General features: G+C 38.5%; 5 protein-coding genes across 16 annotated transcripts; 4 read left to right on the forward strand and 1 right to left on the reverse strand.

Moving 5' to 3' along the window:
- Positions 1–936: 936 nt before the first annotated feature.
- On the reverse strand, positions 937–7144 carry LOC108432697 (transmembrane protein 80). Its single transcript, XM_017706720.2, has 6 exons — positions 7101–7144; positions 6565–6581; positions 6118–6211; positions 5926–6018; positions 5613–5814; positions 937–2601 (listed from the first exon to the last, which is right to left on the reverse strand). Exons 1-6 carry the CDS (start codon positions 7117–7119, stop codon positions 2589–2591), a joined length of 438 nt encoding a protein of 145 aa, XP_017562209.1. The 5' UTR covers positions 7120–7144; the 3' UTR covers positions 937–2588.
- A 3064-nt stretch (positions 7145–10208) lies between these two features.
- Positions 10209–43425, forward strand: myrf (myelin regulatory factor). Of its 6 annotated transcripts, none has more exons than XM_017706721.2 (27): positions 10209–10888; positions 25081–25171; positions 25549–25842; positions 27539–27600; positions 28616–28838; positions 28957–29057; positions 29156–29270; positions 29801–29996; positions 30158–30234; positions 30860–30970; positions 32566–32665; positions 33275–33475; positions 33591–33699; positions 34889–34998; positions 35290–35450; positions 35963–36035; positions 36984–37066; positions 37178–37246; positions 38342–38425; positions 38925–39001; positions 39525–39638; positions 40036–40266; positions 41209–41302; positions 41470–41532; positions 41608–41713; positions 41800–41874; positions 41960–43425. In XM_017706721.2, the coding sequence occupies exons 1-27, from the start codon at positions 10843–10845 to the stop codon at positions 42047–42049; spliced, it is 3156 nt and encodes a 1051-aa protein (XP_017562210.1). In that variant the 5' UTR covers positions 10209–10842; the 3' UTR covers positions 42050–43425. The 6 variants fall into 6 exon arrangements, with proteins under 6 accessions (XP_017562210.1, XP_017562212.1, XP_037398739.1 ...); XM_017706723.2 differs by lacking the exon at positions 10209–10888 and adding an exon at positions 11459–11501; XM_037542840.1 differs by lacking the exon at positions 10209–10888 and adding an exon at positions 11676–11819.
- Positions 43426–49405: 5980 nt separating this feature from the next.
- On the forward strand, positions 49406–65961 carry LOC108432646 (von Willebrand factor A domain-containing protein 5A-like). 2 transcript variants are annotated; one of them, XM_017706632.2, is made up of 16 exons: positions 49406–49505; positions 49647–49699; positions 52176–52378; positions 52616–52838; positions 53593–53759; positions 53994–54108; positions 54633–54799; positions 54894–54982; positions 55096–55240; positions 57705–57784; positions 58737–58851; positions 60271–60429; positions 61108–61214; positions 61628–61845; positions 61934–61981; positions 65805–65961. In XM_017706632.2, the coding sequence occupies exons 2-16, from the start codon at positions 49660–49662 to the stop codon at positions 65882–65884; spliced, it is 1956 nt and encodes a 651-aa protein (XP_017562121.2). In that variant the 5' UTR covers positions 49406–49505; positions 49647–49659; the 3' UTR covers positions 65885–65961. The 2 variants fall into 2 exon arrangements, with proteins under 2 accessions (XP_017562121.2, XP_037398295.1); XM_037542398.1 differs by having other exon boundaries at positions 49468–49561.
- A 3692-nt stretch (positions 65962–69653) lies between these two features.
- On the forward strand, positions 69654–73927 carry LOC119264247 (von Willebrand factor A domain-containing protein 5A-like). The gene is made up of 5 exons (XM_037542399.1): positions 69654–70296; positions 71373–71408; positions 71605–71723; positions 73256–73379; positions 73608–73927. The coding sequence occupies exons 1-5, from the start codon at positions 70293–70295 to the stop codon at positions 73685–73687; spliced, it is 363 nt and encodes a 120-aa protein (XP_037398296.1). The 5' UTR covers positions 69654–70292; the 3' UTR covers positions 73688–73927.
- A 2526-nt stretch (positions 73928–76453) lies between these two features.
- Positions 76454–99244, forward strand: LOC108432647 (von Willebrand factor A domain-containing protein 5A-like). 6 transcript variants are annotated; one of them, XM_037542758.1, is made up of 25 exons: positions 76454–76956; positions 77164–77246; positions 79012–79214; positions 80343–80565; positions 81183–81349; positions 81792–81906; positions 82339–82514; positions 85763–85851; positions 86065–86209; positions 87083–87162; positions 88092–88206; positions 88780–88938; positions 89152–89258; positions 90157–90374; positions 90750–90806; positions 92072–92113; positions 93646–93672; positions 93769–93792; positions 94013–94045; positions 95309–95338; positions 95566–95589; positions 96286–96315; positions 97349–97503; positions 98608–98731; positions 98836–99244. In XM_037542758.1, exons 2-25 carry the CDS (start codon positions 77207–77209, stop codon positions 98913–98915), a joined length of 2463 nt encoding a protein of 820 aa, XP_037398655.1. In that variant the 5' UTR covers positions 76454–76956; positions 77164–77206; the 3' UTR covers positions 98916–99244. The 6 variants fall into 6 exon arrangements, with proteins under 6 accessions (XP_037398655.1, XP_037398656.1, XP_037398657.1 ...); XM_037542759.1 differs by having other exon boundaries at positions 76455–76956; positions 94013–94039; XM_037542760.1 differs by lacking the exon at positions 94013–94045 and having other exon boundaries at positions 76455–76956.
- The last annotated feature ends 1690 nt before the right edge of the window (positions 99245–100934 follow it).

Genomic DNA, 100934 nt, shown 5'->3' on the forward strand with positions numbered 1-100934 from the left:
CTGACCGCACATACGGTTTTCATACAGCATGTGTTCAACCACGATTTTTCCCCACAGAAAGTGAACGACATAATGTGGAGACAATTCAATGTATACACACAGATATGAACAACTACCTGAGATACCATAACAGCACCTCAGCAAGTACCTGGGACAACATAGCCACAGCCTAGCTGAGCCCTAGCAACCACCTGGGATTTTATAGCAATGGCTTTGTCAAGCCAACTTTTTTCTCCACAAACTTTTCCCTTCTGGTTGCTATTCAATTCAAGACAGGTCGCTGTCTTCTCTGGAAGATACTGTTATCAATTCACTAGTCAATTCACCTCAACCAGGCCTGGTATTAAACCCCATTCTGCTGCATGAAGGGCAGCATGGTTTGATCAATCACTGTGAACTAAATGACCTGTATTTATTCACTTCATTTGAAGCAGTTTAGGTTTCTGTGATGTTTATAGTTGCCTAGGCCCAGTAGTTTTGTGCAAGGACATGCTATACAATCCTTTTTTTCTATGTAATTTTGTCTGTATTTTTCTGTGTAACGCAATCTGTATAGCATACACTGAATTCTGTAGAATCAAGACATTTTAACACATAAAACATTAAAAACTGAAGTAATTATTGACCTCAGAATTGCATCAGAAATACCTAAAACCATTTTGACTCAGAACATTACTGTGAATTTCTCTCAAAGTTGTAGAGAAGATACAAAGTGGAACATAAAAAAGGCAAATAATAATTTTTTCAAAAATTCAATTTTTATTTATACATAATTATATCTATACTCTCCCTGGCCATGGGAGGGCAGCTTCAAAGAGGAGAGTCAAAAAGGAGTAGCAAGGTGGAAGGTCACCCTGGACTGCACCAAAGCTGCTAAGGATGACAGCAGAGCAAAAACATCTGAGCCTCAGCCTCTTACTTCATAATATGAATAAATACCACAAAATTGTATTTTATTTTCTTTGATTCATCTTAAAATATACATGTTTACATTTTAGAATCAATACAGTACCTCAACAGACACACCAATGCTCCAGTGTTCTCACAGTCTGGCTCATCACACACACACACACACACACACACACACACACACACACACACACACACACACACAAACAGAAAGTTCTCTGACAATTTACTAATGAAACTGGAGATATTTATGCTTTAATGCTTCAGCAGATCATTAACTTCACCAGCCATGAATAAGAGATCTTTTTAGAGATCATTCTTTCTCACTGTTTACTGTAGGTCTGAAGTATACTTGAGGTAAGTGGTTAGGTTTGTTTTTCAAATATATACAGTAACCCAAAATCACTTCAGTACTCTTTCTACTAAATTGGGTATACAAACAAAGCATGTATGTTTTGAAATAAAAAGAAATATGTTGTGTGTTATCTAGTAATTCTGTAATGTACATTATTGACTGAGTGATCTGCAGTCATTTCTGGAAATTGCTAAAAAGTGAACAAAATATATGTGGACAGCTGTCAATATACTTTGGGGGGCCAAAGTCCCAAGTATAGCCAATGTGTGGTTAAAACTGCTTTCTCTTTAGTGTGTAAAGCTTTGATTTACAAAGCTTATATTTGTAAGTATGTCATTAGAAATATTTAAAATTATTAGACTATAACATTTTATAGTACTATAGTACTGTACTACTGCAGCACTGAACAGGAGCAGAATGATTTGCATGAGGGTTTGTTTCTATTGCCTTTAAAAGACGTTAGTGTAGTCATAACCCTGAACATCACTTGGTGCAAATTCTCTTATTACCCGACCTGATTAATGTGATACACACAGCAGGAAGGCCGTAGCAGACAGATCCTCAGTGCACACACTTTATTCACAGAAACACACACCCTCTACTGGTGAGCCGCAGAAAAAATAAACCAACCATTAATGAACTTTAGTCTTAGATAAACAATGTAACTAAGTCTGTATTACATATGTAACTACACTGTATATATGTGTGTGTGTGTGTGTGTGTGTGTGTGTGTGTGTGTGTGTGTGTGTGTGTGTGTGTGTGTGTAGATTCTTCAAAGGGACAAAGCTGGAAGTGAATTTAAAAAGTTGAACAAAAACCTAAAAGGTGAACTGTTATGACACATTTTCAATATGTTTAAAAAAACAAGTTTGTTTTCTGTGGAGGATGTGTGTTTATTCACCTTAATAAAAAAAAAAAAACACGCAATTTGACTTAATTTTTTTAAACATTTGTAAATTGTAAAAAAAAAAAAACATCAGAGTTCTGAGAAAAACATTTAGAGCCACTGAAAATCATCTTTACTGTTCTATCTTTTGTTTCCAAACTGCTTTTCCCAAGTCCTATCATGTCTTGCCACATTTGTAAAAATACTACACACAAAAAAAAAGTGGGCTTTTCCAGCCCACTACAGCAACTACAGCTAACTACACTGATTACAAAAAATTGTTTATTGCATAGCAATTGATCAATTCAGACCACTCCATCTTGCTTCACACTGATGCTGGTTGGTCAGCCACAGGATGTGCAGAGGAGCAGTCATACATTATGGAATCGGTAGTCCATAAGTTACAGGAAGTGTAGACAAGGGTATAAAGCCAGTGTCTCATGAATAAGCACTGAAAGACACAAGGAAGAACACAAAGTTAACAAACGTAATACATTCACTATCTGTGTCAAACATCTTGATGTGTCTGTTGTCAAAAACCATGTAAAAATAGGAATGCTGACCTAGAATCACTATGACCATCTTAAATACAAAGAAATGTGATTAGAGTAATCTAACTTAAGATTGCTATATTAATACTAGCCCTAAATTTCAAATAAAATTGAGTCATTTCTCAGTACCCGTAGAACTGTTTCTCTTGAAATGTTTGAAATCAAGATAAAATTTTATCCAAATTTCTTTTTGTGTTTTTGATAAAATAATTTCATCCTACAACATCATGTAAAAGCCAGATCAGTCTTCTCTTCTCTGTACACAGTTCAATGTTTTCCTTTCTATAACACACCTGTTTAAGGCAAGGAAAAGCTTCATATGTAGCCGACTGTTTGACTTTTAAGTCTTACAGCGAACTCTACTTCATGTACTTTAACCAGTTTTTGTTCAAAGAGAGGTTAACAAGGCCACCATAACCCACACACAAACAATAAGGTGTAAAAATATGCTCTAAACATCTCCCACATAAATCTACTTCGCTGCTGAGCATCTCAGATAACACTGACTGGTAGAACTGCAAATACTGACTTTGGCAGCTTAGACCGCCTGGCATCTTCATTTAAATGCACATTAATATTTAAGCATCAACAGCTCTTACAGCTCTTTAGACTTGAGTGTCCTAAAGAGTCCTTAGATGAGATAAGGGCAACACTGATGATTGATGAAATGTACTGAAACTTGGTAATATTACCATACACAGAGATGGCTACATATAGTCGTTCTCTTGATTTGTTTGGCTGGGAACGGAAACACTGCCAAACTGGCACAAATGATATAGCAGTTGCAGAAGCTAGCCAAGATGGTAAGTATACGGTCAGTTTAACATCAGGCAAAATACAAGCTACAGGTTAGGGCCCTGTAACACTCATATGTGGTACTTCATAAGTGAATTTGGATCACAATTACATCATTTATGGTGATAATTCTTTAGACAATAAACATTCATTCAATTTTTTATTATCATACAGTCTTAGTATTGCATTCACTCTCTTAAATATATGTATTTAAAGTTCACACTATGAGCCCCCTACTGTTTAAAACTCTTTAAAAGCAACCTCTTCAGCTCTGAATTTCTGACTTTTTCTAAAAAGAATCTGCACATGTTTATACTATCACCTATTCATATTATTAATCCATCTGTTTTTCTGAGACCAAATTACCATTTCTTTATTTTAAGCCTTATAAACACAAAATAAAAAGGTTGTTGCGGGGACGTTTCTTTATTTTAAGCCTTATAAACACAAAATAAAAAGGTTATTGCGGGGACGTTTCTTTATTTTAGGCCTTATAAACACAAAATAAAAGGTTGTTGCTCTAACAGAGTCTGGCTACTGGGAGCGGGTTCTATGCCATCATGCCCTACACAAAAGCATCTTTAATGAGTCTAGAGACAAAGCAGTAACCACACCAAAACCGTACTCCCACATAAGGCTGCAGATAAAGTGACAAGAGCAGTGAATGAAAGGCATATTAATAATTCAAACCCAAAGACTGATGCACAGAAAATTAGCTGATTTCATTCATGCTCAAAAACAAAGGGATGAAAAGAACGGCTGGCGAAAAGAGAGACAATCTGGGAAAGGGAAATCAAGTTATCATCAATGTGATACTTATATCTGACCTTTTAATGTTCGTCATATGAAAGCTGAGTGCACTGAGTAAGAATCATTAAAACATGTAAAACATGTGCTGCTTTACTCAGGTTGCAGTACACAGAGTATATTAATACAGTAGGTGTAGATCAATGGTTCCCATTTACATTTACAGCATTTGGCAGATGTTCTTATCCAGAGCGACTTACAGTTTGATCATTTTACACAGGTAGGTGAAGGTGGTGTTAGGAGTCTTGCCCAAGGACTCTTATTGGTTTAGTGTAGGGTGCTTACCCAGGTGGGGATTGAACCCCAGTCTACAGTGTAGAAGGCAGAGGCGTTACCCACTACACTAACTAACCAGCCTTTTTAACAATGCAGAATAAACCACATGGATCAGTGAGGGAGGGAGTTTAGGCCACAAATCACTGCTTGAGAATTATGTGTTACGACAAATGGTGAAGTACTCTATGAGCTTCTCCCCAGGATTTGGAGTTGGGGCATTAGTATCTCTATTAGCAGTATTTTATGTAGTTGTCATCATGTTTTTGTATGATTTTTTGTTTATCTCATCTTCCATTCTTACCATTGATTAGGTTTTTTTTTTTGTCCCTGTACTAAACAGCTCATGGTGCACTGCCCAAAGGTTGGTAACCTCTGGTCTAGATGATTAATAGTGACTCTGAAACTGTTTAATCTACTGTAATAATACACAGTTAATCTGAGACAAACCGTGTCTCCATATAATCTCTTTACTGTTTGAAGCCTCGTTAAACATAAATTGGGTTTCACAGTGAGGTCTGGAGTCAGTAGCACTTTTACTGTGAGGAGGAGTTTCACATGGAGCAAAAATGCAGACACTTTTGCAGATTCCATGGAAGTATCTGCCCATTCAAAACAGCTGCTTGGTTCTAAATGCTTAGTGAAAAGGAAGGCCAGCTATGGCTTCTGTAAAGTTGAGATGTTTGTTTAGATGTTATAGAGCTGTTAAAATGAATTTATAATGTACCTCCATTGTCCTTTTTTTCAGCAATTCAGCATTTTTAATTTTTATATTTGCATATTTGAGAGGTGAATTCTTCTTCAAAAATTCTTCTTGCTGGCCGCCCCCCATTTCCCTAATTTAAATACATTTTAAATCTATATTATTAATGGTCTCTTTATCATTCAAAATAGAGAATCCTACTGAAAGGCAATGGGCTTAGGTGTATGAATATCTCAACTTGTGCAGACCACACAAAACTCTTACCATGTTGCATGTAAAACATCAATCCCATAATTTCCAATTTCTCCCAACTTTCAATCCTAGAATTCTGACCTGGTGAAGCGAGCGAGGGCTCCAAAACCAACAACTCCAGTGAGACCATAGAGACAGAGCAGGATGCTGTTAACGATGACGTCAGCTCTCAGCACATATGACTGCCACACCAGGAAATAAACTGCAAACAGCAGTGTGGTTCCTGTGATGATGAGGTTGGCACCTACATATTTCTCACTCTCCTGCAGGTTACCTCTCACTCCTACCACAGGCAGAGATACACAATATACCCAAGATATAGAAGATGCACTACATACATGGACAAATCAACATATATTTTTCAGGTTAGGCAGCTCCAATGGCCTTAACTTACCCAAGTAGACTCTGATGATATCCAGGGCAGCCATAAGCAGGAGCAAACACACATCCAGAGCCAAATCACTATCAGGGTAACTCAGCACCTGGCCTGCAACACACAACACACAGTACCCATGGATTCTCATGCAGCTGAAATGAATGATGTGTCACAGAAATTACTTCATTACATATTCAGTAAAGTACTCACTTTTGTAGATGATCAGGCAGAGGCTGGCGAGGAAGTAGAACAAACTATAGAATGCAGAGAGGCAGAGAAGGATTTGGAGGAGCACAGAGGACAGCTCCAGCAGCAAGTTAAGGTAAAGCATTTAATTCCATTTTTAATACAGTATTATTAACATACTAGCAAATTAGTTTTTTGTTGTAAACACACACACACACACACACACACAGACTTAATTCAGTTTGTCTGCAAAAATACCCCATGTTTATATACTTGTCCCACTGCCCTCATTACCCCAAGAAGAAGGTCGGAACTTGAGCCTACTGACATAAAGCACAGCCTAATTCACTGCATGTCTTTATCCCAAACATTAATATTGCATAAGCTATGGTAATAGCTCCTACGTCATGGGTACAGCCTTGCTCACACAATGCTAGAGCATTTGAATAGCATACATTAGAAGAAGGATACAACGCTGGCATTTCTGCCTGAAGAAAAGTCAAAGGAAGGCAGAGAGATTACGCATCACTTTTATATTTCATTATAACATTATATTACATTCTTACCCTTACATACACTTAACGCTAGCTAGGTTACTTAACGCTAACCTAGTTAACTACATTCAGGTTACAAGTTTATGTTTCAAGGAGCCCTTTCTCTGGAAAACAAGCTAGTTAGTTATACCAAGGAAGGAATATACCTCGCTGTTTTTTACTTGTTTTTTCATTAACAGAAGGAAGTTAACTAGAGCTAACTGAACAACCGACGAGTCGGTAGCTGAATTAAAACCCAGGTCTAAGCAAGTATAACGTAACCTAGCTAACCTAGATAACTAAGTTACTCCAGCCTGTTCACTAGACGATGAGAGGCACTTACTAACTAGTTCCCGCTATGGCTCCAAACAGAAACCTGGTGTTAACGTTTAGATAAAGCAAATATACATTTTTCTCTCAGTGTCTCTCTAAAGGGCGCGTTATAACCGTCTCTATGACAACGGCGAGGCTTACCCGCTCTCCCTATCGCCATGTTGGTTCTGCGGTCCTTCTGTTTCAGAGCGTTATTTTAATCTGTGTAACAGTCTTTACCGCCACCTAGTGAGCAGGAGTGAGAGAACAGCGCGAGTTCGTTCAGGCTTTGACTGAAGTAGAAAATGATCTCTAATTAATAATATAATATGTAAAAAAAAAATGAAAATGAAATGATATTATAATATTCATCATTTTCGATTAAAACTATAAAAAAATAAGACAAAACTCTCTCTCTCTCTCTCTCTCTCTCTCTCTCTCTCTCACAGTCTCGCATACACTTTTAAAGGGCTCATTTCCTACATTACACTTGCATTTTATTTTTCCCCGGGGTCCACTTATTTGTGCAGTGTTATGCACCACAAAACTGCCTTCGTTCATTTATACGTGTCCGTTTTCAACCTCACTTTATCCTTCAGATTTAAAGGTACAGTGTGTAAGATTTAGTGGCACATAGCGGTGATTACACCCCCCTTTCCGAGCTCTGTTCTCATTGGCTCTCCTGTAATATGCCTCATTCAAAAAATATTCTAGGTGTCCCATTTCAGCATGAAGGGATGGGGCTGAACTGCTGTAAGATGAAGCGGTGGATGTATGTAAAAATATTGGTTTTTGTGACTTCACAGTGTATTCAAAGCAGGCTGCTTTGCAGCTTAGTTTCTATAAATGGACCAGATGAACTATATAGGGAATGGTACATATTGAAGCTTTGACAATGTTTACATATGACATTAAACTGTATATGAAAAAAAAAACATTTTGGTGATATGGGCCCTTTAATTTGTTGGAATGCAGGGTGAGATAAATGTGTCAGAATGCTGTGAGGAAGCACACCTGTTTTGTAAGACAGAGAGAGAGGGAGAGAGAGAGAGAGAGAGAGAGGAATTTCTGAAGTGGAGCCCCCAGCCCCTCTCTGTCTGCCTCTCGCATCAGGGAGACACATGCTCATTGTCAACAACAAACTCAGGCTGTCCAATATTTGTATGGGTCAGTGTGCATGATGAGAGCAATGCACAGAATGAAGTATTTGTAAGCTAATGCATCCTTTTAAAACATCCTTTTACCAATCATATGTGTTTCATTTAAATGTTTTGTTGGGTTCTATAGTTTATTAGGCTCTTTTCTCTTCACTGGAGGGACAAACTTTTTGTCTTTGTGTGCATTTGTTTATTTGAACGCATAATGTTGGTGCTGGGAGACATGAAATAGGTGGGCAGATACTATCAAGATAATATCATTGGATGAGAAGGGTACGGTTAAGATAACTTTGGCAGGCCAAATCAAGCAATCCTACAGACACACTTGAGGCACCCCTGCTCGTAACTATTTAAAGTGCTGGCTTACTTCTGCAAACGACAGTTGCATGTCACTGTAGCATTGACTAAAGCTCTAAACCTGCATCATAATTCTATACTGTAGTAGTAGAGCTTTCCGCTGAGGAATATTTGGTTTCAGTTTTTTCCTATGAAGACAAACTTTTAAAATACTCCCACACACACACACTCACATAGAAAACATGCAGTTTTATTGTGAAGACCTAACAGTACAGGGTCACTCCAACAGTAGGCCTATAGTATCACATGTGCACAGACGTACATACATTGGATATACACACAGAGAGATGAAGTGCATTAACATGGCCAGATGTTTCATTGTCCACCAAGGCCTCTATTCCTTTTTTTCTTGCCTGCGTCCTTCCAAACAATCTACACTGTGTCAAGGAAAGAACAGGCGCGTTGTTCAGGTCAAACAGAGGAGAGGGAGAGAGAGAGAAAGAGGGAGAGATAGATAGATAGAGAGAGAGAGAGAGAGAGAGAGAGAGAGGGAGATGCTCCAGCTGTGAGGATAAAGACAACAAAACAGCATCTCATAAGTGGGGGGGGGTGGCACACAGCACTATTGTGTGTAAAGAGGTCGCAGATAAAGAGAGAAGAAACAGATCATTCAGCTCATACAGTATTCACTGCAGGCATTTTACACCTCATCCATTCACAATCCTTCACCAAACTCCGTCACTCTCACAGTCAACAGGCACGCCAAAACACAACACCTACAGAAACCACTGCAGCGTTTAGCTCAAATGTCTCATATGGGGTCACATATCCCCCCACAGTGAAAAAACCTCACCACCAAAAAGTGGTGCTAGAATGATCCAAAAGCGTCAGTAGATTGATCGTGAATCAATACGTCACATCAACACAGTTCTTTCAGTTTTCAGTGTACTTCTTTAGGCCAGAGAGAAGCTGATGTAACACATTTTAATCACACACTACTGTCTGACACATACAAATTATGTCAATTTAAAGCACTATTTTATTTTAGCGTATTGTTGGTTTATCTGTAGTGTGTTTCGTGATGCCAAAAACTGTGAAAGCATGCCATGTTAGCACTGGTGCTAAAACATGGACTGAATATTAAGTGTAAACCTGTTGATGATTTATAAACTCTGCCTTGTAATGATCCTCAACACTTCACTGAAATATTGATCTTATACACTTCTCAAAGTGATAAAAATAAATCAGATTTGATGTTGGGGTGGGCAACATGGCACTGTTTTGTTATTATTGTGTTATTATATCTGTTTAGCCTAGTTTTTAAAATGTTGGTTATGCTTTATGTCACAGTATCTTGGCCGTACTTTAAAAATGACTTAAAATCTTGACAATAGTAAAAAAAAACGTTTACTAACTACATGTTTCAGTACAAAGTGAGCATAATAATAATTATTATAATTATTATACTTTTTTTATTGGTGTTGTATTTTTTTTGGCACAACAGGTTCTATTTTTCTGCTTCAACTCATTAAATCTATCGTGTAAAAAGTATTTTTGCCATATCGCCCCTATTTCAGCGTCCACAGGGACAGTAATCTGTCTTCACCGCTGTGATTTTGTCTCAGTAAATCCGGAGTAAATCTGCTCTCTCGGTTTAGGTGAGTTAGCTTAGCTCTCACACTGCCTCACTCGGAATGTGTGCGTCCGTCTCGCGCGCTCACGTTTATTTATTTATTTGTTGATTTATTTATTTTTAAGATGCTCTTTTTATATAAGGGTGTATTACTCTTTGGCTTTTTAGTGTAAGCCCAAACAGAAATGTTTGTTCGCAGTTTCATGTTGAGGTGCAGTGACAGCGTTAGTGAGTTTTCTGTGAGTCTCTCGCGCATCTCCTCTCCTCTCCTCTCTTTTCCTCTCCTCTCTTCAGCTCAGCGCTCTCACACTGAGGGAGGGAGCTGTAGGTAACGAAGCCTCTGCTCACAGGTTTTCCTTAAAGCGCGGAACACTGTCCCTGGAGCAGTTCTGGGACCGAATAAACCCGCTGTCCAGTCCGTGTTCCTGAACACTTTTAAACCCTCAGCCTGCTGGATCAGCCGGAACCTGCTGACACCTGACGGCGCGAGGCTGAAGCTAACCTATTGATTTTAACACCACCGCAGACACGTGGACTAGTTCAGACTGGAATAAACACGTTTTTATGTGATATGTAAGTGAATGAAGTGGTGTGGGGGGCTCTTGGTGAGTAGTTCAGTGCTCTGTGCTGGTCTGGAGTCTGGGAGGGGGCGGTGGTGGTGCTGGTTGTGAGGGCTGTGAGTCCCAGAGGAGCGGGCTGGCCGACAGAGGAGTTTAACACGGCGCGCTGGATGAAGGTTTGAGAGGCTGTCGACCCCCCGCCACTTCCACCGGCCGGAGGGAACCGTACATGGAGTTTTTAACCTGGACCCGCTAGGATGGACGTGGTCGATGAAACGGAAGCCTTACAGAGATTTTTTGAAGGTAAGTGTGTTGATTAACTTGCAGCACCTTGAATTCGCGAGACCGCGTCTAAAGGCGCAGTGTTCAACAAGGAAAACGGCTCGGTTGATCTGCACTGCACCTGATTCTGGCTACCTAGTAAAGAAACAGGGATATAAAAGGAAAAAGAAAGTAAAAACAGACGCGACTGATACTTTAAGGTTCGTTTGGACGCTTTTACATTCTCGTTGCTCTCATTTTCTGGTTGATTTCCCTGAATCTGTATCCTGTGGGTTACAGAAGAGTTTAGCACCTAATCTGAAACGTGAGTCAGAGATTTGACTGGTAAAGGCCTTAAATCCTGTTCATCACGCCTCTTGTTTCTGTGCTCGTGTTAAACCTTCAGCTCTCACAGCGGTGAGACTTTCCATCAGGGCCCTTGACTTTCAGCCTGCACTGCTATAAAAGTGATGGATGGGGGTTTTGCTGGTAGGGGGGTGTTGTAGGGTGGGGGTTATTGTAGGGTAGCTGGTGTTGGATGTGCTGTGGGGGATTTGGGGGGCCCCCGAGTCTGGACAGAGACACAAATGACCAGTGGTGATGCATCCCAGGGAAAGGTTAAGGTGAATGTGTTCCTGGAAGAAAAAGGCTAAAGGTAAAAGGTTAGTGCAGAGATGGGTAGCAGAAATGGAGAGATGTTGGAGGAGAGGGGCAGAACAAAGGGAGGGGAGGGGGGGGGGGCGATGGTTATGCTATAGAAATGCACACTCCAAAAAAGAGCAGATAAATGGTGTGTTTGTTTGTCTGAGGCCACAGGCAAAATGAGAGCGAGATGATTTGCTTCTACTGTTTTAAAGTAATACAGAAAATCTGACAAAAATGGACAAAGATATTTAAAAACACACTAAAGTTATGGAGGACATTCAAAACACTTCTTTCTTTCATGCTTGTAACTTCTACGGTCACTTGCCATGTGAGTATACATCTACATGCCGTTGTCTACATGCTGTTGTTTAATTCCAAGCTATTTTGGAGCCTTACTGTTGGTTCATTCAACCTGAAAATTTTATGCACAGTAAAGGACACCTGCTGTGCTCAAATGATGTATAAAAATAATAATAGGAAAAACATGGAAGTACATGCTTTGGGGGGTTTTCCTTTTCTTGGACAGCAATGAAATGTTCATTACTATAATCAACTGTGTAAAGATGACAATGCTGTGAATAAGGCATCCAAGATGCATTACTCTTTCCAGTTACATCTCTCTTACTCCTGCAGCTTGTTTCTTTTCAACCTCTTCATTTTCTTTGCCTGAGGGGCTGTAAATGCAGACCACCCCAATGTTTTAACTTTAACTTTATTGCAACACACGTATCACATCTTCCTTTGGACAAAGAGCATAACGCATGATAACAGGCTTTTGGGTGGATTTAGAGGCATTCCCAGTGATAATGAGTCATACTCAGAGTACAGGTGTGATGGACTGTTTATTAGATGGTGATCCGCTGTAAACATTGTTGACCAGCTCTGGAGTTCATGGTTGTCAAGTGCTGCTCTTGACTTTAACAGGAATTTCATGTGTTTACATTCCTCCATGGGGAGTGAGAGAGATGCTCAGGCTCTAAACTTCACTGCAGGCTCTCAGCATGGCAGGCGTTGGGCATGTGCACAGCTTAATAGTGAGTTGTGTTTGTTTTCAGATTTACCGTAAAACCTGTTCAGTTACGAATGGTTAATCTTTACTTATGCCTTGGTCTAGACAAACAAAAGCATCTTCCACATTTTGTCAGCATTTGTCCATCCTTTGATTTGTCATGGCTGTGCAATGATCTGCACATGCTTCACTTTTAGATTGTGCTTTTTTTTGAGGTGATGCTAGTGGCTCTGATGTTTTGCTCTAGTGTGAGGAAAATCAAAGCTGTAGTGTGCTGTAGGTCTAAACATGTATGTTTTACACGCCTGTAGAGCAGGTGCTTTTCATAACAGGATATTAGTTGATATTCAGGCACAGTTGAACTGATAATTGTAAAGCCCCTTTTTCCTTATTCATGCATATGTGTGTGTGTATGTGTGTCTTTGGGAGAGTGGGCTAGTGTTATTGGAAAGAACTCAGGACAACCATTGTGGTGTTCTGGCAGACAAAGGACAAAAGAAGGGGTGAAAAGCTGTTTGTTGATAAAACTGATGTGACCCCCCCAAGCTGAAAGAGTCTCGATCTCATTTCACTCAGTGTGAGTGACCAAGTTATTGCTCTTTTGTTAATTACTCCTGCACAGATACATTTAAAGCAATCTGATGACCAAATGTCATCCAGATAATTGCATTGAAAAAGGTTATTGATTATAAGATAAGAAAAGAAAAAAAAATATTTTTTTTTTCTTAAAAGCTGTTCAGATAACCTAGTTTTTATGTTGGTGCTTGGCACTGAGATTTAATATTAACAACTTTTGGTATATTCTAGTATGAAAGACCACAACCTTTAGTGGGGCTGAGGTTTAATTCCATGCTCTGGCAAGAACACCATACTGTACCAATAAGAGTCCTTGGACAAGACCCCTAATGCTACACTGGCCTGCCTTTGTAACATGATTAAACTTTAAGTTGCTCTAGATAAGAGTGCCAAGTGCCAGAAAATGTAAATATGGTTGTTTTACAGTCCATCCTAAATTTGCCCTTAAGCAAAATATTTTTCATATTTTTTACATCAGCACCAACCTACCCAAGCTGCTAATAATAATAGTGCTGATTAATGTGTATTTTTCCAGTTAAAAACATAAATCGAGAAAAGTAACAACTTCTGCCTTGACTGTAGTATGTGGACCTGTGTGGAGCTTGACTGAACAAAACTCTCTAGAAACTCAAATTAATAACAGCCTAAAACTGAAAATGTATGTGCAAATCTTTTCAAAATTTTATTATGATTTAATGAGTTAGATAGCCGTTGCATAGTCAGGCACTTTTTTATGTCATTGCTCATATTTGTGTTCAGGTGCCACAATCCGTTTTACTATATACCTCACATAACAGTTCTGTATTCAGTTTGAGGTGGGGTAATTTCAATGTGTCTTCATCTAAAAGGCTTCAGAACCAGACATGTTTGATTTGCACGATCATTTAACAAATGATTTTTCAATGAAACATTTGTACAAATAAATATCATTCTTACATAACTGATAATTAGGTTCTCAGTTCCCCCTGATGAACAAACAGCGCAGATAAGCAGTGTGTGTCTGTGTTAGAGCTAGGATGGATGGATTGAGTGGTAGGAATAGTCAGTTGTGAGCTCAGTAGGTGAAAGGGTTTTTTAATACACTTTATTCACAGTAGCAGCCACCTGTTTGATCAAGAGGAGCTTGTTGTTATTCCAACCATACACTAATATATATTGGACTCAAAATAGTATTCTTTGAGGTGGGGCTAAACAATTTGGGAAAGATATCTTTCTTTATATTGCAGCTTGTATTTATAAATTAATGTCTAGGCCTGTGCTTTTGGCTGTGAAGACCATCATATCCTCTTTTTCCAGCTAGAAGCATGAACATTAAGCATACTGTGCCAGGCTGCCAAACTGTTAGTTTTGGCATTTTGATGATAATGTAGACTGTAATAAATTTTTCAGCTCCTGTGATTTGATTGCACTATTCCAAATGGCGCTTTCAAGATATAAAAACAAAAATCTTTCAGCCAAACTTTTAAGGCCAACATACAAGAGATGGACAATATTTACTACACAGTATGCGACCCAGACATACACTAAAAAAATGAAGTTAAACAAGAAAAATACAACAAAACAGCAATATAATGCAATAAAATATGCAGAACAAAATTACATGAAACAGAAAATGTATAAGAATCTAATGTGTGTTGTATGCACACGTGACAAAAATATAAACAGTGTATATACAGTATGATGTGACCACTCTGAAAAAAGTAATATGTTGAATTTGCTTGATGTGTACATTGTTGGGTAATTTACCACAGCTAGACCCTTCGATGTGATTTCCACATGAATAAAATGTACTACATCAGAAGAATTTTGTATTTCAGTTTACTTATGTTTGTCAGTAATTGTGTTGGTTTAGAGGGAAGAGGGGGCACAAACTAATGTGAGCTAAAATGGAAGATGGATTTTTTCTATGTAGTTAAACAAGTAGACTGTGCTTTTTGCCTTGTTCTCCTAAAGTCATAGCGACCTCATCTGCGAATTTTGACAGTAATTGAATGGACAGGTCTCAAGATTCATGCTGACTGTGTTTATACCATAAAAGTAACTTTTTTATCATGTATTTTTTGATTACTGAGTTGTGTATACAAGACACAGAATCTGTATACATGTGAACTGCATCACTGTTTTTTCAATGTAGCCACATAACGGCAAATAATAAGAGAATGTATAGCGTGAAAGCCAAAATACTAACAGTATTTCAGTGCCCCAGTGGTACTTTCTCATTCACCTACATTTGAACCAACCACGTTTCGTCCTACATCTTTGACGAATGCACGTTGCATAGGATATATGATGTATTCATTTCTTGGAAAAGAGTGGCTTTATGAGGCTTATTCAGTTATGTATACTCTCACCCTAATGGACTGGACCATTCCTAGCATACCTCAGTGACCTCTGAGAAACAGAACGAGGTGAGAGTAATGCTTTTCTCTCCATTCACTTCGTCCTTCCCTTGTTCAGACACCATTAGAGTGACAGTGTGCAGACAATGTGAGGGAGATGGATAACAGACTTATACGTACACACAAAACCATGCAGTTCCACACATGACTAGACACACACATATATGCTTGCACTATACTATTGGGGTGGAATAGCACTACAGAGCAGTTAAGACATTCATGTAAAATACACAGCATTATTGACACATTAAGTTAGAAGAGCACTCACACCAACACACAAACACCTTATAATACATACTATCTGAAAACACATGCAGAGGCAAACACACAGCAGGGAGTATCAAATGATAGCAGAACAGATCAGTCAATAGTGCAGTGTGGGAGTCAATGTTTTGGATGGGGGCCCATCTGTGTGCTTTATATCACTGTTTAACTTTAGTCTGGAGAGACTCACCTTGTCAACACTCTGCCTGGAGCCCAATGCGACTGTTTGTCCTTCAAGTTTTTTCGGACTTCGTTTCAATGCACTCTGGAGTAATGATCTTGCAAAGGGCAGGGCCAGATTTAAGGTTGGGCAGTCGTTTGCCTGGGCATTCTTCAACTATGTTTCTGACAAAATATGATTTCGCCAATGTAATGTAATAATTAGCCAAGGTTTCAAGAACAAACAGATTCTCCATCATGCCTGTTTAATATCGCATTGAGCCAAATGAAACTGGATTTCCAAACTGGGTTTCCAGAAAGCATCTTTGTACAAAGACGATTCTTAAATGGTAGAGTGAACATCACATTAAGCAATCACTACCAGTCAAGATGATCTCAACACTAATATGCTTTTGGGAAACCCAGCCCCAGTTAGTTACCAGCTGTGAGTCCTTTATAGTCCACTCTGTGTATGAAGTTTAACAGTTAAACTTTGCTTTACTGTGGGCCAAGAATCTGTCCTGTATTTCACACAGGGGTTCACCCTGTGCCAATCAGTCACTGAGTGTTGTTGGAGTGTTGGAAGTACAGGTGGTTCCTAAGGTTTGAGAGTGGGGTGGAACGGTTTGGATGTGGCCTGCTCTCTCACTCCTGTAACGCCATATTGCAGCCACTGGAATGCATTGTTTTTGACCAACCAGGCATATAATTCTCAAGGAGCATTTCTCATTACAAAACAGCACCAACTGCACGTATCAGTTGGTTGTCACGTTTTCACATTTTAATGCATTTTTCCCCAAGCGCATTTATGTACATCTGTAATATCATTTAAATCGGATTAATTAAAAATCAGATTACTACCACATTCTTCCTTAAAACACATTTTGTACGGAAAGTCAGACAAGAATATAAATTTAGACAAACTGCAGAATTATCATCATAAACAACATCATCATGATTTTTATTTCGTTACATATTCTCTGATGCTATGATTTCCATAAAATTACCAACTTTGCTAACTTCTAATATTACTTTCTCTGTGTTTGATAAGTTGGAAACCGTAGTTTTGCCAAACTGTTGCATTGGCACCCTTCTTCTGGACAAGCTCATTAAGTTAATCAGAGAGAGTAGATCTCATCAATCTGAGTTTATTGTTTCATTTTCATTGTTTCATTTGTGTGTTTCATCCTTTTTCAAAGTATGTACATGTGTAGTTCATTAGTGGGTGATGTTTTGTTTGTACAGCCTACACCCATAGAAAGTGCTTACTTCAAGGGTTTTTTTGCTCAAATTATCCTTCAAGTGCTTAAATGGCTCTTTGTAGGTTTAATTGATTCTTCTCCATGATTGAGTACCTGTTATATGTTGTTCTCATCACTAAGAAATGGTTCTGTATAGCAACTAAAGAGGGTTCCAGTAATATACACACACACACATTTTCCAAGCTGCTTCTCCCTCAGGGGGGTGCTGGAACCTATCCAAGTGGTCATTGGGCGGAAGGCAGGATACACCCTGGACAGGTCGCCAGTCCATCGCAGGGCAGACAGACAGACACACATACACACACACACCTAGGGGCAATGTAGCATGTCCAATCGGCCTGACTGCATGTCTTTGGACTGTGGGAGGAAACCGGAGAACCTGGAGGAAACCCATGCAGACACGGGTAGAACATGTAAACTCCGCACAGAGAGAACCCCGGTCTCCCGGCCCTGGAATCAAACCCAGGCCCCCCTTGCTGTGAGGCGACAGTGTTACCTGCCGCCCGGGTTCCAGTAATATTACAAGTCAAATAAAACTTTTTGGGACTATGTAAAATCCTTGTTGCTCAGAGGGCATTCTTTTCTAGTATGCATGTTTCTTAACTAACTATACACTGTTAGAAATAAACGTACCATGCATGTACCTGGAGGCTAGACGGGGTGTGTGGAATCAATACAACTTAGAAAATATAATTTCAGTGGATTCTGGTACAGTTATGTTCCCTGACTTCAGGTACTGAGATGGACCCTTGAGGGTACCACCACAGTGACAAGAGGGGTACTGCCCCAGTGACAGTGTCGTACCTTTTTTTCTGAGAGTGTAGATTAGAATCACTGTACAAGGCGAATCATTGAATAAATGATGAAAGACAGTGAAAGAATGTTAAAGGTCACCAGTGTGAAGTGGCAGGAGTCAGTGTCGTGTGTGGATGCCTGCCATAAATACTAGTGTGTGCTGTGACTGGCCATATTTAAAATGGCTGGGCTGGGTGGCTGTTAGTTGATGATGTGTCAATGGGGCTGCCGCCCTGCTACTCCAGGTCTGAATATTTGGGTCATTCTTTACATTCTTCACAAGTTCTTTTATTCTTTCTCTCCTTTGTGTGTTCTTTTTTTCTCCTTGTCTCTCCATCTGTCCAATCAGTTGGTGTTCATTTCTCCTTAAACTTTAACCTCTCTCTCTCTCTTTCTCTCTCTCTCTCTCTCGTGGAGTGTAGGTAAGCTGCTCAGGTCAGACGGTACACTCAGTGCTGGTGGGCGACAAGAGCTGTGTGTGGTGGCCTGGTACAGCCCTGTCTCATGACTAAGGCCTAATCCCCCCATTACAACACACACACACACACACCCAAGGGATTGTAACCCCAAATCCTAACACTGTGGTGTGATGCAGAAAGCAGTTTGAGTTTTTGATGGGAAAGATGTGACGGATGAGTGTGTGTGTGTGTGTGTGTGTCACGTTTCAGCTCATCTTCAGTTGTAGGTGTGTTGACTGAAATCAGCTCACCATGCTGTGGCTACGCGCAGGTATCCATCATTTTCTGTGCCTCCTTCACCCTGTCCTTCACAGTCCCTCTTTCTGTGATTCTTTTTATTTACATTTTTAAAAAGCCTTTTAAGTATTTGCATATGTGCAGTTGTTCTGTTGTTGTTTACGTGTGTTTGTATTTGTGAGAGAGAAGCTGTTGTGCTTTGGATTAGACTTATGAACACATATGAATGTACTTGCATACTTTAAATTCTCAGTGCTAGTTTATTTGTTGAAATGTGCTTTTGAGGTCGAAAGCAAGAACAGACTGTGATGTTGTTTGACTGTTAGAATTTTCGGGTTGATGGTTCACATTTTTCCTCTATCCCTATGTGTTGTGAGTTGGGTTGGAGCAAAAATGTGGACCATCTGGGGGACGGTTTGAGAACCACTGCTATGGACTGATCAGTAGCCTGCAGTTTCTGTTTGAAGTCAACAAGTTTGTGTCTGATCCTACACTGATTCTTCCTAATGTGCTGTGCTGAGAAGTGTTGTGATCTCTGTATGTGCCACAGGACATTACAGTTATGAAGGACATTAGGTCAGAGTTTTCAGGGCAGCTTTAATAATTAAGGTTTTAAAACAGAAGTTTGATGTTCTTACTATTAAAGAAGCAACTCTTTAAAAACTGTTCAATTCTTCTCTGTGTCAGATCTTCAGGCATATTATTATGTATTAGTCTATGTTTGTGAGCGCATATATGCCTCTCTGTCCAAGAAAAAAAATGCATGCTGGGAAATGTTAAGTGTTTAATGTTTGATAATGATATGGACTTTGCTCAATCAGTCAGTGTTCTGGTGTGAATTAGAGATTAATGATTAACACCCTCACATTCACACACGCACACACGCACACACACACACACACACACACACACACACACACACACACACACACACACACACACACACACACACACACATTTAATCACAGAACTCTCAAAAACAGAAAAGAATAGAGATTTATGGAAGAAGGAGAGGAGGAGTATGAATGTGTGCAGGAAGTAAAGCAGCAAGGAAGAGAAGAAGATATGCAAAGATAGAATGGAAAGAATATATGCCTTTGTATGTTGCTGACAAAGACTAATGAGGTCTATGGGGATAATCACACTTCTTTCACTGTCTCTGGCACATAAACTCTGAGGAAGCACAATGCACTTGACCTATAATAGACAGTTTAGCACTGAATGTAGTAGCAACATAGGAAATTTACCACATCTGGATGAGCTTAAGTTAACATATTTGCCCACTATAGCTTTCAAATAGGGCAACTTATTTGGTCGGGTTGGAAATATGTTGATACATTATCATGTTTCCCTGATCAATTGCATCATAACATACTTTTTTTAGTGCATGATGGGTGACATCAGTATTTAAACAGCATGTAGCGTACACCAATTACAGAGAGGCTATAAACAACAATAACTGGTATAATAACTGCATAAGCTGCAAAGCAACAAGTAGTTGATTAAATGCTTTTATTTTATCGATAACTTAGTTTTATCCTCTTGATCTTCTTTAGTGATTTAGGGGGTGTTGGTCAAGCAAAAATGCAATATCTCAGTACATAAAGACATTTTCATGGTACATAATATGTGTTAAGATATGTTTTCTATAGATTGGAACAGGCAGAATGCACCAGACATTTAAACAATAAATGTTGTTTAAACAACATTTAAATAATACTATAATGTTTGGGTACAATCATTTATATACAGTACTGTGCCAAATCTAGTAAAACTGAACTGATTGTGCTCTCTTTTAATGAAATATGTATTTAGTTTATTAACTATTGACAATATCTGCCATATGCTCAGGAAAGCATATAGTGACAAAATTTAACATAATGCTTCCAAATATTTTTTTAATTGCCCACCAATACTGCTGTTTTTTATAGGCATTGTCTGTTCCAACTTGTTCTCAAACCTCAGAACTGAACTTTGTGATACATACTGTGACAAAAATGTCAAGATGTTATATTTTTGCCATAGCACCCACCCTTACTTAGTGTTTGGACGATATAAAGGCTGTTCATTAATGATTTTTTAAATGAGCTATGATTAATGGGAGTTTTTTCCATTTCTCTCTCATACACACACACACACACACACACACACAAACACACCAGCTCTGTTTCTGTTTATCTTGCGTTGTTATCCACCAGACAACTCCAGCATTGAGGTGCTGTCCTGATCCCCCCCCCACCCCCAATCGACCCCTCCAACAGAGAAAAGAGCAGTGTGTGTGTGAATGTGCTGCATGAGGCCTGCGTTGACAATCAAGTCTCTGTCTGGTCAACACCACAGCTGGATACGGCCCCCTTCAGCCAAATGCAGGCTCACTAACTCAAACACTAATTAAACAGCTGATTTAGACACCAGACCTGTACATGCTTAGTCTTAAGTGCAGAGATTACCTGAGCCAAGTTGTGTCTGGATACTTGATCGGATTTTATCAAATGTACATCATAAAAGTAAAAAGTAATTTACTTGAATGTCTTGCACTCCTTTGTTTCAGCTAGAGATATCGTAAGTAGTAATAAAACCCAGTGTGTTAAAATGAATGTACACCATCGTTAGCTTGGTACTAGCAATAGATAATATTAGCTTCTAGCATGTAAATTAGCATCAAAGTAGCTGTAATCAACCAATAGATACTTATAAAGCAAAAAAATCTACATTACACAATACCATGTTGTGTGACTGACATGTATTAGAATTATATAGAAAGTTATTAAATATTAAATAATTTTAAATATTAAAAGTTGGCCTGGGAGCAGCTCAAGGTCCAACGGAATTAGCTGGAGGCATTTGTGGGAGACAGAGTTATCTGAGATTCTCCTCTCACTCAAGTGCTACGTTGACCCTAGCTGGAATAAGCGATTTAAGATGTTGATGATGAATTAAAATATATATTGCGATGAGCTACTGAAAGCCATAAATAGATCTCATATATTGTTTTCTTAGCTATAGGAGCTGACTCTATCCTAACTACATTTCAATCCTGTATTACATACCATCATGTTATTAATGTTATCAATGGAACAGTCTCTGACTGATATGTTGCTTCATAGCCATAGCCTAGATACATGAGATACTCCAGTCCTTGCAGGCCATAGCTCTGCAGATTCAGTGATCTGAGTCTTTATACATATTTCACCAGCTAATGAGCAAGAGCATTGTAAAATTCAATTCAGGGGTTTAGATGGGAAATTTCTGCAGATCTGTGTTTTAGAAGGAATTTGACATGCCTGGAATAGTGTTAATAAACTACATTGCTTCATGGTAGAATTGTTTATATACCATATAACATATATACCCTTGCTAAGAAAGTTAGCTACCATAGGATAGCTATTACTTAACTGTAATTTATTTCTGTATTTTGTCTTTGGGATTTTTCCACATTATCATGCTATTTTCATGTTTTATGCCCCTTTGCTTCCTGTTCTCCTCATGGCCTAATCACTTTTCATTCTTTTTCTTCATTCTAGAACATCTCTTTCACCTCACTCTCCTCCTTGGACTGCCCCACCACCAACACCACTACCACCCCCCCCCACCAACTCTCTCTCAACCGTTATCAGTGCTGGCAGTACAGATTTACTGGTTCGGATGGGTGGGGTGAACATCTGGGTCTTATTAAAGAGTAGTCATCCCTCTGCTGCCCTCTGTGCCTCTTGGCATAAACTTAGTGCTGTGTTTTCCTGCAAGTGTGTTCTCTACCGTTGTGCTCATCACTGATTTCTGTGTGGGAACTCGTAGAGTTAAGACTTTTCTGTTATGATGACGAAGTTGTGACTTCATGGCAGCCTGTTTTGATTCATATTGTGAGGTTTTATTTGTTTTTCCGAGAAAGTTTGAGAAGTAATGGCGATATTTACAACATAGATTTAGAATGAAGTAACAGTGGTTTCTCTAGAAAAGCGACACATATTTTATATTATTGTATAATTCAGTTGTATACATCGTTTGAACCTGAAAACTGAAAAAAGACTTCTGATATGCTGATGTTGGGAAAGAAAATGCAGGTTTGGGACTTGACCCAGGCCAGACTTACTGAGAGATTATGAAGCTTTATTTAAGAATGAGGATGAGAGGGTGAGGGAACAATCACAGGGCAGAGAAAGAGAGAGAAAAGCACATGGAAAGAGGTTTTTCCCAACACTAACACTGGAATTCTTTGCATACTCCACTGGGTAGCAGCTTAATCTATCAAAGAAGAGAGCACTGGGTTTTAGGGGATGCCTGCCCAACTACTCCACCTCCCCCGAATCCTCTGACCTTCTGATTACCTCCTCCCTTCCTCCATCACTTCACTACTATGCTTACCCTCTCTACCTAGTTCTTGCCTTGTATTTCTGTTCTTGGCTTACTTAGCTTACTTTATTCACCAAAATTTAATGTAAATATGCATTAGTGAGGTGGATAGGGAATGTTTGCTGTTTATTTGCTTTGTGTAGGTGATTGATTTATGCACTGCTGTCATAGTGTATGGTGAAATTGTGTGATTATAGAAAATGGTCATGTGTTAAGGATTTGGGGAGATTTGGTATAAAGGAGGTCGGGGGGAGTAGAGAGCAGCAGACCCAGCAGTAGACACAGCAGATGATGATGTTGGCAATTAACAAGTTGATGGTATGATAATGATTAAACAGATCATAGTGAGATAGAAATACACTGAATGAAATTAAGGTTTAAACCTGGAGAGGCCTAACTATGACTAATCTGTTAACTGAAATACCACTCCCCCTTTCTCAAACTGACATCACTATTTACTCATATCCTACACACATGAATCAGCCTTCTTTGAAAAAAACAGCCACCTCTGAAAGAAGTAGCGTTACTGAGTCAGAAGGGAAAAACACGGTGTACATGCACTGCTACGAGTCACCCGTAAAACCTGGAATAATAATTTAAATTTAAGAGGTGTCTGGTCGGATTACACTGGGTTTTTCAGTTATACATCTTCGTGGTAATGTCATACACACAGTCTTCACAAGTTCGCCTCAAATGCAAAATCAGCTTTATACTGAAGATACAATGACTGTAGTTGATTCACTTACATCCACTTACATGTTCTTAATTAAGTTTTGACTGAGTTCTCTTTGATTACTGTGTTAACATGTTCACAATCATGCACAGCACATGCTCAAAAGGATTTAAGTCATAAAGCTGATTTAGGAAGTTTAAAACTTCAATTCCACTGAATTTCTGATTCATTATTGATTATCTGGATCTCTTGGAGTATCGTCTTGCTGTTTTATGAATTTCTCTGAGTTTGGAGGTATGTTTTGGACATTAGAAGACATGTTACATGCTTCTGTACATACAATTCATTTTGCTGTTACCATCATCAGTACAGCCCAGTGAGTAGGGGTCTAATAATACTTTCTGCCCAAGTCCATATGTTTCATGATACTGGGTTCACTATTCAATGTTCTCACAATATGTTGAACAAAAGTTGAATGAAAGACCATGATGACTGTGACCAAGTTTTTGCTTCACATTCTACTAATGAGAGTAGAGCCGGGAAGCAGAGGAATGTGGCATGATATGAACATGCTAAAGTGAGCTGTTTGATAGGTGCTGCTTGTTTGAGAACTTTGGTGTCCAAATAAGACCATTGCATTTAATGGCATAGTTATTAGAATGCCTTTTCTCCATGTTGCACTGTCACATTTCTGTGTTGCAATTTCGTGATGTCACAGTACATTTTACACCCCTATCAGTGAGTCAACTCCAGAGGCAGACATACTGCCTCATTAAGATAATTTACAGTCCCTCTAATGTTTTTATACCCATTTCCCTTCTCTAATACCTTGAAAAAAGTGTATTTTCACATCCTCTGTCAATAAAATGTTGTTCCAGAACCTTTCTGGCTCATCTATGCATAATGTGTGCCCTGACATTGTTTGTAATTGAATTATGAAGTTATGAATAATACAGGCCTAACAGTAAATAATAATAATAATAAAAATGATTTCCGACAGTTAATTATCACTTAATCCAGGCAAGTCATTTATACCATCTGGTTCAAAGTCTAACTAATTTTTATGAATAATTAGCAATAAAAGTTCTAAGACAGTATGGTGAAGAGTTCTTAGTGGATTTGTTTGTTTTGTCCAGTCGCTCTGCAGTGGTAGTAACTGGCATCCACCATGTTATCTCCAAAATCTCACTTTTCAGCACATTTCATCCTCTAGCCATCTTGTTTTCAACAGAATTTAGACAGAAATAACCTGTTTAATAAGATTATATGTACCAGGAAGAGCTTGTTAAATTGAAGCCAATAAGAATCTTGATTATTATAAGTGACACCACTTATAGAAACTTGTGTAACTCAATGAAAGATATTTACTTTGCTCCCTCCTCTTCTCTCCTTGTCTTTCTTCTCCAGGTCATGATATTAACAGCTCTTTGGAGGCAGCAAACATTGACACCAGTATCCTGGAGGAGTACATCAGCAAAGAGGACGACAGCACAGATATGTGAGAGACTTGAGCTCCAGCAACATTTTCAGCCTTGTATTGTAAATATGTTTCAAGTCAACAGGTGTTCTGTGCTTTTCTTAGTCAGATAATTAAATGCCTGTGATAATTGACCATACAGTACAGATGCTACACACAGAGATTAGGCAAAAAATGCTGGAATGTTCTTTGACAGGAACCATGACAGATTAATCCAGCTCTGCTGTATAAACACACATAACATTAGATGCCGGTGTGATCTAATGTCTGGGTATATGTTCGTTCCTCTGTTAGCACTTTGTGTATTTACTTTGACACCACGTCATGCTGTATGTTTTGGCAGTTGGTTTGTTTGTGTAATGATTATGTAGGCATTTATAAAATTGTTTCTCCTGCAGCTGTTTTTCAGAGGTCCACAGCAACCCAGGGCCCAACTACTCCTCCCCCCAGGCCGGAGCATCCTCATCTGGGGGGGTAGTGTGTGGTGTAAGCCCCCCCATTGCCCAGCGCCAAAGCACAGCCCAGGCTCTGCCCCCACCTTGCCAGAACCCCTATCCCCCTCCACCCCCACTTGGACTCCTCAGACACAACCACCCCTGCCTGGGGCAACAGCAGAGCCAGTCGCATCAGCACCACCAGCAGGTCCCACAGCAACACATCAAACCAGAACACTGCGTTCATTACGCACCCGGGTAAGAGAAATAGAGAAAGAAAAAGAGCAGGGGAGGAGATTAGACAGCAAAAGTGTGGGATTTGAACAAATGTTGATAAGGAGAAGTAGGACTCAAAGTCAGATAAGCAAAAGAAAGGACAGAGAGACTGAGAAATTTAAGGCTTTGAGGTTAGAATTATTTCCAACTTATGATTACACAATAATGACCAAAAATAGATTTTAATACACTGAATTTAGATTGAACCCCTTGAAGTCAAAAACTCTGTGTATGGTTATACTTTAGCTCCTCACTCTCATAGCTACATACCATAAAATATACAGTACTACACAAAAGTCATTGCCCATTGTTCATTTATTTCCAGTCAAGATGGCCATTAAGTATAAACTATTCACTTTTCAGAAGATATTTCTGAGAGGATTGAATATACCATAATCCATGTGCATAAGGAAGGGTAAAGTCAAAGGAAAATAAGTAATGAAAAAAACGTTTCCAAAACTGAAGGACAGAAGGACAGACAGTTGAGCTGATAGGACTTGCTGTTAAGTGATACTTTTTTAATCCCACAACCAGGGAAATTCCACTTCCGCAATTAACCCATCCATGAAGTGAAACACCACATACACACTAGTGAATACACACACTAGGGGCCAGTGAGCACACTTGCCCAGAGCAGTGGGCAGCCCTATCCACGGCACCTGGGGAGCAATTGGGGGTTAGGTGTCTTGCTCAAGGGTTCTTGAGTTGGGGGTAATCATTTCATGGGTCATCATGTGGGCCCCCTCCTCTTTGGTGTTTCACTGATAGGCCAACTCCAGAGAGCTCAGCAGTATGACCTGGTGTACCAGAGCACCTCCTTCTTCTCTTACACCTCTTGCTGCTTGATGATCACCTTTCTATGAGTTGATTTCATTTTCCACTCAAATCGTATCTGAAAATAATCCACAGCTCAGTGCTATGAGCCTAAAAGGATGTGTAGCTGCCAAGAAGCCATTATGGAGAAAAGGAAACAGACAGAAAAAGAATAAAAGTTGCTGGTTTTCTCTTATTTTATTTACTGAAACTGAAAAATAAATAGATTGTACTTACTGTCTATTTTGACTGAAAATGAATTAAGTGTGGAGTGCTTTCTGACTTTTGTACAATACTGTGATGTGTAGTATATGATTGCTGTTGGGGCAAAACCTTGTATCTATTCATATTTTGAAATAATTTAACATTGCTAGCAGCCCTTACCATTGTGCCAGAATTTTTATAGATGTTGTTGAATTAATAGTAGTAAGTTTGCCTCCTACATTGCATAAGGAAGTAGGTCTGTGGTATTTTGTTTGTTGTGGCCACACCTCCTAGTTCTACTGGCCATGCCTCCATGAAATGGCCCAACCCAGTTTTCAAAATGACCTGAACTAAACTTCAACAAATACAGCTCAGACAAATCTTTGTCAGGGAGCGGAGGGAGTGAGCCATGAGCAATCAGTGGAGAATAAGACAAATGGATATGTACTGATAACCTCTTATGAATTATGGCTTAAAAGATAGAGTGTGCTTTTTCAATCATTAATTGGATTTTTATCATGGAAAAAATGGGAACAGCAGGTATGATTGTACAGAGAGATCCATAATTAGATTTCCATATTATTACTCTGCAAAATGTACATGATGGTTGGATTCCCCTGAAATGACTAATACTGTATACCTGACAACTTTTTATTTACAGAACATTACCTGAGTCTCCACCAGACTCTAGCTCAGAGCCCTACTCTCCCCAGCAAGTGAATGGTAAGTTCCAAAGAAATGCAAAGATTTTACACAGAGTATTACCTCATAGGGAGTCCAATAGTATTATACTGTGTGCATGCTTATGGCTGTGATAATAACACTGAGAAAAAGAAAGAAGACAGATATAAGGCAGTTGACTGAATAAGCCAGAAATGTGCACTGATTACAACAACATAACAGATTTTCATCTTTCCGTGTAATATACATGTCTGTAGAGGAAGAGAGAGATTGAAAAAAGAACATGAGCGTGGGAGAGAGAGGTGTATGCTCATTAAGTGGCAGATAGGTCATTGACACTGATAACTTAAACATACAGGTAATTTGATGGAGAAATAGCAGGACTGAGATACAGATTGGGAATATGAAAATATGTAAGTAGAGCAGTCTGGAAAAGGCAAGTGATGGAAAAATCAGCAGAAGGAAGTAGTGCCAGAAAGTGGCAGATGGAAAGGTAGGTGGAACTTAAACAAGCAAAAACAGAAATAGTCTAAAACAGAGCTCAGTTCTAAAACACAGAGATGGGAAATAGCTGTGCATTTCCAGTTTTAAATAAACTAAATAGGTACAGATAACATGAAAACAGACAAGCCAGGAATATTTGGTGTATATTTAGTGACTTTTTGGACCATTTCCATAAAATATTAAAAGGGATTTGTTTGTTGTATAATTCAGTTGTGTAATATAACTGTTATATCCCACTAAGTCAAACACAGTTGTGCTGCTCCCTGCACACCTGTGTTGGTCTTTCCCATCAAGGAGAAAGGTGTGGAATAGTCTAATCTGATTGGCAGAAATCCAGCTGTTTAATAATGGAACATAGCATAAGCCAAGCCTGGGGAAACTGGGGAAAGATTAATTGGTGTCTTAACTGTAAATACATCAGATTTGATATAAACTTGAAATTTGAATTTGGAAAATAAACCATATGTTGAGTTTACCAAGTATAATATATAAAGTATGTTCATATTTGATAATTGGTGTGTATATAGAGTGTATATCTCTGTTTCTATTTCAGACTCACACATGCTCAGGGCCATGACGCCTGAGAACATGTGCCATATGACCAGTCCACCACCACTGCCCCCTCATGGCCACTATCCCAGCATGCACCGGGACATGTACCTGAAACCAGAGCCCATGATTTCACAGTACCCAATTGGTCCAGCCAGCAGTGGAGGTGGAGACATACAACAGAGTCAGATGCTACATCAGCTATTACAACATCCACAAGGACAAGAGTAAGAGAGAAAGAAAGCGACAGAGAGAAAATGTGGAGTAATAGAGAAAAGAACGCATGGATTGATAATTATGAACAAATTGATTTTCTCCTTTATGTGTGCCTGCATATGTGTACAGTGGTATTCCTGTTCACCAAGCAAAGAAGAGGAAGCACTCAGATTCTCCTAACAGCACTCTCAATGCTCAGATACTCAGCGGCATCATTAAACAAGAACCAGGTACGCACATTAGTACACAAACTTGTACGAACAGGGTCTACAAAGTGATTCAAATTTCTACATTTCAAATTATTTTGTCATACATTTGTATTTTGCAGGTTTGATGCAGGATGCTGAAAACTCATACTTGGACCCAAACTATCAGTGCATAAAATGGCAGCCACACCAACAGAACAAATGGACTCCGCTATGTGACGCCAGTGGCAAAGAACTGTGGGTGATATCTCTGCCTTACAAAAATGTGAAATGCACTGTGACCTCGTACATGCTTTTAGAATTAGATATACTACTGCATGTTGAAATGGAGAGATAGGAAGAATACAGAAGAAAGTGCATATGTGCGTAATGGGTTTATATTAGATGGATGGATTTAATGGGGTGTAGGGAGGTATCAGGCAAAACCAAAGTGGGGAGAGAGAGGGAGAGAAAGAACGAGAGAGAGAAGAGAGGATGGAGAGGTCTGAGAATTCCAAAGAAGTGAGCTGTGCGTAGGAGTGAGAGTAAGACTAGTTTCGGCTAGAGAAAGGGGGGGGGGCGGGGGGTGAGAAAGAGATGAGGAGAAGAACATAAGGAGAAATTGATGGAGGGAGAACTTTAAGAGTTTGCATGTTTCACCATTCTATATATAAAACGAGTAAAATACATAATCTGTTAAAAGTGCTGCAAGAAGATATAAGGGTAAAAATTCTCTTTCTCTTTCTCTCCCCCTTTTTTTTTCTCTCTCTCTTTTTCACTCCCTTCAGCCCAATGCCTACGTACAGGGTAGATGCTGACAAGGGTTTTAATTTCTCTTTGGCTGATGATGCATTCGTGTGTCAGAAAAAGAACCACTTCCAGGTCACTGTATACATCGGCATGCTTGGGGATCCAAAATACGTTAAGACCAGTGAAGGACTACAACCAATAGAATGCTTTTACCTGAAACTCAATGGAGTCAAGGTGAGGAATAAAGGAGAGTTACTGTAAAAGGCCTATAAGTGAATTTAAATCTGGTCAAGTACATTGATTTATGTGTCAAATGTGTTACTGTAATATCTGTTTTTACAAAATTCTGCTCCATTGTGAAAATAATATGCTCATTAAATGTTCTGACTGCACAGTTGGAAGCAATGAACCAGACCATTAATGTGGAGCAGTCACAGTCTGACCGCAGCAAGAGACCGTTTAAACCTGTACTGTGAGTTTTCTATCACCCATTATCACTCATTTACTACAGTACAGCAGGACATTTACCAAATGTATACTAGTGTTAGACCCAGACATTTGGAAAAACCTAATTTTGTATTAAAGTTGTGATTTAATTCAATAATAACTAAAAGCTAGATACCAGAAGATATTTTAAGATCATGATTTTATTCAAATTTCTGAGTTTTGGGAACACCAGTTATTAAATGATAAATAATGTAATGTAATTATTTATTTTAGTAACTGCTTGATCTGACAGTTTTCTGATCTAAGATTTGATCACCGTTAAAATATGAGGCATTCAAAATGTTACATTTTAGAAATTTGTTTTTAATGTTATGCAGATTTCTTAGTCATTATGATAATCTATAGCTTTGTGCTCATTCTGAATACATTGAAAGTTTCATCAGATTTACAGATTCATACAAATTGTTTGAAATTTACTAGTACTAGTATCAGAATCATTGCCACCTGCAACAAAGTGGTTTTTTTTTTATTGAAAACATAGTGTACTTGAATATGTTTTATGAGTGCTTCCTTTAATGACACAAGAAAAATGTAGCCAAACTATGTTTACTGATTCTGTGGAATGATTTAATGGTTTGTGTTGGTTGTAGGGTGACTCTGCCTCCAGAACAGGTTACTAAGGTAACAGTGGGCCGACTCCACTTTAGTGAGACCACAGCCAATAATATGAGGAAGAAGGGCAAACCAAACCCTGACCAGAGGTAGGAAACACATACATAATTACAACCCCAATTCCAATGAAGTTGGGACAGGGGCAACAAAAGACTGGGAAAGTTGAGGAATGCTCAAAAAACACCTGTTTGGAACATTCCACAGGTAAGCAGGTTAATTGGAAACAGGTGATGTTATGATTGGGTATAAAGAGAGCATCCCTGAAAGGCTCAGTCGTTCACAAGCAAGGATGGGGCAAGGTTCACCACTTTGTGAACAACATTGTTGAGAAATGTTTCTCAACATGCAATTGCAAGGAATTTAGGGGTTTCATCATCTACAGTCCATAATATCATCAAAAGATTCAGAAAATCTGGAGAAATCTCTGCAAGTAAGCGGCAAGGCAGAAAATCAACACTGAATGCCTATGACCTTCGATCCCTGAGATGGCACTGCATTAAAAACCGACATCATTCTGTAATGGATATTACTACATGGGTCAGGAACACTTCAGAAAACCATTGTCAGTGAACACAGTTCGTCACTCCATCTACAAGTGCAAGTTAAAACTCTGCCATGAAAAGCGAAAGCCATATATCAGCAACATCCAGAAACGCCGCTGGCTTCTCTGGGCCCGAGCTCATCTGAGATGGACTGACGCGAAGTGGAAAAGTGTCCTGTGGTCTGACGAGTCCACATTTCAAATTGTTTTTGGAAATCATGGACGTCGTGTCCTCCAGGCCAAAGAAGAAAAGGACTGTCCGGATTGTTATCAGCGTAAAGTTCAAAAGCCAGCATCTTTGATGGTATGGGGGTGCGTTAGTGCCCATGGCATGGGTAACTTGCACATCTGTGAAGGCACCATTAATGCTGAAAGGTACATACAGGTTTTGGAGCAACATATGCTGCCGTCCAAGCAACGTCTTTTTCAGGGACGTCCTGCTTATTTCAGCAAGACAAAGCCAAGCCATATTCTGCATGTGTTACAACAGCGTGGCGTCGTAGTAAAAGAGTGCGGTACTAGACTGGCCTGCCTGCAGTCCAGACCTGTCTCCCATTGAAAATGTGTGGCACATTATGAAGCGCAAAATACAACAATGGAGACCCTGGACTGTTGAGCAACTGAAGTTGTACATCAAGCAAGAATGGGAAAGAATTCCACCTACAAAGCTTCAACAATTAGTGTCCTTAGTTCCCTAAACGCTTATTGAGTGTTATTAAAAGGAATTGTGATATAACACAGTGTTTTGGAACGTGTAGCAGGCATCAAATTCAAAATGAGTGAATATTTGCAAAAAGCAATAAAGTTTATCCATTTGAACATTAAATATCTTGTCTTTGTAGTGTATTCAATTGAATATAGGTTGAAAAGGATTTGCAAATCATTGTATTCTGTTTTTATTTATGTTTTACACAACATCCCAACTTCATTGGAATTGGGGTTGTACAAACACAAGTATATAGACATATAAGCTCACTGAAACTTGCAAACTTGCAGAAGTACAGCACTGTACTGTTTAGTTTACAGTTTTCCTGCTTCAGCAGGGCTATTCACATACAAATTTATCAAACTGTTAAGCTGAAAACTTTCACACAGAGAGCCAACTATGATGTATGATGTATGAGAAATTGTGTATGTGTGTAGGTACTTTATGCTGGTGGTGGCTCTCCAGGCTCAATCCCACAGTCAGAGTTATACGGTGGCGGCGCAGGTGTCTGAGAGGATCATCGTCAGGGTAACCGCTGTCAGTCTGGTCGTGCTCCAATCACTGCCTGTCTCTGTGTGTCTATGTGTCATTCTGTCTAAAGGAGGCATCCTCCTTTGACACTCTCATGTTTTCTTTTGTGTTGTTTCTCATGAACATTTTTAAGAACGTCTAAGAATGTTTTTAAGAACTTGATGAACTGCTTGTATATACATACTTTCCCAAACATTATGTTATGGATATGCTAATGTGTAGCTTAAGTTTAATATACACACTGTCTAAAAGTCATCAGCAGCCAGGGAAATGGTTTAGAAGCATTTGTCTCAGCAGTAAGTTTATTTTTGCCAGTATAAACACTATACAGTTATATGATTTGGGCAGCCCTAGTCAAATTAGTTTTTCAGTTTTGTTGAGATTTTAAATAAAAATGAGTAACATATAAGTGTTTACTGACCTGATAAACAGCTTTACAAATCATTTTCTCATGATCTTATGACTTTTGAACAGGACTATATATACATACTGTACTGTAATAATGCTGCTATAATATTTACTATTGACTTTTTGATAATAGTATCAAAGTATTTAGTTTATTATGCTCTCTCTCGTTTCTCTCTCTCCTTCTCTCTTTTTCTTCTCCTGTCCTAGGCATCTAACCCAGGTCAGTTTGAGAGTGATAGTGAGGTGTTGTGGCAGAGGGGTCAGCTTCCAGACTCGGTCTACCACCATGGCCGAGTTGGCATCAACACTGACCGACCTGATGAGGCACTGGTAGTCCACGGCAACCTCAAGGTCATGGGCTCTCTTGTACATCCCTCAGACATCCGCACCAAAGAGAATGTGAAGGAGGTGCGTGTGTATGTGTGCGTGTGATCTGTAAGGGATTGTTAACATTCTCTGACCTGACTGTAATTTATGCTATATAGTTTACTGTCACCAGATCATTCAAAATATCTCTCTGTAGGTGGACACCACAGATAACCTGAAGCGAATTTCTCAAATGCGATTGGTGCATTACCAGTACAAGCCTGAGTTTGCTGCTACTGTGGGCATTGATAACACCGCAGAGACCGGTAACCACATCAAAACTATATATAACTATATAACTACAACTATATATATATATATGTGTGTGTGTGTGTGTGTGTGTGTGTGTGTGTGTGTGTGTGTGTGTGTGTGTGTGTGTGTGTGTGTGTGTATTTGTATGTGTGTGTGAACATGAGTGTTCATGAGAGACAGCTCTTTTGTTTATACATTTTATTTAATTTGTCTGCTGTTTACTTTCGGAAACCTACTGCCATTGCATCTTAAATTCAGAGTCACAGCTGTGTGCTTCCAAAAAAGCTGTCCCCACAGATTTCACTGACTTTATGTTCCTCTTCAAAGAGACACTAACATTCACACAAGCAAGTATTCAAACTCACCTTAACTACCTTACAGGTCATTTTCTCATGTGCATCTGAAATGGCTAAAGGAGATATTTCTGAGGAGATGATATGAGATCATCAATTATGTCAGCATCAGTTTCCAAACAGTATTTAAATCTTTTGTCTTTTCATCTTTTTGTTGAGAGAAAATCAAGCTCCACTCTTGCTTAAGATCTAAAAAGATCCACAATATGAACTTGAAAGGACATGTAGTTGTCAAGAAGGCATTACTGAGAAAAGGAAATAGACAAAAAAAGAAGAAAATGTGCAAATCAAGCAAAGAAACTGCTGGTGTTCTCAAAAACGATGGACTGAATACCCCAGAGACCCCCAAAATCACTGAATGTGTTTGGGATTACTTGGATTCTGAGGAGCAGAAAATGCAATCGACTTCTAAGACTGAACTTAAAAGGAGGACAAATATCCCTGCAGATCTTTATAAAAACAAAAGTCTTTTGAAAAGAATAGAAGCTGTAATAAAGGCAAAGGGTGGAAACACTAAACTCTAAAAGCATGTATTTTTTGTTGAAGCTTCTGGGTAATGCTCTATTTTTTTCTTTCTACCTGACTCTGAGAAATAAATAACTTATACATAATGGCAAAAATGGCATAATGGTTTTGTATAAGTTATTCATTTTTTAGAGTCAGGACGAAACAACTATATAGTACAGTACAGAATGGCTGTTTTGACAGTAAATAATGAAATTTGGGGTGTTTTTTTTTTTTTTTGTTTTTGTTTTTTTTGCTTAGTACTGTGTGTGTAGCCTTTTGCACCACTGACACAGCTGCAGATTTGTACTCACCTTATGCGTGCATTTGTTTGTGTTTACATCAGGAGTGATAGCTCAAGAGGTTCAGAAGATTCTTCCAGAAGCTGTGAAGGAGGGGGGAGACGTAGTGTGTGCCAATGGAGAGACCATCCCTAATTTACTGGTAGTCAATAAGGTGTGCATATTGACTCCCATGCGCCCATGCAAATTTAGAAATGCTTTCATAATATGCTGTGTATAGAGTAGTGTGGGCTGCTTAATTGTCACACAGTGTAGAAATTGAACTTCAGCCCTTGGCGGATTCACAAACAATATCAAGACAGCATGTCATAAATATATAAAATATATTAAATTAGAACACTTGTATCACACAAGCAAACACCTAAAATGTATTTGATGTGCAGACATGACTTACGTTCACACAGTAATAAGAATGCATTCTTTTGTCTGTGGATGCATTTGTTAGGAGCGTATCTTTATGGAGAATGTGGGAGCCGTAAAAGAACTGTGCAAACTGACAGATAATCTGGAGACTCGTATCGATGAGCTTGAACGCTGGAGCCGCAAACTTGCTAAACTACGACGCCTTGACAGCATGAAAAGCACTGTCAGCGGGGGTACAGTCAGGTGTGTGAGTGCAAGCACTTATGCAGTCTTACCGAAGACCATTCAGACATTCACTTATCAGACCATTTATCACTTTTGGTTCGCAGCAAAACCAAAGAAAAAATTTGTATGTGATTCTTGATTCTTTGATTCTTTCTCACTTGATAACACATTAGTATTGTTCTATATAGGGGTAAACCATTTTATGTACTAAATAGCTGAAGAAAGCATGAATCAGTAAATTAATTCAGACACTTACCCATCATCTGTTTTAATCAATATTTGTCAGTTGCAAAAACAAATGTTAAGGGGGGGGGCGCAGTACAGAACTTGGCTAAGTTACATCAGTAAGTACAACAGCTACCATTCATTGTTTTTCTATGTGATAAGCAGCAAGTAGTAAACACCTTAGTGTTTTTTGTTGTAAACCTGGTTCCTGATTAACAGGCCTAATGTGGATGCCACTGCTGGTGTGTTTGTCTGGCATGAAAACAAGCATTGTAAACAGATATGTTGTTCTTTTGTCATTTCAGCCAGTCAGGAAGCCAGTTTAGCAGAACAGGTAGTGGTCCATTTAAGAAGATAACTGTCAAATCAGGAAGCAAGGTAGGCACCCTAATGTCTCTTTGTTGCAAAAGGTGACATTGTTTTGGTTACCCTGAGGGTTAAAATGCGTAATGCATGAGAAGGGATGAAATGTAGTGGAATGGGATGAATTAAAGCAAATATTATATTTCTAGAAGGAAATAGTGGATGTTCAAAGGTAGCAAATGTTGCTTTTGTCACAGCATTTTCACTGTCAGAGTAATTATTTTCCCATGGTTTGACAGTGTTGGGGTAGTTACTAAAATACAGCAATCCATTAAAAATTATTAATTACTTTTCTAGAAAAGTAATCCCAGTACTTATTACTTCTACATAACTCTCTACAAAACCCACACACATCTGTGTCAACTGCACAACCTAATTGTCCTTTCAGTAGTTGCAAAACACTGCAAAACATATTCAGTGTCTTAAGGTAAAAAAGTAAATACCCTGGTTGCCTTACAATTTTGAGTTTGTTGTACTTTGAATACTAAGTTAACAGAACAATAATCTGTGTTTTACATTCTGTTAAATTATTATTATTATTATTATTATTATTATTATTATTGGAATTTCAATGAACTTTTTAGGGCAAACCAGTTTTTTATGTATAAGATCTAAGCATTTTTACAGTACATCATTTAAAAGTTTTGTTCCTGCTTTTGATAAGACGCAGCCAATTATATAAACATCAGATTTTATTTGAAAACCTAGACCTACCATTAGAAATGGTCCAAGCTGCCTCAAAATAAAATCCTCATGAATGAAATGTTAAGCCTACACAGTAGTCTGGTCTGTGAGATTGGAGCTTATTCTTCTTTAGCACAGGGATCTTTCATCTTTAATTCCACTTTAAATAAACAAAGATGCTCAGAAATTGTCAAGCAGGCTGCAACTGCCAATGAATACAAGACATTTAATGAAATAGTTCAGGAGAGAGGTTGAAAGCTGTTTGGAATGTGTTTGCAGAGTGCCGTTCCAGAGCAGGGCTGCTTGAGCCACAAGTTCCTGCAGGGCACCATTCTAGCCCTGGTCATCATTATGGCCTTCAGGTGAGAGAAGAGAAACCACTCTGAGCTGGCAAATAATAATAATATGTTTAGCGTATTAAAAACGGAATGTCTTCTGTCCTAAGTGCTATTTCCTCTTTCTCTTTCCTTTAGTGTCATCTCAATGTCCATTCTCTATGTGCTAAACATGCATCAGCATGGAAACGTAGCTGAGGTTGATGGGTATGTATACATTAGAGCTCCAGTTTAATTCTCATGATGAAGACCATAAACCCAAATATGTGATCTTTGTATGGATTCCAGTGTTGATTTGTGGTGTTCAGTAGATTAAAAACAACTAAAGCAATACTCTGTTATCAGTTAAGTCCTTCTGGTACCCAGTAGGTTTTTCAGCATTTTGCCGGTGAACCACCAGAGTGCATTAGTTGCAGTTACAGAAAGTCCTAAAACATGTGTTAATGTAATGCAGTTTGTGTTATGCCTCATATATTTATCTAAGAATAGTACATAGCTGTGACAGATTGCTATGACTCTTATAATCAAATCTGCCTGTTTCAAACTGCATTTACATTACATAGAAAGAAAGCACTGTGGGCATGTCGCTAAAAAAAGGTTAGTTGCCCAATGGAAATAGTCTAACATCCTTTTTAATCTGATTGGCTGTTGGCTGGCTTCTCATTTGCACAAAGTTGAGAAAAGCTCAACCTTTTACCACTCTCTTCATGTGTTTCATGCCACCGCCACTCCCACAATCCTCCACACAGAAATGCCACTTGTGTCCGTATAAATGGCCTTACCACACTGTAATGTGAATGCAGCATAGAGAATTATATAATGCCTTTCAGTATATATAGATACAAGGCATTTAAACAGTTAATTAGGTTTTACATTAGATACGTAGCCTATACTCATACTGCTATGACTTACATTCGTGGTTTGTTTAACCACACTGTGTGTCACCATGGGAACCTCATGTGCAAAACATAACATTATAAGACTTGTTGACCTGAAGCATTAGTGAGTCAATATGCAAAAGAGCTTTAGTGAGGCACTAAATGACATCCACTCGATACTGATGATTACTGTTAAGAAATCCTTTTTTCGTTGTTATTTGTTTATCTGAGTCCTGTCCTTGAAGTTGGTCTTGATAGTGGTTTTGCTCTGAGACACACACACTCTTAATTTGCACATTCTTCTCAACATAACTTTTTTTAAGGAAAAGATGGGTTTTTTCCCTTCTAGTCTTGAGTGAATTGGTGTGTTCGTTTTTTGTTCTGTCTCGTTCTCTCAGTCTTCCTCTTTGTCTTTTATTTGTAGTTCTTTCTCCTCCTGTGTTCTCTACATCTCCTGGATGCCTTTCCTCACTGCCACTGTCACTTTCTGTCCATCCATGTGTTCATGGTATGCTCTGGGTTTTTTCCCACCTGTTTTTCTGTCTTCAGTCCTTTTTCCATTTTCTGTACAGTGGGTAAACTTGGGCTTATTTCTTTTAAAATATTTTTTAGAAATGCCACCACAGCAATGTAGGTTGATTAGTGACTGTGATATAGGCAAGGTTCAAAACTAAAGCAAGTATCTCTGAACAGTTCCAGTCATGTTCAAGTAGTTGTAATTAAGACTATTTAGGCTTCTTAATTTATTTTCGATTAGATAGTAAAATCCTCATATTCCACACATCATAAATATTTGGCTTGGTATAGCACAAACATATTCTCAGAAAAGTGTAATTTAGTGCACTTTCATAGCAGTGGCAGTGTTTGAGCAATCTGTGTAACAGTCCCATTTAAACGTCTGATCCAGGTCTCTCTCTCTCTCTCTCTCTCTCTCTCTCTCTCTCTCTCTCTCTCTCTCTCTGCCCCTGCAACCCCCCCCCCAACCCCCACCCACCCCCCTCCCCCAGGTCTCGCTCAGCACTGGGTTCCTCTCATAAGGCCGTTTATTCTTCTCCCAGATATCCTATGTCTACACTCTCTCCAGGTGCCAAAACATCAAATGAATACAACACATGCTAATATAATCACATGTGATTTCCCTTGTAATGCAAATACAGACAAGTGACAAATTAAGGTAAAAACCAATATAAAGTTTGTTAGTCTTAGTGTTTGGCTACCACAGACCATCAGTGCATCCACAGTGCAATGTTATATAGATTGTACATCTCTGGAATTGTACTGGAGGGATATCACCCTCATGTAGGATATCATACTCATGTTTTCTTCTTGCTATTTTGATCCAAAGTTGAGGTCAGCTTGTCCTGCACATTTATACATGCAACAGAATGTGTTAACTTAATTGCTTATATGCATCACTCTGAACACCTGACTGGAGGCATCAGCATTTATTATATTTCTCCACTCATTTATTCAATTTTTTTCCTTGAATTTGTCACCCATCTGTATGTCTGTTTGTAAAATAAAGTAACATTTTTAAGCCCTGAGTTTGTGAGCTAATGGAAAACAAAACATTTCTCAAACTCTCCAATTGTTTCTCATAAAAACAGACACCACCTCTCCAACTTTGCCTAATCATCCAGCTTGCTGCCCTCCAACAACTGCTACAACCAACCAGTCGGCTACTGTCAGCTTGTTGCCAAGCACAAACCAATCCACATCAGGTACTGTAAGCAAGTCATACTTTGTAAGTTAGTAAACAAAAGAAAGTCTGAATTCTGATTATCCATTTCAAATCCCACACTTTTTTCAGTGTGATTGAATGCGTGAATGAGAGTGCTTGATGTAGAGCCTACAGCTGAGCACTACTCTCAGTGGGAGTGTAGTGTTGTATTCAACATGTCTGTGGCTTGTGTTTGTTCTCCAGCTTATACTGGGCTGCTTGTGTAGTGAGGAAACACATTCATGTTTTCACCCCTCAGTCCTCTTTGATTACATAGTGCCTGTATAATTAGCTTTGACAGAAAAGGGCTTTTCTTAAAGTGTAGCAAATGTAATTGATCCTTAGAGTGGAAGATTATATACTCAGTTTTTCTCTGTTTCGTACTCTCTTTCCCTCAGAAAGTAGTCCTGCTCCCACCATCACTACTATAATCAAGAAGGCAAAGTCTCGGGTTCTGGATAAGGACAGCAGGAGCAGGAACAGGCTCAGTCACACATCTGCCCCTCTTTTCCTCAACAAGGTCAAGAAACCCCCTCAGCCCCCTGACATTGACACCGCAGGTGCCAGCAACCGCCTGCCTGGGGGTCAGCAACCTCTGCCTCGAAGGCAACGCAGCACAAACACAGAAGGTACACTCTTTGTTTTATGGTTAGCTATACACACACATGTTTATCGCTATTGTCAGAACAAAACCTCATATCTCTATTTTTGTAGTTTTTCAGTTTTTGACATAATTTGCCCTTTACATTGTGTGTAAATTTCATGACAGGAACAAAAGAAATGGCACAAAATGACTTGGAAAAATGTAAAATAGGATTTTTTCTTCTCCTGTAAGTTTATCATTTTGGACATAAGAGGTTTTGTTCCGACAGCTGCAATATGTACACATAAAGCCAACTGCAAATTAGAGCTTACAGTGGGCCCAAAATTTTGATCTAAACCTGAATACAGCCCTCTAATGTATAGACTTTCCTTATTGCACTGTTCTCATGCTTTTATAGTGCTGATATAGCAAAAGGTTAGCCTACACTTATTTAATCTTAAAATGCTACTTCTTTGAGCATACAACATAAAAAGTTGGCCAAAACATTTAAATGTGCTTTTGGCAGCACTAATCTGTACTTCCTTGAATGCTTTCGGTGTTTATTTCCTGCATGTACATTTTCTCATGAGAGTGAACCTTGTGAACCCCTCATGTGAGTTATACCAGCGTACCAGACCAATAAATATTTCAAGAAATTGAACACGAGGAGGAAGAATAAAGCAGGAGGAAATACAACGTAAAATCTCTTAAAAGAGGAAGGAGGGCCTTAAGAACCCAATCTTGACAACCCCCCCCCACACACACACCCCCACATCATCTAAGCCACTTACCCTTCTGGGTCGCGGTGCGGCAGGCACGATATGCCCTAGACAGGTCGCCAGTCCGTCGCAGGGCCAAGCCAGACCCATATTTGGAAAACAATGTCTGAACCCTGATATGTTGTTTCTGATGTTTAAACTGACAAAGGTGCCTTGTGTGAGGTTTCCCTCTAGTGTTTAAAGTGGTCTAAAGCTGTTTTCACATTCAGGTGGAAATTTCCAGCCATCTCTAAATGAACTTTACATTCTTGAGACTAATCAGGAATTGAAGACATTGAACTGTGCTTCATCAAACAGTTGCAGGTATGTGTGTCTCTCTGCAGAGAGACAGTCTACATCGGTTTTATCAGGCTTTTTCTCTGACACATACTGTGTATTTCTAAGTAACATTTCCAGTGTCTGTCTTGTGTCCCTGCTTACATTATTAAGAAAGCATTATTTGCAGTCTCTCTTCTTTTCTTTGTCCATAGCTACACAATATTTTTGCACAGAAGTGAAAATTCATCCATGTCCCACATCACTCTGTACATGAGGTAAGTGCACATACGAAGTGTGCAGTGTATTGCCTTCACTACGGCCATCTCTCTAGCAGTTTTCTGTTCCTTTAGGTCCTCTGAGGTCATGTGGGTGAGGCGGTGTAGAGTCACTAGGGGGCGTTCATGTGTAAACCACACAGAGACTGAATTCTCTGAGGAGAAGAGTGCCCTATCAAAGGTAGCACATTATCGATCTATATGGTAAGCATAGTAGCTGCAAGAGGATTTTCTCCTGTTAAAATGCTTTTATGCTGTTCTTTCCAGGGGACCACTCACATGTGGTCAGTTCCAGTGACATCATTCCAGGAAGTCACCTACCATTTCCGGGTGTCACTTTCTGTGAGTTAAAAAATAATCATTATTAACCTGACACTTTGTGCACTTCTATAAACCATTCAGCTTATGCATCTTTCCCCTTCCACAGGGTGAGGTGGGCTGCTCTAATGAACAGGAAAAGCAGGACAGCAGGCAGTTTTCTGATTACTTTTTCTTCGTTCAAAGCAGGTGTACTTAAGCCTAATTGCCTAAAACGCCAAATGAACACATTCTCATTCTCATACACACCCTTTGAACCTTTTTAATGTTCACCCCATTACAGCGTGCCTAAGGTCGTTTGCAATTTTGTCAGACTGAACTTTGTCAGAATGGTGAATAACCTTTATAGCTTACTGTCTTCATTGTGTGTGTTTGAGAGAGAAAATAGGAGCATGTGATCAGATTCTTAGTGTCTGAACAAACACAGCTTTTTACCTGTAGGAGGTATCAGACCCCATGAAAACATTGACTCACCCACCCAGTACTTCCAAACGCACATACAGTCTTTCCGTATTCTTTGTTTATCATCTGTTCTCTAAAGCCACCATAGGTACTTGTGTGTATGTATGTGTGTGTGTGTGTGTGTATTAGGCACTTAGGGAGTGCATTTGTCTGCTCACTCTGCCTTCCTTTGTGTGTATATTGCAAGTATCTACTGACTCTGCTTTTTCCTATTTACTGTAAATGAGCTACACTGACTGTGACTAGTGACACTACTACCTACACAGACCATCTGTAGGTTACCCATGATATGTAATACTTTAATGGAACAAGACAGTTTCACTGGATAAAATAAGTAAAAATTTGTAGAAATACAGTGCTGTGCAAAAGTCAGAGACCAGCCGTCATTTTCAGCATCAGGAGAGAAAACGAAAACATTTATCAGGAAATTGCACAGAAGCAATGTATTTAGTGCACCCACCCTTTACCTTTATTACAGATTATGGTTTTGTTTTTTTTCAGAAGACCTGCTTTGAATTTTTCAAATAAATCTGCAGGGATAGTTTTCCAAAACTCTGACATTCAGTCTTAAATGTTGATTGGTTGCATTTGCTCACTATCTATGCAAACCCAAACACATTCAGTGATGTTGAGGTCTGGACTCTGGGGTTGTTAGTCCATTGTTCTAAGAACACCAGCAGCTTCTCTATTTTATTTGCAACTGTTCTTTTTCATCTATTTCCTTTTCTCAGTTACAGTTTATTGACAGCTGCACATTCTTTCAGACTCATTGTGCTGAGTTGTTCTCACAGTGGAAGTCCCCATTGTGGGACTAATAAGGGTCACTTAATAAGGATGGATAAAAACACCTGTGGATTTTTTTAATGTGAGCTCCTGCTTTAATAACCTACAATTTGGCAGATAAAATTTGACACCTCTGGTTTATCTGATGGTGACAGTTTTTATGGTTTGCCAAGTCTAGGACAGTTATTAGGTTGCTTTGTCTATATACACTTACCAGCCACTTTATTAAGTACACCTGTTCAGTTGCTTGTTAACAGAAATAGCTAATCAGCCAATCACATGACCACAACTGAATGCATTTAGGCATGTAGAGGTGGTCAAGACAACTTGCTGAAGTGCAAACTGAGCATCAGAATGGGAAAGAAAGAATGGTTGTTGGTGCCAGATGGGCTGGTCTGAGTATTTCAGAAACTGCTGATCTACAGGGATTTTCACGCACAACCATCTCTAGGGTTTACAGAGAATGGTCAGAAAAAGAGAAAATATCCAGTGAGCGGCAGTTGTGTGGGCGAAAATGCCTTGTTGATGTGAAAGGTCAGAGGAGAATGGGCAGACTGGTTCGAGATGATAGAAAGGCAACAGTAACTCAAATAACCAACCAGAATCTCTGAGGAATTTTTCCAACACCTTGTTGAAAGTTTGATACAAAGAATTAAGGCAGTTCTAAAGGCAAAAGGGGGTCCAACCTTTTACAAGCAAGGTGTACCTAATAAAGTGGCCGGCGAGATTATTTTGTATATGTCTGTTCTATTGACTTCCTTTTCCTTATGGATTATCTTATATCTAATCTCCTCAGAAATGTCTCTTGAAAATAATAACTTGTGCTTAATAGTGATTTTGACTGGAAATTAAAGAAATGAAGGTGGTTTAAGATTTTTTTGCATAGTACTGTATTAAGTATGCAACCCAGAAGCAGAAGCGGCTTAGAAGATGTGTGTGTGTGCGTGTGTGTGTGTATGTGTGTGTGTGTGTGTGTGTGTGTGTGTATTAAGTATTGCATAAAAAATACAGTACAATGTTGAAGTGACATTTTAACAATGTTGCTATGGGGTCACTTCAACTGTTGTTTCAGAACACGATTTATCGCTTTCTTTTTAAATGGTTTTCTATGCCCAATAAGAGCACAAAGGACTGGGTGGAGTTTTTTTGTCTGTCTCTGATGTGCAGGGACACTGTCAGACTCACACATTTGGTAGTGAGGAGTCGTCTGCCCACTTATGCATTCAGTGTAAAGAAAACCTAATTGAACTTACAACTGGAAACAGTCATCTAATGACCTGAATTGCAATGTAAAGGAGACATTAAAAGCCTTTTGTGGTGTTTCTATTGTTATTAATATTATTAAGGTAGGTCTGAGCCACTGAAGCCATAGTATTATAGCATCTCAAAAAGACAACCACTGGACCTTAATGAAAAATCACTGGATTTAGGAAACTGGAACTCACTGCAGGAATACACTGGAAGAACTAGTAGTCACACTTAAAGTCTTACACTGACTGTCTCAGAAACACTGGATTATAATGCCATATTAAAAATGCTTTAATGACAATTATTTCTTTGTTTAAAGAAACATGTCACCTGTGCAACTATTGATCAGAATGGCATTTAATTGAAACTTCATGTCCTAACAGGTTATTTTTCTCCATCCAAATGTATATAGATTGTCTATTATATTTTTACAGGTTTATGAATTATGAATACCTACCATAATCACATCTTCCCTGTATTTCTTTTCTTCTTTTTTTACATATGGTTCATATTTTTCATGCTTCATTAGACCTGTGTTTTCCAGGGGAAAATCATTTATGTAGTACACATAGAAACGTTTCTGCAATGCAGCACAATTTTTATCTAGATCATAGTACTTTACTGTCAGGTTTGTATTCTTTTTACATGTATACTGTCCACATTAATGTAAAAATAACATGATTAATACAGGTTCAATATATGTATGCAATACTGAAAAGCAGTAAAATAAGCCATAAGAGACTATGGAAGGAGAAGCATGCAATAAGTTTGATGGTTATGTTTTTCTGATTTTATGTTTATTGAACGACCACAGTGAAATCAAACTATGAATCTGTGATGAGTTTAGGTTTAAATGTTCATCCATGTTCTGTACTAGACCAATAGATTGAAAATGTCTGAAATAAATCTTGCTCATTTTCAGCTGAACCAAGGAATAAAGAGAGAGTGTAAATGAAGTGGATGAAATGAAATGTGAGAGAAGTGGAGATTATTGTTGTTGTTTCGCCTGCTTTAAGTAGAAGCAGCCTACATTGTCCAGTGGCTCTTACTGGAAAATGCATTGGGCAGCTCCACACTATGCACTGTAAATAATATTATATTTCTAATGACTTGTATTCACTGAACTGCTTTTTAATGCTCTGGGAGGAATGCAGTGTGATTTTATTGTATAAGTTCTGTAGTAATCAATATTCATTACATCACTCACTCTTTCTTTTTATGCGTTACTCTTCATTAATAATAATCACACTGGATTTGTGTGTTTGTATAATGAACATAAACCTCATTTATGAAACCTTTTTTTCCTCTTTGTAATCTTTGGTATTTCATTATTCAGGTAATGAAAACAACAAACGAAGGAAATCAGTTTTCTATCTCCTTTTTCACTTTCATCATCTATGTAGCCCAACGCTGGTGTGCTCTTAAGTATGAAATAGCTTACTTGATCATTTCTTACTTGTATTCACACTGTCCTTTTGTTTTGTCTCCCTTTTCATGACCATTTTAATTATTTGTTGTCTTATCATTGAAGTATACTGATCCTATAATATGAATGCATGCAGATATGGTGATTAAATTAAATATTTCTGAAAGCTGAGACCCACATTTCGCTTGTGTGTTTGTGTGCATTGTTTCTAACAATGAAAACAGTCCATAAGGCCAAGTGTCATTAAGACCATAGTAATCCAATTAAACATCAAGCATATTTAGTAGAACCCATAATCTTAAATTCCCTTTTGTCACATGGCTGTCAGTTCATTTACCACCAGTAATCCATAGATCCTCCATGACTGGCTGAGAGTAGAGGAGCACTACTGTCCGCTCAGAGTCTGTACTCTCTATCCACAGTGTGCTTTTATCTGTCTATGGGAAGGTTCTTGAGTTTGGCCAAGACATAAAGAGTCCATATCATGACAAACTGAATTTTTTCACTTTTTTTTAAATAAAGGAGGTTGGTGCAGAGTGTAAACACTGATAAAGTTTCAAATTGTACCATTAACTCGCTAGTCTATGCATTCCATATATGGAAATGAAGCAGCAAATACAGACTGTTTTGAATTCTTCTTTTTTCAGCAGCTCCCCTTCTTTACACTGAAATTACAATGAGCATTTGAGCCTGGACTGCTTTCTGAATGAGGCGCAATCCAGGACAGTCAATCAGAACAGAGACCGTTTAACTATGTTTGTTTTAAAGCAACAGTAACAAATAGCAGCCCGTTGGGTTGTAAGATAAAATAATGTTGGAAAATGTTGGAAAAATCGATTAAGGTTATTTTTGGAACATTAACCCACACAAATGTCATAAGTGCATCTCAGGAAAAATACAAGAAATGTGTGCCCATTAAAGTCTGGAAAATACAAAAAAAATAGCATTTTCTGAGAAGGTGATGGCGTGGAGATGATTTGTGACTGAAATGGTCATATATCATCTCCACAAGCAGTGTTTCCATGCTGGAACGTTGTGTGTGCAGTGTCTTCTGTCATATTTTCTCCATATCTATGCTGATATTTCTGCACAGAATTGAACATTCATGCATGACTCACATCAGTCTGCATGTTAGGTGAGCACAGAGGTTTTTGTGTAGGTGTGTCGGTGTCACCAGAGGGCGCTCATGTCTAAACCACACGGTGACTGCGGCTCAGTCTCAAACAACAGCCAACACAGACATTTCATCTATGGCTTCTGTTCTCCAATAAAACTAATTTGTAAACCTGTGTTTAAAGCAAGTTTTTATTAAACTTACACTTGTAATGAAGTTGCAAATAAATCTTAAACTGAAACATTTAACTGAAAAAGTTATTTCCTAAAAAGTTACTACATAATGGAAACTGTCTGGCTTCAGTGTTTTGTTCTTATGATAATTTTAAGAGACAGTGACAGACTAAGGCCAGTTCCACAGTAAGGACGTCCACTTTTACTGGAGCAATATTTTACCTTGGGTATCTTTATTTTAACTCAAGTACATCCTGTGTACTTCGTCCACCACTGATTGACGCACAGGTTGAGAGGCAGTTTGTGGCCATGAAGGCAGTGACGTGGATCCACAACCAGAAAGGTAAACTCTCCATTCTCACCAGAAATCACTGATCAAAACCCAAAACAGTTACACTTTACACAAAATGTGTACAATGCTCTAAACTAAAATGTTTGTTGCATTAACAAAAACAATAAGTTCCATTATTAGGTCTCTTTTACTGCAGTGATGATGATGATGATTTGTGCGTGTGTGTGTGTGTGTGTGTGTGTGTGTGTGTGTGTGTGTGTGTGTGTGTGTGTGTGTGTGTGTGTGTGTGTTTCAGTGCTCAGTCTTTCTGAGAGTGTTTGTGTCGGTAATGACCCGCAGGACTGCCAGGTTAAAGAAGAGGATTTTGGGCTCTAAACTTCATCCGTTCTTTAGCTAGAGATTTTCTGCCCACTGCAAACAGCTTCAGATGGTCTTACAACCAGCACTTTATTTACTTAAAACACTATCACTTGTGTTGTTTGTCATTATATTGCCAAAAAAAAATCATTTGGTATAATATCAGCATTTTATTAAGTAATGATCCTACTCGAGAATGTTCCTAAACTCCAAGTTTTGTTATCGTTTTATATTTGTAGCAGGCTAGTTTGTCAAATAATAAATTAAACATTTAAGTTTACAACTAATAAACGTTAATGTTACTGTTCGAGCTACTTTTGTAAGCCATGTTCATAGAAAAAAACTGTATATTTTGCTTTCAAACAAAATAGTAAAATAAAAATAAAATAAATAATAATAGGCTATACACAGTCTAGCTAGTTGTTTAATTGTATAATATCTGATCATGATAAACACTCATCTATAGCTTTGTGCATGTACACACACACACACACACACACACACGCACACACATACATTTTCTAAGCCACTTATCCTACTGGGTCGTGGGGTGCAGGTGGAGCCTATCCCAATGATCATTGGGTGGAAGTCAGGAAACACCCTGGACAGGTCGCCAGTCCATCACAGGGCAGATGCCCAGAGAGACACATACATTCACCCAGACTTTCACACTTTAAATTTAGTTTAGCATGTCCAATCAGTCTGACTGCATGTCTTTGGACCAGAGCACTTATGCATGTAATAGAGTTAAATGTTATTTCACTAATCATACTCAGAAATACCATTGTAGCATGACAGTATAACAGCTGCCCAGTCACTAACTTTCAAACGTGTGTCCTCTGTGCTGATATACAGACGGGTAATTGGAGAAACATATTTTCAGAAAAATGAACTGAGAGATGTAAAACGCTTATTACTGTAATTACATCTCAGACAATGAGCTGCTAAGTCACTGTAAAGGGAACAATTTGACCTATCCTAATTTAAATTAGACACACAGCTTTAATTCCACTCCAGGGCCAGTCTGAGGAATCTGCACTGAGGCAGATTCCACCCGTACTGAAGTCAGAGCCATCACCTACGCTACACCGCAGACACATGAAGCTCGAGCTTAGAGCAGCTACCAAAAAAACTAAGAAAAGCTCAAAAACCAGTGGCTGCTTGGTGATGTTTGGTTTGTTTAGATGTACTGAAGCACACATTTCAACAACGAGGATCAGGAACTTGATCATTCTAGAACAACCCGATTGCTGTTCCAGCAAAAAGCATGAACATATGGAGAAAAACAATATGCAGTAAAGACTGAATGTAAATTAAAACAGCTGAGGATTTTGGACATTAGAGGAAAAGACGTAGTTTTTTTCCTCCCTACAGTGATCACTAAAACTGCACTGTATATAAAATGAAATGTCAATGCTTCTCTGTTTTGATAAAGATGTTGAATGTCTTGAACAGACATTTAAATAAAATATATGACAAAAGGCAAAAAACAATATTAACAGGTAAAAATGATAATTTAGTAAAATGCAGTTAAATCTTGGTACAATTTAATTTACTAAATCAATTCAACTCTGCATGTCAGCCTGAAACAATGGAAATTAGTATAGAGCTTAAGTCATGAACCGTGTATTAATTGGAGGGGGCGGGGTTTCGCAGCCCTACATGAATCTACTGTTACAGCCGGAGCTCATCTGAGTAAATGAGCTGCTGCCTCACTGCGCTGGGAGTGAGTAACGCTACGACGCTACGACGCTGAATTAGACTTAACACAGCTTTAATTTAGCTCCGCTGCAGCTAAAGGTAAATTCACTTTCACTTCACTTGTTCGGTTTTCGAGGTCACTGACTGACAGTAAGGTCTGGTTTTCTGTTCATAGTTCACTAAATAGTCTGACTCTCCTCTGAAAGCTAACTGTGCTCTAACCTGTGTTTGGTGTTGCAGGAAGCTGAAAAAGATGGCGAACTGCGGCTTAGTGTCCGTCACAAATGAACCAAGTAAGTTATGAACGAGGCTGGGAGGGTTACTTTAAAATGGGGTCCCTTACAAATGACTGATAACCTGTTAAAAATTTGTAATGGTAACCTGGTCCGAGGGATTACTGTATTAAAGCAACGTAATCGAATTACTTCCCATAACATAATTATGGAAATAATTAAACGAAGAAAAGACAAAAATCATTTCAACAAGACTTTTCCAAAAAGAATTTAGTCGAACACAAGCCAAGTATCGAACATGACACTGTACAAGAAGATAATAAAAAGTGGTCTCACAGAAGTGGTCACTGATCTCACATTTAGCAAAATGACCAAAGCTACGAGGAGCAATATATGTCGAAATATTTTGAACAGGTGACAGATTTGTAGTGTAAACCTGGTCGAGATTAGGCAAGTATACGCACAGTGAAAAGGGTGATCATTTCAGAAATCAAGGCAAGAAAAGAACTGAGTGATTTTAACAGGGAAATAAAAAATAGGGACTAAAAGCTTTGAGACTAAAACTCAGGGAAACGAGTAATCGCTGTATAGTGACCGAGTTCATTTAACATGCAAATGCAGTGTAGTTAAAACTGTACTGCTGTCCTGGGACTTTTCCTTACTGGCCTTAGTTGTTAGCATGTCAAAGTCAAAAGATCATTAAGGTATACATCTTACTTTGAGATCCCTCATTAACGATAATCAGAAATAGAGGTCATTTTAAAAAATAACTGGTCATCATGTGCGTTCTGTCTGCTAAAACGCTGTACTGGCTCTTACGGTTTCCTGTTGGTGGGTCATGCTCGGACTTTGATCATCATAAATGTAGATGCTCCCTAACATGTCAGCAGTTTGCAGAAATGACGTGCTACGAGTGTAAAAAGGCACTGTTATGAAAACTTAAGATCTAATAATCTAAACAGATTCATATTTAGATTAATATTTAGATTCTGGTAATATGGAGATCAGGGTAAATGATGAACAGCTCAGATATCTTCAGGGAAATGCTGCAGATTTCAGTTCTGCTAATAAAAATAAAATACTTGCAAAAATTCTGTAGGTTGGCTGAATAAAAGATTGGCAGCTTTTATTCCGCCCATAAATTAAAAAAAGTGTGTGTGTGTGTGGGGGGGGGGGGGGGGGTATTTAAAAAATCTCTCCTGGCAGCAGGACCTTTGCCCACCTCTTCTTCCCCAAATTAAAAACACTTCTACATAATTTGTGTGACACATCATTTAAATTTGATAAAAGCTGACAAGTTTATGCGCATGTTGTTTGAATCCTGCTGTTAGTCACTCTGTTTTTATAATGTATCTGTCACCTGATTAGTTTTTTTTGTTATAACCATAAAGCAATAAAGTTTTTGTGTGCTTATTACATAGTGCTGTTACCACCCAACCCTGATTACGAAACCTCTCATTTCTTTGGCTAAAAAGGCTTTTTAATTGAGGAAAAAAAACTTTTAGAAGTAATGAATTAGTTTTTTTACACAGCATCATTAAAATAGCTAAATTTATAATTCAGCATCACATTTAAAAGTCACCCTCATCAATCAGGAGTGTATTGTGGTGTGCGCCAAGGGCCCTGCACTGAATGGAAACTTAGGAGTTGTGGCCATGCAAAGTGGCTCTTGGAGAGTGCCACGCTCCCAGTTAAAAAGGATTGATGGTGTTGTTTTGTGGGATAGTTGTAGTTGTGTTTATTAAAGTAGTTGTGTCTGAGGAGGGCGATCTTTGTAGTATCTCTATGGAAAACATGATGAGTCCATATACTCTCTCCTGACACATGGATGACCCCAGATATTTCTTAGTTTATTAGTGTAAATTTAGGAAAGCTTCGATCACCATCACAGATATTGTCAGTAAAATTTGATTTGCAATTTCAATGCTTCTTTTGACCTTTTAACCCCATTTGTCAGTGTCCTGCTATACAGTTCACTAGAGCATTGTCTGTTTTAATCATTTTTAGGGAAAATATAAACCTCATTAACACCTCTCATAGCTAAACCAGCTCCAATCTTCAATGTTTCATCTTCATTGTCTTTATATTTAATTTATTGAAATAACCTCTTAGATCAGCATTAATTTAGTCTCTGTTCCTTTTCTTTTTTCTCCCGACTCATATTTTCAACATCTGTCCTGCTCTCCGCTGCTTGAGCTCACCATTTCATCAGCTTAAATTTGTCACACAAATCTCCGTGGCTGCACAGTGTAGGGACATAATGTACATGTCCCCTACATAAAATCAGGTTTTCAGAATGCTGTGTTAGCCAAAGATATTTCTACCTAGATGTGCTGCTTGTATGTTAATAAAAAAAAAGTCAAAGTAATTTCTCATCTTGCTGCAGTCCCCCTAGGTGACGACCCTAATGACAGTGACCGTTTTAAAGATTTTATTCTAGGTTGTAGGTGTAAGCACTGACACTTCTTCTGTTCAGTATTTTTTGTGGAATAACCAACCAGCTGACTAAGTCCCTCCTTTTTTGTTCCTTTTTCAGTTCCTCTGAAGAGCATAGAGGTAGATTTGCAGGTTAAAAGTCATGTAGCTACAGTGAGCTCCACTCTGCAGTATGTAAATGAAGAAGAGCGCCCCCTGGAGGCCCTGTTTGTCTTCCCCATGCCTGCAGAAGCTGCTCTCTGCCACTTCAGTGCCAAGATAGCAGACAAGGAGATAGTGGCGAAGGTGCAGGAGAAAGAGAAGGTGAGAAAGAGGAACAGAGTCACCAGATGAGCACCTTTTTAAGCCTTAAATCTAAGCATGTCTTCTGTTAGTGCTTTTCTTTACATTAATATGATTTACACCTTGTTTCACTTGTTGTTGAGTACTGAAAGATACTTGTAATGAATAGGAAATAAATTAATTTCTGCTAAGCTACTTCTCTGGAAAGGAAAATGAACCTGTAGAGCTCCAGATTGTATTATTTTGTCTGTACTTCAGGCGCGGGAGGAGTATGATGATGCGATTGCTTCAGGAGATCAGGCCTTTCTGCTGGAGGAAAGTGAAGAGAGTGCGGATGTGTTCAGGCTGAGTGTGGGGAGTCTGCCTCCTGGCCAGAGTGCTGCTGTCACCTTCGTGTACATCATTGAGCTCTCTGTGCAGGCTGACCATGCCCTGCGCTTCTGCCTGCCTGCAGTGCTGAACCCCCGTTACACACCACCAGGTGCCACACAACTGCTTCAGCTCACTGAAAGACACATCTTTCCATGATGAACCAAACACACCAACCTGAACAACATGACACCTGGCCTGTTACACATTACAGCCTTGGTCTGAAATTATCATCCAGACCTGAATATGGTTCAGCACCAAGTTTAGAATGTGAACATGACTGTATCGGCACAAAATAAAGCAGGGGAAAAACAGCCAAAGTCTGTTATCAGTGGGCAGGCTATAATAAACTTGCAACTAAATATGAACTTCACCCAAGCCTTTGACAAAAGTTGTCTGGGAAATGTTAGACTGATGCTGAGTCATCTTCTCACAGTGCAGGGATGGACAGAAACACCTGTGGATTTTTTTCAAGTTTCAAGCAAGAGTGGAGCTTGATTTTCTTTTATCCACTAAAGATGAAATCAGATAATGGTGACAGTTTTGGTGGTGTACCAGGTCTTGCATGGTTGTTGGGAGTCTTATTTCCTCGAAATCTTTTAATCATTTTTTGAATTTTTCTTAATTTATTTTCCTTTAAATTTCCTCTTCATAATGGGTCATTGTATGGGTAATCACAATATCAACTAAAAAATGAATAACGTACATAATGCAACATTTTGATTGGACATTAATAAATGAAAGACAGTATCTGACTTTTGCACATTGCTGTTTATAGTAATATACATCATGTCACATTGCACTAGATAACTCAGTATAAGGAACAAACATGTAAATAATCTCTGTTTCCTCTGTTTTTATCTCAGGTACAGGTGGTGGTATAGTGTCGGAGATAATATCATCACCAGCAGGTGTTCCCTACTCTCTCTCTCTCATTGCCCATGTGAGCTCTCCCAACCCAATCACTAAAGTAGAGTCCAGATGTCCTCTTGAGCCTCTGGTGTTCCTCAGTGCAGACCACATGAATGCAAAAGTATGAGTGTGTTTTAAAAGAAAGAATGTACATGAGCAGAGGAGAAGTAATAGATATCATACGTTTAAATGTATGATAAATGTTTATCTTCTCAGAACTAAAAAGGTGCAGATGTTTCAGATTGAAGTAGTCTTATTTATACAACTCTTTCTATGGCAAATATGAAATCCTTATGCTTGTGTATGTGTGTGTGTGTGTGTCTGTCTGTCTCTCTGTGTATGTGTGTGCATGTAGGTGAGTCTGTCTGCAGGTCATATGTTTGACAGAGATGTTGAGCTGTTCCTATATTATCAGAACGTGCACCAGCCCACTGCTATAGTGGAGGCAGGAGAGCCCACAGCACAGCCAGGTAAACACTAAACACAGAATTCCAGTTGATTTAAGTGAACAGCATGAGTATACTTCCCAGATGTTACACAACAAACCCCCCCCCCCCCCCCCCCCCCCCCCCCCCAAAAAAAAATTTACCTGTAAATGCGTAGATATGAAAGAATTATTTTGCGTCCTTTAATTTAATCATTTGTCAGAGCCACATTTAATGTGTAAATCGCAGATTGTTCCTGAGTGGGGTATAAATACTCAAACTGTACCCGATCTATTTTATATATCTGAAAGGGGCTGAACGTTTTGAACATTCTGTTGAGAACAGTAATCAGTTGTGCATTGATTATGATGTTGGATAGTGGCTCTTATTACTTGTTTGCAAATGAGTTATTGTAGTCTAAAAGTAAAGCAGCCTAGAAAAGTATTGTAGTCATGGCAACAGTTACTGTCATTTATTGGAGTTACTAAACACGTTTTCTTTCTGTTTTTTGCTTTTGTCTTTTTTTGCTTTCTTTCCACTGCACCTTCTCTTATTTCTCCTTCCTGTAGGAACTCTCATGGGAGACCCTGTGGTCATGCTAAATTTAGAGTTCACTGAAGCACTGATGTCATTTGCATTTTGCGGTGAGTTTGTGTTCGTAGTAGACAGATCTACTAGTATGAGCTGCGCGTTGCATGGAGAAAAAGATGCACAGAGACGCATTGACAGTGCCAGGGTAAGACTCAACACTAAACTGACTACATTTTTTAATGAGAATTAAAGTACATTTAGGTTGAACAACATTTATTAATAGTCTTTGATATTTTTAGGACACTCTGCTCCTACTGTTGAAGAGTCTCCCTCTGGGATGTTACTTCAATATCTATGGCTTTGGATCACACTATGAGCCCTACTTTCCGTGAGTGAATTTATATCATAGTCTAAGTTCATGAATGAGCCACTTTCAGACAGGAGGTGATTCAGGACTTGTTTAACATTCAGGACTTGTGTTTGTGTGTTTGCTGTCTTCAGGAAGAGTGTGGAATATACTCAGGAGACAGTGGACCAGGCTGTGAAGAGAGTAAAGAAGATGGAACCAGACATGGGTGGCACTGCGATTGTGCTGCCTCTGGCACACATCTATAGTCAGCAGTGCATCCCTAACCACCCCAGACAGGTAACATCATCTCACCTGACACTTTCCAGCTGTGTGCCATCATTTCAGTCCAGCTTACAGTCTTCATGAGGACACTTACCTGATCAGCAGACTTTTTATCTGTGCCACACAGATGTTGATAAGAGCTAATTATATATTTGTCACCAATGACAATTAACTGCACTTGGTTTTGGGTGTGTATTTCTGCTTGTGTTCCACCCAAAAATGATTGTTCACAGCTATTGCAAGGTCAGACATGCTTTGCAAAACATTAACAAAAAAGTTCCATTCAGCATAATAAGAAATTGAAGCTTGCAACTGAGTTTTTGTTGACATACCTACATTTAGAGTGTGTTCTGATTCATTCAATACAACACATACTGTATAAGAATAACATATCTAGCATACAACCCCTTATTTGACCTCAAAAATGAAAAGATAAGAGAACTATTTTTTTTTACCATTCAGAGCCTGGTTAAGATGAGCTAAATGGAACATTTTCATGTGGGGAAGGCTCTTGTTTAGGGCTGAACCACACTAATTGTTAGAGTTGTTGGTGGTGTTGCTCACCACTGTCACTGGCACCAAGTTGTTTAAAGTGCTGTGGAAATGCCACTGTCAATAAATTGTGATCTAACATGCCACAGACATTTTTGGAGCATTTAACTACAATTAAATAATATTAAAGTATGTAAATATGCCACCGATCAGGCATAACATTCTTTGTTTTTATGCTCATTGTCCATTTTATCAGCTCCACCTTCTATATAGGTGCATTTTGTAGTTCTACAATTACAGACTGTAGTCCATCTGTTTCTCTGCATACTTTGTTAGCCTCATTTACCCTGTTCTTCAGTGGTCAGGACCCCCATGAACCCTCATAGAGCAGGTCCTATTTGGGTGGTGGATCATTCTCAGCACTGTAGTAACACTGACGTGGTGGTATGTAAGTGTGTGTTGTGCTGGTATGAGTGGATCACTCTTACCTTGTCAGTTCACATTGTAGATGTAAAGTCAGAGACGACAGCTCATCTCTTGCTGTACAGTATGAGCTAGTCATTGTCTGGTCCTTCATTAGTGGTCACAGGATGCTGCCCACGGGACACTGAGGTGTTTAAAAATTCCAGCTGCCCTGCTGTGTCTGATCCATTCAGACCAGTACAACACACACTTAAATACCACCATCACATCAGTGTTACTGCAGTGCTGAGAATGATCCACCAGGCAAATAGGACCTGCCCTGTGAGGGTCCATGGGGGTCCTGAACACTGAAGAGCAGGGGGCTAACAAAGTATGCAGAGAAGCAGATGGACTACAATCTGTAACCGTAGAAATACACCTTTATAGTAAGTGGAGCTGATAAAATGGACAATGAGTGTAGAAAAAAGGATGTTATCATATTGTTATGCCTGATCAGTCTGTTTTGCTGAAATGTTTAAATTGGAGCAGTTTTATTTCAACAGTAGACAACACTTTGCACAAAATTATCTGGTTTGTATTTTGTTATTTTTGTTGATTTTTGTTAGGAAAAACCTGGAATGATTGACTTTGCCTTTAGTCAAAATGTTTGTTATATATCACATCTTTGGGTGTGTAAGTTTGATTGTTGGTTACACTTTTCTGTGATCTTCTTGTATATCTGCAGCTTTTCATTTTTATGTTTCTGTCTGGCACATCATGAAATGCAGTGTCTTGTTCACACTATCAGTTTGGCCTGTTTGGTGTGTCAGGTGGAGATTCACAAACATTCTGACAATCGTGCTTTGAAAGTAGCTAAAAAGTAGCCACTACTCTTTCTGGAAAAGTAGCAAAATTGTAGCTAGCTACAAATTTGGAGAAAGTAGCTACAAAGTAGCTAACTACTCATTTTTCAGTAGCTATCCCAACCCTGAGTACTACAACAGTAGTCATTAACATTTGTTCCTGTCTCCTAACTGTAATCTTGTGGCACTGCAAATGTCAGGCACAATTGACGTCAAGTCCCAGTCTGATATTACAATGCCAAAAATCCACAAAAAAAGATGCATCACCTTGAAGGAGAATAAGGAGACTGAGATACAGGAATAACAACCGTTCTAACATACAGGCTTTTGTACCTGCAGCTATTTGTACATCTTCTAATAATTAAGCAGGAGACACAAGCAGTAGACAGTATACACTCATGACCAGTCATGTGTAGCTGTCAGTGATTACATCATCGACCTTGTTACATAACTGCTAAGTAATTCTTGTGGCTTTATCAGGTTGGCTCAGTCTGTAATCACTGAATATTTACAGAGGTAAGCGAGGCTTAATAATCACACATCAAGGATGTAATGAGAAATAAGTGAAACAACTGCAATGTAAATAAATGAAAACAAGAAAAGTAAAATAAAACCCACTCTGTAAATACAGAGAGCCAGATATAAGAGAATATGTGGATGTCAGGATTGGCATTAATATGCATGCATTTTTTTGTCAGTGTAAGTTTCTTCTTTCTCTGCAGCTGTTCATATTTACTGATGGGGAGGTGAAGAACACCAGACAAGTTCTTTCTCTCGTGAGAGACAATGCTGATTTCCACAGGCATGTGTTGGTGCTACTCAAGACTAGATCATTTATTAAATATGTATGTTCACTGGATGCAAAATGTCTGCATTGAGCAATCGAAATGCTAAATGTTTAAAATATAACATATAGACATAATACATATAATAATACAGAATGCCAATTATACATCTATAAATCTACAGGTCTCTCCGATCATATGAGAATATGATGTGAATGTGTGTACTGTAAGACAGCTTACTCTAACTCAAACGAAAGAAAGGAATATGGGAGATGGGGATGCTGAAACAGGCTGTATCACCTCTAGATTACAGGGCTTCAACAGTTAATAATAGAAATAATAAAAAGTTTCTAATAAATTGAAGATAGTAAAAACCCATGCATGATTGTTTTAGAGTGAAGTTTGTATTTTTACAGTAATACATTTTCTTTACTGTGAGCCAAATCACTTTTTTCCACAACTGCTAGCCACTAAAAATAAAAACAGCAAAGAGGAAAAATGTGTGCAGAGTTATAGGCCAGTTCTGAGCCCCATGGCAGCCTTTTATCATTTTAAACAAACAATACAGGCAATATAAACAAAAAAGCCTCTGCAAGCTATACCCATAAACCAATCCTCTGTGTCCTGACATAGATATGTTTATGTGTGACTTTCCAAAGTATGAATCAGCTTGTAGAATGTGGCTGTTTAACTATTCAGTCAGCAGAACTCTCTTTAGAGGTATAAATATTTGATTACATTAGTAAATCCATCAGTACATGATCATTATTTCACTATTATTGAGTAAAGTAAACTATCTGGAGTGAGAATAGATGGTTATGTGATATGATCTAGGCTTATGTTTTTCCAGGCCATTCAAGTCATGTACTGTTTGGTCAAATTCTCTTTAGGGGTATAATATATGAAGGATTTAAGTGTTCATGTATATAATGCAGATATAGTGACTGATGTTGCTTTGTTTCACAACAGGTGCTTCACGTTTGGGATAGGTGAAGGTGCGAGCACCGCACTCATCAGAGGAATGGCTCAGGAGGGATGTGGTCACGCCCAGTTTATCACAGGCACTGAGCGCATGCAGCCAAAAGTAAAGCTGGGGGCAATATGGTCAAATTGTAAAAATGCTAATAGAAACCATAGGAATTTATACAATCTGGTAGCACCAAATAATTACAATTTTTTACCTTAATAACATCAACATTGGTCCTTAATGATTTGACCTGATTTAATTTACTTGCAGCAACATATATACAAATTAAATTGTTTATACTTAAGCCAGGATTGCACTAAACACTTTTATCCTGATATCCTGAGTCTGTGCTGGTTGGTGCTAGTCTGCAGATTTTGGGTCAGTCAGAGTTGACTGTTGGGACAATAATTCAAATAGTGTTTAAAAGGCACAAACTATTTTTTTTTTTTTGCCTCTTGATTGAATTTCAGACCAGTTGGAGTATATCAAACGCTAACTGTGAGTGTAATCTAGTAGTGCATACAGGTCAGCTACTCAATCTAAATAGATCTCCACAACAGTTATTGAAACCTGATAGCGCAGAAGAAGTAATTACTGTAAACAAATAAAGAAAATGCAGTGCTTTTAAAGAACTGACAATACACACATTGTGGAATTCCCCTTTTCCTTCACCAGCGCCTTAAGGGGAGCTTTTGTCTAGGAGCATTGGCTATGTCATAGACATTCTGCCATGTGTTATTTCATTTACTTTTGTCTTAAGTTTTGGGTCATACTAAATGGGAACCTGTAAGGTAGTAGGTGAAGAGGCTGGAGGCAAGTGCTAGTTTTTTATTGCTGTCAGATTTAACAGTGCAGAAACAAGCAGAGCAGATACACTCATTTAAAAGGTAAAATAAACAAAAGAATAAAGAAAACCAATTGATTGAAGCAAACTAAAACAAAAATTTTTAATGAGACAGCATACAAACTAGCAGTACAGAGCACATCGACACACAAAGGGTCACATAGCAAGATAAAGGGGCTAAGCAAACACAGAGGTAAAAACCAGTTGAGTGCGTGTACATCTAAAACTCAAACTGCCAAACTGATCAGTCATGTTGTTTATGTACTGTTTCAGTGCAAACTGTGTTTATCTGCTTCTCTAGTAACAGGAAGATGTTTGTGTTGGTAGAAATCCAAGTAGGGTTAGCAGTAATATATAAGCTGTGTAGAGTGTGATTCAAATAGCTTAGTGTCTTATCCCCAGTATTGCCAAACAAATCTGCAGGAAGCATTCAGATAGTGTAAGATACTCAGTTTTTCAATCTGTTAGGAATTTAAAAACTGTAGGCTTTAGTCATGGATGTCGCATAATAACTAGATTGGGATATTTTCCAGTTAAGTAGTCATTTCCATTATGTAGAGCATTTAATTATCAGAAAAAGATGTATGACCCTTTAAAGGTGTTATTCATGCTCTGTCCTGTCTGCTCCACACTGCATACTCATTAAACACCTTTTTTATTTAACACATTCTTGCCTTCTTTCTTCTTTCTAGGTAATGCAGTCCCTCCGCTATGCTCTGCAGCCAGCTGTGGTTGATATTAATGAAGAGTGGACGGTCCCAGTGGGCATGTCCACTACACGCCTGAGCCCACCTATTAACACAGTCTTCTCTGGTGAAAAGGCAGTGATTTACACTCAGTTGAAAGGAGAGGTGAGAGCTTTTATCAAACTGACATTTACTGAATTCAGTGTCTGACACATACATTCCACAGTTAATTCATTGATTTTTGGTTACTACTGTTTAAGACAAGTAGAGCAACTTGCTGGCTGGCAGCAGTCAGTGGCAGAATCTGTTTACTGGCACTAGACCTAGTTTTCAATTTAGTGAACACTGGTAATCCAGCTTGTGCTCCTATCAGCAAAACCGAAAGGTGTTAAAGTTTCTAACATCTCAGTATACAGTTTACAAAATATATCCCTTTCACCCATTAGGACACAGGATTGCAGGGATTACATAATAATTTAAGTAAGACATGAAAAATTATGGATTCTGTCACATTGAGGGATCTCTTGTACTATGTCAAATGGGTGCATCACTCCAAAATCAATAATATATATACACAAAAACTCATATCTCCAATATGAGAGCTGTAGAGGAGAAGGTGAAACATACTTTACGTTTAATGCAAGTCAATGGAACAAGACATTTTTTTGTTTTGTTGATTTCAGCCATTTCTTTTGATACATTCATCATGAAATTTACACATAAATTAAAGAGAAATAAACATTTTCAAATGGTCCAAAACTGACAGATGACAAAAATGGAGATATAAGGTTTTGTTATATGTGTATATGTTATTGCTTTATGCATTTCTTCCTCTACCTGTAGAGTCAGAGCTCAGACTCTGAGGGGACTGTAACAGTAAAGTACCGTCTAGCTGATCAAGAAGTCACCAACACACTCAGCTACTGCCTCAAGCCTGCTGAGAATACAGGGTAACATTCAGTTACATGTACAATCTGTAATCTCCACTGTTCTTGGTTCTCTCAGTAGAACAGCTTCATCTTCTTAAATTGGTTATTATGAAATTTTAATGCAGATGACTACAACATGCTATGCAGGTGGGCTTAGTCTAACTTTAGGATGAACTGTGCACAGGCAAGGAATTTTCATGAACACTGTCCATAAATATCAGCTGAATGTTCATTAGTTGTACTATTTCTGTTTCTTTTTTATAAGTTGTGAGAGTACCCACCCTTACTCAAGAAGACTACATTTGCTAACTAGATTTGATAACTTGATACTGATGGCTGTAACAAGAACTAATTTGTGTAGTTACATTAGGCAGGCCAGCTATGAACTCAGTTGGCTTCATCACCCTCACACAGCTTATACACTGTCTGTTCAGACTGTCCATCCACAGACTGGCTGCTCGCTCTTTGATCCGCTCTCTGGAACAGGATGAGCAGAATGAGGGAGCTGAGAAAGAGGCTTTAAAGGCCAGAGTGGTGGAGCTCAGTCTGCAGGCTGGTTTGAGCAGCTCACACACAGCCTTCATTGCCGTTTTTAAGGGCAGTGGAGAGGCTGTGAAAGGACCACTGCTAAGGAGGAGAGTGCCTACAGTAGGTTAGTTTTGCTTTATACTAAACTTCCTATTGTGGTATTGTCTTAGGCACAAAAACACCATGTCCTGTTTTTGTGTGCTTGTGTTCAGGGTTGATGCAAAAGAAGGCAATGTTATATTCTTTGGCTCGCCAAACTGGTAAGTTACTGAAAGTGGAATTTTCTTAATATGATTCAGTCCTAAGAAAAGTATGGATATCTCTTATTTGTTTTGTATTCAGATTTTGCATAACCATAGCAAAAGCAGTATCTAACTAATAATGTAGTAATGCGTGGTAGGTGGGGTAGCCTGTCCGTAACTGTGAAATAAGAAAGGATTGTGTACCTTTGGAGAAGCGCAACAGACACTGAATACACCAGCTTGATAACTCTGCCTTTAAAGTATTATGTTTCTTAAGCTTTGAATAAAACTTAGTTTGAAATAAACTTTTTTTAGCTCACAAGTTAATATATTGATTTATTTGCTCAAATTTGACCCTAAAAAGACATTTGCCTTTTAAAAATCAGTGCTTCTTGTTATGGCTATATAAGTGGAGAAATAAAGCTTCATTAGAATGTGTTTATTACTTTCAAAGATTCAATAACCTTTATTTTCATCATATGAATGCAGGTTTTTATTAACGGACCATGAAAGTCATTTCTACTGGGTGAACACAGTTTTATATTCAGATATCTAGTGAGAGCAGTAGTGAGTGTATATTTCAAAATATACAAATGATCAAATGAGCACATTTATCATATACACTATATGGCTGACCATCACACCAATACCATTCCATTCACTTTTTGTGATTTTTAACAGCCTCCACACTCCTGGGAAGGCTTTCTGTAAGAGTGTGTCAGTGGGAATTTGTGTCCAGTCAGTGGAGCTTTGTGAGGTCAGGCAATCACAATTGACCTTCCAATTAATCCCCAACTGTTCAGTGAGATTGTAGTCAGAGTCCTGTGCAGCCCTCTGCTGTTCCTCCACACCATCCACACTTTTCATACCTGATTTTTTTTACATATCTTGGCAATATATGTGGTTTCAACACTTGAACTTACTAATTAGGAGGTGGGGGTGGAGATGGCCAACCATTGAGGAAACCAGAGTATACAGAAAAGAGATTTAATTCAAGGACATCCACGTTCATACACAACAGTATACAATGGACACAAATAATTACAAAACACCAAGACAACAAACTAGGACGCTGAAGAACTGGACCAGCCTGGGGGGAGAGCACAGACGGCACCAAAGAGAAGAAAATAACAAAAGAACTACAATAGCTTGTATTTTCGTACCTTTTCTAACTAGCAAAATTAAAATAGCTAACTGCAACTCTAAGCTAAACTAGACCAAAAGTACAGGGGGTGATACCTGCCTCCAAACTAATGTGTCTAGACACTCAGACTACCTGCGTGTGGCAGTGTAAGTGTGCACATGTTCTAAACTGTTCTTCCTCCCAGCAGGAAACCAGCTCAAACACAGTGGGGAGAAAGGGGAGACAGTAACAACAACCGTTAACAATGACAACAGCAATACATATAACGATAACATATACATATAACAGCAAACTGGGACGCAAACGACTTCACACAACAGCGATATCTAATCGAGCAGCACAGCGTGAACACAATAACAAGCGAGATGTTCTTCACCTTCCCATCAGTAAATATAAAGGAAGGAAGAGAGCCACCCCTCTCTTGGTCTGGACGCGCCCTCTGATTGGCCAGTAAGTGACAAGCATTGTAGGATGATGAATGACACCCTGATCCATCTATAAGGTGAAAGATAGACCGACTGGTGCAGAAAAGAGGAGAGAAACGAGAGCTAACGAGGGAGCACGAAAGAGAGAGAGGGAGAGAGAAAGAAAAAACACACACAAGGCACTCACATGTAACACGCCCACCCTGAAGAGTGAACATGTAAAGCATGTTTGTGATAAGTAGTATTCTAAGAAATTTCAAAGCCACCAAAACATTATCAGCAAAAACAAAGCTATTATACGCGAGATAAAGATTAAGTGACCCTTATTAGTCCCACAACAGGGAAATTTTAACTCCGCATTTAACCCATCCGTGAAGTGAAACACCACATACACTCTAGTGAGCTTACACACACACTAGGGAGCAGTGAGCACACCTGCCCGGAGCGGTGGGCAGCCCAATCTGCAGGGCCTGGGGAGCAGTTGGGGGTTAGGTGTCTTGCTCAAGGACACCTCAGTCATGTGCTGTCGCCTCTGGGGATCAAACCGGCAACCTTCCGGTCACAAGGCTGGTTCCCTAACCTCCAGCCCATGACTACAACATTGTCTGATCCAGCATACAGACAAAAATTTCAATCGCATAAGAAAAGCTCGTCTCAGACTTCTGTTGAGTTTGCCAGAGAGACCCTACTGGATAAATGGTGCACTGCATGTAAAGTCTCTGACTTTGCTTCACTGCGTGAACAAATTTTGTTAGAAGAGTTCAAAAATTGTTTGCCTGAGCATGTAGTCATTTATCTTAATGAGCATAAGGTTTCATCTCTTTCTGAAGCAGCAGTTTTGGCTGATGAGTATATGCTAACGCATTTAGACAGCTAAGGTAGACTCGTGTTGCCTGAACGACGGCCTAAACCATCCCAGTCTGCACATTTTTCTGATGAGTGTTTCTACTGTCACAAGCATGGTCATTTCATTGCAGATTGTCCAGTTTTGAAACTTAAGCAGGAAAAGCAAAACACTGGTCCAAACAAGAGCGTTGCTTTGGTAGACAGGCATCTCTCAGTTAACCCTACAACAATGACAACAGCAATACATACAACCCAATTCCAATGAAGTTGGGACGTTGTGTAAAATATCTATCTAGATATCTAATTGAGCAGCACAGCATGAACACAACAACAAGCGAGCCGAAGGCTTCCATGCAAATGCCGCTGCGCAGCTTTTGAACACGAAGTCCCACTCCTCTCTTGGTCCAGACGTGCCCTCTGATTGGCCAGTAAGTGACGAGCATTGTAGGATGATGAATGACACCCTGATCCACCTATAAGGTGAAAGATAGACCGACTGGTGCAGAAAAGAGGAGAGAAGCGAGAGCTAACAAGGGAGCACGAAAGAGAGAGAGGGAGAGAGAGAAAAAAATGCAAAAGGCACACGTAACAGGTGTCCACATACTTCTGGTCATATAGTGTATCATATATACAGTCATATAACAGTATAAACTCCTCCACGACTGTAGCGCCTCTCTCGATCATATACACAATTTAAAAAGATGGTGCTTCAAAGGTTCTGTCTAGAGCCATGAACACTTAAAGTACCCTTTGCATCATTAAAGGGTCCTTTACATCATGAAAGCGTTCTTCAGACTGTTGGAGAATGTGCTGTAGATGGTTCTGTATAGATCACTTTTGGAAGGGGTTCTGTATAGCATCCAATAGGGTTCTTCTTTTGTTACGGTCTTAAGCTTGTTACAACAGACAAACACTTTTGAATGTTCTATAGAACCTTTTTCAAAAATCATCTGCAGCACATTCTCCACCAATCCGAAGAATGATGCAAAAACACTTTAATCATGAAAAGGGTTCTTTGAGTGTACATGGCGCTATAAAGAACCTTTTTCTTTACCAAAAAATCCTTTGGAGAACCATCTTTTTTGTATAGCTCTTTGATACAGTTAGAGTTAACAGTGTTGTTACAGTGAAGGCTGTTGAGGGTAATTGGAGCGTTCCGCCTTACCCTAAATTTTTAGTTTGCTACCTGTTGATTTATTTATAGGTCTTCTTTGAGCAATGTCCAGCATAGACAAATTACGGATATTGACAGTGTTTTGCCCAATTCTGACGGTTCATATACATATGTGTCATGCAGGCAGGTGGGGCAGCCAATGGCATGAGTAGTTGTACAAATATTCATACACGCATTCATTGGATATATATTACTTATTACTTATGCATGTTATAAAAAACGTACTTCTTTCTTCCTTTTGTCTTTACAAAGGTGGTGGAGGAGGTGGTCCACGTGCAAGGATGGGTAAGATTAGTATTTACTATAAATGTATTACTCACACATACTTCTAACAGATAGCAGTGAATGGCAAGATTAAGTATACTTACAAATATTTTCATACAAGTTCATTAAATTTATCGCTGTTGTCGGAAGAAAACCTCGTATCTTCAAAATAGTAACTTTACAGGAGAAGGAAAAATGCATACTTTACAGGAAAAGGAAAAAGCATACTGTGCTTTTAATGTAAGTTTGTACTTTTAATGGTATGTTTCTTTTGGTTCATTCATCGTGAAATTTGCACACAATGTAAAGGACAACAGGCATTTTCAAATTAGTTACTTATTACTTATACATGTTTTTTTCCTTCTTCCTTTACAAATGTGGTGCATTCTGTTAAAAGAAAGGTGACATTTAGTATTACTTTTTTTATAAACGTATATAAACATGCTAATTGCTTACATATAGAGGCTTTAGTCAAGATTGCCTTTGTGATCTGACATATATTGCTTATTGGAGCAAAACCTCAAATCTCCAAAATGGTAACTTTACAAGAGAAGGAAAAAACTTTCTTTACTTTTAGTGTACTTTAGTCAATAGAGCCAGACTGTTTTTTTCCCCAAGTTATTTTGGGCCATTTCTTTTGGTCCATTTATAATGACATTTATACACAATATAAATGACAATAGGCGTTTTCAAATTCTGTAAAAGAAAAGAAAAGAAAGGTTTTGTCTTGACAGCAGTAATATGCATAAAAAGTATTCAAAGATAGAACAAAATTTTGTTCCTTTTCCCACATAGTTTATATAAAGTCATAATTACTTACTGATTACATATACATACTTGAAGGGCCCATATCATATATTTTTTTTAATGTTGGTTTTTCAAAATAGTTAAAGACACAGAAGTTTTTTGCTTTTTATGGACAGCTCATAACAAACATTTTCTCCATGGAAATGGTATTAGATTTGAAATAATAAGCTAAAGGTTTAAGTTGCAAATTAAAAGAAACAAGGTGAATCTGAAGGTTTAAGCTGCAGTTAATCTTGTTTTCTTGTTTTCTTTTCATCTTTGCAAAGCTGGTGGTGGAGGTGGTGGTGGTGGGTTTGGACGAATGGGTAAGATTAGCATTACTTACAGTAACATAAATGTACTTGAAGTGCTCATATCATTGAAAATATTCCTCACATTCTTCAAATAACAGTTTGATGTTGGATGAATTACTTTGTTGTACTTTGATGTTGGATGAATGTATTACTTAGAGTAAATATGTATAAACATTTTAATTACTTACTGATTATATATATATATATATATATATATATATACTTGAAGGGCCATATCACTAGAAACTGAATCTTCCTCACTTTCCTCAAATAAGAGTTTGATGTTGGATGTAAACATTGTGAACAAGTTTCAAAACTCAGCATTCAGTGTGCAGTGCATGCAGTTCATATAGAGGAACTAAACTGAAGAAATGGCAGATTTTGACATTTACGAATGTAGTGGATTTTGTTTCAAAAAGGGTAACATTAGTATTACTTTCTATAAACATATATAAACATGCTAATCACTTACATGTAAGGGCTTTAGTCAAGATCACCTGTGTCGAGTCGAAGACTATGACTAGTCGAAATCAAGGAAAACATGAATCCGCTGATATGGGAACAGAAAATGTAGAAAACTAAATTAAGAAAAATTAACTTTGATAACATTAGCTAATGTTATTTATTGTTAGACAGTGTATTAGCATGAACACTGGCAAATTCAGTATGCCCAATAAAGTTTACTATAGAGCTGCCTATTAATAGTTCTGATATTGAGTTGTGTGGTCTGCCACACAGCTTCCAAAACTTTTCTAGCTTCAGTAATAAATAAAAAAAAAGCACTCCACATGATCATTGGAGTTTTAATGAATTATGTGTTCCTTAATATTGTCTTTCCCCCATCTCATTAAATTAAAAAATCAATTCATTCCAAGACTGGACTCGAGCACTGCAGCACTACTTATACATACTTGGATACAGTAATAGGCTGTAACTATAGGCAAATCTCATGATACAATAAGTATTGTCATTTTTGCATCACTATACTAAACACTTGATACAGAATTACAAATGAAACGCTAACATAACTGTTGTATTAATTTACGTTCTTTATTTTTTATTGGTAATTCCTGTTTTTGTTTTCTTTTAAAGCCTGACATACACTTTGCGATTTTAGAAATCTTGTTTGGTGACAGCTCACACTGTATGCTTGAATCGTCCCTTGTGTAAAACCAAAGCCTGTGATTTATATGCTCACGCTTTACAAAAACACTCAGTCCGACTGACGTGACGCGACATGGGTGCTCACATTGCATGTGAAACACAGTCCCTACAGATGCTCTGTCTACAATAAACCTATTTCGTTCAATACAGCACGCTGCGCCTCCGATGTCCTGATCAAGACACTGACTGAATATCAGATGGCTCCCTGCTCCCTACATAGTGCACCATATATCAAAATAGTTGCTCCTGCACCCATAAAGTGCATCATATGTCTAATAAGCCTTCTGAGATTCAGCCATGTGTGCACAGTTCCATACTGGACAAACAGCGCTCTATTTCGGTGTAGAAGCCAGAAATTAGTGCACTACATAGGAAGTAAGGGGGCGATTTGAGATCCAGCCATCGACAAACCACTACAGCAGCTTTGCTAACTGAATCTGAAGAGCAGGCGGTCTACAGACAGTTCTACAAAGACAAGAAATCACTGTATTTATTTATAATAATTCTCAACTCTCAATTCAGCTCAGTAAAACAGAGCAAAGTCATTTTACACAGACGCTGGTGTCACAAATGTGGACTTTTTTGCCTCCACACAGGAGTGGTGGTTGTGATTGTGTGTGGGTTTGGGTGCAACTTTGAGAAAGCGGTTCTTGAGGCTGCTCACGCTATGACACAAGCGACCAAAATTTCTGACATGTCAGAAATACATCCGATCGTCTGACTGCTCAGTCAGAGCTTATTTGGGCACTTAATCAAGCATTGGTGATTTGTTGGAGGGACATAAGGTAAAAAATAACAGTATAAACAAAAGATGTATGCAAGATGTATATTGCATGCTGTATATGTGTTTGGCAAAATGTTATTATGGCTCATAATCTTAAAGCAAACAAAAACATATGTGGACTGTATTTGTGGACTACTTGTGGACTATGATACCATATATCTATATAAAATATGTCTCTTACCTGCTGGTTGAAGTGATTGTTTGAAGTAGAGAGAGTTTCTAACATGGCTCAGTTACTCCTAGAAAAGTGGATTCCAGGACACCCAAGTACTAGTGCAAATCGGTTGCTATAAGCCTCCCTGTGCAGTTATTTGTGTTGCTTGTTCAGAAATGGCACTTGGTGGCTGCTTGAATCCTGTGTGGAGAAGTATTTGCTGTAATTTGTTTCTTTTTGCTCTGGTAATTGTGACATTTAAAAATGTATTTGAAATGAGTTAGCATATTTGATATGTTAACATGGGTGTTGATGATAGTACAGAAGTCGGCTCACTGTCACCATTCAGTTTACTACTCATTGTGTAACGCGGAGCGAGGAAGAGGATGCATATGCGGAGATAAGCGAGATTTATTAAGGGCAAATACAGGGTCATCGTCGTAACAGTCCAGGTTCAAGTAACCAATATGGAGAGATTGGGGTGCAGATAAAACAGACACCAGAATGCAACAGAACAAGCAGAACATACAACACAGCAAAAAACAAAGATTCAAGCATACATCACTCAAAGACCAATACAAAGACCAGCAAACACAAGAGGTAAACACAGGGCTTAAATACACAGGGATAACGAGGGACAGGTGAACACAATCATGGGCGGAGACATGAAACAAGGGGCTGGACTAAACCAAATGCACATGGAAGATCAAAACACAACACGAACACATGGACAGGACTGGGAGGAGCCAACCGTGACACATTGCCTAATATTATTGTGCTCAGCAGAGAAAGTGACAGAAGATGAATGTGAGAATGTTTCAGCTCAATGTTGCTCTCTCTGGTCATAATCAACCATTCATGGTTGACAAAGCTGAAGCACCAGAACAAAACTGTTACAATTTTTAAGGTGGGAGGGGGAAAAAAAGTGAATCTGAAGGTTTAAGTTGTGATAAATTTTGTTTTCTTTTCATCTTTGCAAAGCTGGTGGAGGAGGTGGTGGTGGGTTTGGACGAATGGGTAAGATTAGCATTACTTACAGTAACATAAATGTACTTGAAGTGCTCATATCATTGAAAATATTCCTCACATTCTTCAAATAACAGTTTGATGTTGGATGTAAAAAGTTTCCAAAGCCTTACTTTATGAACTTGGTGATGGCTGTTTATAATGGATTAGAATTTATAACATATTCTTCATGGATTAAATGTGATTAGACGTTAAATTTGTTTTTGTTTTGTTTTTTTGTTGGTGGAGGAGGCGGTGGTCTTGGAAGAATGGGTAAGCTTAGAATGTGTGTGTGTGCGTGTGTTTGTGTGTGTGTCAGATTTGTACCCTTTTCCAGATAATTCATAGTAAATTCCTCCATGGAAATAGTATTAGATTAAATTAGATTAAAAAAATAATAGGCAGTGTAAGGTTTAAGTTGCAATCGCACAAACATTTTAATTACTTACTGATTACATATACATACTTGAAGGGCCCATATAACTAGAAACTGAATCTCACTTTCTTCGATTAAGAGTTTGATGTTGGATGTAAACATTGTGAACACGTTTTAAAACTCAGCATTCATTGTGCAGTGCATGCAGTTCATATGGAGGAACTAAACTGAGGAAATGGTGGATTTTGAGTTCTCTGTGATGTTATTAAGTCTTACACATTTATATATAGCCACCTATTTTATCTTACCGCAATTTAGCCCCTCATTCATGTTGAAGTTCTAAGGAGTGGGTTAATCAGAACAGAGCTCATTTGCATGTATTATTCTTAAGGGTACAGTAATAATAACAGCATGTCTAATTCTAAGTTATAAAGAAAGGTTAGAAAACAGTAATGTGAAAACAAACTATTACAGTTTTTGATGCATAAAACCTCACAAATATTATAATTGGAGCTCAACGAAAATGATCAAATACAAAAAAAAAATAGTATAATTTTCTACTTTTCACCTCCACAAAGCAGCTGGTGGTGCATAAGATTAATATTACTTGTTAAAACTTGTTAATTACTTACTCATTACCTATACATAAATAAACATGTTTTCTTTTTTTGTTTCAGTATTTACAAAGGTATTGCATGTTGTTTTGCAAGAATGGATAATATTTGTAGTAGTATTACTTGCCAATTGTTGGAAGGTTATATATCAGTAGTATAATTAGTAGTTATACAGTAACATTGATAATGAAAACAAAGTCCCTTTGTTTTCTCTCTGGTCATAATCAACCATCTATGGTTGACAAAGCTGAAGCACCAGAACAAAACTGCTGCAGTTTTTAAGGTGGGAGGGAAATTAAAAAAAAAAGGTGAATCTGAAGGTTTAAGTTAAATCTTGTTTTCTTTTCATCTTTGCAAAGCTGGTGGAGGAGGTGGTGGTGGGTTTGGACGAATAGGTAAGATTAGCATTACTAACAATAACCTAAACATACTTGACGCATGAAATTTATGTACCATGTAAAGGGCAACGGGCAACAGCCATTATCAGGTTATGTCAAAAACTGAAAAAACGACAAAAATGGAGATACAAGGCTTTGTCCTGACAGCAGCAAAATGCATGTGTCTCTGTACAACCTTTTTTGGGTATTAAAGAACCCCTGCTGCAGCTCATCTCCCTCCAGAAGGCTTCAGGCTGCTGGGAAATGGACGATGCGCTGGCAGAGGTGTTTGGGAGGACAGAAGAAGAGGTGGTCAGACAGACCCCTGCAGAGGTGAGTAATGTTTTGAATAGAAGACTTTATAATGATTTTGTGACCTACCACCTGGGTCTGATTTATTATTCATGTATTTTTAATGTACACACTGGTTATGATGTTGTATTAACTTGTTTCTGTGAAGGCTATTAATTTTATAACAAAAATATCTTTCTTAAAGACTTTCTACTTATAAGTAAGAATGAGCTGCTAAACTATTTACTTAAGTAGCATATTCACAAAGTGTCTCAGATTAGGAGTACTGATCTAGAATCTGTTCCTGCTGGTAAACCCATCATAAATAATAAATGAACCTGTTTCTAAATCAAGACTCCTACTTTTGAATATAGGCCCTGATGCTACATACGTGACATATAAACAAGTAGTCGATCATTCAGTGTGCAATGAATAAATGAGGTGCATTTAACCTGTTGTGGTTTGAGTATAACATGGTCTGCCAGTTCCACCAGCAGTGATGTATAATAAAAAGCTTTGAATACCTTAAGTTGGATAGTGTGGATTTTTACATTTGTAGTAGCATACTTTTAAGCATTAATATTTGTAGTAGCATACTTTATGCATTATATCAGAAGGCATTAACTCATAACAGCGTTATGACATTCGCATGGCAGGGCAGGTGAAGAACAGACAGTATGTGACAAACATGCAGAGATGTATGCAACAACAGGAATCCGGCCAGGGCCAGAAACTGAAGTAGGTCTGCGCTTAACTGTTAGAACATGAGGTTTTCGTTAGAACAAGAGGTTTTCGCATCCATATATGGTAAACCATATGTCCATTGCACCCATTAAACAGGAACATGTACACATTTAGGTTCAGCTTATACGCACACACATATTCAGCTTCAGGGTATAAAAGGAGTCAGAACACATTGGGAGGTCAGAGCTTACTTGGGAGATACATGATGCATGTTCTCTGTTTGTAACCTCTCCAGAATTCTGTAATAAAACTTCGTTTGCTTCACTTCAGTCTGATCTACTCGTCTCATTTTTTTTGCATCAACGAACACGCAGGACTGGTTTCGTCCACAATAGTAATTGATTTAATAAAGCTTTTAAAACAGCAATAGTTGCCATGACAGTTTGCTGAAATAACAGGTACGCCTGTAAGATCATGTCCAACAAGAGCATAACGAGAGCTGTTTACACTGAGAGATGCATCCCTCCACATTGAATAGTGTGCTGCTACTTTAGTGTTCATTTTATAGGAGAAATGCTCACGGAAGGCAGTGATTTCTTCACTATATATTCCACAAATGGAAGTGATTTCCATTAGAGAATCATATATGTTTTAAAGCAGTGCAGCCTGTTGTCTGTTACTTGTTGTCTGTGTGTTATTTTCAGGTAAGTGTAGGGTTTAAATAATTTTCCACATCATTGCATTAAATTATTTTTCACATTTTGCACAGCATTCTCACTTTTGGGAAGCGTGGTTGTATAAACTTGTACAGTTTTCTGAGTAATTCAGATACAGACATCAAAACTGTCAAATGCTTACTCTTAGAAATCAGAGTATGGTTATGTGTTCAGGTGGAGAAGGGGGTCTGGGCTACAGTTCTGGCTCTGATCTGGTTACATGGATTTAAGATGGATGCTCAGGTCGAGTGGCAGTTTGTGGCCATGAAGGCAGTGGCATGGATACACACCCAGAATGGTAAACTTTCCATTCTCATCAGAAATCACTGATCAAAACCCACAACAGTTATACTTTATGTAACATTTTATTGTAGCTGTGAAAATGTTCTGTGCTACAGCTTGCTCCTGTAAAAAACACATTCAAGAAATTAGTTTGTAATAATTACAAATATCTCATGCCAATCAAACATATGCTAGGCAAGCCAGGCCCATTTATGTGTAATGATGACTTATGTGTGTGTTTCAGTGGTCAGTCTTTCTGAGAGTGTTTGTGTGGGTAATAATCTGCTGGGCTGTCTGGTTAAAAAAGAGGATCTTGGACTGTAAAGTTACTCTGCCCCCTTGCAAACCGACTGAGATGCTCTTACAACCAACAAAAGTAGTTCTATATTTGCATTTCACCATATAATGTTGCTGTTCAGGTTCCAGAAGATTTTTACTGCTATTGTGTGTTTGAATAATTATGTACAGTGAGACATAAAGGTTAAAGGTTACCTGTGGAAATCGTACATGTTTCAGTTGAAGTAACTTAAGAAAATTATGTTCAATAAAATGCCAGTGCCCGTGCTGAAAGTTCAGAATGTTTTTTCTTTCTTTGCAGCAGAAGTGTGGTACTGAGGGCATAGTCCAGCACAGTTTTAAAACTGTAAGGCAATACTTACTGATTTTAGAATACTTATCCGATAAATTAAAAAATGTGTACTATCTTTTAAAAAACACCATCAGTACTTGTTTATTGTTTATAATTATGGTCAGTGCATGGTTTTAATGCATACTTTGAAGAAGAACTCAAAAATCAGCTTTTTTACAAACTCTTGCTAAAGCCTGAGTAGACTGATAAACCAATGTGTTGATCAGGTGTTAACTTTTGAGAGTGAATGGAACTGAACAGTGTCTTCAGTAGTGAACACGTTCACAAGTGATATGTTTGCAGTCTGTGTTGTAATGGACTCATTCATAGATTCCATGGCAATTTACATACATGTCATACAGTTTGTAAGATTTTATAGGAATTTGGCAAATTGCCTGCATAGTTAATGAGACAGCGTTGGGCTGGAGAGCTAAATAATGTTGGGAATTTTGTTACTTATTTTAAATAAGTGATTTTTTTTTCATGAAAAACAATTACATGAACAGCAATAAACAGCATAAATTATAGAAAAAGTTCAACATTAGACTTTTTCCCCTGTACCCTATCAGTATGTGTTCTAAATGTATTCAAATATATGAATTTGGGATTGCCACTTGTACAGTATTTTCCTGGATTGTTCAGGTTTTGGTTGCCTGTCCAGGAAAAAAAATTCATTCCAGGATACGAAATGTATTTTTTATGAAGTTCAAACTTTTTTTATACAATCACCTAATTGTATACGGAAAGTGTGTTTGATTAGTTCAGATTACTTTGACTGTAGGACCTGTTTCCAAAAGCGCACTGTTGGTTTAAGGACTAGGCAGAATTGCAACGCAATTAATGATAATCAGAATCAGAATCGAACTTTATTGGTCAGGTATGCTTAACATACAAGGAATTTGGTTTTGGTTACAGGAGCTCACAGTGCACAGTATCAGACAAACATTTACATCTAGTGTATAAAATACAATAAAACATGCATTCCTTCCACCACTCAGAGACACGCACACACAAAGTCATACCTGTAACCTTTGCATTGTGCAAAGTATGAGACTAAAGTTAAAGTGCTGAGTGCAGCAGCAGGTAAAGGGTGTATAGTGGCAAAGAAAGAAATCAGTGAGGTGAGTGAAGATAAGTGGGGTAAGATTAGTTTCTGTAGTTTAACTGACAGCTGTCTACCTCAGACTGCATTGTCATCACAGCTATCTATTGTGATTGCTCCACTGGTTAAGTCACTGAGCGATCATGAGTTTTACGGGACTGAGGAGGAGACTTTGTCACAGTTGCCAGCTTTAAGTGTTTTTTTTAGTATATAAATTATCAAGAACTTACCCGTGGTGAAATAAATTATTCTAAATGATGTAAATGTGTCCAGCAGAGGGCGCAGATCTGCATTTTTGCACTTCAGTGCGTCCAGAGGAGACAAAATCCCACTCTTCACATGACTGTGAGTAGCTTCACCAGAGAACTTGTAGAGAGAATTCTCACTCTGCAATGTCTTCCGGGTTTCTCAAACGCTAGAGGGCGCTCCAGAGCGAGTCCAAAATGAATGGTTTGATATGGAGCATTTGAGCAAAATCATAATTTATAATGCTTAAACATTATTAATGGAAAAGAATGCCAGAATTATAAAACAGTTTAACACCGCTGTTATATTTTTAAGAGCTTTTAAACTCGAGCTATAGGAGTTTAAAACAGCGCCACATGTAGGTCCATGACATCAGTGAGCGCGAACAGCCAATGAGCTGCTCCGCTCGCCAATCAATCATCACGCTCTAGTAGTAAAGCCCGCCTCCTTCTGCCCAAACCCCGTTTGCTGTAGAAAAGGGGAAATCTATAGATAAGATTGCTTTGCTTTTTTAGTGAAATACATTCTTCTTCTTTCTAGAATTAAACGTTCAGTGTAAGTGATTAGAAACTATTTTAACCTTTCGTTTTTAGCTGTTGAGCTCTATTCACTCCCATTCATTAAGTCCTCTGCTGTTTAGCAATCCTGTTTTTGATATAACAGGGAGAATAGGAAGTGGCCAGGCTCCTCAGAAACCGGCTCTGGCTTCACATCCAGAGAACCCAGGACTGAGAGTGGACTCTACAGCCTGTGGACCAGGAGAGGGGGAGGCGGGGAGGCGGGGATTTTTTTCAAGTGAATCACTGGCAGAGGTACATAGGAAGGAGGGGAGGGGAGGGGAGGGTCCCTGTGCTGAAACAGCTACAGACGTCTGTTATCGAGAAACGAGGCGTGGAGGGGTTTATGGGAAACAGGCTTTCAGCTCCAAATGAAATCCAGTCTTCTGTGTTTTCAAACAGGCGGTGTTGTGGACAGACGCCCTTATTTAAATAGACCAAACGCTGTAAACAACACAAGCAGACTAACCAGAACGCTCAGGAGGAGACTCCTGATGATAGAATGGAAGCATTAAGGGAGCTTTGTAGTGATAACCCACACGGAACGGGCGTACATGTAAATATATGAAATAAAAACGTATTGTTTCTTAGCAAACCTTAGTGTTTGGGATATATTTCTGGATTAAAACGATGTATTCTCAAATGAAATGTGTCTCACATGTAAACATGCATAACTGTGTTATTTGTCGTGTGGGAATTTAACCTCGTACCAGCTGTTATTGCAGGAAATATGCCAAAACAGGAAGCTGTTTCAAAAGCGAAAGCTATGGCAACACTTTAAGATACAAGATACTAACCTTAGCCCTTAAAAAGCAGGCAGCCTATATTAGTCGAGTTGGGACAGTGTGTGGATTGGTGAAACACGCCTCCCCGGAGTGGGCGGGGTTACCCAGCCCTGCTGACTCTCACGGTACTGCACTAACCTTCCGCGTTTGATCCCGTCAGTATATAAGCTGCTGAATCGCTGTACCGGGAACGATTAGACATACGAAGCTGAATCAGACCTCACACAGCTCTAATTCAGCTCCACTGCTGCGGTCAGCTGTACATTTAAAAGCAGGTACGTTTACTTTCGGTTTCATCTCACTCAGGATCCACAAACGCCTCAGTGTCTCTACAGACAACAACTTTCGTGTTGATCTGGGTTTGGTGTGTTTTCGAGGTCACTGACTGACAGTCAGGGCTGTTTCTTTGTTCTTAGTTCACTAAACTGCCTAACTCCTCGTTCACTGAGTGATGAATAAGCTGTTTGTTGTTGGTGTTGCAGAAAATCAGGTCACGCCCACGTTGTGGTTCTGCAGCTGAACAAGATGGTGAACTGCGGCTTATTGACCGACAAGAACGAACCAGGTAAGAACAGGACCTCTCCTCACCCCTTTCTCCTGCTGACACTCTTTTCTTTACATTGCTTTAAAACCATAATCAAATAAATGGTAGAAAGACACCTGAGATCTAGTTTTAGTGAACACGCATGTACAGGTAATTGAGCAAATGCACTAGCTACACCCAGGCATGATTAATGCCAGACATGTTGCATATAAACACTTAAATAGATTCTGTCAGGCAAAGTGAAGCAGACTAGAAGGTCTCAAAAACCTCCACATGATGACACGTTCTAAAGAGATTCAAATATAGATGAGAAACAAAGTCACTGAAATTCACCAATCTAGAAAGGCTTACAAGTCACTTTTAAGGCTCTGGGACTGTAGTGAACCACAGTAATATCCATTATACACAAATGAACAATGCTTGGAATTGTGGCCGACCCCTCAAGATTTCAACAAGTACGCATTGATGACTCATCCAGTAGGTTGCAAAAGAACCTAGACAAACATCTAAAGAACTGCAGGCATCACATGCCTCAGTTAAGATCAATATACACAACTCCACAATAAGAGAGGCCCTGGACATGACATCCTTGATAGAGTTGGCCAAACCACTGCTGACCAAAAAGAACACAAATGGCTTATCTAACATTTGCAAAAAAAAAAAAAACAAAACATCCAGGTGGACCCAAAGGCTTTGGGACAATATTCAGTGGCATGAGACAAAGGTGGAACTTTTTGGCAGACATTGGTCCCGTTATATCTGGCATAAAGCTAGCACCTCATTCACCATAAAATATCATACCAGCAGTCAAACGTGGTGGTGGTGTGACGGTCTGGGGCTGCTTGCTTCTGCAGGATCTGGATGACTGCGTCATAATGGATGAAACCATGAATTCCACTCTCTATCAGAAAATCCTGAAGGAGAGTGTCCACATGTCAGTCTGTGACCTAAAGCACAAGCACAGTTGGGTTATGCCGCAGGACAGGGTTCTGAAGCACACAAGCAAATCCACCTCTCAGTGGCTCAAAAGAAGCGAAATTATGGTTTTGGAGTGGTGAAGTCAAAGACCTGACTTCAGTCCCGTTGACATGTTGTGGCGAGACCATAAACAGGCAGTTCTTGCTTGAAAAGCCTCCAGTGTAGCCAAATTGTAATAATTCTGTAAAGAAGAGAGAGCCAAAATTCCTCTGCAGTGTTGCAATACTCATAGCAAGTTATTACAAATGTTTGATAGCAGTTGTTGCTACCGAGGTTGGCAAACCAGTTATTGGGTTCAGGGGCAGTTACTTTTGTGTTTTATCTTTTATTAAGTATAATAGTCAAAAGAGCTGAAACGTTCAAATGTGACAAATGATCAAAAACAGACTACTTGTTCACAGCACTGTATAAATGGGAAAGCTCAAATATTTATTTGAAAAAAGTGAATCTGAGGTGATAGCCCTTTATAATAACTTCAGCGTTCAGACAAATGCATCTCCACTTGACTTTCAACTTGTTAACATCTTAAGAGGAAAGAATCAAATTAGAATGTGACCATTTAACTACAGACAGATTGTGATATCTATTTGATTTTTAAAAAAGACATCACAATCAAACTGTGTATTTAATGCATACAAGATCAACAATTAACATTAAATGTTTACTAATAAATGTTAAACTGATGTGCAGTGTGCTTAAGACCCCCAGTCTCCTTTTCTCAGCTTTTTTATATTATGGTTCAGGTTCTAATGAAAACCCTTGTTTTCTGAATCAGCTAACCAAGCCCTTCTTTTTGTTTCCTGCTCAGTTCCTCTGAAGAGCATAGTGGTGGATCTGCAGGTTAAGGGGCATGTAGCTACAGTGAGCTCCACTCTGCAGTATGTAAATGAAGAAGAGCGCCCCCTGGAGGCCGTGTTTGTCTTCCCCATGCCTGCAGAAGCTGCTCTCTGCCACTTCAGTGCTAAGATTGCTGACAAGGAGATAGTGGCGAAGGTGCAGGAGAAAGAGAAGGTGAGAGAGTCACCACTGTTCTTATACAACTTAACATGACTGCTTCAGAGCACTGATACAAAAGCCAGTGTCTTAAAACTGACTTGGCAAGAGAAGCTAAGCTCATATCTTAAATCTCAGTATGTCTTCTGTCAGCGTGGGATTTTTTTTTTTTTTTTTTTTTTTTACTACAGCTAGTGTTTGTCTTGCGTCCTGTTTCACTGGTTGCTTTCAAAAGTGAATTGCGCAAGATACACATACCACAGACATGAAGGTAGGCATTTGTAATAGTAATGGGCATGTGAATAGAAAACAAATGAGTTTCCACTTTGCCACACCTTTGGCGTTACCAAAGTGGAGTACTAAATCAGCATAGACCTGAGACACGTCAGACTTGAATTTGGTGCCATAATGTTCTTCTCTCTCTGAGAAGAAAAATAAAGCAACTTGTAGAAAGGAGTAACATGTAATAGTGAAATTGTAGCTAAAGATTTATTGCCTTACATACTGAACAAAAATATAAATGCACTTTTGGTTTTGCTTCCAGTTTGCATCAGTTTGATTGTGTGCTGCTACAGTCCAATGATAGTCATACCAAATATTCATTGGGAATTCTGTTTCATGGCCCACTCTCTTTCTTAAAATTGTTTTCAGTAAAAACTTCTCACTAAGAAATGCTACGGTTATATTTTTGTTCAGTGTCAATAATTACAGTTAAGTGTTTATTTTATTAATGTCAATTTTATGCAGTGTTTAAGGTACAAGCCCACAGAGGCCTCGCTGTCTTGCTTCCTAGTCATTGATGAAGCTCCTGCCTGACAACACACACAGTTAAATACACAAACATGACTTGCTGCTTCCTTCTGATCATTTTATAGAACCAAATTGGAAGATGGAGCTTTTTTTATATGTAAGATTCAAGGCAATGTCTCAGGAAATGCATTTTCTTATTTATTTTGTTAACATGTACTTGTCTTAACCCAACTGATGAAAATGCAATCAAATCACATTCAGCATTTCTATGATGTAAACATGAAATAAAATAAGTAAAATAACTCCTGACAGATTCAGTAATTCTGATTAGGCAATGTAATCATTTTGACAGGCCTTTCTGTTGAGCTCAAGATTAGTGTTTTGTCTATACTTCAGGCGCGGGAGGAGTATGATGATGCGATTGCTTCAGGAGATCAGGCCTTTCTGCTGGAGGAGAGTGACGAGAGTGCGGATGTGTTCAGGCTGAGTGTGGGGAGTCTGCCTCCAGCCCAGAGCGCTGCTGTCACCTTCGTCTACGTCACTGAGCTCTCTGTGCAGGCTGACCATGCCCTGCGCTTCTGCCTGCCTGCAGTGCTGAACCCCCGTTACACACCACCAGGTACTTCAGCTCACTGAAAGACACACATCATGAACCAAACATGGCAACCTGAACAACACAACACCTGGCCTGTTACACATTACAGCTTTAATCAGGTTTGAAATTATGATCCAGGCCTGAATGTAGTTCAGCTCAGAGCACCAAGTTTAGAATCTAACCCTGTATCTATAACCCTGTAAACTAAACCTGCTGCTTTACTTTTTTAACCATTTGCTTGCCCACATGCTCATTGACCGCATGGAATTGAAAGCATTGTACGGGGTTCCAGCATACCAGATTAAAAATGTTTAAGGTAATAAAAATAGGGACAAAGAATAAAGTGGAGGTAGACACAGCCAAAGTCTGATAAAAGCAGAAGGATATGAGAAACACAAAATTTGAAGCCAAACCAAAATTGAAAATGAGAAAGATATCCAAATCCAGTGTGAATACTCTGGCCAGGTTCAGACACACATTTTTTTCACAGTTACACAGGATAAGTACTTTAAGCACTGTACTCAGATATACATTGTCGTATACAACAGGATCATATTACACTCCATGACTCCTTAATATAAGGAATCATGCTGAACGAACTAAATAAGCTCTTATTTCTGGTTCCTCTGTTTTTCTCTCAGGTACAGGTGGTGGTACAGTGTCAGAGATAAAATCCTCACCAGCAGGTGTTCCCTACTCTCTCTCTCTCACTGCCCATGTGAGCTCTCCCAACCCCATCATTAAAGTAGAGTCTAAATGTAGTCTTGAGCCTCTGGTGTTCATCAGTGCAGACCACACAAACGCAAAGGTATGAAGAGTGTTTAAAAAGAGAAAATTTACATATGTTCAGAGGAGATGATGTAGCTTATGTGCTCATTTAAAAGTAGACACATGATTAACTTGTATCTTCCTGATGTACAGATGCCACCAATTCAGGACTCTGTTTTCTGAAACACAAATGTGTGATAGTGTGAAAATTGCGTTTGTGCAAATGACTTTGTTGGCTTTGTTTATGTTGTAAACATGCTGATATTTATTCAAAGGACCTTTTATTAAAATAATTATACACTCATAAACCTTTTGACTTGTTAACATGTTGATACACTAATTGGTCTGCTGTCCTTCTAAAAATGACCTTTTAAGTTGTTTGTGTGTCAGTGATATAGAGGGACAATTTTGATTATCTGCACAGCCTCAGTCTGTCAGATATTCACAGCTCTGTCTAATTTTGCCTATGTGTGTCTGCGCAGGTGAGTCTGTCTGCAGGTCATATGTTTGACAGAGATGTCGAGCTGTTCCTATATTATCAGAACGCCCACCAGCCCACTGCTATAGTGGAGGCAGGAGAGGCCACAGCACAGCCAGGTAAACTAAACACACTTTCAGTCAATTATTACGTTGTGAAACAAGCAATATGTATTGGCTTAAATGAATAGTAAGTATGTTTTACAGAATACTATTCACATAAATTATGTAACTTTTTTAAGGTTGCATGGTGGCAGTTCCACAAAATAAAAATCAGCTTGGATATTTTTACATAATATAATCAAATACATTTTTCTCCTTAATCGTTTATCAGAACAACTGTTGCCTCTATTGTAAAATGTGACTGTTGAGCTGCTAGTGAGCAATTGGCAGTGAAAAGGGAGGGATAAGGGTGATTTCAGGTTGCTGCTATCAAAAAATCACATACAGCTCAACTATAATACAAAATAAGACCATACACTTTTTTCTTTCTTCCACTCTGTCCTTTTACTTACTTTCTAATACACATTCTTTCATTTCTCCTTAATTTAGGAAGTCTCATGAGAGACCCTGTGGTCATGCTAAGTTTGTACCCAGAGTTCCCTTCAGCGCTGATGTCATCTGTAACATCTTGTGGGGAGTTTGTGTTCATAATGGACAGATCTGGCAGTATGGGCTGTCCAATGCATAATGGATCAGGTGCACAGACGCGCATTGAGAGTGCCAGGGTAAGACTCGGAGCTGAACATATGTACAGTGCTGTGAAAAGTATTTGCCCCTCACCCCATTTCTTCTGTTTCTGCTAATTTGTCACATTTAAATGTTTTAGATCATCCAATTTGGATTTTAAAATAAGATAAAGACAACATGGGTAAACACAAAATGCAGCTTCCAAATAATCATTTCATTTATAGAAAACAAAGATTTATTCAAAGGCCATATCGCCCATGTGAAATAATAGCTACCTCCTAAATCTAACAACTGGTTGTTCCACCCTTGGTAGTAACAGCTGCAGTCAGACGTTTGCAATAACTTGAGTCTTTTACAGCACTTTCTCCCAGTCTGCTCTGAAGAATCTTCATTTCTCTATGGAAGGGTTTTCAAATATCAACTATCCATTTAAGGTCTTGCCACAGCATCTCAGTGGAAGTGAAGTCAGGACTTTGACTTGGTCATTCAAAAACCTTAATTTTTTTTTCTTTTGAGCCATTCAAATGTGGACTGGCTTGTGTGCTTCAGATCATTGTCCTGCTGCATAACCCAACTGTGTTTCAGCTTTGGGTCATGAATTGAGAGGTGGACACTCTCCCTTAGGATTTTCTGAATTTGTGGTTTCATCACTTATGATGAGGCATCCAGGTCCTGCTGAAGCAAAGCAGCCCCAGACTTTCGTACTCCAACCCCATGTTTCATATGTCGGTATGATATTCTTATGGTGGAATAAGGTGTTAACTTTATGCCAGATTTTTACACCAGATGTAACAGGACCCATACAGTATGTTCCAAATAGACTCATCAGTCCTCAGAATATTATCCCAAAAGTCTTGGGGGTCATCTAGATGTCTTTGTATTCTTTGTATTCTTTTTGGTCAGCAGTGGTTTGTGCCTTGCAACTCTCCCATGGATTTTTCGTCTTTCTTATAGTGGAATCATGTACATTGACCTTAACTGAGGCAAGTCAGGTCTGCAGTTCTTTTGTGGCCCCCTGAATGAATTGACGAAAGCAACTGAAATTTTGGTAGACTGGCCACTTCTGGGAAGGTTCGCCACTGTTCCAAGTTTTCTCCATTTGTGTATAATGGCTCTCAATGTGGTTCATTGGCTTTCTAGACTGGTAGGTTTTCACATCTGTGTTTGAATCTCTTTAGAATGTGGCATCATGTGCTGCTTTTTCCCTTAAAATAGATTTTTCCATTTTAAAGCTGTACATTTTGTTATACTATATGGGCTTTGTAATATTATGCTGGACAGTACTCACAGGAGACCTATAGATCAATGAGCATACTCTCACAAAACTGCCTAGCTCCCACTGAGAGCTTATATTGTAACAAGAATTGGCGACTGCCTGAACAAGAATGAGAGGCTACAACTGTGGAGTTAAAACTGTGTATATGACCTTTATGATAAATACACTTATTTTTTGTAACAGACATTGGTGATAAAAAATAGAAACTGCATTATCCCTTTGGATTTAAAATTAAATGTATCTAAAGTAGGAAACTCAACTGTATGAGGGTGTACTAGTGGGCAGGGGGTCCTCATCCCCACATGCAGAACAGCATCATGTTAGGTGTCAAAATGCCATGGTATTTTATTTTTCAATAAATTCCAAAAATGTTGGGACAGTATGTGAAATGCCAAGAAAAACAGAAAACAGTGATTAGTTAATTCTGTTTGACCTGATTAAACAGTACAAAAAAGAATTTCTGATGTTTTACTTTTTAACTTAATTGCCTGCAGCACATTCCAAAAAGCATGTTTACCACTGTGTCACATCACCCTTCCCTTAAACAACACGTATAAAGCTTTTGGGGACTGAGGAAATTAATTGATTCAAGTGGAATTTTTGCCATTTTCCAGTTATACAACTCCTTAGCTAAGCAACTTCAATGAGGCCTTTGTTGCCATATTTTGCACTTCACAATGTGCTTTCAGGAAACAGGCAGACCTGTCTAGCACCCACAATGTTTGATTACGCAGCCATGCTGTTCTAACACATACAGATTTTTTCTTGGCTTTGTTATGGTGAAATAAGCAGGGAAGACCCTTCCTTTGAAAGATAGTGTCAAAAAGACAGCATCTGCTCCAAAATGTGTGTGTATTGTTCAGCATTAATGGTGCTTTCACAAATTTCCCACTAATACCCAAACTCCCAGACAGTGACAAACCATGGCTTCTGAACTTTACATTGGTAACAATCTAGATACTCCTTCATTTCTTTATCCCAGAGAGTATGACATCCATTATTTCCATAAACAATTAGAAAGGTTGACTCATCATACCACAGTACATGTTTTCACTGAAAATATAACATCACACAAATCACAGTCCATTTCAGATGAGCTCCATCCCTGAAAAGGCAACAGTGTTATGGCTTCCACTGTTCAGAGTTAAGTCTTAACTTACATTTGTGGATGCAGCAATGAACAGTATTTTCTGACAGTTGTTTGATTTGTCAAAGTGTTTCTGAGCCCATATGGTCTTGCCCTTTGCCCGCTGAGATCTCTCCAGATTCCCTGCATCTTTTTATAATGTATTGCATCGTAGAGGGAGCAAATGCTGGTTGAGGAGTGTTGTTCTTAAACAGTTTGTCTATTTGTTGATGCCTTCTATTTACTCATGCTCACTCATAAAGGCCTTGCCTGTATGCCTCTGTTATACCCAAGCATGATTACATCACCTCTTTATATTGTTTTCTGAACTTTTAATGTCCCTAGTCTTAATTGGTCCTGTCCCAGCTTTTTTGGAATGCATTGCAGGGATCAGAATGAGTGTATGTTTATTAAAACAATGAAGCTAATAATATAAAACATGAATTATCTTGTATTTGTACTGTTTTCATTTAAATACAGGTCAAAGAGGATTTACAAATCACTGCTTTTATTTTACCTGCTGTCTCAACATTTTGAAATTAAGTTTGTATATGGAAAATGTTTTTAGTAATTTTTGTAATTGTAATTTTCCACTCTTTCCAATCTGTGTGTGTGTGTGTGTGTGTGTGTGTGTGTGTGTGTGTGTGTGTGTGTGTATATATATACATTGTTTTCATCCATCAAAAGCGCACCTGATTCGAACTACAGTTGATACTGAGCTTTTTTGAGGAAAGCTTTGGAAATGGTTAAACAAATATTTATATATAAATATGTTGTGTAGATGTTATATAAAGATAAATCTTTCTGTTTTTGAGTATTCATATATATTCAGGTGATCTGAACTGTTAATAATAGTATTTGTGTGATGTTATATTTTTCTTTAGGACACTCTGCTCCTATTGTTGAAGAGTCTCCCTCTGGGCTGCTACTTCAATATCTATGGCTTTGGATCAAACTATGAGTCCTACTTCCCGTGAGTGAATTTATGTCATAGTCTCAGGTCATGAATGACAGGAGACGAATCAGGACTGGTTTAACATTCAGGACTCGTGTGTGTGTGTGTGTGTGTGTGTGTGTGTGTGTGTGTGTGTGTGTGTGTGTGTGTGTGTGTGTGTGTGTGTGTGTGTGTGTGTGTGTGTGTGTGTGTGTGTGTGTGTGTGTGTGTGTGTGTGCGCGTTGTCCTCAGGAAGAGTGTTGAATACACTCAGGAGACAATGGACCAGGCTGTGAAGAGAGTAAAGGAGATGGAAGCAAACATGGGTGGCACTGAGATTCTGCAGCCTCTGAAACACATCTACAGTCAGCAGTGCATCCCTAAGCAGCCCAGACAGGTAACATTGCTTACTTGTTCACTAGAATGTCATTCAGATTTTATTCTGTGTTATGTAGTGGTAAGTAAGAGTTTATAATTGTAATCCAAACAACCAACACATCACTGCTAATGACTGTGTAAAATTTATTTCTATCACTCTACCATTTGTGAATATGAGTGCAAATGCAATATACCCCATAGTTAGGGATTGTTTGTACAGACTAATTGTAACAGACAAAGGCTATTTGTGACATTCACTTGGAACATTTGAAAATATGAATTGTTTCAAAATATTAACTGTTTTGAGTTTGTTTGGGGAGATGGACTACTAAGGACTTTTGTAGGATGTCTGATGCAGGCCCTGAATGTCAGCCAAAATCTCAAGTTTTGAACTAAATAAGGTCAGAGTTTTTGTTGGTATAGAGTGAGTGTTGTACCCTTTTCTTGGTTTTGGGTACACCTCATCTATAGATGTTTAAAACACCCTTTTTTTTTTCTTCATCTTGGTCCTAAAAGTATGGAATTCTCTCATTGTCTACTTTGGGGAGCTTAGTTGTAACACTGTGTGAAAACTAACCCTGCCATGGGATGGTTGCATTTCATGCTGTCTTTAGGTTCTTAAACTCAGAGATGGCCCAGATTTTGATATCCAATCTGATATTCATCTAAATCACAGGAAAAAATATGGTCATATGTAACAAAAACTCACTCAGCATTTCCGTGTTTTTATTGAGCAAATACAGATGATTTTCTCACAGCTGTACATCTGTGAACCTTTGTTCCAGGATTAAAGGAGAGCATGCCTGAAAATATTATAGTGCCTCTTTATTAATGATTTTGTCCTGAATATTCTGGCTTGAAGTTCTCTGATGTCTTTCTTTTCTCCTTGCAGGTGTTCATGTTCACTGATGGAGAGGTGTGGAACACCAAAGAAGTTCTTTCCCTCGTGAGAAACAACGCTGAATCTCACAGGTATGTAGTGTTCATTCTTTGGGTGGATGGGTGATTGGGAAATTGCAGTATTTCAGTAGCAAGACATATAATTGCACATAAACGTACATATACTATGCGTAAAATTAGAAATAAAAAGACAATCTAGGCAGAAATAAGTTAAAGTATAAGAGAGTAGAAGTAAAAGTATTAATATTTGCCTATTTGCATAGCATGTAGGACAGATTTGTTGTATTTATCTGAGAGCAGGCACTAAGTTGTATGTGGTAAAAGCACAGTGAGTATAGACATAACTAGGAGTTGCAGCAGTATTACAGTGTAAAGTGTGTAGAAAGAGTGTCATTACAGTACAGTAGCAGTAATAATATATTGCACAGCGTGTATTAACAGGAGAGGAGATATTATGATGTGGTTCAGCACAGTTCAGACAGCTGGAGATCAGTACCATCTCTGCAGTAAGGAGACTCCTTGTAGAGCCTTGTAGCAGTGGGTAAGAAAGATCTTACACAGTACTTTTTAACACAGCGCAGCTGTAACAGACGACCACTGAATGTGCTTGTCTGTTTTTCCAGTGTAGCATGCAGGGGGTGAGAGGTTTTGTCCAACTAACAGCTTGTTGAGCGTCCTTTGTTCTGCAACAACCTCCAAAGTGACCAGCTTTACTCCTACAACAGAGCCAATAAATATAATAAAATGTAAAGCTAATAAAATGTATAACAAATTTGAGTATTTATTTGATCACTACAGGGAGACCTTTGTACCTTCAGGCAAATCAAGTGATTTGTTTTTTGTTTTTTCCTACTTTACATGTGTATTGGGGAAGATTCAGGAGAGATTGTTATATGATAAAGTACTCACAACTGTAAATAGTACTGGCGAAAAAGCTTTGTAGAAATCAGTAATTTTACTGTAATTGATAATGATTGATAATGCTGGTGTTGTTTCAACAGGTGCTTCTCGTTTGGGATCGGTGAAGGTTCGAGCACCGCCCTCATCACAGGAATGGCTCAGGAGGGATGTGGCCACGCCCAGTTTATCACAGGCACTGACCGCATGCAGCCCAAAGTAAATCTGGCTAAAACTAGCAGAAATTATAGTAATACATACTGCAATATTGAGCATGCAACACCTTGGGGAGAAGTTTATAAAATGTAAACATTATGTGTTTTTATAAAAAAAATATTATTTAAAGATTGTTGTTTAAAATAAGTATAGCTTAAGACTGTTTTGAGCAATTCTGTTGTAAAAATATACAACTAATAAACAAATGTGCACAGTCAGCTGTTGAAGCTTTTATGCACACAAAATGTGCCACCACAAATGTTGAATAGGTATGGCCCTGAATACCATTAAATAATTAAAGTACTTCATCACCTTACTGACATGAATGGTGTTAGTTAGCTATGATTTAATTTATTTGAAAAAATATGCTCTCACTTTTTGCCTCAATAGCAGTAAATGAAACAAAACTGAGATCCTGGTTTCAGTTAAGCAGAAAAATATATTTATAAGCACGTTAAAGGTGTTATTCTTTCTCTCTGCCATCAGCTCTGAACAAACACATTCATCACTTTCCTTCAACTTCTTTCATATTGTTTATTTACTCTTATTTACTCTTTCCTTCTTTCTTCTTTCTAGGTAATGCAGTCTCTCCGCTATGCTCTACAGCCAGCTGTGGTTGATATTAGTGAAGAGTGGGCAGTCCCAGTGGGCATGTCCACCACATGCCTTAGCCCACCCATTAACACAATCTTCCAGGGTCAAAGGGCACTGATTTATGCTCAGCTGAAAGGAGAGGTGAGAGCTTTAATCTCCTATTTATAGGAAAACAAGCTTTACTATTTTACCCTTTTCCTTAAATCTAGGAGTCCATGAGCTTTACAACTATTTAAATAGATTAGAAACATTCAGAAATGAATATTGGTGACACAGTGCTGCTTTCAGTTATGAGTCTCCTTATTTAGTGAGTGAATTGATTAATGACACAGCCCCACTTCTTTCCGTCTGTAGAGTCAGAGCTCAGACTCTGAGGGGAGAGTAACAGTGAAGTACCGTCTAGCAGGTCAAGAAGTCACCAACACACTCAGCTACTCCCTCAAGCCTGCTGAGAATACAGGGTAACGTTCAGTTACATGTACAGTCTGTGATCTCCACTGTTTTCTCTGAGGAACAGTTACTTTTTCATTTCTTTCTTCTTTACTGATGTTATGACATCACAGTATGAACAACTACAGCAGTCAAACTGAGCTGGATGAGTTGAACTGACTTTCACATAAGCATGGTAGTGTCTGTTGTGGTGGTATGACTGTGATGGGCACAGTGATGTAACAGCCCCGGCTAGGGCTGGGTCCTCTGAAAGGCCAGCAGTGTCCACCAGAGGGAGGCAGAGAGTTCTACCCTAGCCATCAGGACCGTTTGCTACAGCTGTGAGCAGCTTTCTTAAAAGGAACCTTTGCAGCCTGCCGCTCAGTCTTGAGTTCAGACTGCTACATGCAAGCGCCTCTGCAAGAAAAAAAAAAAATCTTTGTCTCCTCCTTCAGCTTTCTTACATGGCCAAGCTGGTACCTCAGCAGGATCCATTTGGTCTTTCGCTGTAGTGGCATGGGTTTGTGCCTCACAGTTTAGAGGAGTTTGAATTAAGGTTTCAGTCTTAAAGTTAGTTTTTGCTCCTAGTGTCAATGTCTCTTTTCCTTTACCCTGAGCCCTGGGTGGTTTATTTTCATCCCCTTTTGAGATTGTCAGAATTTTTACTTTTCCCACTGGGCTTTCTCTCTTGGCTCTGCACTTGGGTCCTCTACCCCCTCTCCGCTGGTGGCTCGCATGTTGGTGTCACTGCCACATTAGGAATGTTATAGCCATCCAATACCTTAGTGATCTTAAGGTGGTTCCTCTCCATTGATGGATGGGGTCATAGGGGGTTGATAAATTGCATAGCAACAGATATATTTGTTATATATTAACATTTTATCTTCAGTTGGCTTCATCACACTCACACAGCTTGTACACTCTGTTCAGACTGTCCATCCACAGATTGGCTGCCCGCTCTGTGATCCGCTCTCTGGAACGGGATGAGCAGAATGAGGGAGCTGACAAAGAGGCTTTAAAGGCCAGAGTGGTGGAGCTCAGTGTGCAGGCTGGGGTGAGCAGTTCACACACAGCCTTCATCGCTGTTCTTAAGGGCAGTGGAGAGGCTGTGAAAGGACCACTGCTGAGGAGAAGAGTGCCTACAGTAGGTTAGTGTTGTTTTATACTACCTTTCTGCTCTCAATTGGCCTCACACAACAAGTTTTTTTTTTTCTGCAATTTGTTCTTGAGAAAGGCCCTAAGAGAAAGTCGGCATCAGATTTGTGAATATTCTTAAACCACAGAATTTTTGCACATTTGTTCTTGTTAGTGTGTGCAGATTCTATTAGATTAACTAAGAACAAACCCCAAAACACTGGTGACGGTCAGAATCTTCTTGAAAACTGTGGATTTTAAGGAGAAATTCCTAAATAATTCTTAAATGGTTGGTGAATGAGGCCCATTGTGCTTTTGTTTTGAGCACAGACAAATCATGGAAAACGCATGGAGAATTTATTGTCCTGTTTTCATGTGTTTCTGTTTAGGGTTTTTTGGCATGGGTGCACCAGTGGCAATGGCATGCTGTTCTGCTTCCTATAGATGTAAGTTTCAGAAAATGCAAATTTCTAAATATTTAATTCATTATTAAGCACAGTACTGCTATTGTACTTCCTGTCCTTCACTAGTCTCTCAAATAAGTCTTTATTTTCTCATATTTGCCAGAGCAATGCAGGATAAGTAATCTTGTTATCCTCGGCTTCACATTGTAATCTGAAGCAGAAGGGGATCATAAATCCATCTCCAAGTGTCCATATTTACATTTACGACATTTTGCTGACGCTCTTATCCAGAGCGACTTACAATTTGATCATTTTACACAGGTAGGCCAAGGTGGTGTTAGGAGTCTTGCCCAAGGACCCTTATTGGTATAGTGTAGGGTGCTTGCCCTGGTGGGGGATTGAACCCCAGTCTACAGCGTAGAAGGCAAAGGTGTTAACCACTACACTAACAAACCACATGAATCCATATTGATTCATGTGACTGCAGTGAGCGTGTGAAAGTGTACATCCACAAGAGGGTGTCTGTACCATTCAAAACATGAATTTAAAGACATCTCATGATGTAACATAAGCATCATCTCCCTATCAATATCTGTGAGTCTTGTTAAAACTCATATGAGTGTCCAGGGGAGAACCACATTAAAGGTTGTTTACCTACAGCTGAGCAGCACTTTCTGTAGATCATTGGCTATTAGCAGCAAGCTCTCTGCTGTCTGCTATGCTGCGTTGCGGCTAAATATGTCAGTGAATAATGAGAAAAGTGTGTGTGATCAGGGCCCAGTTACCCAACACCATCTAGAGTTAAGATCATCTTAACTAGTAGAGAGAGTGTTCAGTCTGAAGCTTGCTTTGCTGTTTAAGAATCATCTTTTTCCTAATATTTTTCAGGACATCCAGCCCAGATCATTCTTCATTTAATGTTGATGAGCCTTTTATTTCATTTTAACTAATTCACATTTAAATGCTTTAAAAAATATTTGTAATGTACAATATTGCAATTATTTTGACATTTCCCACATAAATGCCTGAACATACAGCATTCTAATAGACTACGCAGTCAACCTTTACATCATTTTAAGTTAAATATTTTTATTTTTAATTTATAACTATTGTGTATTTGGTTGTTCACGATACCTTGAGTTTTCATTTAGTTCTGGCCTGCTTTTCACTCTAGTGAGAACATGAGGTTAAATACATGAAATATATTGTATTTTTAATATATAAGCACATGGGCATTTTTATAACTAACATTTTAAACATTTTTTGGTTACAAAAGTAAAACTGTGCTACTGATGCATTATTCCCAGTGTGCTTAAACAGTGGGCGTAAACGGACAGCTGCACCAATCGGTAGGTATAATTAATAGTCACAACAACTAAATTGAAACAAATAAGTGAAAAGTTGTGCAGTGTGATCAACTCTGCTTGTAACAAATGCATGAACACTTTTTTGGTGTTTACATGCAGGATAACACAGAGTCCAGATTCTGAGATAACATCCAGGTTTCATACTTCAGGTTTGGCAAATGAAGCAAAAACTCTAGCTTCTCATATCCTGGGTTCAGGAAGGACACTGGAGGCAGGAGAAACATCTGCAGCAGACATTTTAAACTTTTTCACGCCAAACACAAAACAGCCCAAAACCAAGGCTGACCACTTTTCAGTGGCTTCATAGCTAGACCTTTCAGTCCTTTTCCCAAAACCAAGCGTTTTAGCTTGTCCTTTTTTCAAGCTACTGCTTGTCCCTCTCTTCTGTCTCTGTTCCCTCTCTGCTCTTTTAAAGGTTCTCACGTCCAACGCCAGATAGGCATCAGCTGGCTCTCGTTAAGCACAATGTGAGCGCCTGAGTCAAGAAGGAAAGAGCTTGTTGCTCTGCCTCTCCATCACCGCCCCTGTTCTTCAGCTTAGCTGTCGGGATCTAACATGAGAGATAGTCAAGTGGCTTTGCTGAGGAACAGGAGGCGGGGCCTGGATGGTGGAGTTTGGGACTTGTGTCCCGGTTATGCCTCTTGTGGCTGTTGTCATTGTTCCCTGCTCTCTGGCGCCTGATGTCCTCCTCCCACTGTCACTCATGGCCGTCGGCAGTGTTCGGCATTCGCGTGCTGCCTTTCCGCTGGGTCTCGTGGGAGAATTGATATCGTGTATCCTGATGACATTATCTAGAGGTAACATGTACGAAGAGATAAAGCCCTGAGATTGGACCTAGTGGGACTCTCGCACAAACTCTCCCATCCTGTATTTGAAGCTGTGGTGTGTAGCTGCTTAACCTGTGGAGACATGTCCAAGCCACGTTTGTTTCTCTGTCTGAAACCTGATGCTGTGACCTAAAATGTACACCATAACATAGGTAGCTTATTGGACAGGCATGGTATCTACATGCTCCACGCATGTTATCCAGCCTCCCTGCGTGCAATAAACCAACACAACTCCACAATCGTTTTTTTATAATTCCATCTATGTTAGGAATAGAAATGTGGACTCAGTGGAGCATAACACATCACTCAGCATGTTTAAATGTTTTATTATGCTTGTGTCTTAGAATAGTTTGCATGAAATAAATCAATATATGACATTTTTTAAAACCTGCGGTAACTTCGATAAACATCACTGGACACAAGCTTGAATATAGGGCTGTAGCATTTGAAAGTTTTCATTATTTTTAGTTAAGGTTTGAGGACTGTTGGAGTAGAAATGTTCACATTCATTGAACATGGAAACTTGCCAATTTTGTGTGTTTATAACATTATTATCTTCTAATACTTACAAAAATATGACTTCATATAGAAGATTAGTATTTGTATTGAATTTTGCACATTACTTTATTATGCACACACTGAGAAATACAAAAATATCTTTTCTTTATTATTTCTGTTTTACCAAAGCTGGTCCTGTACCAATGATGGCCATGGGTAAGTTTGTATAACTTACTCTGCTTTGATGTAAAATTGTATTTGCTCATCTTGTTGGTATTACTTACTACTTTTTCTATTTTTATCTTCCCAAAGGTGGTCCAATGTTGGGCAGAAGAGGTAAATACATTTATTTATATATATATATATATATATTATTTTTTTAACTAGCCCAGAAGATTGGTAATAGGCTTATAGATTACATTAAAGATGTAAAAAATATGAATTCATACAGAAGATTAGTATTAGTATTGAATTTTGTACATATATTACTTTGTTATTATGCACACACTGAAAAATACAAAAATATATTTTCTTTAATATTTCTGTTTTACCAAAGGTGGTCCTATACCAATGGCAGCCATGGGTAAATGTGTGTTGCTCATTTTGCTTTGATGTAAAATTGTATGTGCTAATCTTGTTGGTATCATTTACTTACTTCTTTTTCTATTTTTATCTTCACAAAGGGTTATGTGTAAACAATCATTTTTATTATTTCATGCCATGCTGACAGTCATTAATCTGCATGTTATGAATGGCAGAATGATGGTTTAAATGAAATGCTGACACTGTTGTTAATTCACACCTCTTTTATTTGAATTGGGGCTGTTACTGCTGTAACTCAGATAACGGTCACTGAGTGCAGGTCTAAAATAGATTCTCCATTTGAAGGATTTCATTATTTTTAATTAAATTTTCAGTACTTTTGGAGTAGAAATATTCACATACACTCAACATGCCAACTTGACAACCTCATGCATTTAAAGCATTATTGCTTACTTATACTTTTGAACATATGATTACTCTTACAGTATCTCGGAAAAGTGAGTACACCCTCACATTTCTGCAAATATATCTTTTCATGGGACAACACTACAGAAATGAAATTGGGGTATAACTTAAAGTAGTCAGTGTACAGCTTGTATAGCATTATAAATTTACTGTCCTCTGAAAATAACTCAACACACAGCCACTAATGTCTGAATAGCTGGAAACACAAGTTCCAGTGAACTTGTGTTCACAGTGAACATGTTCAAATTGTGCCCAATTGCATTGCATGGATGCTGAAGGTAAAGGTGATGGACTGACCAAGTATGTCTCCAGACCTAAATCCAATTAAGCACCTGTGGGGCATCCTCAAACAGAAGGAGGAGGAGTGCAAGGTGTCTAACATCCACCAGCTCTGTGATGTCATCATGGAGGAGTGGAAGAAGATTCCAGTAGCAACCTGTGCAGCTCTGGTGAATTCCATGTCCCAGAGGGTTAAGGCAGTTCTAGATAATAAGGGTGGTCACACAAAATATTGACACTTTGAGCACAATTTCAACAGTTTCACTGTGAGGTGGACTCACTTGTGTTGCCAGCTATTTTGACATTAATGGCTGTGTGTTATTTTCAGAGGACAGTAAATCTGTACTGCTATACAAGCTGGACACTGACTACTTTGTTATATCCAAGCTTCATTTCTGTAGTGTTGTCCCATGAAAAGTTACAATAAAATATTTGCAGAAATGTGAGGGGTGTACTGTATATAAGCAAGTAAGATTAATATTAATTTATTACTCATTAGTTTGTTTCTTATTATGTATGCATTTTTGAAAAAGATTTTCTTTTTCTGTTTTGTTTCTTTCCAAAGTTTGTGCCCCAGCAATGATGGCCGACATGGGTAAATGAATGTTACTTACTTTGCTATGACTTTAAGTAATAATTTGATATTAATAGTAAATAGTAATACAAGATTGGTAGTAATTACTTACAGGTGTGCTTTTATTATGTATACATTTGTGTGTGTGTTTTATATAACAATGATATATATATATATATATATATATATATATATATATATATATATATATATATAAATTTCTTTTTTATATTTTCATCTTCCCAAAGCTGTTCCTGAAATGCTCCCGACGGGTAAATGAATGTTACTTATTTTTCTTTGATGTAATACTCATACAAGATTGGTATTACTTAATTATTATTGTTTAAAAACATATTTATTATGTATACACTATATACTAAATAGTACAGTCCATTGCAGTGCTCTGTGAAAATCTGAACATTATTTAAAGTAGCTAGTGACGCTGCTGCTTCAACGCTGGGTGGGCCAGCAGTGCTCATTAATGAAAAATCTGTATGAGAACGAGAGAGCTGAGGTGACATGATCTATAGATAAAATTAAAACTGGTGCCAGTACCTTAGTTTCCTCATGTTAGGTAAATTAGAGTGCACTGTGTGGACCAACCACAAGGTTCTGTGTGGCGATTGTGTTTGTCTTTATGATGTGTAGACAACTTAATATCAGTGATATTACTGCTCAAACACTGAAGTGATTCAATCTTGTCATGTTAACTGGCTTACACAGGAATACAGTAAAACTTTATTTCTGTTTTCTGATGGCTGTTCTCACTTCAAACTGTACAGCACACAGAATAAATATTAATTCTTTTACAAAGATAGCAGTGTGGCAATACAGTGACAAACAAAAATAGAAATTTGCCTGTGAATGGCAAGATATGTTTACAAATATTTATAATAGTATTTATTACTTATACATTACTTTGTAATTATGGTTTTTAAAAATATATTTTCATTTTTATCTTTCTAAAGATGGAGCTGGCATAATGATGGACAGCATGGGTAAATATATATAACTTATTTTAGTTTGACGTTAAGTGAAGGAAAACTGTCAGTTGCAGTATTTGATTCTGGTAAATGGTTAGTTATTTTCTGTTTATACACACTTACTGACATGTACTGATGAAATAGGGACCCAAGTTCCATTTGTACCTCTGTGATATCCAGTCTGTTTTAACACCAAGCTAACGCTGTTGTGCGTCCATTTTCCATGCTGTGGTGAATCTGAAATGGCTTTCGTTTGAGATTTAGTCTTGATTTGATGCTACTTAAGGCCTTAAAGATCTAAGGCAGATATTTTCTACTCATTTACAAAAACACAACTGATAAAAAACCTTGGATTAATCTGTGTGGTTAACATCACCATCGGCAGAACACACACGTCAATGACAGTGTCTTCTCTTTGATGTGTCATTTTATTTGCTAGTTAGACGATGTTTATTTGCTAGATTTGACTGAATGGTGTATAATGAAATGAAAAATTGGACAAAGGGGACTATTGAACTATTGAGCAACTGAAATCTTATATCCAGCAAGAATGGGTGAACATTTCACTTTCAAATTTACAGCTGTTGGTCTTTTCTAGTTTACAAACGATTACAAAGTGTCGTTAAGAAAAAGTGATGAAACACACCGTTAAACATGCCCCTGTCACAACTTTGCTCCTATGTGTTCCTGGCATCAAATTCAAAATGGGCAGATATTTTTAAAAACTGTAACTTCTCAGTTTAACATTTGATGTGTCTTTTTACTGCTTTCAATTAAATATAAAGTTTGAATGATTTGCACATCATTGCATTTTTTTTTTATCTTTTACACAGCATCCCAACTTCATATTATTTTGTTACATTTTTTTTTGGTTAAATATTTATAAGATTTAGTGATACTAAATGAGCATGATACTAAAGCACAGAATTTCATCTTATATTTATGTCGATATTTCCCAAATAATCCATACAGGAAAAAGGTGTTATTTGTTGTGCTTTTTGTTTATGTGGTTAGTACTTAGAAAGTATGTGTGCATGTGCCTCTGTAGAAGAGGACTCTGAAGGCTCTGTGGAGGCTGTTAAAGACCCCCTGCTGCAGCTCATCTCCCTGCAGAAGGCTTCAGGCTGCTGGGAAATGGATGGTGCGCTGGTGGAGGTGTTTGTGAAGACGGAGGAAGAGGTGGTCAAGCAGACCCCCGCACAGGTGAGTGATGCATTGAATGTAAGGTGTTTATCAGTAATACAAACTGTATGATGATCTTGTGATCTGCTGTTGGAGTTTTTCAGTTTAGCAGTGAGCTCTGGGCATAACAGTTGCAAAATGGTGAAATCTCTCTTGTGAGACTGAGCCAGATGACTTGCTGGCTTGTGTTGATGACTGATGCACATTCTGAAAATGAGAATTCTCCATTTTAAATATAAAATCAGCCTAATTATCAGTGTTCATACAAACTCCCAAACAGTGGAGTATTGATGTGGATATTCTAATGTTACCTCCTCTGTCATTCTCAGTCTTTTTAGCTGGTGCCTGTTATGTATGGCTTCCACTTTTAAGCTTGGTTTAACACCGGCACTCATAAGGCAATACATGATGACATCACATTCCCAAACTTCTTTAGCCAGATAAGAACCTGCTGAAGACTGGATTATTTGATTTATGCTAGTCTAGAGCTGCTCTGGTGTTGGTCTGGTGCTGGCTTAAGCTGATTACTAAGTATTGTCATACTGTTTGACCAACAAATTCAGTTTTTCTAGCAGGGAAGGCTAAAAGATCATTAAAATATTACTTGTGGTTATTATAGCAATTCCAACTGTCTCTTTAGCAAGATGAACTAGAACTAGAAGCAGAATTTCAGTCGATTCATGTGAGTTCTTGTTTTTTAATGTGCATTAGAAAATCACCCTGATAAAGTGAAATGCTTCTTTATTAAACACTGCAATGAATATTGCTGGTGCATGATTATGTGCAAAAAATGAATTACACAGTGTTATCAAGTTATTGACCTGGGAAAATCTGTTTAAGCTTTGTGTTTTTCCAATATTTTGGTTTATTAACTCTCAGGATTGGTACAAAATCCTGTTGTATGACTGCAGCACTGCCTTCTTTATCCACATGGATGTTCTTTGCTGTTGTCATGTAACACCGATTTGTCCTGTACATTTTTTTTTTTTTTTTTTTTTTTTTTTTTTTTTTTTTTTATAAAGGACAATTGTAGACAAGCGTCTTATACAATTCTAAGTACTTGGTGTTTATATGTATGTATGGGTGATGTATTATGTTGTATGTCGTGTGTGGTTATGTGTTCAGGTGGATAAGGGGGTCTGGGCTACAGTTCTGGCTCTGATCTGGTTACATGGGTTTAAGATGGACGCTCAGGTTGAGTGGCAGTTTGTGGCTATGAAGGCTGTGACATGGATCCGCAACCAGAAAGGTAAACTCTCCATTCTCACCAGAAATCACTGATCAAAACCCAAAACAGGTAATTAGGCCTGTTATACTACAGTGATGATGATTTTGTGTGTCTGTGTGTTTCAGTGGTCAGTCTTTCTGAGAGTGTTCGTGCGGGTAATAATCTGCTGGGCTGCCAGGTTAAAGAAGAGGACCTTGGACTCTGAAGTCTTCATACATTCTTTCTCTAAAGCTACTGTGCCTAACGCAGACTTCAGAAATTCTTACAGCATACAACTCATTTACTAATGTTTACACTACCAATGGTGTTTACTTTGTTTTAGCAAAGTTATTCATTAATTCATGATTCTGAATCATTATTCTAAGCTAAAGGGACTGTTTGTTTCATTCTGACTGATCTGTGCCTTCTTGTCTTTGAATAACTCCGATTTAAAGATGTTTAATGCAGAGCTGTTACATGTAACTACTGGAGTAAACTGTCATTTAAATAAACATGCAACCTTTACTTCTGCAAATAAAATTCTGTGCTGCTGAAGTTTGTGTTTATATTTATTAATGAAATAAATGTTTACTTACTTTTATAAATCATAGCTAAATGCCATATAAAATAGGCTATTTCATTAACATTCTGAAAGACCAAGCAGTTCAGAAAACTTGTTAAAATTGTTTGAATTAGGTGATTTAATCTGACAAAGAAATAATGTCTCCTGATAATAAAATGCCTGTAAGAATGATTAGATACTGTGACGTAGCCAGAGGAGGAGACGCGTACTGACTGGGAGACCAAACAAACAGCCCAGAGACTCCTACATACACACACACAGACAGACAACCAGCAGGAGTCACCAAATGTGTTTTATTTACACATTTTAAAGTGGAATTGGAAATGTAACTCTATAGCCTTTTTTCCTCTTTCTCAGTTCCTTTCTTCTCTCTCAGGCTCATGGTTTTGAATGAGGCCTTTCACATTTGATTTGACGCAGCTGTCTGTGATTAGAAGAGGAGCACACATGATGTGCTCAAGGATGGATGGTGTCCCCACCTCTCTACAGCTACAATGCACTGAAAACTCCAAAATCAAGAGAAATACTCACCTAAATAAAATACTAAATAATGACATACACAAACAAAAGATAATGTTTGTCCTGCTAATATTTCAGTACTTTTACTTGCCTACTTAAGTTTTCGGTTCATTTCTAGGGTCATTTTGAGTTTGTATTAGTAAATATGGTTGTTGCTGTTACTGCTGGTTGTTCTCATTTTTCTGATGGTTCTAACTGAATAAATGAGCAGTTGATAGAAATGGTATGTGGTGTGGAATGGTATCTGTTTGACCAGGTTATTTGGTAAAACAGGTTATACAAATAATATACATATTAGTGAGCTAACACTAATGAGGGCTGACGCTGACAGTGAGGAGCAAGAAGATGCGCCATTTAGTCTGAGGTGCAAGGTGTGCATTCTAATCCTGGACATAGAAACTACAGTTGACAGTTGGGCATAGAGAATATCAGGTTGAGTTTCAGAGGTGTGGTGATAATGAAGACACCAGATGTCCAGTGCACAATTGAACATAAAGCATCAAAGCTTTTTTGGAAGCTGAAGCTGTCAGAGCTGGAAGAGCTGAATATCCGTAGTGAGTTAAAAAAATGCTTTTCCATGGTAGTTTTAAGATGCTTGTTCTCTAGCATTTGTTCATTGGATTACTGTCCTAAGGACTCTTATTGTAGAGGGCTGTGCTACGAAACACCTGGGAGAGTGTGTGACTACAAGAAAAGCGAGGCAGAGAGAGTGAACTGTTAGAGGAAAGCTTTACTTATGTACAGTGTGGCTGTGACCGACAGCAGCACTGCAACTTGTGCGAAAGCTGTGTCTTTTTTAGTAGCACTGAATGCTACAATACCATCTTTGAAAGAGACACCATCAATGCTTGTTTAGTTTAAAAATTTTAAATCAGTGCATGGCTTGTAGCAACCTACTCTGAAAAAGAACTTGAAAGCTGGCCTCTTTGCAAAGTCCTGCTACAGCCTGAGTGGACTGATAAATCAATGTGATGATCAGTTAGTAATTTCAGCATCATTAAACTAAACTCTTCTGTTTTGCGTCTGACTGCCTCAGACTGCACTGTGAGAACAGCTATCTGCCTCAGACTGCACTGTGAGCACGAGGAGAGGGGGCGGTGGGGATTTTTTTCAAGTGAATCATTGGCAGAGATAAATAGGAGG

Source organism: Pygocentrus nattereri, chromosome 11 (genome assembly GCF_015220715.1).
Source record: "Pygocentrus nattereri isolate fPygNat1 chromosome 11, fPygNat1.pri, whole genome shotgun sequence".
Lineage (NCBI taxonomy): Eukaryota > Metazoa > Chordata > Actinopteri > Characiformes > Serrasalmidae > Pygocentrus > Pygocentrus nattereri.

What these genes read in the sequence shown, in the direction of transcription:
- LOC108432646 (XM_017706632.2), top strand. Translation starts at nt 49,660, where the DNA reads ATGGCGAACTGCGGCTTAGTGTCCGTCACAAATGAACCAA. An exon ending in CTGAGCGCATGCAGCCAAAA is followed by an intron (nt 58,852 to 60,270) that starts GTAAAGCTGGGG and finishes TCTTCTTTCTAG; the next exon opens with GTAATGCAGTCCCTCCGCTA. An exon ending in GAGGAGAGTGCCTACAGTAG is followed by an intron (nt 61,846 to 61,933) that starts GTTAGTTTTGCT and finishes GCTTGTGTTCAG; the next exon opens with GGTTGATGCAAAAGAAGGCA.
- LOC108432697 (XM_017706720.2), bottom strand. An exon ending in CTGCCTGATCATCTACAAAA is followed by an intron (nt 6,019 to 6,117) that starts GTGAGTACTTTA and finishes TGTGTGTTGCAG; the next exon opens with GCCAGGTGCTGAGTTACCCT. An exon ending in TATCATCAGAGTCTACTTGG is followed by an intron (nt 5,815 to 5,925) that starts GTAAGTTAAGGC and finishes TGCCTGTGGTAG; the next exon opens with GAGTGAGAGGTAACCTGCAG.
- LOC108432647 (XM_037542758.1), top strand. Translation starts at nt 77,207, where the DNA reads ATGGTGAACTGCGGCTTATTGACCGACAAGAACGAACCAG. An exon ending in CCCCCGTTACACACCACCAG is followed by an intron (nt 80,566 to 81,182) that starts GTACTTCAGCTC and finishes TTTTTCTCTCAG; the next exon opens with GTACAGGTGGTGGTACAGTG. An exon ending in TCCAATGTTGGGCAGAAGAG is followed by an intron (nt 93,793 to 94,012) that starts GTAAATACATTT and finishes GTTTTACCAAAG; the next exon opens with GTGGTCCTATACCAATGGCA.
- LOC119264247 (XM_037542399.1), top strand. An exon ending in TCAGACAGACCCCTGCAGAG is followed by an intron (nt 71,724 to 73,255) that starts GTGAGTAATGTT and finishes TTATGTGTTCAG; the next exon opens with GTGGAGAAGGGGGTCTGGGC. An exon ending in ATGGATACACACCCAGAATG is followed by an intron (nt 73,380 to 73,607) that starts GTAAACTTTCCA and finishes TGTGTGTTTCAG; the next exon opens with TGGTCAGTCTTTCTGAGAGT.
- myrf (XM_037542840.1), top strand. Translation starts at nt 11,759, where the DNA reads ATGGAGGACATTCAAAACACTTCTTTCTTTCATGCTTGTAACTTCTAC. An exon ending in AGACCGTTTAAACCTGTACT is followed by an intron (nt 30,235 to 30,859) that starts GTGAGTTTTCTA and finishes TGTTGGTTGTAG; the next exon opens with GGTGACTCTGCCTCCAGAAC. An exon ending in CACAAACCAATCCACATCAG is followed by an intron (nt 39,639 to 40,035) that starts GTACTGTAAGCA and finishes TCTTTCCCTCAG; the next exon opens with AAAGTAGTCCTGCTCCCACC.